The sequence below is a fragment of the Lytechinus variegatus genome, chromosome 16 (genome assembly GCF_018143015.1).
Source record: "Lytechinus variegatus isolate NC3 chromosome 16, Lvar_3.0, whole genome shotgun sequence".
Classification (NCBI taxonomy): domain Eukaryota; kingdom Metazoa; phylum Echinodermata; class Echinoidea; order Temnopleuroida; family Toxopneustidae; genus Lytechinus; species Lytechinus variegatus.
Window position 1 is genome coordinate 20482215 of NC_054755.1, and position 118160 is coordinate 20600374.

The 118160-nt window shown below is 36.3% G+C and overlaps 5 protein-coding genes across 8 annotated transcripts; 4 read left to right on the forward strand and 1 right to left on the reverse strand.

Moving 5' to 3' along the window:
* Window positions 1-1106: 1106 nt before the first annotated feature.
* Window positions 1107-10825, forward strand: LOC121430116 (WSC domain-containing protein 1-like). Its single transcript, XM_041627394.1, has 4 exons — window positions 1107-1494; window positions 5823-6002; window positions 7438-7629; window positions 9533-10825. Exons 1-4 carry the CDS (start codon window positions 1317-1319, stop codon window positions 9919-9921), a joined length of 939 nt encoding a protein of 312 aa, XP_041483328.1. The 5' UTR covers window positions 1107-1316; the 3' UTR covers window positions 9922-10825.
* A 17197-nt stretch (window positions 10826-28022) lies between these two features.
* LOC121429966 (band 7 protein AGAP004871-like) lies at window positions 28023-33009 on the reverse strand. The gene has a single exon (XM_041627236.1). It carries the CDS (start codon window positions 32471-32473, stop codon window positions 31580-31582), a length of 894 nt encoding a protein of 297 aa, XP_041483170.1. The 5' UTR covers window positions 32474-33009; the 3' UTR covers window positions 28023-31579.
* Window positions 33010-33267: 258 nt separating this feature from the next.
* On the forward strand, window positions 33268-57189 carry LOC121429562 (ankyrin repeat and MYND domain-containing protein 1-like). 4 transcript variants are annotated; one of them, XM_041626640.1, is made up of 18 exons: window positions 33268-33371; window positions 34090-34435; window positions 36051-36197; window positions 36554-37100; window positions 38776-38945; window positions 39373-39843; window positions 40156-40373; window positions 40942-41113; window positions 41469-41603; window positions 42302-42454; window positions 42930-43037; window positions 44717-44848; window positions 46216-46323; window positions 48348-48513; window positions 51309-51525; window positions 53191-53289; window positions 55660-55814; window positions 56279-57189. In XM_041626640.1, exons 2-18 carry the CDS (start codon window positions 34136-34138, stop codon window positions 56749-56751), a joined length of 3771 nt encoding a protein of 1256 aa, XP_041482574.1. In that variant the 5' UTR covers window positions 33268-33371; window positions 34090-34135; the 3' UTR covers window positions 56752-57189. The 4 variants fall into 4 exon arrangements, with proteins under 4 accessions (XP_041482574.1, XP_041482576.1, XP_041482577.1 ...); XM_041626642.1 differs by having other exon boundaries at window positions 40159-40373; XM_041626641.1 differs by having other exon boundaries at window positions 33315-33409.
* A 10299-nt stretch (window positions 57190-67488) lies between these two features.
* On the forward strand, window positions 67489-85426 carry LOC121430015 (protein jagged-1a-like). The gene is made up of 6 exons (XM_041627284.1): window positions 67489-67648; window positions 70608-70703; window positions 75604-75717; window positions 77980-78093; window positions 82256-82561; window positions 85069-85426. The coding sequence occupies exons 1-6, from the start codon at window positions 67501-67503 to the stop codon at window positions 85215-85217; spliced, it is 927 nt and encodes a 308-aa protein (XP_041483218.1). The 5' UTR covers window positions 67489-67500; the 3' UTR covers window positions 85218-85426.
* Window positions 85427-97972: 12546 nt separating this feature from the next.
* LOC121430275 (fibropellin-1-like) lies at window positions 97973-107204 on the forward strand. The gene is made up of 9 exons (XM_041627553.1): window positions 97973-97985; window positions 100215-100328; window positions 101278-101391; window positions 101872-101985; window positions 103278-103391; window positions 103820-103933; window positions 104621-104734; window positions 105250-105360; window positions 107146-107204. Exons 1-9 carry the CDS (start codon window positions 97973-97975, stop codon window positions 107202-107204), a joined length of 867 nt encoding a protein of 288 aa, XP_041483487.1.
* The last annotated feature ends 10956 nt before the right edge of the window (window positions 107205-118160 follow it).

A 118160-nucleotide genomic window follows, 5' to 3' on the forward strand; every position in this document is an offset into this window, starting at 1 on the left:
AATAATATTTTAAATACGTGTTATCATTAATCTATTATCTTTTCTCATGTTACCTTGACTGGACCTCTAGGAAGAACAGAGCCATTATATCAATGGCTCTGAATAGAGTGATCCATCCGTATATTCTTATGTGCATGTTTATATATTTATATTTAATATCATATCTTGTGCAATGTATTTTATTGTGATTTTTATACGGTAAATAAAACCAAACCAAACCAAACCAATTCAACGAATGGGTTTGATTTAATTACTCAACGAAATTATCTCGATACGGATGTCCATCATGTGAGTTTACAACAAGACCGGTCAGACCGGTTGAGTTGCAGCTTACAACACCAGTAAGACCATTTAAACCAATAATAACAACTGCAGTAATCAAGACCGGTTTTCAGTTACAGTTCAAGGCCAGTGTAATTTTGAACTAGAATAATTTCAATCCGACCAGTATGCCCAGTTAGACCACTAAACCGATGTTCCAATATCCAGAAATACCAGTTGAAATTCTACTCGGTCATCTTACTGGTCAGTTGAAGGGGTTCTTCATTCTCGGAATAGTTGTCCACCCCCTACCCCTTTTCAGACCGGATCATGCGTGAATCTGATATACTCTACCGAATAAGAATAAGATATTTATTATATCAAACTCTATTATAAAAATTATATTTGAGACCTTTATATACCTATATAGGTCAGTGACTCACTATCGAACAGATATAGCTATAATGATGCTTGTCATCTTATAATGCTGTGTACTCCTGCGTGCTTGAGGACGGTAAGTGCAGATGATCCGTACTTGCGACGCAATTTTTTAAAATTCACCTGCAAATCAAATGTACGTGAGTGCCTGCAGTGAAGGGTTGCGAACAAGCCAAGACGGATGCTGCTGAATCTATTCAAGCAATACTTTAGAAAATAGTGGGATGAAATGGGAATTAGACATTGTAAAACTGGACTGAATGAGGAACACATTGAACCTGAATCTCGTTCAAGATCGTGTTACTAATAAGAAACTATTACAGAGGCGTATAGGCCTTCGTGGTGAAAGTCGATCAATCGATCGATATAATCCCTGCAGACGGTCGTGTACTGTACTTTTCTTTGCAAGTATAAGAAACCCTTTCACTATTGGGTATAGCATTTCTTGCCTGGAATATCGATTGGTCAGCACTGCGTGTATTCTTCAAGTGTGTTTGAATATCATATGCCCATTTCTTCGATATATACATCGTCACGATGTTGGTTTATTAGCATCTGGTGACCATTCGATTGACTATATGAATTATCCTAGAAGTCTACACATGTAGAAAGTCATTATGGATTACATATGGAACAAGGAGAGGGCAATATTTTTCGTGTTATTTTGTGGACTAACCATCTTCACTTTCTTCATTATTGAGGATGATCTTCAAACCAACATCAAACGTTCGAGAGATAAAAAACCGCCAAGGATTGGAGACTTCCTACAGAATACAACAGGGTCTAAACAGGAAGGTAATGCGTTCACGTATGATCGAACAACTAATTCATCTTTTAGTAATATCATTTAAAGAACAAGTCCTCCCTAACAAAAAGCTGATTGAAAAGAAAGAGAACAAATCAAACAAGCATAACACTGAAAATTTCATCAAAATCGGATGTAAAATGAGAAAGTTATAACATTTTATAGTTTCGCTTCATATATCTCAAAACAGTTATATGCACATCCTGTTCGGTATGCAAAGGAGGGGACCGATGGCATCACCCGCTCACTATTTCTTTTGTATTTTATTATATAAAATATGAAATAATTTGATTTTCCCCGTCATTGTCATGTGAAACAAAGTTTCATTCCTCCCTGGACACATGGAATTTCATTATTTTAACATTTTGTGGTTCAAGCAAGGGGTCCTAATTGTCAAATTCGTAATAATTGAAATATTGTATAATTCAAACAATAAAAAACAAACGAAATAGTGAGTGGGTGAGTGACATCATCGACTCTCTCATTTGCATATTACTGAATTGAGCATAGAACTGTTTTGTGAAAAATAAGCGAAACTTTAAAATGTCATATAACTTTCGTATTTTACATCCGATTTTGATGAAGTTTTTAGCGTTATTCATGTTTGATTTTTCTCTATTTAAATCAACTTCTGGGGTGAACTTGACCTTTAATATTTTCTCAATCAAAAACTCATAGGCCTACCCTTAGATGAACGATAACGTCATAATAAACATTCGAAAAATGCGCAAGTTGTTCATAAATTGAAAAATGATTAAAGCTATTTATGTCAAAGTGTTGATTATCACGGGCGACTGAAGGTTGATTTTTACCTTATGGAGGTCGTCGTATACATGGGGGTGTAAGATAAGATAAGTTTGATTTTATTTCTACTCGTTTAAAAATCCCAAACAGTTCAACGAATGATTTCCATTGGGGCCTTTTGAAACATAACATACAATTGACACATTAAAAACCAGTGTTTAACGAACAATATAAAATAAAAAAAAATATTAACATGACCGGAAATATCAATAACATATCATAGAGGGATGAAATTAAGATGAAGAGAAGGGAAAGAGAGGAGAGGAGGAAGAAAGAAAAAGATGAAGAAAGAAAAAGAAGATGAAGAAGAAATGATATACCGTTCACAAAAACATCAATGATATAAAAAATTAAATGCGGTTGCGTATCTATCGAGTAATTCAAATAAAACTGTGCATATTAATACAATGTAATAGTGAATGTGAACAAACAATTAAAATGTCAAGGACTGTAAGTCAAGGTATATTATTGTTTGCGTAATAGACAATCGAGCATAAGAAAATGAATACATGATTTATCCATGCTAATAACCGTGAATATAAACACATAAAAATGATTTTAAAAAAATCATAACAACTAAACACTGATCATATTATGAAGAAAACGATAAAACTTGATTGCTACTGAAAACTTCAAAAGTGATTGCAAATTTATGAGTACTAAGGCTAAATAAGTTGGGTCTTGATTTGTTTGTAGGAATTCACGAAGACCATACGTATTTCACTAACCAAATGATGCGAGCGCGAAGCGCAAGCTAAAATTCTTTGATAATCTGACCAGAAAAAGGGGACATCTTAAAGACTGTGTTTAGGTATTCGCGAAGAGCATCTCACCAGTCCACTAATGCGAACGTAAACACGGACTGGAAATATTTTGTGGAATTCTTTCCAAGGGCATTTGTAGGTTTACAGGGTCTTAAAAGAGATTAATGGGGCCCCCTTGGAAAATGGCCACAAATTTACAGAATGTCCACGGTTTCTTTAGACTTTTGATTCTCGATGATACAAGTGTCGATCAATTCTACCTTTCATGAAGTCTATTATCATTTCAATGATAAGTATGTAATATATAGCAATAACAAACATTAACAAATAACCCTTTGATATGAAAGACACCAAATAATTTTATCAATGATTGGTCTTTTACATAATTATGTTTAGTTTAATCCCTAATCCTTATGGTTTCCAAATGGAGAAAGATTGGTTATAAGGTGGGTTTTCTAACATGCAACAAGTATTATTATGCCAATGATACAGAACATCGTTTAGACGTCGTTTTTGGAAATATAAACCATATCATAAGGTAGTTTAATTTGTGCAAGGTTTTACGGTTTTAATCATCTACTAGTCTTAGTACCTCTCAAACACTTTAAGTATCTTACCATACGGCTGCAGAAAACATGTTACTTAGCAACTGGTACTCATCATGGGCGGGTAAACATGGTATACAATGTTCCTGGGTTGTTGTGATTAATGCTTGAATAGAAAATATGTGGTGGCTCATATAATCCTAAACACACTCTATAAGAGGGGTTCTAAAACTACGGCCCGCGGAGCTTCTCAATCCGGCCCGCGAGACTCTGCTGGGTTTTTTTAATCACTTTTAAGCCACAATATGAAATAGCTCAATATGATTACACTGTATAGCTCAATATGATTACACGGTGAGTCTTTTCGGGATCTGTCTACTTTCTTATTAGATGACCAGCGCTGTTCTCACCATGTTTGGATCTACATAAGCAGGCGCCAAAGTGTATTTTCCATAATGAACATAATGAATTAACTCATGCCGAAGTACCTTGACAGGGGCCGTACTGGAACGGTTTTCAAAATGGGGGGGGGGGGACCAGCCGGGCAAAAAAATACAATCACATATGGTCATATTTACGTTTTTGTACATGGTTTTGGAAAAAAGTGGGGTTGAATTAGCCCCCCGGCCCCTTCCGCGGCCCCTATTGACCATTGAACATTTGCATCAGTGCCTTCGTCTGGCAAGTACACCTTTCGTGCCAAGGTTCAAGCAACTTGTTGCTGACAGACTGTCACTTTTCCCATAATGAAAGTGACTAGGAGACCGACATCCTTGTTAGAGTCTACAACAGACATGCTCTATTATTCATTCTACTTTGACTACAAAAATACGGATACTTCAAGACATTATCATCTCCCCAATACCAGGTCTGTATAGGTACAATCCAGATTCCTTTTAGCAAAGTACTTCAATTTTGTTATTAAAGGGGAATCCAACCCAAATAAAAACTTGCTTTTATAAGAAAAAGAAAAATCATACAAGTCGATAGGTGAAAGTTTGATCTATATTGGACAAACAACAAAAAAGTTATGAATTTTTAAATGTTGTAAATATTGGTAATCATTATACCCATGGAGACTTCAAATTGGCCGCATATGGGATGTCATAGTGATGTAAGGCAAGGACTACTCTTCCATGTACTCCAATACATATTATGGCTAAAATGTCATTTTTCCAAAAAGTTTTATTTTAAATTGTATTTTTCGTTCATGAGGACATAAAACAATATACTGCCTGGATTATAGTTAGATCACTACCCCAGGGGAATGAGTACTTGGGAGAAAACCACAAATCCCTGATAATAAAGTACATGGCCTATGGGAAAGTTGTCCTTGCCCCTTGTCATAATTTACTTACCCAGTTGCCAATTTGAAATCTACATTCTATTAGTGATCTCAATTTTAAAGCAGCTATAACTTTCTTATTGCTTGTCCAATTTCTTTCAAACTTTCGCCATTCTATTTAATTTATTTTTGCCTTCCCAACACAACATTTTATGGCCAAGGCTGGATTCCCCTTTAATATTGACTCTCGCTGTTTTTGAAATCTTTTCTAATTTTGCCTGCTTTCCATATGAAACTGTTATAAATTTGTTGGATTAAATGCTCCCAAAATAAGGGCCAGATTGCACAAGAGAGCATCTAGGACCCCTACCGCAAGGGTCATTGCGCTTCGCGCACATTTTTTTTCTAAGTATCCACTTCATCCTTGCCCTTTCAGGTTTACTTGGAGTCTCATCTGACCCTTCAAAGAAAAAGTTTGAGAACCCCTGCTCTATAAGTATTGGTTATTGAGGAAAATGTTTACTTGCAACCGTTGCTTTAATTAATTTCTGAACTATTCTGAGTAAATTATAATGATCTGAACTATGATAAACAATTGTTTATATCGAAAAAGGTCTCTTAGCAACCGTTGCTATGAATAAATGGATCAAAACTGTTGTGATACAAAGAAATATACTTTAGATTAAAATTCATGTGAAATTGTTCCCCAAGGCCAATAAAGCTCAGTTACTATAGTCAATAGGTTACCTATAACCGTTGCTATGTTTGGGAAACTTACGTTGGCATTCCCTTCTAAACATGTAATGTTTAGGAATTAGGATAACTTACTCTACCTTTGTGCCAATTTTCATGCTTGAACCATTTTCTGAACATTTTTTTCACCAATCACCTAGACTCTCTTGTTCTTATCCTATATACAGATGTACCTGCAACCAAAGAGGGGTGCGAGGATACGCGTCTTATGCCGAGCAAAACCTTCCCAACTATAGCTCTTACCAGCTTCCCAGGTTCGGGCAATACGTGGGTCAGGCACCTCATCGAGACATCGACCGGATATGCCACCGGGAGCGTCTACAATAGCAGGATTCTCGCAAGCCAAGGTACTGATCCATATGCCCCATATCCGAGGGGCACTTGGGCACTCTTAACCTATAGTCTCCTCTGTCTATTACATTGAGATTCACCTCGTTATCAAAGGACAAGTCCACACCAATGAAACTATGTTGATTTTGATTAAATAGAGAAAATCCAACAAGAATAAGACTGAAAAAATTTATCTCTATGTAGGCCTAGAATACTGGTCGGTATGCAAATGAGGGGACTGATGACGTTATCCACTCACTATTTCTTTCGTATTTGATTGTATGAAATATTTTGATTTTTTTTTCCACTATCCTGTGAAACAATGTTTAATTCCTCCCTGAACATGTTGAATTACCATTGTTTTATGATTTCATGGTTCTGTCAAGTTGTAGTCTGTGCTGTCAAATCTGTAAAAAAAAGAAGAAATATTGTATAATTCAAACAATAAAAAAACAAAAGAAAACGTGAGTGAGGGATATCATCGACTCTCTCATTTGCATATCATCGAGTTGTGCAGATACATGTAAACTGTTTTGTGAAAAATAAGCGAAACTTAATTGAAAATGTCATAACTTTATTATTCTACATCCGATTTTGATGGGATTTTTCAGCGGTTCAATTGCCTGGTTCTCTCTGATGATATCAGTCAACATTTTTCTGGGGTGGACTTGACCTTTAACGTGAAACTTTTATTTTTTTTGCTTGCGTCTCTGATTTTATAGAGCAAAACCTCCATTCATGACATAATTATGGATCCACCCTTCCCACCGGAGGGACTGGGGGCCGATGCCCTTAAAATAACTAGGGATATATGAGACAAACTTCTCCTTCTTGTATTTATCAAGCCTTCGATTCAATGGTAGATCTTCATCAGGAGTAGGACTATAGTCACCTTGTCTGGAGACATCTCCGCGGTAAATTGCCAATTCGTCCACTGCCAATAACACGTCAACTCACCACATGGTCTACCTTCATTTGGTCTAATGCCATTCCGTCCATCAACATTTCGTCTAACAACCATTTGGTCCAACAACCATTGGTCCAATCATCACTTTGTCTAATCCCCATTTCATCTGTTACAAATAACCAGTTGGTCTATACCCATTTTCTTTTCATTCATTTTGAACAATAAACACTTAAGTTTATTTAGTATAAGGACTAAATGGCTGTTGGACAAACTGGTTGTTATACGAAATGGCATTATTCATCATAGTTAGAAACATTTTGAACAAACATGTTTTAAAGATGTTGACGTTGCTGGCCGTCCATAGTTGCATGTGATTGATCGGATCAACCGCAACTCTTTGTAGGACGGGGCCTAGATGGGTTTTTTGAAATCTTATTATCATCATTATCATGTGGTCTATGCTGGGGTTTTTTAAAAAAATGTTACTTCTATTCCCAAAATTCATGCATAAAATCCTTTTTTTTCATGAATTCCATTCACGACAGGTTTTATTGGTGAAAAGGAAGATTTCCGAATAGGAACGACCCTCACAGTGAAGACACACTGGCGACTGAAGGGTACAATGGTCGGTGCCGTGTTACTCGTACGCAACCCATATCGAGCTTTGTTGTCGGAATATAACAGAAGAAAAGGCGGGAAGACGGGACACGCCACCTTGGACGATTTCCAAAGTGAAGGTAAATTGTTGATATATTTGCAATCTCTATCATAATTCTAGTTCGACACCCAAATCTATGGAAAGCCAAGCTTGTCAATAATCGTCTGGAAGCATAATTATAATATCAGAGAGTTTTCGTTCGTGTTCAAGAACGCAAATTAAAAAAAATAAATAAAGCTAAATTTCTTGCTCTTTATGTATACTCACTTTCAACACTCTACCTCATATCGGCATATTTAGTTCGCAATAACCACATGCAAATGTTGTTTTCAGGGTTGAAATGTTCTGATTTGTTTATTGCTACATACATACGGTATATTTCGTAAATATTTTAAGTAAAATAAAGGCGACCGCACACCTTAACACTGGTCTGCGACCCGATTTCAGAATAAAAATGTAGTAGAATTTGATGCTAATATTGAGACTTGGAATATCTTACTGTGTCATGTTCTAAATCATCGTACAAACCTATGATCAAATTTGTGACTATGATATCACTCTTAGAATAAAAGCGAATATAATGTCTAGTCGTAATGACGTCATATCAGTCATACGATTGGCTACGATTTGAAACTAATTTGGCCTTTACTCCAAAATAAGGGTTTGCAATCTTTCACAATGGTTATAATATTATATCAATTTTAACTTCAAATAGAATGATTGTTTCATTCACATCTTCAAAAAATGAGCAAAATGCGATTTGTTCCAAAATCGGATCACGAACAGTCGTGTGCGGTGGCCTTTATAAGTTTATCGATTCATTTAAATCCCTCCCTGTTTTCCATTTTCATTTTCTTCTCTACTATCCCTTTTTAATTTGAATTAATTTATCTCACTGTAAAATGTTGCCTTATACTAAGTTTCATTATTATCATTATTATGTGATATTTTACCACGTGAAAATACTTTTGTAATCCAAAGCACAATTTAGTTGTCAAACTACGACGCATGGAGATTATTATGTACACTTATCAGCTTATTGTTTATATGTTTTTTTATTCGAAAAATTGTCGAAAATTGGTGAACCGGTAGAACAGTTTTGTCCTAAGTTTCGGAGCTGACCAAATATTGCAAAGGTGCATAGTCGGAATGGGGCAAGTCCGCGTACACACATTGATACACGAGTGTTGATCATAGAGATATAAACCAGTAATATATCTCTTTGGTGCTTATAAAGTTGATGAAAAAGAAGATTTGTCCATTGGATATTTTCATGTGTATGACAACCATGTCGTGATTAAAGTGTCTCAGTTAGTAATGATTGTCATCTATGGGTTGCCAAACTGGGGTGGGTTTCCACACAGTAAAAACTGTGGTGTTAACCGGAGGACCACACCAGTTATTTTACACCGGTGCTAAATTGGTGGTGTTAGTTTTACACCTATAGGTGTTATTACAACACCTGTGGTTGTTACATTTACACTCTTTGGTGTTATGTGCAATCTCTAGGGTGTTATTTTAACACCTCAGGGCGTGGTCCTCTATTAACACCAATTGGTGTCAGTTTTAACACCACAGTTTTTACAGTGTAGAACCATGTAAAAAACACCTTAATTTAAAGATTAGTGATTGTGATTTTTATTTGCATGGTAGCCCCCTCCCCCCTTTCACAAAAGTTCCGCGATCCCTACTCCTCATGCTAACTGCCGGCTACGAGAGTAGAAGACAAGGGCGGATCCAGGATTTTTCGAAAGGGGGGGGGGCAAATTTTCCCGAGGAAAAGTTTGACTAAAAAAAGTATTCACTTTCGAAAAAAAAAACCGTTAAAAAATGTCATTGTGCCTCTCAAGGGGGGGGGGGGTACGGGCCGGCTATGCCCCCCTTGATCTGCCATTGGTAGAAGAAACATTAACCAGGTGTTGACGTTATTATGTTCAATGTATAATACCACTTTTCATTTACTTTTTTTTTCTCTTGTGTAGATTGGCATAGATTTGTACAGAACTCATGCCGGAAATGGTTCGGACTTTCTGAATATTTCATTACGAGATGCGGTACCAAGGACGATACTTGCAAGTCAATGACGGTCGTGTATTATGAGCAACTCAAACTTCACGTCGCGGACGAGATGCGACGAATCCTCGCCTATCTCGATGTGCCGGTCGACGAGGAGCGTCTTGCGTGTACAGTTGCCAATGCGGAGGGAAAGTTTCACAGACACAAATCAAATACAAGTCTAGACCCGTTCACACAAGAAGAAAGGACTAGGATTGATGGATTTATTAAAGGGTATCTCGATTTAACCGACAAGTGGGACCTACCGAAGCCGCCGCCATCAGTCACGTCATATCCCACTGATTTGCATTTATGACATTATTTAAAGATGAATATTGTTTTTTCATTCTTTGCTCTCGTCTGTTTATTACGAAACGTTTATGAAAAGATTACTACAACCCGGTAATGCCGCATGGATGCATAATGCAATACCAATAATGTCGCAGAGTGCGACATTAGGGAAAATTCGCTCCACGTATACGTAGAGAGAATGTATTTGCATTGAAAATGCCGTCAAATGACAAAGATTAGCTGGAGGTCTTTGTCGCAAATTGGGAATCGGAACCGCGGTTTTGTGCTACCGAGTTCCAGAGCTGACGCAAAATTGCAAATGGGCCCTATATGTAGTTTGTCTAGAATGAGGGACTAAAATGCGGTCCTGATACACGGCCCGATCTGTAACAAGAGTTTATCATTTCTGCGGATCCTTGAAATTAATTTGTCGAGATAACGAGACGCATTATCTCACCAAGTAGACTCATGAAAAGTTTTATATAAACATAGAGAGCACTGGCGGCTCCGGGGGGGGGGGGGCACACCCAAACCCGTGCCACCCCCTCCCCCGAGAGGCATTAAAATGTCGTTACAAGCGTGCCACTTTTTTCTGCTTGTCGAACCAAACCCATTGTCAAATTTTCCGTGGACGAAATGACCTGAAATTACGGTGAACATGGTGAAAACCTCCCTTTTTTGCTGGTCAATTTCTTCTCAGGACCCCCCCCCCTTTGGGAAATCCTGGATCCGCCACTAACAGCGAGATACGTTATCTTATCATGTTAATTATAAAAAGTAAACAGCGGGATTTATTTTCATATCCACAGCATGCGCTTACGAGTATGAGTTTGCGGTCCCAAAATCTGAAACCATACCCTTTAAAAACAAATCAGTAAAAAAATACTAGTTAATAGGGTCAGCTTGGTGCAACTGTTATTCTAGTCATATTTGACTATTTTCTAAACATATTTTACTAGAACAGAGTTATTTCTGACTAGAATATATGTCGGAAATGTGACAATCAGTGATTGCCATATTGCTCCCAGCTGACTACTGGTCTAGTCAATTTGAATTACCCTTGAGAACGCGGCCTGGAGTCGTTTCCAACTGGATATCGTGCCTGCACGCGGCTGTGGATAAATACATAAAATTAAATTTTGCTGTTTTACTTTTTATGTTTCAACATGGCCAGATCTCTCCACCGACGTTGACATACAACGTTTCCTAAGTCGACTCGTTCCTCGTCATGTTGACGTTAATTTTTTGTTTGTCGACTTGACGATTTATCCTATGTTTCAAACATGAATCCTTTCATTTTATTGTGATGAATATTCATAATTTGCAGTTCCCATACCTTTGTTTGTATATAATATTTATCGTTGCTTTTTACTCATTGATCTTGATGCTAATCATTGTATGTATAGAAATGAAATGATAAGAAATAAATATAAAGATCGTTTCTGTTTTATCTGATATCTGATAATTATTTTGGTTTCTCTTATTTCGTAGATATATATTTTTGGCATCCACGTCTAAAAACAAAATACTGTATTTAAAGAAAAAAAAACCAACAACTTCTATTCGAGCAGTATAATAAGTCTAGCTGTGACAGCAGCCTGTCAAAGGTCAAGTTCATCTCCAACAAAATGTTGATTTGAATAAATATTTTTTTTAAATCAGACAAGCATAATGCTGAAAATTTAATCAAAATCGTATGTAAAATAAGAAAGTTATGACATTTTAAAATTTCGTTTATTTTTCACAAAACAGTGATATGCATAACTCAGTGACATGCGTACAATGCTAATTCCACATGTTCAGGGAGGAGTTAATCGTTGTTTCACTTGACAATGTGGAGAAAATCTGAATATTTCATATAATAAAATACAAAAGAAATAGTGAGTGGATGACGTCATCAGTCTCCTCATTTGCATACTGTCCAGGATGAAATTATGCGAAACTTTAAAATGTCATAACTTTCTTATTTTAAATCCGATTTTGATGAAATTTTCAGTGTTATGGTTGTTGGATTTTTTTTTCTTTTTATTCATATGAACTATTTGTTGGGGTGGACTTGACCTTTAATAAGCGCAAATGAATATAGTGGGGAGTCGTAAAGCGAAGATCGCCCTCTATCGATTAATGTTGCACCTCAATGTGCGTGATGTTAATATACAGACCATGATGGGAAATGCGAGAGTTTCTGTATTTATAGGCCTATTGATAAATCAACAGTGTTGGCAATATCTTTTCATACGATTCATAAGGTTTAATCTAAAACAAAACAAAAAATTACATGTAATCAAACATGTCAAATATGAGGGGTCCACACTTGACAAGCTTTGCTTTTTAGTGGGCCAATGCCTTTTTCCAACATATCTTGCATATTGTTATTATCAAATTGGAAATATCATCTTCTGTATCAGGTGTATAATCTTTATATTTGGTTTATTTGAATATTTATGTCATTTATATTTTCTGATGTTATGTTTTATTTATTGTAATTATTGCATTATAAATTTTGTTGGAAAAATGAATAAATGAATGAATAAATGAAAATAATCTTCAAACTTCCATGGCAGACCATGTAGGACCTGATCATACAGCGCCCGATAGAGCGCCAACTATCTTAAAATGAAGTTATTTGTATTCATACACAGTGCTGAATACAGCTCACATATGTTATTATTTAAAGGGAAGTTCACCCTTACAAAAAGGTTTATCGTAAAAATAGCAAATAAAATAATATTGGTGGAGGTTTAAGGGAAATCGATCAAAGATCAGGAAAAGTAATTAGAATTTTGATTTTGTTCATTCATGAGCGAGCAGCTTCCCCATATATAAAAAAAAATCAAGGAAATGTCATTTTCTTTAATAAAAAAAAAAATAAGTAAAATGGTTCTATTGCACCTTTAGTATATCAACCGACAAATAATTTCACACCCTCTCTAGAAATAAAATGAAAATTTGTATTCATCATGAATCTTGAATAAAACGAAATTTGTGCATTTTTTAATTACATAACACATGGGGCAGCTGCGCGCATATGACGTCACAAAGCTTAAATTTCTGATAATTTTCTTAACTTTCCTCAAAAAAAGGAAAAAATTTGTAAGATCTCATACACCAAATGTCGATTTCTTTTTATTTTAGAAAATACATGTAAGATTACGCAGTGCAGTAAGGTTAAATGTGTTCTGAGACTCTGCCGTAGGAACCTTTTTTAGGAGAAATTTTCTGACAATATCCTTTTTTTCATCCTTTTCCCCTGTTCCTCGTTTCTCTCTTCACTATTTTCAAAATCATGTAGGGGGTGGACCCCTTGCCCCTATTTTCAATTGGTCTAATGCAAAGTCGTCCAATTACCAACTCGTCTACTATCATTTGGTCTACCCACTTCGTCCACTATTCACATTGGTCTAATTGCCATTTCAGTCACTCATCATTTAGTCTAATAACCAGTTGGTCAAATGGGCATTTAGTGCATACCACTTAGTCTAATCGGACTAAGTGTCTAATTGGCTAAATGAATGAAAACAAAATGGGTTTTAGACCAACCGGTTATGAGACGAAATTGTCATAGACGAACTGGTCCTTCGACGAAGAGATGATTGGACCAAATCCAAATGGTTGATTGATGAAATGTTGAAAGTAGATGAGTGGGCGAGTTGGCAATAGACGAACAAGCAATTTACCCCCCCCCCACACACACACACACACCCGCACTGGCAATTTGGCCGCCCCTTTCCCAGTCTCGTTTTATAGCGTAATTATTACTTACGTGATCCCAGCACAGACGATTACTCTTGAGATGGCATGTCATCAAAACCTACCGAGTAAAAATAATTTACGACTGGGAAGGGAAAAGCTTTGCACGAGTCTTTTTTATGTCCCCAAACACACTGGCGGATTCAGGGGGGAGGGGCACATCCGGCCCGTGCCCCCCCTTTTTTAGAGGCATAATACAAATTTGTAATGTAAATATGTCCACTAAATGCTTAGTATTGTTGTTGTTATTATTGTTAGTCTTCTCTCCAAGCTCCCCACGGTATCACTTTTTTCTTTAAATTTCATTTCATTTTTTTCATTTCATTTTTCATTTCATTTATTGGTATTTGTAACATTTTTCATAACAAAATTCTGGACAAGAAAATACATATCTGAAACTTGACATCAAGATAATGAATAATACTTTTGTATATAAATCCTCAAACATATCTTACATAAATGAAAATCATTAAGTGGTATTTTCTGTTACACAATAAATAGGATGGTTGCAAGGGTCGTCACAAAAGCAAAGCTTGAAAACGTAACAACCCTGTAATATCACGTTATGAAATTATACTACATCATTGCTGTTCCTTTTCATACATTTATCATCAAATTTTAGTTATTTTGAATTGTTATCAACCAGTACGCCATTTAATTCTGTTTATTTCAAAATCTTAAAATTGAAAAATATTTGTCCTTTATTTTATTTAGGGATGGAGTGGTGGTCCTGCACTGCAGGTTCTCACTCCACCCACCCGGCGATAATTATCATCCTTTTGGTAGTCTGGTTTATCTAATTATATTTAGTCTGATTTGGGCTTGGTATAATTTACAAATTAAAAAATCGTGCAAAAAAACTTTCAAAAGAAAAAAGATAAACATCTAATTTCACAAAGGCCAATTATTGATTTGAGTATGTATTGAACATGTTTTAGAGTTAAACATGGAAAATTGTTAACCATAATATCTTGTTTTAAATTTTTGTTAACTATATCTGTAAGGGCCTCTATATTACTATATATATATATATATTATATATATATATATATTTCAATGTAATTGCCCATAACAGTTTTTATTATAGTTTTTTTGTTATGTGTGGATTTTAATCAATAAATTTGGAAACTACAGTGTATGCTGTTTTAAGTCTGCCCCCCCCTTTGGAAGCGAGGACTTTTTTGCTCGTTAAATTTTCCGTGGACGAAATGACACTAAATTTTGGGTGAAAACTTGTTTTTTGCTTGTCAAATTTTTTCTCGGAAAATGTGCCCCCCCCCTCATTTGGAAAATCATGGATACGCCCCTGCCAAAACGAACACGAGTAATGTCCCGTGTATGGTCATAATTACCAAGGCGTGCTCGCTTTCTCTTTAATAAGCATGATCAATTCGGATAGAAGCATGGAGTAATTCAAAATAATGAAATACTTAATGGGGGGGGGGGGGTTGGACGGTCAACGTCATTTTTCATTGAAATTGATTTTGTTTAGCTGAAGGAAGGAGAGTATACGAACTGACATATTTCATACATGACTTGAAAACGAGACATTTCAATCACAATTATAGTTCCCATGAAGAGCATGGGCCTATGTATTTCATTTTGCTGGCTATGCGAGCCCGAAGTCCGAAAGATTTTTTTTTATTTGACGTAGTAAACTAGAAAAAGGTTTGTTATTTTGTCAATTTTCGCCTTCCTCTTATTCAAGTCATTATCTTTCTCATTTTTTTATCCGTTAATTTCTTATCTTTTTCATATCACTTTTCTCTCGTTTAATCTATTTTCTATTGATTTGCAACGCCAATAGTGACTGTAGCCTCGTGCCCACCCTCCCCCTCCCCCGGACCCGCCTATCTATGGCACTCCCTCCTCTATTTTCGTGAAGGAGGAAGAAAGGCTATTAGAACTCCAGATTCGCAAATTTCTCTTTTACACTCTCTCTTTCGGCCCATCTATTTTTTTTATTCCCCTTAGTGCTTTAGTTCTTTCTTTATTCTCTTTCCATTCTTTTCCCTTGTGTCTTCCTTTATTCCCCCCATCTCCCCATTCTCCATGTGATTCCCGTTATTAAATTTGACACTCATCCCTACTTTGACTGATCCCACAAAATTTTAAATCCATAAAATTGTCAGAGCGGCTTTTAATCTCTTAAAGCCCTTGGTCCAATTAAATTTAACTCAAGTAATCATTATCTTCCTATCAATACTCGTTTAGATTTTACAAGAAATTCAAGATACACAAACGGTAACTTTGGCTCTATATACACACTGTAAAAACTGTGGTGTTAAAACTGACACCAATTGGTGTTAATAGAGGACCACACGCTGAGGTGTTAAATAACACCCTAGAGATTGAACATAACACCAAAGAGTGTAAATGTAACAACCACAGGTTATGTAATAACACCTATTGGTTTAAAAATAATACCACCAATTTAACACCGGTGTAAAATAACTGGTGTGGTCCTCTATGTTCACCGGTTAACACCACAGTTTTTGCTGTGTAGTGTTTACACATCTAAAGTAGATACTGTATATGCCAACATATTAGTCTCCATTAATTTGACCTCATGAATACACTGATAATGACAACCAGTGCCAGTTTTCGTCCAACTATTCACTCCTTCATTAATGTAATCACCCCCCCCCCCCTCCTTTCGGTATTCTATTGTATTTCAAATGACTTTCTGATACGTTTCACGACAGACCCTCGTTCTTTGAATAAATCAACTCCATGCTCCGATACGCCCCTCTGCGACTTCCAACTGCGCCCCCTCCCAACTACATGGGCGGAAATCCTAGGGGGACAGGGGGACGCGTACCCCTACTCAAAATAGTAGCCGGGGCCACAATATTAAATGTCTCCCTGCTATTTTTGATATTTTATGATGGAAAGAAATACATCATTCAAAATCGAAATAAAACATGTATTTTGGATGAGATGACCTTACTTTTGGGGTGATAACCTTCTTTTTTCGCTTGTCAAATTTCCCAGCCTCTTGCCCCCTACATTTGGGGAGAGATTTCCGCCCTTGCCCAACTACCCCACCACCCCTCTCTTTTGATATTACCCCCATTACTCCTCCAAGCTATGGGTCTGAACTCTTCCTGCTCGTTTCATTAACTCGCTTCGTGTTGACAAATTTGCTTGCAGACTTATTCGAGTGTATCGAACTGTAAACGATACCTGGAGAGGCGTGTACCTTCTACTACACAGATCATCAACATCTTAGTCCATTGTATACGATCCCCGACTGATCTATCATGTCTGCCGACGCAGGACGGATTCAAGAACATTGTAAATATATCATAATCATAAATGGTTCAATAAATGCCGCAGAAATAAAATCGAAGATTTTAAAAGGAGCATAGCTCTATAAGAAATGAAAAGTAAAGTCATATATACACCCCTCAGAAAAAGTTTGGAAATCTGACTTTGATCGATAATCCCTCCTCGATTTTAGTAAGTATGAATGTGTGATTGATACAAATGAAAAGAGCATTTAATTCTCTTTAAAATGATACCCTACATGATTATGGTTCACATGGAGGTACAATGCCTTAAAATGTGGGTCAAGGTCAAAATTAAAAAGTAGCAAATTGACACAATATTGAAAGTCACTGTTATTTTTTTTCCCGTGGTGATGAGTGAGTTTAGCGATTTCTTTTGTTTTCATGCACCTTAACATCAACATTACATGGAGATATGTGACATGGTTTTGAGTCATGGTTTGAAATACCCATGCATGTTTGTTTGTTTTGTGTTTGCTTGTGCAGAGGACAGAGGTGTGCTGATTCCATGTTATTGTTGCTGTTAAGGTGCATGAAAACAAAAGAAACCGCTGAGAAGCTCAATCATCACCACGGAAAAAAAACGAACAGTGACTTTCAATATTGTGTCATTGCAACTTTTGAATTTTGACCTTACCCCCCACATTTCTAAGCATTGTATCTCAATGTGAACCATAATCATTTCATGAAGTGCATCATTTTAAAGAATATTAGATGATATTTTGAATGATATCAAAGATGCATTGTGCAAATATGGGAGTTATTAGAAATTAATGTTCAAACTCAGATTTCCAAACTTTTTTGAGGAGTTATAATATATTATATATATATAATGCCCGTCAAATGACAAAGTACATCTGGGAGGCCATTGTCGATAATTGGTGAACCAGAATAGCAGTGCCGTCGTATATAAGTTTCGGAGATGACGAAAATTGCAAAAATGTCGTTTGTCAAGAGTCTTGGGGACCGTTTCATGAAAGTTGTCAGCACTGTAAGATGTCTTTCTCCGACGGTTACTATAGTAACAGTCAGAGGCCAGAGTTTCTCAGCCAATCAAAAGCAAGGATTTCACTGAAATAGTCAGCAATGACAATGTAGTCAGTGCTGACAACGTTCATGAAACATCCCCCCCCGGACGAAATTGCTCTTTTTTCATCCAAAAATTTTTCGACAGGAACTCCTTGGTTTCTCTTTGTCATGAAGGGTAATCGACAATACATTTTCTGTGTTCTTAAATTCGTTTTGCTTCACGCTGCAAAACCTCTCTATTGTCAAGAATTTTGAAGTCTGTCGTCTTTTTCATTGGCACATGGAGAAAATATACACCATGTGAGTAACACAAAAATTGACACCTCACAAATCCCCAATTCAAGGGGGGAGGGAATATGTCATGAACACATACTCATTATATGGTCTGAAAGAGTAGGTTCTCCCAAATAATTTAATACCATATTTGTATGGTATCCTGGATGATCAGGACTCGGGAGGTATTCTTTGCAGTGATGTTAATTTTGATTTACGCCAGATTAAGGAAAGACTGCAATGAATGATCCCGATGCCAATGAATATGCATGAGATAGTAAACACATTTGCAAATCCGTTTTCAATGAAAACTTACTTGAGAATTGATACTAAAATGTGTTTATTATCCCCTATCATAACATAATTTGTTGAAAATATATTTTAATGTATTTTAATGCAACCTAGCTTGTAGGATTATGAAATCATTGACAACAGTCATGCCTTACTTTGGTGCAAATTAAAGATTACATCACTATAATTATAAAAGAATAACACCTGTTTATCCTAGCGTTATCACATATACCACACAAATATGGTATCAAACTATTTGGGAGTGTATACTCTTCCGAGTCATATATAATGATTATCCGTTCATGACATGTTTTTGTCTTAAATTTGGGATTTTTGGAATTTTGAGGTGTCAAGTTTTTGACACGGGTATAGTGTCATGAGTTTACTCATCATGTTTATGTATAACAGATGGGCTCTTCTATAGGCAGGGTCACGGCTACCAGCTGTATTACGTTTTTGTCATCATGATCGACATAATCAACATCATCATCGTCGTCATCATCATCATCTTCAACCTCATCATCTTCGTCATCGTCATCTTTATCATCATTATCATCATCGTCGTACTCGGTAGAAGCAGCAGCACAGTTGTTATTGTTAACATTATTCCTTTCCTATTACATGTATTATGTATGTAATTATTGATGAATATGAGTATTCCCTTTATTCAATTTGTCCATTCATTCTCTCGGTAATTTCATCCATCATTCATGGGTAATGTCAAACCCACTGGCGTACAGATGGGGGGAGGGTGTGGGTCCGCGCCCCCAAATGTTCCACGGCCGAGAAAAAGCAGCAGAAATGTATATAAGATGTTATTTCATCTTCTAAGAATTATATCAAAATCTATCACAAAATTAGGTTTTTGCTTGCTTGCTCGCTCGGGACTTTTAAGAATTCTGTCACACACAATCATTTATGTTTAGCGAGCACATTTTTATTCATTTATCATTAATATTATTATTAACATTATCATTTATTTTTTTTTGGGGGGGAGGGAGGGGGTGGCACATATTCAACGCTACTGTTCAAAGCTAACGTTCAATTTCAGTTAAGGTCAGTTAGTTGTAAAGAAAGTTCTCAAATCTGTTTTATATATGAACATAAAATAACAAACTTTCTAGACCAAAATCTAGACCAAAAGCTTCATTATCTTGTTGTACTATCGATTGTTCCGCTGAACTACGTTGGCTATAAACATACCTAGTAATAGCCAAATAGCAGAAATAGTGTAATAAAGAAAATCACGAGAAAGGACGGTTAAGGCCTTTCCCTGTCGAATTCAGACCAGTCCCACATATTTTTTTTTGTCATGAGGGTGTTCATGCACTAGCAGATCTAGGGAGGGGGGGGGGCACTGCCGGCCCGTGCCACCCCCCCTCCGTGAAATATGCCGTTCTAACACAAGTGTTTTTTTTTGCATGTGAGTGTGTGTGTGTGTGTCTAAGAGAGCGAGAGAGGGGGGGGGGAGGGGCGAGGCAACAAAGGGAAGAACATGAAGATAATTTATTCAAAGAAAGAGGCTCTATCGTGAGACGTATCAGAAAGCTAATCAAAAGGGAATTCGGAAAGGATCTAGTGGCGCATGACACGATAAGATAACTGAATCATTCAATAGTTGGACGAAAACGGGCACTAGTCTCTTACCAGCAGGAGCGGATCCAGGATTTTCCAAAGGGGGGGGGGCAAATTTCTCGGAGGATATTTCATGGGCGAAAAAAATTTGACAAGCAAAAAAAAAAGAGGTCTTCAACCATAGGAGCGCCTTGAGCACCTAACAAGGTGGATATGTGCGCAATATAAATACCCTATATTATTATTATTATTATTATTAACCACAAATAAGGTTATTTCGTACCGGAAAAAAAATCGACAAGCGAAAAAAAGGTCTTCAACCACAAATAAAGGATATTTCGTACCGGAAAAAAATTGACAAGCGAACCCCCCCCCCCCTCATGATTTTCAACCCCAAAATATAGAAATTATGGGGTTGTCGTATCAGAAAAACTTACAAACCAAATAAAAAAAATGGGTCTTCAAGATCAAAAGAGGGGGCCCACCTCTGTTTTCATGGCATTTTCACATTAAAAATTTTAATATGGCTTCTGAAGGGGGGGGGGGTGCCCCCCCCCTGGATCCGCGCCTGCTTATCATTATATTCATGAGGACAAATGGTAATTATACTGGTAACTTTTGCAGTGAGTTGTTGGATTCAGAGAAATGCGTTGAAGTACTTTTATATATATATATATATATATATATAGGCATAATTATATTCATCTACTTTAGATGTGCAAACACTATGGAGCAAAAAAAAATCTAGTTGCCGTTTGTTGATCATGAATTCGATTTGAATTGTAAATGAGCACTAATAAAAAGAACATTTTGAGTTTAGTTAACTTGCAAAATAATGTTTTATGAACGGACAAAGGGTTTCCAAAATAATGAGCCACTTTAGCAATGTTATGGATTGAATAATTGGGATATTAAAAGGAGGTATATTCAAATGAAATAAAAAGAATCACGATGGATAGAATCTAGAAAAAGAGTGGAAGGGGTGCTCTATACGTTATACACGTACCCATGGGTGCACAGCAAAAACTGTGGTGTTAACCGGTGTACATAGAGGACCACACCAGTTATTTTACACCGGTGTTAAATTGGTGGTGTTAGTTTTACACCTATATGTGTTATTACAACACCTTTGGTTGTTACATTTACACTCTTTGGTGTTATGTTCAATCTTTAGGGTGTAAGTTTAACACCTCAGGGTGTGGTCCTCTATTAACACCAATTGGTGTCAGTTTTAACACCACAGTTTTTACAGTGTGGCAATCTCGAGGGAGGGGGGGGGGGGGGGGGTCACTAAAAATTTCGAATTTGGAAAGCAGCATACATGGGCGAAAGTTGTCCCCCCGGAAAAATCTCACAAAATAACCCTTGTCATCATGTCTTGGTGTAAAATACAAGAACGACTAAAGGGACAATAATTCAATTGGAGCGGGTATGGTTTTCCGATGTGAAAACAGAAGGTATTTCGATCTCTACCTTTAAACCTTCTACGCTGTGTGTGTGTCGTAAGGACCACTTCTTGACTTCGATTGCTTAATCAGTGCATATCATCAAAGAGCGAGAGAGGGAGAGAGAGAGAGAGAGAGAGGGGGGGGGGAGGGGGTAGGTAGAAACGTTGGTTAAATGTTTTTCTCGTTAATTCTTTCACGTTTCACCCCCATTCTTGTTCTTCACCTCTCCCTTTATAACTCATCCTTTTTTTTCTAAATTAACCCTTTCCTTTCTCGCCTCACCTGGGATTCTTTTTATCCAGTTTGGCACTCTGAATACTCGAAAATTCCGCATACATTCGTAATTCCGAAGGTTCGTTAGTCCGAAAACGAAATGAGGTTCGTAATTCCGAAGGTTCGTTAGTCCGAAAACGAAGTGAGGTTCGTAATTCCGAAGGTTTGATAATCCGAAAAAAATGAGGTTCGTAATTCCGATGGTTCTATAGTCTGATAACTAAATGATTAACGAACCTTATTTCGTTTTCGGACTAATGAACCTTCGGAACAACGAACCTTATTTCGTTTTCGGATTAACGAACCTTCTGAACATCGAACCTTATTTCGTTTTCGGATTATCGAACCTTCGGAATAACGCCACAAATGTTCGGATTAACGAACCCTTTTACGTTTTCGGATTAACGAACATCGAGGTTTAGGCAATTTACGTGTTTCGGAATTACGAAATTTAGGAATAAAGAACCTTCGGAATTACGAACCTTCGTTATTACGAAGTGTAACCCTAAATTCATACCTACATAATCATCTCACTACTGTAAACCCATAACAAGATCAGCATTGTCAAAGTGACTTTTCAATCTTTAGAATTAAGCTTTTTAGCTTTATGTATTTATCCTAATCCTATCAAGCATTATGAATTGGTATATCTCATATGTATATGATGCATTTGTTAATATAAATTTGGCAAATAAAACAAATGAATAGACAAACAAACAAACAAATTTCTGAACAATTGGTCGGTTACTGAAACAGTAAGAATTAAACGCTACTCAAATAATCATTTTTATTTCTATCAATGCTCATTTACATTTCTAATCGAAATCAAGAAAAATAAACGCCAACTACAGAATTTGGGTCTAAAGTGTTTACATATCTAACGTAGATGCCTTGATATGCACAGTGCCTCAACGTATTCCTCTGAATTCAACAATTCACTACATTCTACCATTATAATTCATTATTTATAGGATTGCTTCCATTATTTTGACCTCATGAATATGCTGAAAAAGAAAGACTAGTGCCCGGTAAGTTGCCTGCGACTATTCAATCATTCATTAATCTAACCATGCCATAGGCCCCTCTACTTTCAGTATTCCCTTTCGAATGACTTTGTAATTATACGTCTCGGGATAGGGCTTCGTTCTTTGAACAAAACAACTCCATGTTCTCATACTTTCCTCTTGGCGCCCCCCCCCCATTCCTCCCCCTCCCCCTCTCTACTTCTCTTTAATTCATTCTCAACAGCTTGCTTCTGTTAATAGTGATAGTGGTGCACTGGCACTGCATGGGAAGAAGGGGGGGGGGAGGGTCCCTAAAATCTCCGGTCCATGAAAGGGAAAAAAATATAGTATTCCTTTCAAACCTTTTTCGTATAACTGTTTGATCTCTATCATAATTGGCCACTTATATAGCCACCCCTTTAACAAAGATCTTTGACCACTATACGCATCTGTTTAACCCATCTTTCACATCTCTTTTGTTCAAAGAACAAAGCCCTTATCATAGTGTTGAATTTATTATATGTTACAAGTAAGTCTGCAGAGTGTAATAGGGTGTGTGTGTATGTGTGGGTTTGGGTGCTTTTGTGTTTCTGATGAGGATTGGGACTTTTAAAGGTTTATTTCTTGTATATTTTGCATATTATGTATTTTATAATTTGTATGTATTTTGATCAACAGGGCCCATTTGCAAGCCAGCTTTTCATCTTTGTTAATGTTTTTTATCGTGTATAGCTGAATTGGTTACCCTGTATAAAGATGTGAAGTAAATAAATAAATAAATCTCTTTCTCTCTTAAACTTCGGGTACCCCCCCCCCCCTGTACATCTTTCTTGCTGCTTAACATCATTTAAAATATAAAAACAGACTTTTAACAATAATAATATTCTTGCTGAGTTTCATAATATTGCATAGAAGCACGGAAGGTCTGTACGAAGTCTATTTCAAATAGATAGGGGCCGTACTGAGATATAAAACCATCCAACTTTTAATTCGCATGAATAACCTTTGCGCACATTTTGACAGGATAATCGAATATTAAAGCATGATAAAAATATCAATGTATTTGAAATGTTGAATTTCATTTTAAAAAGGTGTTTTTTTTTTCATTAAATTATTTTCACACCAAGAAAGACGTCAGTTATACAGACCCCAACATGTTTTGTTATTCGTAATTATATTATTACATGTATGTCAGAGCTGTCCTAGATATGTCTTCGTGAAAAAAGTATGGCCATTTTCATCAGTTTTCTAGATAAATGCCCATGGGGCACATACATTGTCCCAGACTTTATACCCATGTTGCCCTTTCAATCATTTCCAGTACAACAGTTATAGTCTCCAATTCAGACTCCATCAATCAGCAGAAGCCTTCCCCGAATCTCACATCACGCCGAGACGTAAATACCTCACGCTTTCCATCACAACAGTGTCTCAATAAAACCCCAAAGCCAACGCGCGAGAGATGGGATAACACAATGGATTATGGGAAGGAAATACCAAAACACCCATGTTCCCGCCAGGCCGACCAAAATGGGTTTGTGATGACAGACTAGTTATTAGGAGCACGCGTGTGCTTGAGAGAATGGTCTGATTGAAAATTAGCCCTCGAAATGCATCTAATCAGCATGTGGGGGTATATACGTGGATGCAGGCAGGCATCCATTTATGCATGGCTGGATGACATCTTGACTTGGCTTCATCTCGGCATACAGCATCAACACAATATTTACATTTTATTTGGCGACGAAGGCTGGCGAATGCATCCACGCTATGTGGATTTATTTTCAATACTATACCTGCTTTATTTGTGCATATTATGCAGGTCAATCTGAGAATGAAAAAAATCCAGAACTGTAATTTATTTATGATCAGTTTTGATATATAAGCCTATACCAAGACACCCCCCGTCCTTAAAACCAGATAATCACTTTTCCATGAACTGCTTTAATATTATCCCAGGGAATGTGGCATATTGCTAAAAATATTTTCGTACGCTTGCCAATCGAAGAAAGTCCGACACCTTCACACCACAAAAAACACTAAAATACTCAACCACTACGTTTCCCATCATGTAAAACAGACGCATTTACTGATAAATTATTTGAGATCCAGTATAAACATGATAAACAATAATTCCTAAAATAAATTAGATATACAATACGTTACATTTAGCGTATGGCCTACAGGAAAAAAAATTAAGCACAGCATTGACACAATTATGATAGGCCCACAGATCAAAAGACAAAACATCGTCATTACATTAAGTATACTTAGAGAGTCAAAAGGGGCCTAAGCTTTCGATCCTAGCAGAATCTTCGTCGGAGGCAAAATGAGTATACTTAGATAAAATGACAATTTAGGTTGTTATGATATTTGGGTGCCATAACTTTGAAATTCTGAGCGTTATACTTGTTTTATTTTCCCAATGGTTGTTAAAATATATTTCTTTCTCGGGTGGACATGACCTTTAAAGGTTTGAGGCAAGCTCCCGTGCTAGCTTTTGGTTCCGTGGGTTCCAACTATATTTTTCAGAATGATTATGGTAAAGGAAATTCAAACACGAAATGCGCGTTTTGGTTTGTACGAGGCTTCTTAAAATAATCACAACAATAAAAAGTTTCCCATTTATCGTCCCTAATGACCCTCATAGTGTTGCTTCCATCGGGATGAAATTATGATATACGTCCTATATTATAACCTGTTATATACAGAGTCATATATGTATTCAGTACAAAAGTCGTGTTTTTTACTGCATGAACTACTCTTTTAGTAGAAGTGGAAACCCCCTAATTGATAAAAAAAAAGTCCTGACAATATTTTGTTTGTTTATAAATCAAAGAGGTTTATAGTATGAACTCTGAATTTCAATGATTTTTTTATACATTCTGATCGGATGTGAATAGTGCAGCCGAAAATTAGATTTAGATTAAATCCTTGAAGACTGTATTTAAAGCTAAAAGATTGCATTTAAAGTCTTTGAGATTTAGGAGTTCATCCATAGGATTTAAAATTAATCACATTTTCGACTGGCTTATAATTGATATTCACAGCCAATCTGGATTATTTTTCAAAACCTTGAAATTTAGGGTGTATATTGCCTTCGTTGTATAATAGACGATTGTTAATACTCAGAAATGCACGGTTTACTACTCCAGGATTTGCAATGGTCATTCGTATTATAACGGTTTTTCCTTCAACACACTCGGTATATACACCAGGATAAAGTCATTTTAGTCAGCTCAGCGCCTCAGCGGGAATAAAGCACACATCGCGAACAGTTGCCATTTGTGTGGAATGATAACTGAGTGTTGTGTGTTGTGCGACGCGAGGTACATTCTACACACATTCACCGATTTCATGTAAACAACCGTATCCATGTCATTTTATCCAGATGTTTTACAAGATCTGTATTCCAGCAAAGGCGCCATCGCCTAATGCAAAATGCATCAGAATTATCACGTACATATAGGCCCCCTATATCTGAATTATTGAAAGTGATATTTAGTTGCTGAATTATGACAATGCAAAACAAGGTTTGTATATAGGTGTTTTGCTTCATTTGTAGTAGGCCTAACACTATCAGAGCCCCGGGAAATATCATTTTAACGAACATAAGAACATAATATATTCAGTCTTCAAAATATCTTAAAGTCATCTAACGCACTAAATTTTCCCTGCCGGAAAGAACACATAGCGTGATCAGTGTGTTCACATATAGTGGACGTACTAGGGGACAATATTATTCACACTGTTAAAATATGCCCATATTTAACAGTGTGAAGATATTTCCACACTGTGGACACCTCGACACGTAACTGTTCACAACGTATTCACATGGTCGACAATGTGAACAATGTGGTTCACACTGTTAAAATATACTCATATTCAACAATGTGAAGATATTTTCACACTGTGGACACCTCGACATGTAATATTTCACAACGTGTTCACATGGTCGACTATGTGAATAATGTAGTTCACACTGTTAGAATATGCTCATATTCAACAATGTGAAGATATTTTCACACTGTGGACACATGTAATATTTCACAACGTGTTCACATGGTCGACTATGTGAATAATGTAGTTCACACTGTTGGAATATGCTCATATTCAACAGTGTGAAGATATTTTCACACTGTGGACACCTCGACATGTAATATTTCACAACGTGTTCACATGGTCGACTATGTGAATAATGTAGTTCACACTGTTAGAATATGCTCATATTCAACAATATGAAGATATTTTCACACTGTGGATTCATGTAATATTTCACAACGTGTTCACATGGTCGTCTATGTGAATAATGTAGTTCACACTGTTAAAATATGCTCATATTCAACAGTGAGAAGATATTTTCACACCGTGGACACCTTGAAAATGTTAACATAGTCGACTATGTGAATTTGTAATTCACACTGCTGAACAGTGTGAAGAGATTTTCGCACTGTGTTCCACACTGTGAGTACACTGTGGGACACTGTGTTCTTTCCAGAAGGAATTGGTTGAGTAAAAACGGATTATGTCGGCCTGATAAAGGTATTGTTGTCATAACGTTTGTTGAGTACCATCGTGCCATATTTGGTAAAACATGTGTTTTATTAACAGTTGAAAACACAATCATTTTACACATTGTGCATGTCTCATATTAATACTGTATTAATACTAATTGGTGTTGTATATAAACACCTATCTGGTGTATTAGACCAAATCGAAACTGGTTTTGTTTAATAAAAGATTCCAGGCGGGTTTTAATTAAATCAACACAAGAGTTTTTTCAGTGTATGAACCTTACAGTGCATGGTTAAGAATTCTAAGAACAATGCTTAATCTCTTAAGAATTGGACATAAAAACGTAAACTTTGTTGTTTAAGATTTTAAACACTTGTTTAAACTACTGCTGTAAGGTTCATATAGTTAATAGTATTGGATAAAAAAAAATAAAAACAGTGTTTTTACCGTGCATATTTTACTTGTGTATAATGCACGTCTGTTTAATGGGTCAACATCTACTTTAGATGTACACTGCAAAAACTCCGGTGTTGATTTAGCACCAGCCCGGAATCTATATCTGTCCACACCAGATAAGTATTGAAATAACACCAGTTTGGAATCAAACCGATGCTGTCTTAATACTAATTGGTGTTTTATAAACACATATCTGGTGTTAGACCAAACCAAACTGGTGTTGTTTAACACTTCTCTGGTGTGGACAGAGATTCCGGGCTGGTGTTAAATCAATACCGGAGTTTTTGCAGTGTAATGGTTTCTGATTCCTATTAATGGACATATTTAATCCAGAAAAGTTTAAGATACTTGAAACATGAAAATAATATCTCTAGGCCTTTACAGGCTTTATGTCTCAATATTGTATGCGCACAACCTCACTTGACTTCATTCCAAACTTGCCATTTTGACTGTATTTGAATGTTGAGATTTTTTTAGTTATTACGGACCATTGAAAAAAAAATTGAAATTCTGCATTTTATTATATAACATAACGGGCAGCTGCTCGTGTATGACGTCATAAATCAAAATCTTGAAATTCAAATAACTTTCTTAAAATTTAATGTATTTTTTGCTATAAACCTCACCAATATGTTTTTTCTGGTATTTTTACAATGTACTTTTCTTCAGGGTGACGTCCCCTTAAATATTAATAAATTGCAGGTTTCTGATTGACCTGCCATGCGTTCGGAATAGAACCACGGACCATGTATATTTGTCAACATGAGTTTTATCTTGAATATTAAAAAAAAATCATGATTACAATAATATAAAGTGTACAATAAACATTTTTACTTGTTATTTTCTTTGTTTTAAAAGATTGCATATTAATGATGTTTTGGCTATTAATATCTTCGTGACTTACTGTGTTTTCTTCTCTTCATTCTATTTTGCAATAATGAGGATAATGCTAGAATGTAGCATATTATTCTCATTATTGCAAATTTGTCAGTATTTTGTTTCCATCAACCAACCGTAGTATTTCAAATGAAATGTGCAGGGTCATAAAAAATATATTGACCTACAGTAGAGAAAACCTTGTCAAAAGAAAGCACAAAAGACAAATAAATTTGGTCTACCGATAATTTCCCCCTAAAGTTGGTCACGTCATCCTTTATAAATACAATATGTCGCAGAACCGGAAGGGGGTGGGGGACTTCAACCACCCCAAATCCCTTCCGCTCCGCTGCCTCTGATAGAATGCTTTCAAATCCAGCCCAATAAATATTAGGAAGAGATATGATCAATATTTTTGGAATATAATATATACAAGGTTTTAATTTAATTCATCGACCGTTAGTCACTTAGAATTATGCGCCCTTCAGGCCTACATGCAAACAAAATTAATACGAACATATCGAAACGTCCATTAAAATGTTTACACAACACCATACAGAAAAGTCCAAACCCAATTGAGTTCATGTTCGTGCCTCATCTAACCAATACGCCGGTGAATGAGTGTAGCCTAAATTAGTGGTCAAAGTAAATCGAAATTTTAGAATATTCTCACCAATAATTTGGTTTATTTTTACCATCTTTTGGTCGGGAACGTGATTCACCAACGCATTATAGTTCTTATAAGCAATTACTTTTACGAGTGTATATGACATAAATATAATCAAAATAGCAAATTTAACTTGGTAAACACTAAAAGTACAAGGTAACCAAAATATCACAAATTCAATAAACATTATAAATACGAAAATTGACACATGACATGACAAACAATATGGGTTTACGTATATACAAATTCTATCAAATCGGATAATCACGTACATTTTATATCTCCTCATAATTATGTTTTAATTCATTGGAATATACATCCAATGCTCTAAAAATAGTTGATTTATACAAATGTGAAATTTCATGGAAACTATTCAAACTTGGCAAGTAAAACAATCTCTATAAGTACATGTAGATAGGATGGGGGGTCCAATTGTCCGGACGCCGAAGCAGATTTAAAAAAAAAAAACATGCACCATCGATTCCTCAGGACTTTCTCAAAACCTATGCATTAAATAGCAAAAATAGTTGTGAATATTAATGTCCATTGTACTGTTGTCTGATATCATCATTTTCAATCAAATAATGAAATACTGACCTCACGTTCTCGAGATTACAGTCTTGTCAAGACAAAACAACCTGTCCAGATATATTTTTTGTTTACTATCAACGTATAAATCGTACTTTTTACTCATCTTTTATACATTCTGCAAGTATTAAACAATTTTGGTTCACTGTAACTACACTATGAAGTGTGTTTTTATGACCGGTGGTTCATAATGACACAAAGAATCGGTAACGGCCAAGTATCAACTTAAGCATGAATCCTTATATCTTGCGGGCGAGCCAGGCGAGTGACAAAAATGAAATGTCAAACTAGTAAGTCTAATTCTTTTCTTTTTTTTTGCATAGATTTAACATGTAAATCTAAATCGGCAAGAAGTTTAATGAAATAAATGAAAATATCATTGTTAAAGCATACAATACATTGAAGTAAAAGAGAACATAATTTTATATACATATACAGTATACCTAAAGCAGGCAGGGGATTAGCTTAAGCCCCTTCCCCGCCCGGGGTGGGGGCACTCATGTATAATGGCAGCAGTGGTATATGCGGCCCTTACCTTTCCAAATCCGATTGCCCCCCCCCCCCAGTAATTCCCCGTCCAAGGCGAGCTAGGGTGGGAAAAAAAGCTACCAACTCGTTCCAAAAACTTTGGCATAACAGAAAGGGCTGCTTCCCCTTTTGTAAAAGGATGATCACGAGAGCCTGCATGCGTGCAAAGTTATCATTTTCATTATTGTCTCACTCTGAATGGGAAATATATATATTTTTGAAAAATTGTACATATGAACATGCTAAATACTTAATTTTAATAATTTTTGTGCAAATGTTCATGTACAGTGAAGAGAATATATTACATACTTTTGAAATAAAGTTGAATAAATGAGCATTTCGTCACTGAGTTCACAATAATGAATTACATTCAGTATACACAGCAACATACCTTTTTTTAATGAAATGCATATACAGCGTAGAAAAGTTACATTCTTTCAATCCTTCCATTTTTGTATAAAAAATGTGCCCGGATAATGTGTGGATTATCGTTAATTAGATGACATCGTCTTCTTACAAAGAGTAAAGAATGAGAAGCGCTTTCATGAAGAGACAAATACACGTATGTGATTTCAAAATGTTCTTGGCTTATACACATGCAAAACGATTCATTAATTACACAGAAAATGAATGTATACGTCGTTAAGCGCATGACCAGTACAGATATAAAAATCATTTCTAGAGGTTGAAAATAACATAATCATATTTCTGTTTTAACAACGATATGTTATTGATAAACACCTAATGCACTATGCATGGCGTATACAAGCTTACACGAGAATGGATTTAGTTTAGGCAATTAGAAGGGAAAAGAGGGTTAAATGAACTATCAAATTTCAAGGCCGTCATGTAAAAAAAAACGGCAAAAGGAAAGACTTTTGAAATATTTCAAAGAAAATATATTATAAAGGAGAATTTATCAAAAACTATTAAGGTTGTAGTTAAAGATTGTATTGAAATAATTTACTTGTGGCTGCTCCTCCATTACTATCCTCATGTCATTTTTAAAAGGTTTTGAAAGAATCTTAAACGATTGGGTCTATTTACAAAAGTAAAGGTACCAGAAAATGATAGTCACAGATGCTCACAAGATTCCTGGATACTTATGAGGAATTCACGGCTATTTCACCCAGCTGTTGAGGAGATCAATTGGGAGAGGGAAGATGATAGTAGAGTTCTTCTCTGCAGAGATTGTGTTGAGGGTTTGAAGATATCTTAGCTGCAAAGCTGCAGGAGATTCAGCAAGGGTGTCAGCAGCTTCCTTAAGAGCCCTGGAAGCATTCTGCTCTCCCTCTGCAGCAATGACCTTTGCCCTAGCCTCCCTGGAGGCTTCGGCCTCCGCAGCCATGGCTCTCTGGAGCTGAACAGGCAGACGGACATCCTTGATCTCTACTCGTTCCACTTTAATTCCCCAAGGATCTGTGTCCTCATCGAGGTTGGACTGCATGTACTGGCTGATACCCTCCCGGTCGGACAGGATCTCTGCCAGGTTCTTGGTGCCCAGGACATTCCGGAGGGTCGTCTGAGCCAGAAGCCTGGTAGACTTGTTGGCATCTTCCACATTGGCAATGCTGATGGTTGCATTCTGGACACGGAAGAACACCACCGCATCCACAGAAATGGTCAACGAATCCTTGGTGAGGATCTCCTGAGGGGGGACATCAAAGGAGATGGTCCGGAGGTCGACTTTGGTGTAATCCTCGATGCAGGGCAGGATGAAGAATAGACCCGGGCCTTTGGCACCACCGGACAGGAGCCGCCCAAGCCTGAAAATTACAGCTCTCTCATACTCCTGGACCACTTTTATGCAGATGAAGAGCGAGAAAGGCAAGGTGCATATGACTATGAGCCAAGAGAGAATGGTAAGCAGAAATCCACAGCAGCCCATACCTTCTTCTGAAGTGTTGGCACCAATGACTTCCACCTGGCCGTCGTTATTGGCCCGATGGTTAGCATTCCCTGTATCCGCCATCAACCCAACTTCCAAGTCGTTCTTCTGACTATTGTTGCTCATTAATGAATGTGCAATAGTTCAACGGAACCAGTATAAGAGATGATGAAGAATCCTTAAAGAGCGTCTGATTAGCTCGACAGTCGACGCAAGCGGGTATGAATGATTGATTGCACGGATAACATCAATAACAACTCTCCTCCCGCGCTCAAATCCACCACACACAAGGGGCGTATAATGACGTAATGGATGCCACTCATATCAGTGCACAACGGATTGGGCCAACATTCATCCACATTTCCTTCTGAGATGGCGTCGATCGTCTTCAAATCTAATAATTCAGACTAGATCCAATTTTTCTAGATAATGTATATTTCCGAGACACAAACTGTGTGCATATTTATTACTTCAAACTGAGGCGATATGAGATGCTAAAATGGCTAAAATGACAAGTGGAGGTCCCTGATAGTTAAGGCCAGTCAGAGCTCTTCATTGAATGAGTATGGAATTTGTACGCCAGGCCAGCGAGATTGCTCTGATGAGCTTTCTGTCATTTTTTCCTCATCCGATCCGTTCGTCGATCGTGCATATAGCTAGCGCATAGCTTGACATCGACAGTACATACAGACGACAGACGACGGCGTTGTTCACTGAAAATGACCGTTCCATTATATTTGTAGGGGAAATTACGAAATGTGGTACTGATGGGATCGTTAATTTTGTCTATGTATGCACGTTTAACCATTATTATTGTTACACTAATATTAAAAGAATTACTGTAAAATTTCACCTTTTTACCATTTAATTGGAGGAAAATGGAGTTTTATATAACATAAATGTAAACAGATACCCTGCCGTCAGTTTTAGAATCGTTTCTAAATTATCAAGTCGTCGAAAGCCAGGAATTAGACTAGTCTTGTTGTTGGGGTCAGAAGATTAAAAAAACCCTGTAAATAAATGAGTAAGTGAATTTATTCAGACGATAATAAATTGTTGACGGTAAGCCTAGGATTCCCTCTTGCAATGATTATGTATAAATTGTATGTAAAATCGAGTGTAAGCTTTCATATGAATGGCTCGCGCAACCGTGACAGAGCTGTGTAGGTCTACGAACGTTTAGCGGTTGTTGGATATCAGCTAGTCCGGCATTGTCGGCGTGGATTGTGTTCACGCTCCGCTGTGTGCGTTGTCAGTTAGCAACGGGGTACGCCAGCCCAAGTTGACTCAAGCCAAGGCAGAGATGCCAAGTTCAAAGACCAGCTATGCGTGAGATTCTCTGTGAATCTAAGTGAGATCACAGACATTTTGTACAATGTAACGGTAACGGTATATACTCTTCACTAAAATACTGTACCAACCGCGAACTGGGATTTAAATGTGTAGTACCTCGTACATGCAGTTGCAATTGAAATTTAGCTGATAAGCGGGCCTTAAAATAAAGTTTTATTACCAGGTGCAGATTTTATCACAATGTCTCTTTTACAGAATGCGAAATGTTTTTACCAAATGCATTGCTCGAATGGGAATATTCGCCATTTATGTTGCACAATACATTGGAAGTTAACTAGGCTTTAGTATATATAAAACACAAAGGTCAAAGCCACTCCAAAACAACCAATTTTGTCCATTTTGCACAGCTTTGCTCACTGGAAAATTTATCAAACTCTTTTTCTTTACAGGATATAAATCATATAGTTCATGGATACAACTAACCCCTAAGCAAGAATGCCGTCCAAGTTGGAGTTCTATGCCTTCCCGCGGCTGAAATCAGCCAAGAAGGAAGTAGACAGCAATCACATGGACTACAAGAGCGGCGCCACGTTCTCCGGTCAGCTAGACGGGCGCAAACGCATGGGGTATGGTGTCTTTGTGTGGCCGAACGGAGACCGGTATAAAGGAGAGTACGTGGATAACGATAGGCATGGTAAAGGCGAGCAGGTTTGGTCCGACGGAGCAAAGTTCACTGGGGAATTTGTGAGGGACACAAGGCACGGAGAAGGAGAGCACATTTGGCAAGATGGAGAGGTATTAAAGCTGATTGTATTGTACGAATGAAGTTTTCAAATTTGTTTATTTTCATTGACAAGTTCACCTGCTTATGCCTATATCAAAACCAACTTTTCGCCCGTGAGAACTTCCCCTTTGATATTGATGATTAAAATTATGATTTGAGGCCTTCAAGCTCTCAGCTTAAGATGGAGGTCTCCCACATTCCAAAATGTATTATGTAAATATTTCTTTTTTCTGCTATTTGTTTTAATAAAAAAAAGAAATTTATCAGGTATAAATATATTTCAAGTAGATTGTTAGAATGTATGATGGGACCTAAAGCTACGCACTTTGTTTACAAGCGATGTAAAATATGCCAATTTTCATATTTGAACAAATCATCTTTTACTAATTTGTGACAAATATTCTAAAGATCCTTAACCAAAAAGAAAATATCACAAAACTCACTAATACGAAAATCCTGTCGTGTTTTCCGAACACCTCTTGAATTTGCCGCCTGATGTAGAAGGGGTCCTAAAGCTATATGCACTCGATTTATCATGCAAAAAAATAGTATTTCCTGTGCCTCAATTTTTAGAATTTGCTCAAATTATGATAGGATGATATGAAATTAAATCGAATGTAACTCCAAAATTCCAAAAAATTGTGGGTTTTCTCTGCATTTAGAGATTTACTGCAGCCCATGTAGAAAAAATTGAAAAGGAATCGTTCGTCACACTGCAGTCACAGTTCCACACACAGAGTGGGCATTTGCCATTAAAAACTGCATGTGGGATGAGTGGTGCGTAGCTTTAGGACCCCGACCATACATGTATGTTATTCATGATTTCATTTGCTTATTGTTATGCTGAGAAATAACAATGATTACACAGTTACACTTGTATATAAATTTGATATTGGAATGTGGAAATGATCAATGGCAGTATTATATGTGTATAACAACACATTACAATGCATTTTTTTTTGGAGGGGGGCAATTATTCAGTTATTCTCCATTTTTTTTCTTCCATATTTTATCAATATTGAGCCATTCTCTCAAAACATAAACAAAACTGATTTGTGTTACTTTTCTCACAGGTTGAGAACAATCTGTGACCAACTTTAAAATAAAAGAATTATGGGACAGTTGGATTGTTTCCATGTCATTTGCTTCAGCAACAATTGCTCCGATGGAAATTCTGCATGTTAAGCCAAACCTAAAACCTAACTAAATAAACCCTAATCCTTATCTTCACATTTTTCTGAACCAAAAATTCTTTATGACAATCCTAACTCTAACTCTATACCCTCTGAGATAGTGAGACTGGAGCAAATTTCGGAGGAGCACATAACGTGTCACTGTTGGAAAAGCCCTCTAAAACAGAAATAAGGAGGGAAAGCCTACATTAACATTCCAATCTGTCTCTACTTGTTTATCAGCACTACCATAATCATGGTCTGATAGCTAAATCAAGAAATTCCCTTCCCAACAAGCACCCCCTCCGAAAAAAAGCTACCGGTAAGTGTGGTGTACTGGATGTAGAGAACTAGATAACATTTAGAAGAAAATTTTGAAATGTTTCAGTAGGTTTGCATCTTTTTAAATTTGAAATATCTCACATCAAATCTTTCCATTCCTTTGCCTGTAAAGAGTTTCAAGGGATCGTACTTTAAAGACCATCGCCATGGACAGGGGACATACACATGGCCCGATAAGTCATGCTTTGTCGGTACTTTCTACAAGAACAAGAAGGAAGGCTATGGTATCTTCAAATTCAGCAATGGCAATGAATTTCAGGTAAGTGATATTGAGTAACTTCTACCATTTTCTCACAGGTAAAGTTTTCCTTGTTCTGCATGTAATGGACATAACAAATCTTTGTCGCTTTGCCAATGAGAGAATCTACATGCACTTATGTACGCAGTATATTAATCTCAATAATCAAGTGCTCATAATTGTCTCATTATTCATTCAGTCTTCCTCAAACTTTCATTGATCTGTTTCTTTGATTTTTCTCTGTTATATAAACTCAACTGTTTTTAAGGGTTTCATTCTCTTTTAGCCATTGTGCACTTTTCAAGCATAATTATGTAATGTAAATTGCTGATTCTTAATTTTCTTTGTTGATTTCTCATTTGTAACATTATTCCTAGGGTTTGTACATCAGTGACGAGAGGGAAGGGCCGGGCCTTTTTTCTTACCCCGATGGAACACATGACATTGGACTATGGCGAAAAGAACGACTCGTTAAACTCTGCAGCCCTATAGAGGGTGCCTTTACAATGGCCGAGCACACTGACTTTGAATATAACCCAGCAGAACACGTCTTGAACCTTAAGGTCACTGATCCCCGGAACCCAACTCTAAACAGCACTCTCAACGTCACTTCCAACGATTCAAATTCAAATGGACAAACGGAGGAGTCATTGCAAGCCATGATGGAGAAACTCTCGAGTGTTAATTTCCAGACGACCTTTGACATCTTTCAGTCGAGCACGGGAGAGAGTGTAGATTTGAAAACGCTTACGTATGACAGGGAAGAGTATGATGAGGCGTTCTTCGGTGACGATTGCAAGGAGTCAGAGAGTAACCTGACGGCTCTTAATAACACACCTTCCTTGATTGAGATGCAACTGCATGTGCTGAAGCATAGGAACAGAGAGAACATTGTCACGTTTCCAGTTGATGCTCTTATTCATGGTAAGTCAGTTTGTTCTTAAGTTTTGTTTATGCAATCTCATAGTGTAGAACAAGCATGCTAAAAGGGGAAGACTGGACCTTTTCGGGATTTTTTGAAACTCAATTGCCCTCATGGGGAAGGGCGTCCACCAGCGTTTGGCAAGTAAATCTTCGCACATTGGCACACGGCTGTATACAGTGCGTATCAAAAAAAAGTTTACACTTTGAAAAAGCCATGGGAATTAACAAATATACAACATGTGGGTATTTTTTTCACATATAATTATGGGTTTGGGTCTCATCTATCCAATGAAAATAAAAATTTTGACAGAATGTTACACTTGAGTGAGCACTGTCCATTTTTGTAGAGCTCGCAGGAATATGTTTGCGCAGAAATGCTTGTTTTCACGTTGTGTCAAGGGGAAAGGGCGAAATCAAACTTACCGTGCGAAGCATTTCTCATAAATTTCCCTAGCACTTTTAGCCAATTGACACAAAACGGATACATTCAAGCATTTTGTAACAATTTTGCAGCCCAAATTTGAAATTTCAACGCTTAGTAAGCACAACCTTTACCATTTTTGTGCCAGCTGGATCTGAGGACATAACTGAATCTGAACAAAAGTTTATATCAGACATCTCCAGCATTTTTCACTAAGTTTTTATCATTTAAAGTTGGTTTAAATTTCATTTTTCATTTTAATACTTGTTTCTCCACACTTTTCCCAAGCTTGGCAATGATTAACAAAATGAAAATCAAGCCTAAGCCATATCATGTAAATCACAGCTCAGTGTAAAGCAAATATCGTCATGATGGACTCGGTGTGTGGGGGAGTGGGGTGGGGCGCAATGCATTCTTTGAAGTGTTTGGGCAAGGAAACAAGTTTAAAAAGGTAAAATATATCTTCAAATCAATTTTACTAACTAATTTCCACGTGTTCTTCATGATTAGGGTCTACTTTTATTCGCATAACTATTTCAAAGTTCTGCGCAAATCGTTTTTCACCAACTTTTCAAAAGTAAGTGGTGCTCACTCAAGCGGAAATATTTTTCGACAGTTATATCGTCACTTGCTTAAATGGATCTGTACCAATGCTAAAATGTGGAAAAATCGTCAGGATAATACAAATATATAATTTTACAGGATTTTTTCTAAGTGTAAACTTTTTTTTGATACGCACCGTGTGTGAGGAAAATGACAAGGGGTTTGGGGGAAAGCAAAAGGGCGCTGCTTGGGGATAATCCCACCTCCCCTTTCTCAGAAATCTCTAAGACATATTCATCTCTGATTTTGATAGGTGTATTGCACCTGCAAACCTCAATAGTACTTACTATGATTCAGTACATACACCAGAAGGTTGTCCGGACTCCGAATTGAAGACGAATAAGAATGAATTGCTAGTCTTTCTCACAAAATCTCATTAGTGAATCCCTTATCTTGTTAGGTGACCGTGGTATCTTCACGAAGAAAAGTTGATGGGGATGATGGTGATGAAGATGATGATGATGATGGTGATGATGGTGATGATGATGATGATGATGATGATGATGAAGAAGATGATGATGATGATGATGATGATGATGATGATTATGATGATGATGATGATGAAGATGATGATGATGATGATGATGATGATGATGATGATGATGATGATGATGATTATAATGATGACAAGTGAATCCTTTACCTTGTTAGGTGACCGAGGTATCTTCACTAAGAAGGGTCCTATCGAAGAGATGTCCGAGGAACTTATTGAAGCGGCAGCTAAAGGAGACTATGATACTGTCCATTCTCTGCTATCTAAGGGCGCTGTCAATGTCAATGTGGCTGATAGGAATGGCCATGTCAGTCTCATTGGAGCTTCTGTAAGTTAACTTTATAAATTTCTTTACCATTAGTTAACTGGAGGGGGGTCAATTTGATCTACCCCCCCCCCCCCCCCCGGGAAATCACAGTTGAAACTGTGAAATGGAAATTAAATTTGAACAAATATTCATTTGTATAATTCATGAATATGATTTTTTTCATAACAAAAGCAGTATGATATTCTATATTTCATGTAAAGTTCATGTGTATACATGTGTACATGTACAAATGAAACATAATTCTAAATGGGATTCATGTATCCTTTAAGTGCTAATGATGCATAATGTATAACATATTTGTATAGTGCACATATCCCCATTGTTAGATGCTCGAGGCACTCCTATATTACCCTGGCCAAGCCAATCTACCGACTCCTGTGCTCACATCATTTTGAAGGAATACTTCTACGTGTATAATTACTTTCAGGTTCATATGCACAGAGATGTTATCAACTGTCTCCTTGACAACGGGGCCGATGTCAACAAACTGAACGATGAAGGCCTCTCCGCTCTAGCCGCTTGCCACGTCCTCTTCTACCCGATCTCCTCCTTCAAGTACAACATCGCGGAACGCTACCTTCCCGTCCCTCCAGGCGAGGAGCGCATCCAGGTGAAGATCCACATGGAAAGCCCTGATGAACCTGGTGTCCAGGACACTGCTCCGAAAGCCGGGCAGAAGCCTCAAGAAGCAAGATCAGAGTCGGGATCGGTGCATAACGGAGGCAAGGTAGATGGGAACAACGCTGATCAGGATTTCTTTGACATCGAGAGCCCCGAGAAAGAAGTCGGGGACGAACTGGAAGAGGGAGATGGATTCATTCCAGAGTGGGACCCTGACAAGGAGTCGGTGGAAGAGCGGCGCAGCCTCAAGAAAGCTGGCAGTCTTCTCAGTCAAAAGGTACATGTATGTGCTTGGAATAGTCCGTAAAGAGGTGTTTAGAGATGTTGTGGCTCGGTGGATAAGTCTCCAGAATCTCAGGGTCCTGGGTTCAAATCCCACCATGGCCTCTGTGTACTTGCCAATATCCACCTAGATGTATTAAAACTGTTTGAAAATCAAAAATTCATCACCAAAGACTGCTCTTTAAATTTGATTAAATAACATTGCAAGTACCGGTAGGTGTGTGATGCCATGCCTAAAATGTTGCATATTCTACTATTATCATTACCGGTTATTCAAATTCCAAACTTTGCTTCTTTTTTTTTATAGCAGCTTGGTTCCCTCCATGGATCATCATCAATCATCACCTCGATCAATGACTTTGAGACGGACCAAAGTCTGAAAGGTTTTGGTGTGAAGGTAACAGAGGACATGATCGAGAGGAGCGCTACCTCGATGAGCAAGAATCCTAGGATAGTCAGCCGAGGTATCTCGAGGGAGGAGGAGTATTTAGATGATGCAAGGAAGAGAGCTATTGATATAGCAGAGTGAGTAACTTCATACAGTCAAATCCAATCCTAAAGTGTACATCATAGGCCAGAATGTGTATATGCATTCTCATGAAATTTGGCTCACACAACGCAGTTCAATGAAAATAATTCAGGCTTGCTTGAAATTATATTTGTTTCATTACCCCATGCACTTCCTGGTGTAGCTAGCACCACAGGAAACAACATGTGGGACCACACAATCGATGGATGGGCATTTTTCAGTAATTTTTCTGATCTTCAGTTTCTCATTTCTCTGTAATTATACATTTTCCTGAAAAAATTTGTTTGGAATGGAACATATCATTTATTAATAAGTTTTATAATATTGTGCAAGTTTTGTTCATTCCTGTGAACATTTTATTTTCCATTGTTACCAGTACTAGGATTTATCTTTAAAAAGGCTAACATGTTTTTGTTTTGTTTTTGTCTCATCTGCATAGCAGAGTGAGACTATAGGCGCCGCTTTTCCCACGGCGGCGGCGTCAATACCAAATCTTAACTGAAGGTCAAGTTTTTGAAATGACAGCATAACTTAGAATTTTTTGCCCGCCCTTTTTTGTTCTAGACATTCCAAGATGGAGGCTACAATCCGGTTACTATTGAAGCGAGGTGCCGATCCCAATGCCTCATCGGTCCCTATGCCCGTTCTCTTCTTTGCCATCAAGGCGGCAGATGTCGATGCAGTCTCTATTCTACTGCAAAAGAAGGCATCTACAGAAGCCAGGCTTTCCCCTGAGGTATGTCTGTCTGTCCACATTTTTCAAAGACTGCTCCAGAAATAGTCTTGCGTAGCAGGTTAACTCTTGACGGACAAGGTTACTTGTCCCCATAATATCATTGGTATAGATCTGGATCATTTGCATAAACCTAACTGTGAAATCGTAAAATCTAAGCTGAAAACCTACCACCCTGAAAATTACTAACACAGATAAGTACATGTGGGACAGTGTATTTTTGTTTGTGTTTTCGTCCTTGCTTCACCATCATTATAATGATTGTCTAACCTTCTTCTCTCTTACAGAAAGAAGGACTTACATTTCTTCACATAACATTATAATGATTGCATAGCAATTTTGTTTTTCCTCTGAACAGAAGGAAGGCCTGACCCCTCTACACATAGCCAGTGCAATCCGAGGCATAGAAGGCGTTGAAATCACCAAGCTCCTACTCGGATCTGGAGCTAAACCCAACACAAGAGCTCTGGATAAAGATCTTCATGAATATCCTGTAAGTCAAACTCAAATTTTGAAAGAAAGATTGCAGTACAGCCTATGAAAAGTAATTAAGCTGGGGCAAGAAGACGTTGTATTTAAGACAAAGTTAGAATTTTGGAGATTGGCTTTAACACTTTATCCAATCAGATATTCCTCTCTATGACATGATATTGGGGCTTGATATGTATTATTACTCCACCCTCTTTAGGTGGTGCAGGAGGCATAATGTTTGTGGGTTGTCTATTCGTCAATCCCAAATTTGTTCTTGCGATATTTATCGTTTGACGGATGGATTTAATTCTTGGATCATGTATGCATATGGGAGTGTCAATGACCAATTGTAGTTTTGGGGGTTATCTTGGTCAAAGATTTTAATTCACAGAGGTCATTATACACCTTGATTCATTTTTATACCCAAGCCAAATGAAGTTTGATGGGGTATAAAGGAATCAGTGTACGGTCGGGTGGGTGGTCCGTTGGAAATCTTGCGGTTCGAACTACTTCCTCAGTTTTTGTCCAATTCTCATGAAATTTGGAAAACATAGGTCTTGGGTGAAGATGTAATAGACACATTTTTCCCATGTTTTGTTATGTTGCCGTGGTAACATAGTATTGCAAAAAAATGAGGTTTAAAATCTTGTGGCTCGAACTACTTCCTCAGTTTTTAACCTATTCTCATGAAATTTTGGTCACATGTTGGTCTTTTTTCAGGAGGATCTGAGCCCATTGGATCCAGGTGTAAAGTTAAAGCCTGGTCTTGATGATAGTGTCTTTGCCTATCTCCTAGAGCTTGAGGAAGCCGGTGATCACCAGGGTGGTCGTACTCCTCTTCATATTGCCTGCGATAGGGATGATGATTACGAGGTAAATGATATCAGAGGCCCCCAAGAAGAGACCAAATAAAAATATAAATAAGTTTGGAAAAGTATGTGAAGTAGATTGTGAGATATTTTTTCACTAAATTCTATTCTTCAGTTGTCTCACTCTATTCCTATTCATTTAATTGTACTATCAATTTATCAAGATTGAATTAAGTTAATTTATGGAGAAAACATTCAGAAATTTGTGAAAAGGAAGAAAGTAAATGTTTACATGAATGAATGGTGGAATGAAGAGAATGAATGAATGAGTGAGTGAGTGAATGAATGAAAGAACAAATGGAAGGATGGACGGATGGATGAATTAATTGATAAATAGTTAAATAAAGGAATCAAGTAATAAATAAAATAATTAATTGAATGATTGATAATAAATTCTTGTTCTTAGAATTACCTAGGTATAGATCTTGACTGTGTGCAGTTGAAAATCTATCTAGTCTATCTATTTTTCTCTCTCTCAGCTTGCTCGTCAAGTGGTTCATCTTCTTCTAGAGCATGGCGCCAACCCCAATGTGTTATGCAAAGGACAATCGCCTCTTTCATTGGCTATTGCTAGTGGCAATGATCTGGTAAGACTTTTTTTCACAATTCTCTTATTGGGTATAGGCCATGTCAATCTTTCACTTACGGGTGATTGCCTGTGAGCATGTTCAAAAAAATTTTGTGTGCAAATCAGGGCCCAGTCTTACAAATAGTTACGATTGCTCCGATCGATCGCAACTGTGGATAGCCAACAACGTCAAGGAAGTATAATGTATGTTTGTTCAAAATATTTTCTAGCTTTGATGTATATTCATGCATTAGTTGTTTTCTTAAAAATTCACTGTGCTTCTCTTTGGTTACAAAGGACATTGTGCAAATTTCCCTGGTGGATTTCCCTATAGAGTTATGATTGATTGGATCAATCGTAGCTCTTTGTTAGACGGGCCCCTGATTTGCATGCGCTTCTGCGGGCAACTGTGTGTGAGATACTGTCAATGCGGGTAGCAAGTATAGTTACCTGCGGGTCAAACGCAAGGCTTGCAAGGAATGATGTGAGAGGGACTTACATGTACATATCGCAGGGAACAAATTAGTGAGGAGCTGGAGGGCGATTTTGCCCTCGATATGCTCAACAGAGATTTTAAAGAAAACTGAATCCCCCATTCATTGCAATGTTAAAAACTTATCCAGTATTTAGGCAGTAAAAATTATAAAAAGTACCCCCTAAAAATAGAAAAAAAAATTGCCTCTCATACGGTAACCACACTGTATTACATCTGGAAAGATTTCGAGGGGGCTATATGTAAGTGCCCTGTCACATTTTTATGGTGCCTTGGTAGATGTATATTTGATCGCTGTGGAGCGTTGTGGCCCGGTGGATAAGTCTTCTGACTTTGAAACAGAGGGTCGTGGGTTCGAATTCCAGCCATGGCGTAATTTCCTTCAGCAAGAAATTTATCCACATTGTGATGCACTCAACCCAGGTGAGGTGAATGGGTACCCGGCAGGATTAATTCCTTGAATGCATGAGCGCTGAGAGGCAGCTCGAGCTAAAGCCGGGGTAATAATAATAATAACAACGCGCCTCGGAATAGAATATTTCTAGATAGATGGCGCTATACAAATGCCTATTATTATTATTATTATTACATGATTTTCTAAATATAATGTCAGAATTAAGCCCTCAATAAAAAAAAACAGCATACACATACAATATAGAAAAAAAGGAGTATTATCTACACTATGTAAGCCTTCCAGATTTCTCGAAGGTTTGGAAATATTTCAGGACTTTTTTATGTGACATGATTATTATGTATTGAGGACTTTCTATTAGAAAAAGAAATTGAAAATAGAAAATCAGCAAATTTGTTACAGTCTGATAAAATTGGGAGCGGTTTAATGACGAATGAGATGTTTATGAGAGAGTTCTAGACAAGGTTAATGTCAACTATCTAGAACCCTTTTCTATAGATATGCTGTAAAGCGCTATATAAAAACTAGCTATTATTAACATGTTCCTCATTTACCTCAACTGATTTTTTTTTGGACAAAAGCAAATATGCTGATTTTGCTGGGTTTTTTTTTGCTGGTTGCATTCTTTTAGAAAATATTGATGCACAGGTGCCCAAATGTTTTTTTTTTCCAAAACTCATTAATTAGATTTCAGAACAGTTTTGTAACTGAAGTGGCTACCCTAAGTAAAATATCACATTATTATTAGTATTGTTGTTATTAAAAAGGATTTATTGATTGTCTCTCTTTTTAGGCGATTGATGAGTTGCTAAGCTGTAAAGCCAATACCAGTCTACCACTGGGTCAGAGTATAGGAAGTGCTTTGTGTGTAGCTGCTAACACACAGTTTGAATATAGAAGAACCCCTCAGCAGAGAATAGCATTGGTATGTATGGAACACCCCTTTTTCGTAATGGACTATTCCATTAGGCAAGCCCGATGGCATGCCATTGGGTGATTACAAGTCCGGTGTTGGCGTTGGTGTTGAAATTTGGATTGCTTCCCCTAGCTCCAAAACTTATTTAGAGTTTGTAACACTGATCCAGATCACATTATTGACTCTCAACAACTAGTGAGTGACTTTTATTTCATTTTACATTTGGTGTTAAAATTGACCTAACACCAACACCAAAAAGTCAACACTGTACTTGAAATCACCCATTGACATTGGTTTTATAAAGATTATTTATTGGAATGATTCTACACACGTTTGTTTCATGATAAACAAAGGTAATTGGAATCATTTCATCTTTGTTTTCAGCATGCAAGGATTTCAAACATTATCGATGTGGGGCATCATAGATTAGTTGATCCACCATACAGTGAGAGTCAGAAAAAAAACTTTTCACTTCGAAGTTCATTGAAAAACAAAATGCATTGAATTTTACCATATTTACGGCAGCTCTTGTACCATTCTGACTTCACTGGCATCTGGGTCTCGTAACACAAAGGTTAGTGATTGATCGTGCACTTGATTTTCACGATTGATTGTACATTGGAGTCAATGGAATCAATAGTAAAAAAATGTTCTACGATCATTATTAAGTTTTGTGTTACAGTCCCCTGGATTCACTCATTAGGTTCGTGCCTTAGGTGGAAATCAAATTGTACATCACACCTAAAATATCTCCTTTTTTATTCATGGTTAAACTTATACCACGTAAAAGTGGTATCAAATCATTCTGGAGAAGTTACTGATGTGGGGGGGGGGGTGGGAGGTGTCAAAACTTGGTCTGAAAAAGCCAAGTTACTACAGTGTTACATACTTGCCAACCAGTACATTTTTGGCGTACTTGTTACATTTTGCAACCAAAGTACGGCAGTACGTTTTTTCTTTTAAAAGTACTTTTTGTACAAAATCGAAATTTATTAAGAAAAATCATCTCTATATGTCTCTATTTCATAAAATTTACTCAAATATGGTTATTGGATCAATGTAATTTCAGGTAACTTTTTTTATTTTCAATCATTTTGTTAAAACCAGAATGAGATATACACAAGTCATGTTAATTCAATTTTTTTTTCATCTGCAAGAGCAGCGCTCATTTTAGCTTGCATGCAGCTTGAGCGCCGCGATGAGCGAGTGCGCCACGCATTTTATTGTGAAATACACGGGGGGGAAATACAAATTGTTTTATCACAGAATACAATTTTTCATTCCCAGAAGATGGCAGGTCTGGGGGAGGTGTCAAAACTTGGTCTGAAAAAGCCAAGTTACTATAATGTTGTTTGTTTGTTTGTATTATTTTTCAGATTGACAAACTAGTCGGGGCTGGAGCAAATATCTTAGCCCCCATTGCTGTAGGACCTAAACGTCAGATGGGTACGGCTGTCGACTACGCATACTGGATGTTTAATCAGGTTAGTATAGGTGGTTTCAGACCGCCTCGAAGTTCGTCAGTTCCAGGTATTTTCTTATCGGGAAATTTACCCTGATCGGTAAAATACCAGGTAATATTGTCAATGTGAAAGCAAATTACGTGTAATATCCCTGATAGAAAATACCCATTAAATAGTAGGTACTTGTCAAAATTACGAGAACATTCGCAGGGATTTTTCCAAGGATGCAGATATTATGGCAGTGTGAAAGCAACTTACAGGAACTTTAAGTCCAGCGTGTAGTTGGGCGTTGGCGCCTTGGGTGGCTGCTGAGCTAGTGATTTTGAATCTCGTGCCTTGCCTGCTTATCAGACCATACTGCGCATGCTCGTAGCATCAGAAACTTATTCCGAGGGGTATGTTTCGGGGCGGTGTGAACGCAGGAGTAATTAATTGGTTTATTTTAGCCTAAAAAAGTTCTTGTAATTTAATGGGGATTCTTATGATCGAGGTGGTTTGAAACCACCTCAAGTAGTAGATTTAACACTTTGATTCTCTGAGATCTAGCACTTATATATATCTCAACAGGATTTAACACTTATCTCTATGGGATTTAGCACTTATCTCTGTAGGATTTAGCACTTATCTCTATAGGATTTAGCACTTATCTCTATAGGATTTAACACTTATCTCTTTAGGATTTAGCACTTATCTCTATAGGATTTAACACATTATCTCTATAGGATTTAGCACTTATCTCTTTTGGATGTAACACATATCTGTATAAGATTTATCACTTTTCTCCATGGAATTAGTCACTTATCTCTATACAAAAGTTTTGCTCGATTCTGTGAACATCGTAGTTTCTATTACCAGTCCCAGGGTTTATTTTTAAAATGGCTCTCCATACGCTCAACAACATACGCTGGAAAAAGCACACTGGTAGATGTTTCATAAAGCAGTTCATAAGTTATAAGCAACTTTACGAATGACTGGTGATCCTTTTCTGCAGTAAATGATACACACCTTATTATAATTGATATTCATTTAGCTGTTAAGAAAGGATCACCAGTCATTCTTAAAGTCACACATAACTTTAGAACAGTTTTATGAAACACCCACAAGGGGCCTGTTGCATAGCACTTTTGCTATTAGAAAAAAACTGTGGCAAATAAACAAAAGCTCTGGCATACCAAAATATGCCATTTACAATAACACATTGAAAAACTCTGGCAAAAAAGTTGCCAGAGGTTTTATTCTAAGCAACAGGCACAAGGTATGACATTTCCTTACCATAGACGGATTAACCCTGGGGGAGTGGGGCTGATTCAGCCCCCGAACATTTTTTGCGATAAATCCGCTGCGCAAATTTTTTTTGACCGCGTCGCTCGATGACTTTTTACTATCAAGTCTCGTGCAACTTATGAGACCAAAATTGCAACCCCCGGGTACGCAGATCCGAAATGACGCAACATTTTTTAAGTGCATGCAGACCCCAAATTGCTCAAAAACGTGAATTTGTGTACAAATCAAATGCAAATAGTCTCTTTAGCCAAAGTTTATAAATGTATCATTATTTTCTCCTTTTACTGATTAAAATCAATTAATTTCATCATGTTCGTGGTCAAAATAAGTACCCGACAATATCCATTTAAAAAACAATAAAAAACAAAGAAATACATTAGAAATTTAGAAAACAATTTAATACATAAGAAAATAAATGTGATGTTGAAATTTTGCTAAAGCACATTTGATAAGATTCCTATAAAGAGTCTTTTACCAAAATTTTGCATGTTAGGGACATTATTTAATTAGATCAATTTTTTTATTTTATGCATAAATTAGCATAATTTATTAGCATTGAGATCTTTCACAGAATTTGATCTTACGGGTTTGTAGATTATGCCATGGGTAACGCACATGCCAATTTTTGCCTCGATCGTGCGATCGATGGCCAACATCATATGGGGGTGCTGAATTGCCCCCCCCCCAGTCTTCTTAGGCATCAAAAAAGCCCAGTCTATTTAAGGTTAAGATGTTATGTCATTGCTCATTTGCCTTTTTAGGATCGACGGATTGCCCACATGCCCTACCACGCCTTGACCCATGCAGAGCGTGATACCTATAACGCTCGCAGGAAGCTGCTAAGTCACCTGGGTGAGATCCTACGAGAGGCCGCTGTGAAACGAGAGAGGGAACGCTTAGAACAGGAGGAATGCAATGGCATGAGAAGTGAGTTGAATTCTCTTTCAAGTTCAAGCTTTTATTTCTCATGTGTCAAAAAGAACAATTAAAACAAATTTCTTTTAATAATAGAAGAATAATGTACACAACGATTGAGGCAAATTGGTTTATGTAATAAATCTTAGATACGTTCTCAAAATCTATAGTTTGATTATACATGAAATGGAAAATCTTTAGAAATGAGGCATTAAAAAGTTTAGTACCCCTATCTAATTATATTTACAGTTGGCAATGGGGCTAGGCTTATCTCTGATATCTTGATAACGATAATGTTAATTATGAATCGCATGGAAGTTCTACTTGGCTTTGCATTTCAAAAATTTCAGGGCACTTTTCACTTTGCATTTTCTAAAATGCTTTTGATGCACAAAAACAACCTAGTAGCCTGATTGATAATACCAGGTAAAATAAGAAGTATTGAATATTTGGTCTAAGAAAAGTTCAGTTACAATAGGGTAAACCATGGTTTGAGGGTAATTTTACCAGGCAAAATATATACAGTTCAGGCCAAAACTTTACATACACTTTATATGGATTTCAGTGAAATTTGTTCGCTTGCCAAATATTGTAAAATTTACTATATCTTCAGAAATGCTACCACAACAAATTTGGTATCAAATGAAAGAGTGTATTAAGGTCTTTCATGATTGAAATGCCGTTAGGATCAAAGTATATTTCAGGTAGAATTTTCTTTGAAGGAACAAAAGTAATATTTGTGCCAAATCTTCAGAAATAAAGCTATTGTTAATTATATTTGCGAACATCATTTCATAGAAATATATAAATGTCAAATCTATGATTTATATTACATTTTCTATCATAAAATGTCACCACTGAAGAAAAAAGTGTCATCTGAAATGTTTGTGTTGAGAGGTAACTAGCAGAAATATAAAATGTTTTATCAAGTTTTTGTTTTTAAGTTGTCTAAAATATGAAGATTTGGGGGGAATACATGACACCTAAATAATTTTCAGCTCCTACTGACAAAGCAATGTGGTGTAATTGCATGGCATACTCATTAGATACAGTAGATTTTATTATGTTTGGCAAGTATCAGGTTTTCTTTGAATTTCCTGGGTGTATGTAAACTTCTGGCCTCAACTTAATATTTTTTTTATTTACGGGGGCTACTTTTCACAACCTTCAGTAGAGAAAGCTTAAAGGTCAAGTCCACCTCAGAAAAATGTTGATTTTAATCAATAGAGAAAAATCAGACAAGCACAATGCTGAAAATTTCATCAAAATCGGATGTAAAATAAGAAAGTTATGACATTTCAAAGTTTCGCTTATTTTCAACAAAATAGTTATATGAACGAGCCAGTTACATCCAAATGAGAGAGTCGATGATGTCACTCACTATTTCTTTCGTTTTTTATTGTTTGAATAATACAATATTTCAATTTTTACGAATTTGACAATTAGGACCTCCTTGCCTGAAGCACAAAATGTTAAAATAATGGAATTCCACGTGTTTAGAGAGGAATGAAACTTCATTTTACAAGACAATGACGAGAAAATCAAAATATTTCATATTTCATATAATAAAATACAAAAGAAATAGTGAGTGAGTGATGTCATCAACTCTCTCATTTGGATGTAACTGGCTCGTTCATATAACTATTTTGTTGAAAATAAGCGAAACTTTAAAATGCCATAACTTTCTTATTTTACATCCGATTTTGATGAAATTTTCAGTGTTATGCTTGTTGAATTTTTCTCTTTTTATTCAAATCAAGTTTTTGTTGGGGTGGACTTGTCCTTTCAACGTTGCAGTGAATGGGGCATTTTCAGGGCTCTTTTGAGGGTGAGATTACCCAGACCCCTACGCATGTTTCCCTGGTTATTATATTATGCCTTTGACAGAGCTGCCAAGTAGTACGATTTTTCCGTATTTCATACGGAAATCAATTTGAAATACGGCAGTACGCTTTTTCATGATAAAATACGGAAAAAACAAATTAGAGAAGCAAAGGTATTGTTCGCCCTACTATAGCATCTGGGAGCTTTCGGGCGGAGATGAAAAAATGGCAGCCGTGCGTTGCTGCCCTCTACGTTCAATGAGTTATGCTTTCATCAAGGCTTTCCGATTAGAATTTTCGATATCCTGGCGAATCAATGCGGGTGACAAGTTCCGAGCGCACGCACGTAGCTAGTTTACAAGCGCAAAGCAGCGGCTCAAATCGCGATATTTTGCGACTGGTAAATACGTCTGTAAGGATGATGACGTCATCCAAGATGGCAACCTACGTTGACCGACGGAAGGATCGAAGATGACAATGTTTCGATCATAATTTGAAACGAATTAGCAGTAACTGCGGTCTAAGGTACGATATTTCTGAATTTCATACATTTTTCCGTAAATATGGATGCAATTTCTTTTTCATAATGTGACATTTTATGATTTTATGTGCAAAAAAAGATCGGAAAAAAATCAGATTTCCGTCGAATGTTCGATCTAACGTTACTGCTAATACGTTGTCTGTACGTACGGGCCTCCAAATTCTTCAGTCTATGCATTGGTGAGTGAGCCAACGCAGTTCAGCGGAACAACCAAAATCTAGAGTGAAGCTTTCGGTCTCGTGTGCGACGGTGTGGGGCGCAAAATAATGTAAGAAGTGATCGAACTTTGCCATTATGCATGCATATTTATCTCATGGTAAAAATACGGATTTTTTTGTCAAAATACTGATTTTTGGGGATAAGAATACTGAAAATGCAAAATACAACTTGGCAGCTCTGCATTGATCCATTGAAGCTGTGATCCTCTTAATCTTATCCTATAGGTGTAAGCCCAAGTCACGGCTTCCTTTACACCGGTGCCGGAGCAATGGCTTCGGACGGCAGCGTGGGCAGGAGCAAGAGCCCCTCCAGGATCTCCTCCAAGGGCGGCGAGGGAGGGGGACCCGATGGCAACAAACAGGTGGCCTTTGAGGCGACCACCAAGGACAGCAGCGGTATGGTCCAGCCTCTCGTGGATCGAGACGAAGAGATGACAGTCAGGTACGAAGAGATTTTGTCGAGGAGGGTTCAGACTCCTCTGGGTCCTGTCTTACAAAAGGGGTGTTGCAAGAAAATATTTGCGATCAATTGCAAATATTCTGTTGCAAATTTACAACTGATTGATCAATAATAGCTGTAGCAAATCTGATTAAACTTCCTGTTTCAAGGTGCAGATTAGCAATCAATCACTAATTTGCAATTAGTTGCATGACATATGATTGATTTAGGGACCAAAAATTGACTTGCAATTGATTGCAAGTTTCTTGCAACACCCCAAAAGTTTTACATTTGATCCGATCAACCTCAACTATATGGAAGTCCCATCAATGACATGATTTTTTCTTCAGGAAATTTGCACAATGTCCTTTGTAAACAAAGAGAGGTACACTAAATTTACAATAAAAAAAGATGAATGTACGAATACACATCATATCTGGAAAATGTTTTGAACAAACATGAATTTTAGATGTTGACGTTGCTGGCTTCCATAGTTTTGGTTGATTGTATTTAATCGCAACTCTTTGCAAGGTGGGGCTCTTTCATTAAGCTATTCTTGAGTCATGTACAACTAGGGGAGCGTTTCATCAACATTTCTGTCCGACAATTTGTCAGATCTGACAACCTTCCTTGATTTTGATTGGCTAAGTATCTATCTTCCTATGGTACTTGGCAGATAAAACAGGACTTGCCGGATAAAAAAACGTCCGACAAGTCCTTTCATGAAACGTTCCCCTGGGGGTTTGACATTTCAGTGGCCTGTTTCATAAAACTTGTTACACTAACAAATTTGCAGTAACAGTTAAAATCTTATTGGTTGATAGTAAAATTGTTATTAGAAACTGTTCTTTCATTATTATAACAAGTCTATATGAAATGGGAAGCTGATTTCACTCATTTCTGTCTTTCATTTTCAGCTTTTTTTGTACTTTGGTGGCTGTAATTGATACTTTTTTATTTCATTGCCTATTCTTGTGTTAATTGTGGATCAAAATCTTAAAAAGCAATGCCTTGAACCTCAAGCAAGAATGCAATGTCTTATGTACATATTTGTTTGCCAAATTTCGATGCAAGATGAAGTCAAGTGCAGTGATTATGTTGTGATGTTCAAATTATTCTCTTGTTATCTATTTTCATTGCAATATTCTTAATGTTACTGGTATACATGCCTTTTGTCTTATGAGGGAAAAGGCATGTCATACTGACATTTGCAGTTTTTTTCTGAGGAAGTGTTGAATTGATTTGGTAATTGGAAATGCTTCAACATGATTCATTTATTTGTTTGTCTATTTACTTCGTAAATGTAATGCTTTAATTCTGTTTGGTGTTAAGATGTTACATATACTTGTATATATCCTACATCTATTGCATAAAAACAAGAAAAATGCTTAAAGCAATTATAAAGGAGCTTATTTATGTAAAAAACAGTAATTTTGTCAAAAAATTATATCTGTAAATTATCTGTCATGTACGACTGTATTCTCCTTTCTTAATTTTCTTTTCCTTTATTTTCCTTCTTAATACCCATTTAAAGAAGAGCCGTTGCAACTTAATAATTGTTGATAGTGCAGGAAACTTAACTTCTCTCTTTGTTTTTTCTGCATTTTATTTGACCTTTGACCCTTTTTGCATGCATTTACCCATAATCCTTTGGGTGTTGATGTATAGTGGTGGTGGGAAGGTATTAATGACGGTGGATTTGTCGCAAGGTGGAGACCAGCCCAGGACCCAGCGACTTGTCAAGCAGGCCACCAGATCTCACATCAGGTTGGCCCTGGAGATAATCTTAGTCTATACTATTAACTTTTGTAACATTCATTAGACCTGGTCCAGGAGATAATCTTAGTCTATACTACTAACTTTTGTGACATTCATTAGACCTGGTCCAGGAGATAATCTTAGTCTATACTACGAACACTTGTGATGTACATTAGACCTGGTCCAGGAGATAATCTTAGTCTTTATTACTAACAATTGTGACATACATTAGACCTGGTCCGGGACATAATCTTAGTCTATATTACTAACAATTGTGACATACATTGGACCTGGTCCAGGAGATAATCTTAGTCTATATTACTAACAATTGTGACATACATTGGACCTGAGCGGTGTTTCATAAAGCTGTTCGTAAGTTAAGAGCAACTTTAAGAACGTCTGGTGATCCTTTCTTGTGGTAAATGATATGTTCATTGGTGATTACTTAGCGCGTAAGAAAGGTTCACCAGTCGCTCATAACTTACAAACAGCTTTATGAAACAGTCCCCTTGTCCAGGAGATAATCTTAGTCTATATTACTAACACTTGTGACATACATACATTAGACCTCGCCCAGGAGACACATTTTTGTCCATTTGTAGGTATTGTCTCATGTAGTTCCAACTGTTTGTTAACCCACGTGTGTGCTTGAAATATTTATTGATGTATACGTGTATTGTATTTAACTATAGTTATGCTTTTGCAACTTACTCTCCCACAGAATTTTTTTATCACCTTTTCAACTGATATTATTAACGTACCCTCCATTGTCACGTTTGTCTCTACTTTTTTGTTTGTTTAATTTATTACTGCTTTGAAAATAATACCAATTATCAAATATGTGACCAGGCACTTCAAAACCAGCAATAGGTCACCAAAATTGAATTTTGAGATTTTCTTTGAGCTTTAAGATTATATAACTTGAAATATAAATGAAGTCAGTGAACGATTGTACATTTATACATTTTATTTCTGTGTTATGTACATAATGTTTAATTTCACATCAATTGATTAATTTGTGTTTGTACATTGTTCCTTGCACAAAGACTATTTTGTAAACAGATTTTGGCACAAATATTCACTGCTAAATGATGTGCGCCATATAGACTTAAACAACAACATATTTTGTGAATTAACTAACCTTTCATGAATTTGAATAATGAATTTAAAAAATCAATGTTTTTTATATAATCATGGTATTTTATCATCCGGTTGCTGTGTCATAAACTTAATGGCCCGTATTCTGATAGCAGGTTGAACTTAAACTCAGGTTTGAAGTTGGGGTTTCAGTATGGAAAGCCAAAAGTATCAAAATTTTATTAACTTGTATGTTTCTTATGTTTACTGTGCTCTTACCTGTTTCATCGATGGTGAAGACAATCATCTATTTATACTTCCTAGACAATAGTGAATAATTTGAGAGCCAAATGAGCTGAAGTTTGATATCTCTACTGTTAGTGATTTATGTAACAATTGGCTATCCATGCTTAAACCACAAGTTTAAACCTGGGTTTAAGTTAAACCTGCTATCAGAATACAGGCCAATGACTCTATGACTTGCTATTCTCTCCGTAACCAAACTTACTCAATATCAGTAGCTTATAACAGTGCAAAATTTATAACACGTTTGCTCCCAATAACATTTCATTTTTTCATGGGTTCATTATATCAATCTTACTCCAATACCTGTCATAACATGTGCAGTGTGATTTTACCCTGTTTCACAAAACCTGTTATGCCGTAGAGTAACTCATTCTTTCTTCTTAAGGATAGAATGAATCTGCTAATCTCTCCTCAAATTGTCGATATTTATGTAGAATCTACATCTATCCTATTTCATTGTTTTAAAGAAAAATTCAAATAATGATATCACACAAGTAACCATGACTAAAATTTGCCAAATTCAATAGGGGTTTAATTAATTTGTTTTCAGATTAGGGAGTGAAAGTTGAGCTTCACTTTCAATGTTTTTCAGGAACAACACAATGAACTGCACTGAGAATTTTGTCTTTCTTATCACATCCCACATACATATACGATTGCTTGCAATCAGGATAAATTCAAGAACACTGATCTATGACATGTATATAATATATGCGAAAGGGCGGGGTTGGAGAATGGTTTGAAAGTATGGTGTTGTGCTGAAAGTATGGGGGCAGGGGAGCTGGCCATGCAAGCAATCACAAAAAGATGGTCGATTTTACATTCCAGTACATGCTTATTGAAAAAGTGCCCTACCCCTCCCTTCCACCCACTACGTTCCGTGGCCCCTGAACAAAAATTTGACATATTCATAGAAATTGAGTTAACCTGCAGTGATAATACTGTTCATGCTATTGTATTGAATATTCATGTATTGGTATGACCATTGCTTAACAGGAAACCACTGTTCCGTTACTGCTACGAATGTGGACGGTCGATAGGCGTACGTCTGTCTGCGTGTACACGATGCAAGGAGGTCTACTACTGTAGCAAGGCGTGTAAGATCAAAGCGTGGAATGCAAGACACAAAGAAGAATGCCTGAGAATAGGAGGTAAGAGTTCAAACTCACCCTGGTAGGTAGTTTTAATGAAACTGGAAAAATAATAAACGTTTTGGTGAAAAACTCGTTTAAATCCATCAAAATATTAATAGAATTTGTGTATTTTTTCAAAATTTTGGTTTTGTGACATCACATGTCAGCAGCTTATTAATTGGATGTATGATTATAAATTGTATTCATGATGTATTTTTTCTTTGAGTTGAAATAAATGAAATGAAATGCAATTGTCTCAAAACTGTAACATCAAGAGTGAATTATTATCATTAGCAAAATGAATATATTAAAGGTGATATTGCTTTCATGTTCTTCAGAAATTTTTCCTTTGATGTGGAACTAAATTAAGAGAGTAATAGATTGACCTGTATAGGTAATACTTCTGAAAGCAATAGCTATTTCAAATGAATTGCTTTATTCCAGAGAGTTGTAGACAGTTTTGCTTGAATTTTTCTTTGCAGGTCGCAGTCGGAGTCCAAGTCCAACAACCCACACTGGTGTACCTGGCTTGCACAATTCCACCAATAATTCAAATCAGTCGCTCGCACAAGGCCAGGCACAATCTAATGCTAAAGGACTAGGGGGAGGTGGAGGATCCCTTGCAAAAGGTCAAATGAAAGGTCATGGGTCGAATGTGAAAGGTCAGACAGGGTCAAATACAAGGGGTCAGGAGGGGTCGAATGCCAGAGGTCCGCCGGGTAAGACTGGAGGTGTGGACACCAAAGGGAAGGTTGCGGGTAAGGGGCCCGCTGGGGTGGCTGGGACGAGAGGTCAAGTCGCTGATAAAGGGCCAAAGGGCAAAGGTCAAGTAGGGGGTGGAGATAATCGGATGGTGGGTCAGACCAGTGGTCAGTTTGGTGGAGGGAGTGTTGGAAGGGAAGCGGTCAGCCATGCCATGAAGTCGGAATGCACAGAGAACTATAGCTATAATTGAGTGCGCCATGTTGGTTTATGTGCCACGTCTCTGTAGCCATGGACCTACCTAGAAATGGACACTCCTCCCTTATTTGATGACTTCATTGAACAAGCGACTGTCATTGTCATCTGAACAACATTTTCTTCATGAATGTCTGCTCTGATTCTTAATTGGGCCATGGGTTGAAAGAATCGCTCCATGGTTAGACATTGATATTGCACAAAAGTGTATGCGCATCAGGTAATTATTCAGGAAAGTAAAAAAAAACACAGGTGCAATGTCACTGTGTCCAAGCCCCGTGGTGTAGCGGTTGTGACTCTTGTCTTGTAATCAGAGGGTCGTGTGTTTGGATCCACCGTGGCCTAGCGTCCTTTGGCAAGGTGTTATTGTGGTTTGTTTAGCAAGTGAGTGCCTAACAGGCTGTTTGAAATGCTATGAATCCAGTGACTGGGTAATTATAATTGTGAAGCGCTTTGAGCAGTCGTAGATTGATAAAACGCTATAAAAATGCCCATTCCAATGAGATCATCCCTTTGAATGGCTTAGTGGAGTTTGGAGATAGAGAGCTGCTGTTTTAACGGGACATCTAGAGATAGTTTAAAGAGAAATGCCAGTAGTTGCAGTAAACACTGATTTCATGATAAAAGTCTGTAAAACCAGGCTTAATTGTCAGTATATCATCGAGAATCTAGATCTGTTACACTTACTTAAAGTGAACTTTGTGAAATCTTGAAATCTACGCTGAAAAATGTTCACACTGAAGATCACCAACACAGATAATCGCACGTGGGACAGTGTATTATTATTATTGCTTTGAATGTTGGCCCGACGCTTGACCCGAATCCTGTGCTTATTTGCTGATTTCTCAGCAATTACACAATTTCTTCAAGAATCCTTTTGCACATATTTTTTAATTATACAAACAGACACTTTGGTGGTAATTTCATTGGATTCTGTACGAACTCATTTTGATATCGTTACCACAACTGGTACTTACTTTTAAAACAGTTATTTTTTAAGAAAATTTCAAAGATTTGTTTTCTTGACAATATGGTGTGTTTGCCTTTGTTTACAAAGGACATTTTGAAAATTTCATGTAGAAAAAATGTGACACTGATGGATTTCCATAGAGTAACGATTGATTGGATCAATCGTAACTCTTTGTGAGATGGGGCCCAGGACCGCAGCTGATGATACTCAATGCGGCTGGAGCGTGTCGCATTGTAAAGGTCTCTAGAATAGTGATGTGATATGATCAAGATGAGATTAGTGATATTAATTTAAAAAAAAAAATTGGTCTACAATCAAATGTAGGCATCGAATTCTATCAAAGGTAAATTAGCTTAGCTGGGGTAATATAGGAGCGTTTTGAGCACCTAACAAGACGGAAATGTGCGCTATATAAATCCTATATTATTATTAGATCCTTACGTTCCTCCCTTTCCAATTCTCTTGTTACCCCAAAGTTTCCAAAACTTGGGGTGAAAGATCATTTGTTTACTCATCCTCGAAACTATGGAACAGCCTCCCTCATAACATCAAACAGTGCTTGACTTCTGAAACTTTCAAAAATTACCTCAAACATTTCTGTTCAATTCTTCTTAATTTCTTTTATAATTTCCTAAAAAGCGCCTTGAACACTCTACAGAGTGGATTTGGCGCGATATAAGTCTTAATTATTAATATTATTATTATTATTACGATTATTTTTATTATTATCATTATTATTATTAAAGGCCTTTTTTATTGTCTGAGAGATTCCTAGAAAAAAAAATCAGTATGGTGGTGCTCTTCAAAATGACATTGGTTTATTGCCTGTAATGGGTTATAACACAATATTTAATCATGAATAATTATTTTTCAATAAAAATCATATTATAGTTATGATTTTCATTCCTATGCCAAATGATTTCAGTAATTTTTATTTATTTGTAACATTCCATCAATTGTATATCCTTTAGGGAATATTGTACATGTATATATTTACATATGTGTATTGAGTGATGTATTCATTACACTATTCTTAGTGTGTGTTTATATGTACATATTAGATACAAATTATTAAGAACTCCATGATTATCATCAATATTATTGATGAATGTCTTGGTCTAGTGGTTACGACTTTTGTATTTCAATCTGAGGGATGTAGGTTCGATCCCTAGCCATGGCGTGGTTTCCTTCAGCAAGAAATTGTCCCACTTTGTGCTGCACTCAACCCAGGTGAGGTGAATGGGTACCTAGAAGGAAGAAATTCCTTGAGTGCTTGAGCGCCTATGGGTAGCCAAGTTAAAGCTAGGGTAATAGCCATGCCCATTTGGAGATCAGTTTTCTGAACTGAAGTGGTTACCCTGGTTAGATATACCATTATTGAAAATATTATTATTTCAGGCATTTCGTGGTCTATTGGTTCTGACTCTCGCCTTTCAAACAGAGGGTCGTGGGTTCAAATCCTAGCCATGGCGTGTTTTCCTTCAGCAAGAAATTTATCCACACTGTGCTGCACTCGACCCAGGTGAGGTAAATGGGTACCGGCAGGAAGTAGTTCCTCAAAAAGCTGTGCGCACCAGAATTGGTAGACTAACTTAGCCGGGGTAATATAGGAGCGCCTTGAGCACCTGGCAAGGTGGATAAGTGTGCTATACAAATCCTATATTATTATTATTAATATTCAACTTGATTGACCATTTATGATGGGTGTACTGGTGAAGTGTCTTATTACGCAGTTGGACATGAATAGCTGATGGGGGGATCCAACCCAAATATTAAAAAAATATTTTATAGAGGAAAAAGAAAAATCAGACAAGTTGAAAGGTGAAAGTTTTAAAAATATCGGGCAAACAATAAGAAAGTTGTAAAAAAAAAAGGATAATCACTATACCTAGGGAGACTTGCAATTAATTGGTGGTGTCATTATAAGCTTAGAGTACTCTTTCATTAATTCCTATACATAAAATGGCTAAAATGTCATTTTTTTGTCCTGTACATAAAATGGCTAAAATTTAATTTGTTCTATAGTCCTATACATATAATGTCATGTTTTTTTTCATTAAGACATAAAACTATAATGTGTTATATTTTGATTACTGCCCAAGGGGAATGGGTATTTTGGAGAAAACTGCATTACCCACATGGTAATGAAGTACATGATCTACATTGTGGGAAAGATGTCCCTACCACTAGGAATAATTTACTTACGTGTATCCTGTTGCCAATTTACATATTCTAAGGTATCTCAATTCTGAAACAGCCATAACTTTCTTACTGTTTGCTTGATTTCTTTCAAAATTTCACCATTCTGTGTTTTTTTTTCTCCTCTCACACTGCAAAAACTCCGGTGTTGATTTAACACCAGCCCGGGATCTATATATGTCCACACCAGAGAAGTATTGAAATAACACCAGTTTAGAATCAAACCGATGCTGTTTTTAATACTAATTGGTGTTGTATAAACACCTATCTGGTGTTAGACCAAAACCAAACTGGTGTTGTTGAAAAATTCTCTGGTGTGGACATATATAGATTCCGGGCTGGTGTTAAATCAACACCAGTACTTTTGCAGTGGATATTTTCTCTATTTTGAATTGATGTCACCTCTGTATGTTATTTCATGACATTGTTTTGATTTATTTTTATTGATTGTGTATAGTGTATATATGTAAAACATTGGAAACGATATATGTATTTTAAGATTGTACACATACCTTTATCGTGATTCTGTATGGATCAGCTGCCTCATGAATATTCATCACCTTGATTCTAATCATATATTTCACCCGTCCAGATTATTTATTTTCAAAGCTGATGAGAAATGTTATATTTGAATAAAGCTGCAGTGAAAATAAACATACTTGGTTTTGTAGTTGTAATGGATGTTGGGGGACTTTTGTTTATTTTTCTAATATGGTTTAAAGGAAATGTCCACCCCCGAACAAAACGGTTAATTTGAATAAAAAGAGAAAAGTCCAATAGCATAACAATGAAAATTTCATCAAATCCGATGTTGAATAAGAAAGTTATGGCATTTTCAAATGTCACTTAAATTTACAAAATGGGTATATGCGAATCCTGGTTTATATGCAAATGAGCAGACTGGTGACGTCACGAACTCACTAGTTCTTTTGTATTTTATTATGTGAATTATTCTTATTTTCGTCTGTTGTCATGTGAAAAAAACTCCTCTCTGAATATGTGGAATTACAATGTGTTTTAACATTTTATGGATCAGTCAAGTTGGCCTTTATTGTCAAAAACACAAGAAATTGTGAGGGACATAGTGATAATGATAGACTCTCATTTTTTTATCATCACTGAGTTGTGCATATAACCATTTAGTGAAAAATTGGCGAAACTTTCAAATGTTACTTTCTTATTTTACATCCCATTTTGATGAAATTTTCAATGATATGCTTTAATTTTTCTCTATTGATTAATATCAACATATTTCTGGGGTGGAATTTACCATTAAGTACAATATAGATAAAATGCCTTGCCTCCGTATATTATTGTGTTCTATTCACAGTCCTCTCTAACTTCATATCGGTGATCATTTTAATCTCAATTACTATATTTATATGAACTTAATTCATAAGAACAGCTGGTATTACTGAAGCGTTTACGTGCCTCTTGCTGAACTTCGGATTGAAGTCGTAATTGATATTTCATCAAGTTTTTAAATTATGCATATTCTATTCTGATATTTAGTGTTCATGTGCTATTTAATTTTGATCCTCCAAAATGGACCTTGAAATAATGAAATGAAAATGAAAGCATGTGCATCATTGTGCAAGTTGACAGAGAAAAGCGGGGGGGGGGGGGGGGGTCAGAATAAGAGAGGAAGTTGGATAAGAGCGCGAAGTGGGAGCAGAGATTTCTCATACCGAAGAAATGTTTTTTTTTTCCTTACATCGAAAATGAACTTTGTTACGCAGGAAAATTATTGAGGAAATATCAATCGAAATGCAAAACTTCCATATTTGTTGGGGCATTGCCTGTCGTCCACCCTGAAAGGTTTGGAGGGGAAACTGCCCCCAGGGGGGGGGGGGGGTCAGTGACGCTTACGTACAATTTAAGATTTCAATCAAAATATAAAAGAATTGCTTATATTTTCGTACAATATAATACAATAAAATCTTCTTTTTTTTTCATTTTCAGATGCTTTTCTTTCTTTCCCCATTTTTTTTTTCTTTCTTTTTTTTGCTCTTGGTAGTAAAAATTTCGGGGCCTTCCACATTTGTACACCAGTACCATGAATGAAGTCCGGAGCGGAGCCCAGGCTGAACCTGTAGAGATTCAACACAATTTAAACCTTAAAGGGGAATGAAACCCTTGGGACAAGGGTCTTGTGTGGAAAGAGACAAAATCAAAGAATAAAACCAAGGAAATTTTGAGAAAATCAGACAATAATGAGAAAGTTATGAGCATTTGAATATTGCGATCACTAATGCTATGGAGATCCTCCCATTGGCAATGCGACAATGCGACAGATATGTGTGATGTCACATGTGAAAAACTTTCCCTTTGATGGACTATAAAATACCCCCAAAATGTTTCTTTTTGCTCTGTCTTATGATGATACAAACTCTTTATCCATAATATATTCTTTTAATTTCTGTATTACAAGCCCTCTTATAGAAAGAATTAATGAATTAATGATAGATGTGTTAAAAGGAGGCATTTTGGGTGAAATATATACAAAAGCAATGGGAAAGCTGTTTTTAACATATATCACACATCTTTGTCGCATTGCCAATGGGAGGATCTACACATTACAATGATGATCTAAACTTCAAATGCTCATAACTTTCTTATTATTCATTCAACTTTTCTCAAACTTTCGCTGATCTGTTTCTTTGATTTTATGTTTTCACACAAGCTATTTTGTTCGAAAGGTTTTATTTTCCTTTAAAAATGGCGCCGCTCATGAAATTAAAATTCTAAATATCAAAAACGCATATAGCCCTTGGCTAGGGCCATAGGCAATGTTTGTGCGGTATACATGGTATAGGCCTTCTTCCAGATTCTCTCGAGGTCCTTTTCCCCTGATTGCGACAGTTTATTGCGTGCAATTTAGCAAGCTATTACAGAGTTCATACACAAACGCCATTCCATTCTTACTTTATCTTCAATCCTCGGCAGCTGGGCCACGTTCCTAAATTCTTCTGGGCTTTTTTCCTTTTATTTTTCTTTATTTGCCAATGCAGCATTTTCCCTTGCATTTTAGCTTATTCATTTTTAATATGTTTTTTCTCCTTTTCCACTTTCCTTCCTTTACCTTTTACCTATATCTTCTCTTTATTTTCTTTCTTTCTTCTTTTTTTTCTTGAACAAAACAAATATCCGATATGGGCAAATAAAGACGAACTTTGTAAGATATAATTTTTTTGTGCCACAGTTGCAAAGTTTAAGGTATCGTAGGGCTGAGACGAGTTTACAAGTAAACGACTGCAGCCATACTGATATCATCATCATCATACGGGTGTCGATCCCGGGGGATTGGGGATATATCCCCCCCCCCAAAAAAAAAAAATCAGGTGGGGTGGTCTGTACAGTCATTCCCCCACCCCAATATTTGTTGAAATACTGTTTCAAGCCAACTCGCAACACTTTGGACACTGGTAATCTAAAAATGAGCCCATGGACCCCAAATTTTTAATATTTTAACGCCTTCAGAATATATTCCTTTACTAATCTGGAAAGTATGAAGTGACTTGGATTTTGAATTTTTTGGAGTAGAACTACGGAACCATTCGTATTTTAGACATTTTGGACGGTATTATCAGACTTTTGCACGTTTTCGGCGCATTTTGTGCTGTTTCAAGCCAACTCGCAGCATTTTAGACAGTGATAATTTAAAAATGAGCACATGGACCCCATATTTTTAAGATGAAAATGACATGGATGTTGAGTGTTTGGGAGTAGAACTATATGGAACCATTCGTATTTTAGACATTTTGGACGGTATTATCAGACTTTTGCACGTTTTCGGCGCATTTTGTGCTGGTTCAAGCCAACTCGCAGCATTTTAGACAGTGCATAATTTAAAAATGAGCACATGGACCCCATATTTTTAAGATGAAAATGACATGGATGTTGAGTGTTTGGGAGTAGAACTATATGGAACCATTCGCATTTTACACGGTATTATCACACTTTTGCATGTTTTCGGCGCGATTTTCAAGCTAATCAACTCACAACACTTCGGACATTGGTAGTTTAAAATCGAGCACAATCATGGACCCCACAGATTTTTCTAACTTCCCTACACCTTCGATATACATTCCTCTACAATTATGCCGAATTCGATGAAAATGACAGGGGATTTGGAATAAACTGCAGTTTAAACTTAAATAAAGGCCCGGCCGGGGAACGAAATGAAATAAGAGTGAATGAACAAACTTAATTGGACTATATGCACTTTATTCAACGCAATGAAACTTGGATTGAAAGGTTCTCTGCTGAGTGCTGAAAGAAGGCTCATATCCCTGTGTTCAAGGGGCTATCGCAAGAGATTTTAGCCAGTTGTATAAAATAAATGCTAGTTTACGATTATAAAATGATGTGTAATATGATTTAGTAATTTTTGTATAATACTCATTTCAAGTGCCATTGACATTTTTGTGAGACACACTATGCGGTGATGAAAAGAGTCATAGCCAAGCTAAGTGAACTCGAATACAGAATACACTACACACCTCCAAAGTTTCCTGTGTAATTAGAATGTACAACCTTCAGAATACGCGCGCTATATGTGTAAAGTTCATGGTACTTTCACATTTTACAGTGATCGTTGTCATGACTACCACCATCATTTATGGTCTATATAAAGGCTTGGAATGGCACACAGGAGTCTGAGCGACATTAATTGCATCGTCAGATCGTGGAATCTTCAATCATTCAGGGAGCTGAGAGGTGGCTCCTCAAGAGGTGAAGTTAGAAGAACCCCAAGATCTACACATTCTTACTGTCTGAGATTTTTTTCGTCAATACCCTGGGCTATCCATCTGTTTTCATATAAATAAACGATCATCCATAGCAAATGGTAGTGGCCGGAAAAGTAGGTTACAATGGACTGTAGCACAGTCCTAAGTATTCTGCTCTTCGTCTCCGTGTCATTTCTTTTCGAAGGTAAGTAATAATAACATCGGTATTACGGTCTGTAAACTAGGGTTTTTTCTTAACTGCTACGGGGACGGATTTAAGACCACAGCAAATGTATTGAAAATATCAGTCCAATGACAAAGAGCGGCTGGGAGGTCTTTGTAAAAAAAAATGGTCAAACGGAACAGCAGTTCCGTCCTAAGTTTCGGACAGGACAAAAAAAAAATGCATATGAATGTCGTTTGTCTACAGTACAGGACGAAACTGCCATTTTGACTTACCAATTTTCGACAAAGACTTCTGGGTTGTTTATTGTCATGAAGGGCATGTGACAATTCCGTCGTGATTTTATGGAAGCGAAAAAGATCTAAAAACATTAATTCCCAAATGTTTATTTCATATTCTTTTAGAATGTTACAGGGGGGGGGAATCTCTCCCAAAAGGTTGGGGGGACTGTTGCACCCACAAATGTAATAACGCCCACAAATGTAATAACACTTTACCCACAAATGTAATAACGCCCACAAATGTAATAACACTTTACCCACAAATGTAATAATTTTTGATCGCCCACAAATGTAATAATGACTTTACCCACAAATGTAATAAATTTGAAGGGATTTTTGGCGAATCCGTTCTGAACTAAAATCCTATAGTAATGCGTTCATATAGCACAAAAGTGCAAAGTCTTTTTTTCAGACCGGGTTAATAAAACATCAAAGTACAAGTCCAAAGTCTTTTTTCCAGACCCGGTTGTTTCAAAAATTATAATATAAATCCAAAGTCTTTTTTCCAGACCCGGTTGTTTAAAAAAATATAATAGACATTATGAATAACAGTTTAAAAAACAGTATAAAGACCCCATAATCTTATTAATGCTGGATATAGCGTAGTCTTTCAGCCCGACCATTTTTTCTTCAAAAAAAAAAAAACGCTAATAGTAAGAATTAAAAAAAATCAAAGTCTAAGACCAAACAAACCTTCAACCTAAGAACCTGTTTTAAAAGAGGTTTAGAGGGTTGTCTTTATTCCAGACCTAAAACAGTTACGAAAAAAAAATCTTCTAACATAAGACCTTATATTCTTATTCTCGTGGAATAACACGAGTTTTAAAACGTACTCTTTCCTCCAGACCCGGCTATTAAAAAAAGTAACTGAAAAACTTCAAATCTAAGACCAAATTTCCAAAGTTTCACCCAGTAAAAATATGTCTTTTATTGGATAATACTACTACCCCTACTAACGCGTGGGTAAAGCAGACATCCTTTCTCCAGACTTGGTTACTATTTGAAAAATAAAATAATTTTTACAAATATTCTAAAACGAATACCCAATAATATAATTACTGTGGAACAACATGAAGACCGATTGTCGAAGATCGACTTTCCTCCAGACACAATTATTTCAGGAATAAAAAATCAATAAAACTCAACCCCCAACAACGAATCTAAGAACCAACAATCCTCCAAATTAAGACCATGCATGTAGAAAAGCACATGTTTAGAGCGTATTCTTTATTCCAAACCTGGTGATTTAAAAATCATTTAAACAATCCTAAAAACAAAAGACTCATATTCTTATTCTTGTGGAATAACACGAGTATTATGCTTTGTCTTTCGTCTGGACCCGGTTATTTAAAAGATAAAGAAATATTGAAAAAAAATGACAGCTGAGACCAATCTTCAAAATTAAACCCACTTAAAATGCTTGGGCTTAGAGTGTTGTCTTTACCCCTCACCGACGTATATTATAACTTTTGAAACGACCGGGTCTGAAAAAAAGACTTTGGACTTGCATTATAATTTTTGAATTAACCGGGTCTGGAAAAAGACTTTGGACGTATATTATAATTTTGAAAAACCGGGTCTGGAAAAAGACTTGGACTTGTACTGTAATATTTTATTAACCGGGTCTGGAAAAAAGACTTTGAACTTTTGTGCTCTTTGAACGCATTACTATAGGATATTAGTTTAGAACGAATTCGCCAAAAATCACTTCAAATTTATTACATTTGTGGGTAAAGTGCATTATTACATTTGTGGGTAAAGTGTTATTACATTTGTGGGTAAAGTGTTATTACATTTGTGGGCGTTATTACATTTGTGGGTAAAGTCTTATTACATTTGTGGGCGATCAAAAATTATTACATTTGTGGGTAAAGTGTTATTACATTTGTGGGCGTTATTACATTTGTGGGTAAAGTGTTATTACATTTGTGGGCGTTATTACATTTGTGGGCGATTATTACATTTGTGGGTGTAACAGGGACAAGGGGCTGGAAAATTTGACAAGCAAAAAAAAAGGTCATCATCCAAAAAGTAAGGTCAGCTCGTCCTAAAATACATGGTTTATTTCGATTTTGAATGATGAATTTCTTTCCATCATAAAAGACCAGAAAAAGTAGGGGGAGTGGGGACATTTGATATTGTGTCCCCCCTACTATTTTGAGTGGGGGCACGCCCGCCCCCCCCCCCTGTCCCCTGGGATTTCCGCCCGTGGAATGTTAAAGTGAGTGTTTGTGACGGGTTTTGAGTATTAATATTAGCTGGTTGTTATTTCATTTCATTTTCTTATTTGTTTGTTTGGTTGTTGTTTTTTTCAGTACGGGCTAATTCTCTGAGCAAGCATTCGACTTGCAGAGACGACCTCGGGCTCAACTATACCCTGCCTATGTTTGAGGTCTGCCCTGAGCGCCCCGATGGCAATGGGAAGATGGTGGCTACAATCCCCAAGTTAATCCCAGTGGCGCATCCTCGTGGATCATGCCCAAACTCCAGGAGAGCGAGGATAACGGGACACCGCTTGTGCAGATTTCCGGGTAAGATATACATATAGGAGAGGGTGGGGCGGGATCGGGGGGGGGGGGGGGGGCATGGACCACACATCTCCAACCAAAGTCTCCAACTAAAAATAAATAAGGAAGTTAAATGGCAAGGAAATGAGAGGAAAGGGGTAAAATTAATCAGTTTTTATATGTAAAATAATATCACAAAATAAGATTTTTTTTAATAAGAAAAGGTCAACATTTTTTGCTCGTTCTCTCGCTCGCGGCTTTTTAAAAATTCAATTTGCCCCATATGCCTTTTCTGCTCCCCTTAATTTGTTTTGAGTTTATATCATGTAAGGTTTAAAATAGTTCGTAATTACGGGGGGGGGGGCATGCACTGAAATAAAAGCCTGTTTGGTGATTTTTTTGGGTCCTCACTATTCTTCATCTGCGTATCAGGACAGCTTCCCCGCTGAGGACAACTCCCCGGGGATTACTCCCAAATGGCAACTCCCCGGAGACGATTATGCAATTTACCTTTGGGACTCCAAACAACAGGAAACGGACAGGGGGCAACCGTTCTCACTACCTTCCTAACACAAAAAGACTGGAAACTAGTTTAACGTGCAATAAAAACGGTCGAAGCGGTCTTGGAAGTGATCTTCCAAACCGGTTCAGAAAACCACATCGCGATGTATAGGCCTACTGGTTTTAGCGGAAGTGAGAACACAACCCATGCACTCTTCAGAAGGCGATCTTTTCGCCATTGGCGGCGGAAGCCAGAAAATTTAGGGGGTGTCCAACTTAAATTTTTGGGATGGACACAGGTAAAAAATTTGACAAGCGCCCCCAAAAACCTAAATTTTATGAGTTGCTAACCCAAAATTTTTTAACAAGCAAAAAAAAAAAAAAAGTCATCAACGTAAATTTAAGGGGGGGACAACACACGTTTCAGGGGGGTACACGTGATTTTAGGGGGGGCGCAGGAAAAAAAGTTTACAAGCAAAAAAAAAAAAAAAAGTTATCAAAACTTAATTTAGGGGGGGCCGTCCCCCCCAACTAAAATTTAGGGGGGACACGTCCCCCCGTCCCCTCCGCTTCCGCCGCCTATGCTTTTCGCACACTTCGAGCGCGCTCCTCAACACACTGTATGTGGAATTGCCTACGCTCCCGTTTCAAATTTCTTGCGAAACATGTCACCCCACTGAGGGTGTTCCCATAGCAACAAGACCGCTTTTCGTGACGTGGTTTTGAAAACCACTCTCGGAAGATCAAAATGGATCGCAAGCAGAGCGATCTTCCAAAGTAGTTTCCTGAATCGGTTTCCAGTAAACCAGTTTTAGAAAGTACAAGGTGTTTGATTTTTTATTTGATTTATTTTATTTAAACACGGTAAAAAGCCCTCGATAATGCATTAATGTTTAACAAAAAGCCCAGGCAAAAAGCTTTTATGTTTGACGCATTATCACGTCTTTTTCAGGGATACGACACGCAGAATGAAGAAGACGTGGGGTTGCTTCGAAAATTCGGAATGCATTGGAAGCTTATTTGTATCTCGCAAAGATATACACAGTAAAATAGCCTACGTGATTTCCGAGGAATTTACTGAAAATGTTAGTACATAAGCACTATTTGGAGAAAAAAAAGAAACACCTGATTTTGCTTGTTTTGTAAACGTTAGACAAATACTATATGCAAATCGTTTCTGGTCGTTCTTAAAACCTACACCAACTTTATTGTTTTTACTGTTCTTGTTTTACATGCTCCTAATCAAACGGTTTTATGATTAAAGCAAGTGGGAAATAAAATTGGATGCAGATAACTATTAAAGGGGAAGTTCACCCTAAAGAAAACTTTGTCGTGAAAATAGCAGAAAAAATAGTAAAAAATATTGGTGAAGGTTTGAGGAAAATCCGTTAAAGAGTAAGAAAGTTATTAGAGTTCAAAATTGTGGATTTGTGACGTCACAAACGAGCAGCTGCCCCATGTGTTATGTAATATAAAATGTATGAATTTCAAATTTTGTATGGTTCCTGATGCCTTAATTTTTTTTTCTTTTCATGATCGGGTATGAAATGATTTGTCTATTGATATACAAAAGTTACAGTGAAAACCATTTTCAATTTTCTGAGAAAATGACATTTCATTGATTTTTTTACCATTCGCTATGTAGGAATGCTGCTCGCATATGACGTCACAAATCAAATAATTGAAATTCTAATAACTTTTTAATTATTGGATGAATTTTTCTCAAACCTTCGGCAATATTTTCTATTATTTTTTCTGCTATTTTTACAATAAACTTTTTGTCAGGGTGAACTTCCCCTTTAATCTGCAGGCACGTACAGACCCTTAGTTTTCGCAATGCAGTGCATAATGCAGGGTCTGACGTAATGAGACTACATTCACTATGTACTGTGGCTGGCTCTATCAGACCATAGAAATATACCGTTATGTATAAGCATGGACTGTATAAAGGCGACCGCACACCTTGCGATTGGTCTGCGACCCGATTTCAGAACAAAATGTAGTAGAAGTTGATGGTAATATTGAGACTTGGAATATCTAACTGTGTAATATTCTAAACAATCGTACGAATTCCTTTGTTCAAATCTGTGACTATATGCTCTCATCGATCCTTATTAGAATAAAAGCGAATCTAATATCTGGTCGTAATGACGTCATAGCAGTCGTACGATTGGCTACGATTTGAAACCAATTTGGCCTTTACTCCAAAATAAAGGCTGGCGATCTTTCAAAACGGTTACTTTTTCAATTAATCTTAACCTCAAATGAAATGACATGCTCCATTCACATTTTCAGAAAATGAGCAAAATGTGATTTGTTCCAAAATCGGATCACGAACAGTCGTAAGGTGTGCGGTGGCCTTAAGACATAAAGTTTGGCGTTTAGTCTTCACTCTCGACATAAATAGGTTCAGTGTCAAAAATGAATCTATGCTTGCAATTCCGCGAAAAAAAATCACGTTATCGCAATATTTCATGAATAGATTGCCTTGGTAACCCATGTAAAGACTGCTGGTGTGAGGAGACTCAGATAGGATTCAAATGCCTCTGCGCGGATGGCTACATCGGGAGGAAACCTGGTAGGTATTTTACCATTACTAAAATTGTAAAATCACACGGGGGGGGGCACACGGATTCAACAAGGGTAGTGGTGTGGGGATCCGAAATCTGAAACCATACCCTTAAAGGGGAAGTTCACCCTGACAAAAAGTTTATTGTAAAAATAGCAGAAAAAATAATAAAAAATATTGCCGAAGGTTTGAGAAAAATTCATCAAATAATTCAAAAGTTATTAGAATTTCAATTATTTGATTTGTGACGTCATATGCGAGCAGCATTTCTACATAGCGAATGGTAAAAAATCAATGAAATGTCATTTTCTCAGAAAATTGAAAATGGTTTTCACTGTAACTTTTGTATATCAATAGACAAATCATTTCACATCCAATCATGAAAAGAAAACAAAATTAAGTCATCAGGAACCATACAAAATTTGAAATTCATGCATTTTATATTACATAACACATGGGGCAGCTGCTCGTTTATGACGTCACAAATCCAAACTTTGAACTCTAATAACTTTCTTACTCTTTAACGGATTTTCCTCAAACCTTCACCAATATTTTTTACTATTTTTTCTGTTATTTTTACAACAACTTCAGGGTGAACTTCCCCTTTAAGGGTAAATTGCCAATTCGTCCGCTGCCAACTCGTCCACTCACCACATGGTCTACCTTCACTTAGTCTAATGAAAATTCCTTCCCCTAACAACCAAGTGGTCCAATAACCATTTGTCCCAACCAAATCAGCAGTTGGTCTATGACCATTTCGTCTCATAACCAGTTGGTCTTATATTCGTTTAATCCATTTTGCCCAATTAACACTTCGTCTAATTAGACCAGTTGGTATATGGACTAAAATGGCTATTGGACCAACTGGTAATTAGACGAAACGGAGAGTGGACCAAATGGCAATTAGACCATGTGGATATTGGACGAACTGATGGTAGACCAAATGATAGTAGACGAATTGGCAATTGGACGAATTGGCATTGGACTAAATGAAACAAACACCCGTAAGAATTGACCAACACTTTGACTGTGTGATATGAAAACTGTAGTCTTACCATAGCTAGACTATAACCACATAACACAGAGAATGAATTCGCTTGTAATTTTATTCATACACATAAACTGAAATGTTTTTGATAGAGGAAAGAATTTTGTTTTGCTACTTGGTAAAATAATTAGTGTGGTATGAATGAATTGAGTGACAGGGTATGTTATCATTCAAGTGGACCTATATTATAAGTCTACACAACTGAGAATGTTGCATTGTTTATGCTGGCCAGATGTGAGTAAGCTAAAGTCTTGAGATGGCGCTATTAAGGCTAATATGCATGGTTATAAATGTGGATTAAAAGGCTGCTGTATGGTGAGAAATATTTAGGTTGGAAAGTAATGTTTGACTACTTTTTAGATCATTGGGAGGCCGGAGTATATTTCTTTGTAATTATGATGCAAATAAAATGGACTTACAAGGTATACCAATATTTTATAAAGATATGTTGAAAGCATGGCAAGATTTGGATCAATGTATAAACTTTGAGGAAAACAAGATCAATCCTGTGATTTTTAATAACAAATTTATATGTCTTCATAATAAACCGTTTTTTTATGTTGAACTCTTTCAGAAAGGCATATTTCAAGCATCAGATATTATTGTAGGAGGTCAACTAAGACCAGTCTCATACTTCCATAACCGGGGTTACACTGCTGATAATCTGCTGATGATTCAAAAAATTTTTCTGTGATTAAAAAAGAATGGATACAAAGTGATTTTATAGTTATAGATAGTGAAAATTTTCAAATAGAACTGAAGATCTTTGGTTACCTATATAAATTTATGGATTTAAAAGCCAGATATGTATATAATTACCTTATCGAGCAATTGCAAAAAGAGTACATTTTAAAGGTTTATGATGGACATTGTGAATATGATCTTGGAATAGGGGAGTTGAAAGAAACCTTTACAAGATTGAAAAATGCTTTTATATGTAGTAAACAAAGGGAGTTTCAGTACAAACTATTACATGGGGCAGTGTATACAAAAGAGAAGCACTTCCAATTTGGTTTTGAGTCAGACAATTTTTGTGCTTTTTGTAAACAACAGGTAGAAACATACCAACATTTATTTTTTAGATTGTTTAAAGATTAAATAGTTATGGAAAGATCATCAAAAAGCTTCATTTAAAGGAAGTTAGGATTGATGATTGGAAAACAATTTTCATCGGTCTATCTGGTAAATGTGTGAGAATACATGCAATAAACTGTATAATCTTTCTGTTAAAACATATAATTTTTATTTCCAGAGAAAAGGGCGAGCCACCGTCCGTACAAAAAACAACAGATATGATTAAAGGTTACAGAAACAAAGAATATAATATAGCCAAGAAAACAGGGAATTTGCGAGTACACTTAAGAAAATAGGAACAAATTGGTGCATTTCTTTGACTTATCATTTATCGTATTTTATTTTATTGTTTTTTTTTCAATGATACAAAGTTACAGATCGACAGACCGGAACGGATGTGCTACCTGTTGTATGATGTGTGTGCGTGAGGTTTTTTTTTTGTGTGCGTGTGTGCGTGTGTTTTGGGGGGTGGTATGATTGTGTGGTAGGGAGTGTGGGGTGCGTGGGTGAGTAAAATATTATATATATGTACACTGTTAGAAAATTTATCCTTAAACTAAAAGAAGTTCCTGCAGCAGAGTCTCGAGAACACCTGTAATCTTACCAGATTGCGTAATCTTACAGGAAATTGGTATTTGGTGTGTGTAATCTTACAAATTTCCTTAAATAAAACACTCTTTTCCCCTTTTTCTAACAGACCTGTTCTGTTAAATTGCAGAAAAATTCCTGTTTCATGAATTTAAAGAATGATTCTGGTATTGCTTTCTGCAAAATCTTCTTTTATTTTTCTGTAAAATCAGGGTTTTTTAACAGTGTAATCTTCCTCTTAAATAAGGCTTGTATATAGTTTCATGAAAAAAAGTTTATATGATTTGACATAATTTTGATATTAACATTTAATAGATATTGAGGTAATTTTTTCACAAAAAAATGTTTCAGATTGTTGAAAAAGAGAAATTTGGCAGTTTGATTTCATTTGTAATCATTTCTAAAATATTTGTAATCTCATTGATATTGATATATTTATTTGTTTGATTGTTTATTGATTGTATACATGCAAAGAATCTTTATTTATATGAATTGTGATTGTAAACTTATTGATTTGAAAGAGGAAGAAAATAAAATATTATTCAAAACAAAAAAATGATTATGCATGAAATGAGGGATTCGGAAACTGATGGCCCTTTGCAGATTGGGGCCGTTTGGAACGGTAATTCAACTTGAAATTAACGTTAAAGTACGTCCTGGTGGGTGTTTCATAAAGCTGTTCGTAAGTTAAGAGCGACTTTGAGAACGACTGGTGATCCTTTTGTAGTACATGGTAATACTTCATTGGCGATGGTTTAGCGCGTAAGAAAGGATCACCAGTCGTTCTTAAAGTCGCTCTTAACTTACGAACAGCTTTATGAAACGGCCCCCTGGTGAACTGACTGGTGAAATGAGGAGCTTAAAAACGGGAGAGAACTGGTTGGTCAATTTAAAGGGGTGAAAATTATATGCTTGGGAACTGCTTGACAAGGCGTGATGCTGCCATTTAGTGAGAGCCCACCCCCCGACTCCCGATGACATGGTAATGTCTCTATTATCATGGTATGAAGTTTGTCACGCAAGGATCATGTCAGCCATATCAACTATGGCAATGGCACGGGGCTGCGTCACTCGATTTTGTTTCAAAAGACGCCCTTGACGATTGACTGAAATGTCATTTAAATCATTATTTCTGAATTCAAGCTTCGACAATGTCTAAACTATCATTTTCGAGAGACTAATTAGCACGGAAAAATAACCATCTTGCATGCATGTCTCTCGATCATCGTAGAGAGCAATGAATATTCATGGAAATATTTGTAAAATCATAGTGCACAAGCGCAAGGAACATGCTGGCGTGAGTAGGAAATACTGGTGGCAAATGGCGGTAAATACCGCCTCGATATTTTTTCTGGAGGAAAATGGGAAATAGTTGGAAATGCAGGGAAATAATAGGAAAATACTTCTTGAATATTTTCAGGTATTGCCCAGATGTTTCTCAAGCGTATTCATTCCATCATTTCCATTTAAGCCCCACCCCCTTTACATCTTAAAGTACTTTCCCATCATTTTCATTGCAAGTTCCAGTACTTCCCACCTGGATGGGGAAATACCTAAATTTCCCAGGAATATTGCAACGTACTCAGTGGAGGTTCACGGTCGTATAATTTGCTGCTGGGCTGGTGAAACTATATAGCTCGTAATTTAAAATTTAAATATTTTGATGACAGTTCAGAATAAGCTACAGATTTTAGGGTCAAAACATGGGAAGCAACCTTCTTTTGCCTCGAAAGAGTTCTTCACGTGTATCAGAAGACTGTTTTTAGGCAAAGTGAGACTGCCACCATTGTTATATTTTTTATATGCAGCCCTTTCTAAACTGCCCTCTAATTTTTTTAATTTTGAGATACTATACTTTATGAAGTAAATTTAGTTTTAAAGCAAATGAGGACTTTTTGTTTGTTTACATACACTGTAAAAACTCCGGTGTTGATTTAGCCCGGAATCTATATGTCCACACCAGAGAAGTGTTAAACAACACCAGTTTCGTTTTGGTCTAACACCAGAAATGTGTTTATACAACACCAATTAGTATTAAAACAGCATCGGTCTGATTCAAAACTGGTGTTGTTTCAATACTTCTCTGGTGTGGACATATGAAGATTCCGTGCTGGTTTACATCAACACCGGAAGTTTTGCAGTGTATTATCAGATCACACACTGACTCTGATTTACATTTGCATCTTTTCTGTATCTTAGATATCCATGATTGCAGCAGTAACCCGTGTGGTGATCATGGTGCTTGTCATGATGAAATAAATAGTTACACATGTGAATGTAATGATGGGTGGACTGGAACACACTGCGAAACGGGTTAGTATTCCCTTCTCATTTCCCCTTCCATCTGCATGATCTGCTTTGAAATTAGTAATTTTCATCGTTTATATAACTAGAAATCCGGCTTTTCGAACACTAGACCTATGTCTGCGTATCAAACCGTGTCCCGCGGAACCGTTGGACCCCCTTGCAAAATTACTGGGTGGTGTTTCATAAAAATCTGTTCGTAAAGTTACGCACAACTTTACGGACGACTAGAACCTGTTCTTTGGTGCTGAATCAGTTACATAGAGATATCATTTAGCGTAAGAAAGGGTCACCAGTCGTGCGTAAAGTCATTCGTAACTTACGAACAGCTTTATGAAACGGGCCCCTGTTCTGAAAACTTCTAAGCATGTATGTACTCTTCTGAAAAACCTTTCCACAATATTTACAAGCTAAAGTGTCTAGTTTTGTTAGGACGTGGGTCCCTATGGTTGGAGTAACATTCTATGTCAATTCCATCTCCTTCTGTTAAGTCATTAAAACCCGTAAAAATAAGTTATTTAATTCATATGTAAGGACAGACCAGATAAAATCAGTAGGAAACTGAAATAAAGATATTTAATTTTGGTTAATATATCATAAATCATTCGGAGAATGAATTTAGGTAAATGTGATGACGTCTTACATTTAATGAAGTTAATTTAAACAAACCATTCGGTATAGAATTTGGAGATGAATATTTCTTATCAGTATCTAGTGAAGTTTTTTATTTATTTTTAGAAAGATGTATTTTATGTTTCTGTTGATATAAGCGGAAAGAAATAGTTGGCTTACTTTTCCTTAGTGGAAAAAATAGCAATATTCAAATTTGAAAAAAATGTCTGTATTTTCAGTCTTGGTATGAAAAGTGCATTGTATGACTTGATTGGTGATAGGGGGCATTTACTCACTCATGATGAATATGAATGAAAGTTTTGTTTCAAAGTGAATTATTTGTCGTATTTTTCTTTATGTCAAACAATTAAAGTGTCGATTTCGAGTGAATATTGAAAATTCAGAAAAATCCCTTGAAACCTTCACATATGAAAATATTAGTTAGTGACCGAACGGGATGTTACTATATCTTTGAAACTTTGCTTGGAAAATGAATTCTTTTCAACAGTAAACTTTCAGCTGTCTTCAGAGTCGTGTATATACGGGAATCGTGCTGGAAATGTTGCTAGTGTTTTTTTTTCTTCCAGAGACAGCATATTTCACTGGTCTTGAAGACTGCTGAGAGACCTTGCCAATGTAGGGTCGTGTGGTCCAGTGGTTAGAGCATTAGACTCATAATCGCAAGGTTGTGAGTTCGAATTCCCACTCTGCCATTGTCTCCACTTTGATAAAAAGGCCCGAGAGTGATATCTGTCGTCTACAACGTCAGCCACTATGACTGATTAACCTATAGACGTAAAACGTTTCATAGGTAATTGATTATATACCAGCTTGGCGTTTACCAGCAAAATGCTGTCCTGCCGAGTTCCTATGGGAGTTACCACAAACAGAAACAGAAATTGTCGGTCTTTCAGTGGTCTCTCAAGGGTCTCTGTTCTGTGGAATGGGCGCCTTCCATCATTAATATCCGGCTTTCCGAACACAAGGTCTGCATGTCAAAGCGAACCGTATACCGCTGACTGAACCAGCGGAATGAGGATCGAGACATCAGCCCACTGCCCACCCCCTTCGGTTTCCCACTGAAGATGTAAAAATACGTCAAAATTAGAAATTTTGTGATTTTTGCCTGTCCGCCCCCTTCCCCATGTTCGCCTCAATTCCCCTCCCCTATTAAAAAAAGAACAAAAAAAACTTGGGATATCATAATCCCTCAAAGTGTCATTTCTGGGACATTTACTTTATTAAACATGATTTTTGTTCTTCATCCTGCCCCATCTTTTCGTATTCTCTTTACTGTGTCTTTCTGTTTACGCTTACCTATAGAGGTAAATGCCATATACCCAACCCAGTGGCGTACATAGGATTTTCCTAAGAGGGAGGCAAATTCGTCCGCCAAAAAATTTGACAAGCAAAAAAAAAGGTCTTCAACCACAAATAAAGGATCTCGTACCAAAAAAATTTGACAAGCAAAAAAGGTCTTAAAGTTAAAAGGAGCCATTTGTTGCTCCTCAGGGATCAGTTGTATTATAACTCGTCAGGGGGGGGGCAGTCCGCCCCCTCTGCCCCCCCCCCCGTAGATACGCTAATGCATATACCAAGGAAATTCCCTGCAAGATCACACACTGTTATGTCTGTTGTCTTCTTTTCTGTGTCTTTTAGATATCAATGAATGCAGCAGTAATCCGTGTGGGGATCATGGTGTTTGTCATGATCAAATAAATGGTTACACATGTAAATGTAATGATGGGTGGACTGGAACACACTGTGAAACGGGTGAGTTATTTTCCACTAATTTTTTTCCTCCATCTGCTTTTAAATCAGGACTTCGTTTACGTTTTAAGTGCTGTTTCCAAGGCGCTTATACGTATGTTTTGCGAATGATTTGCAAAGACGCGAATATAACAAGGTAAAAGCGATATCGTGTCTCGCCTACTTATGAAAATAACCAGAAATATCGTGATTTGCGAGGGCACGCAACAGAATTGTATCGAAACTTTATTGTGAAATGATTGGGATGGAATAACACTTGTCATAGGAGCCTTGTACGGAAACTTCAATGTTGACCTGGAAACGACCTTTGACCTTACCATGTGACCTCCCACTGCAGCAAAACATGCAGGCCGCCTAAGTACATCTACCATCCAAGTTTGGTTGAAAAGCGACTTCCGGTTGTGGAGTTATGTGTCATTAGATTTGTGACGGACGGACGACATTTGGATCCCTAAGTCTCGCCTTCACCTCTGGTGGGCGAGACAAAAATGAAAAAGTCCATCATTTGTATTTTAACTGACATTGTGCACAAATTCTTACCAGAATATCAAATAAAATAAAATCAAGTACCCAGAATGCACATTCACCGATAAAATTCAAGGTCAAAGCCTTTCAAAGGTCAATGACCCTTTTTACATTATATACCATATTGCATAATGGTATCTCTGAGATGATAAGGTACAGGCTGGCGATCATGGTGTCAAAATGTACAGATTCTCACAAGAAGATAAAATAGAATGAATTCAAGTACTTAGAATTGACATTCACCAATGAAATTTAAGGTCAAAGGTTTTAAAAGGTCAATGACCTTTTTACATTATATATATATATACCATACTGTATAATGGTATCTCTGGGATGAAAAGGCACAGGTTGGTGATCATGGTGTCAAAATGCAGATTCTGACCAGAAGACCAAATGAAATAAAATTAAGTACCTAGAATACACATTCACCCTTAAAATTTAAGCCAAAGGTCAATGACCTTTTATAAATTATAAACCATATTATATAATGGTATCTCTAAGATGAAACGGCGAAGGTTGGTGTTCTTGGTGTCAAAATACACAGATTCTTACAGGAAGATTAAATAAAATAAAATTAAGCATCAAGAACTTACATTCAGCTTTAAAATTCAAGGACAAAGGTCAATGTCCCTTTTAACATAAGATAATGATAATGGTATCTCTGAGATAAAACATCACAGGTTCGTAATCTTGGTGCCAAAAGGCAAAGATTTGTGCCAGTAGATTAAACAACAACAAAATCAGTATACAGAATATTGTTTCACCCTTGAATTCCAAGTTCAGATGAAATAATATAAACATATATATACATATATAATATATATATATATATATATAATATATATATACATACATACATATATATGTGTGTGTGTGTGTATAATCTGTATGAAATAAAAAATAACAAAACATTTATCCTATGTGTTCATATTTGTGATAATGTAAATAAAGATGGCTAATTTGTAATGAAAACAAGGAGGTTTCATAGTTTGTCTGAAGTAAGGTCATGGAGAATGTATTCAGGGCTCAGAGGTCAATAACTCTTTCCAAAATATCAGTGGAAATTGTTTAAAAAAGGTGATAACCAAATACCGCTTCTTCATATACTGCGATGCATTTCCAAAAGCAATGAAAAAAAATGAAATGGATTATACAATTTGAAATTTGATGCATCATAATATCTAAATCAAGGTTCTCGTGTCTTTCTCTCCAGCGATAGTCCATTCATCTCATTAGCTTAATCTTCTGAAAATGGATAGGATAGGTCTAAATCTCATGTCACAGCTTGCATCATCTTAGAGCATTTCCAAACAGCAGAGGGATGACGATTAAGATGAAATGAAGGCCATCATTAAAGCTGCAGCTTTTGTCATAGTAAATGGCATGTATCTCAACTTAAAAAAAGATGAATCCCTGTATTGTTATTAATTACCTCTCATTGCGAGCTGCCAGAATCTCTTGAGATGCTAATGCTGCATGACAAAACTTCATATCTGCTCTCTAGCTGCCGTAGGTCACCCATGATGCTATTTCTACTGGGTATCAGTTTGTACAAGGATCATGTTTGGTCCCGAACAACTGATTGTTATCATGCATAGTAATGAAATTCAAAAGGAGATAATAGCTTACAAGTACACATCCATTGACCTAACAACACTCCTACAAGCACCACTTCCAGTTCTTGAGGATCAAGCTGTGCAACATAATATAGATCCTGGTATGTTATCCCTTGACAGAACATAAGGCTTTCATTGAATGGGCCAGATCAAAGTCCTGAAGATGTCAGAAGGTTTCCAAGAGTTTGATTACTCTTTGCTGAAGTTGAGACACAACTTCATTTACTATGACCATAGAGCTATAATTGTAATAGCTCCATGCTATGACAAAACCTGCCGCTCTAATGATTGCCTTATTTCAATTCTTCATCATTGTCCCTGGCTATATGAAAATGTTCTTGGATGATGCCTATCTTTTCCATTTACAGATTAAGTTATAGTATATAATATTGATTGTAGCATTTGAGGTTAGTGAATATTGCTACAGAGAAATTAGTACCATGATTTATATTTATAAAATGTATATCTAAATGCTGCTACTTTAGACAACTTCACCATTATTTCATACATGATTTTTTTTACACTTTTGGCAATGCATTACTACAGTATATATTAAAGAGTGCTATTTGATTTCAATTCCACCTCGAACTTGTATTTTGACATCATCATTGGTCCAGGAATCAACTATTAAATTTCTGTTCATTTTCCACGCAGGTGAGTCTTTTTCCCATCAGAATCACTATATACCTACATGGTTCATTGACCTCTAACCCCTAAATATATTTTTCATGGCCATTATTTATCCTTATTTCAAAGTGAAATTATTAAACATCCAAGTTTTCATTACAAATAGCCATCTTTCTTTCTATTATTCACAAAAAATGTGAATATAATGGATTAATTTCTTTTGGGGGGAATAATAAATGGATATATCAATATTTATTAACTTTTGACCTTTGACATTGGATATCAAAGGTGAAGGATAATTTTTTAATATTATTTTGTGCCTTTTTATCTTCTTGCAAAAATTGCTTTTTGACACCAAAATCACCAACATACAGCGTTTTATCTCAGAGATACCATTATACGATATATAACCTATGTAAAAAGGTCATTGACCTTTGACCTTGAATTTCATTGGTGAATGAGCATTGTATGTACTTGATTTTATTTTATTTGATCTTCTTGTAAGAATCCGTGCATTTTGACACCAAGATCATCAACCTGCGCCTTTTCATCTCAGAGATACCATTATATTGTATATGGTATATAATGTAAAAAAAAGGTCAATGACCTTTGAAAGGCTTTGACCTTGAAAATTTTCGTTTAATGTGCATTCTGGGTACCTAATTTCATTTCATTTGATATTGTGGTAAGAATTTGTGCATTTTGACACCATTATCACCAACCTGCGCCTTTCCATCTCAGAGATACCATTATACAGTATAAGGTCATTGACCTTTGACCTTGAAAAAATGCACTTTCCCCAACCCGTATTCCTCCTAACTTTTTTTTGGTAAATGTTGACACCCATACCTACTCAAATCAGTCAAAAAACCATTTCCAATAATTTTATTCCAGATGGTTACTAATTACGGGATACTAAACGCGCTGTAACGCGTTTTGAGCCATTCTGGAAAAAGCGCTTTATAAAAATTGGCTATTATTATTATTATTAATCCTGATTACAGGGCTGCGTGTGAATATGTGGATGAAAGTCCGGCCATGTTATTTAATTAACAAAATATTTTCATGATTGTTAAATATCATTATAGTTGGCATCATCCGCACGATTTAATTACAAGGGGGGCGGGTTGGGGAACTATACCCTCTTTTATAAGCTGCTATATACAGAATTTGACATTCGAGAGAGGCGGGGTGGCACGTCTCCCGCCCAGTACGGCCACCACTCGAGTACATTAAACATAAATATATGTCTATAATTCTAAACAGGTCTTTTTCTGTTGAACCTCTTTAGAAATTGGGGATGGCAGAATTTAATGTCTGTCTTTTGAATAACATATATTTTTTATATAATTATTTTTTATTCATTTTACCTGTTATTGTTTTTAAACTTGCTTTAGCAATCTGTCCCAGTGGTTGGTTCTACCACGCCCAAAAGTGCTATTTTCGAGAGTCAGAAAGGATGCCATGGACTGCTGCAAAGGAATATTGTGGTAAGAAACGCGTCACATTGTCAGGCGGGATCGGGATGAGACAGGCGTCGCTGCTATTGGTTGAAAATCGAGAGGAAACTGACGTCATTGCCAATGAGTTTCTGCCTAAAAATGAGTCCAAACCTCGAGTCTGGATAAACTGCAACGACGAGCTCGAAGAGGGTAGATGGGTCTGCAAAAGCGATGCCTCGGGAACAGTTTTGCCTTACAGGAGTAAGAAAAACACACATTCGCATTTTTATCATTAACTTTGGGATCTTTCATTGAAATTTGTTGGTTTTTGAAGAGTGCCGTGGGTTCCACGTACGGTACACCATGCTTTCGTGGGCGTTATGTTGGTCATGAACAGGACGACCCAAACTCGACATTTCGACATGTGTGTTCTTGTCGTCTTCAGGAGATGCCCACGAAAGAATACATGGCACGTGAAACCCACTACACTATTCATCTTCTTCTTCGCCATGAAAACCATCAGACGTTATCTTGCTGGTTGTTTGTTTTCACGGTAATCAATTCCTCTTTGATCTTATATTCTCCCTATTCATTCAAATAAGTTTCAGCTCAGTCCTATTTCAAGTGAACGGAGGTCCATCGAGAAAAAACATTTGTTTTCATTAAAGACATTCCCAGGATTCAGGAAGTGGCTGTTGGAGGTTACACAGGCCTATATAATTACAACTGGCAGACAAAAGCTATTCATTCGAGCCAACCCATTCTCAGTGAAATGTGATTTTGATGATTGACAAAAAAGAATGAATATGACTGACAATCTAACATTGATTTTAGGGAGGGTACCTACTGAACTTCTTTTTTCCAAACTTGCAAAATATATCGCCTTTTGGAACTACTTTTTTACTGGCGGAAGAATTATAGTGCCATTTTACTGTCTCAAGTGATGAATTTTATCCTGTCAGGTATGGTCTTCATAAATGCCCATTTATTTTTAAAATGATAAGGTCGAAGTACCCTTTTCTGGTCAGATATGGAAATGTAAGACATATGTAACATATCGCAGACACAGGTGACAAGTGTGACCTTCTAGCTCAGATTTTTTAAAAGTCAAACCAATGTTAACCAATCACTTTAATTGTCTGTAATCATAGTCAGTGGCGTAACTACGGGGGGGCATGGGGGGCACGTGCCCCCCCCCCCCCCCAATCGGCTGGCCAAAAAAAAAAAACGGGGAAAAGGAGAAAAAGAGGGAAAAAGGAAGAGAAACGTAGTGGGGGAAAGAAGAAATTGTTGTTTATCATAGTGTTATGTTATATAACATAAGAAGCATTTTTCACAACTTTATGAAACATTATTTGCTTGTGTCTTCATTGTTCCTGGTGCTCGCATAGACTTTTTAACGAGACATATAAAACTGCTGTACTAAAGCCTCCCGTTTTCAAATCAATATACAACAAAATGATATATTTCCTCGCAATTAGAGTTATTATTGTTTTAAGTAGTGATATATTCTTCTTTTTCATGACTACTGAAGGTTATTGCCCTATTTTAAGGTCTTAATATAAAACATTTTCTGTCCGTGCTAACGTTCGCATTAGTGGATTGGTGAGATCTCTGCTCTTCATGAACTCCTAAATTCAGTCCTTAAAATGTCAATTTTTCTGATCTGAATATCAAAAATTTTAGCTCGCGCTTCGCGCTCGCATCATTTGGTTAGTCAAATACGTGGGGTCTTAGTGAATTCCTACAAACAAGCCTTGAAATGCCCCTCTTCATGTCTGAATTTCCTAGATTTTCAGCTCGCACTTCGCGCTCGCAGTATTTCATTAGTGAGATGCGTATGATAATCATGATTACAATGACTTCAAAAAGTGCTCCATGTGTTTAGATGTAATTCTAACCAAATCAGCAAGCGCTTGGCACTCGCATTAGATGACTATGGTGAGATATGTATACTCTGACTTAATGGATTCGTAACTATAGTCCTTAAGTTATCCATGTTTCGTGGTCAATATTTACAAAAATTTCAGCTTGCGCTCCACGCTCGCATCATTTGGTTAGTCAAATACGAAGGGTCTTAGAGAATTCCTACAAACAGCCTTAGAATGCCCCTCTTCAGGTCTTTCATTTCCTAAATGTTCAGCTTTCCTAAATATTCAGCTTCAACATTTCCTAAATGTTCAGCTCGCGCTTTTGCGCTTGCAGTATTTGATTAGTAAGATACGTATGATAATCATGATTACATGACTACAAAATGTGCTTCATGACTGTGTTTAGATGTAATTCTAACAAAATCAGCAAAGGATGGCACTAGCATTAGATGACTATGGTGAGATATTTATACTCTTAATGGATTCTAAAATATAATCCTTAAAATTTCCATGTTTAGGGTCAGTATATACAAGAATGTTAGCTCGCGCTTCGCGTTCGCATTGTTTGTTTAACGAGACAGTTAAGTATCATGATTACAAAACAATTTGCTTATAATGTAAACTTTTAGCCCTCAATATCAAAAATTTTCAGCTCGCGCTTCGCGCTCGCATTATTTAATCAGTGAGATACATATTCGTTTGATGGCACTGCACGTCTTTAAAATATCTCTATTAGGTCAGTACACCTGACAACTGAGCGCGCTTCGCGCGCTCCCTAAGTGACCCGAATTTTTTGCTTGTGCCCCCCCCCCCAATGCCGTGACCCACGGTACGCCACTGATCATAGTGTTTCCTTTTAATTAGTATAATGATGACGATTCAATTAATTTGTTACAGATTGGTTCCCTGGCCAGCCCGCTGGAACTGGGGATTATGCAGTCATGAGAAATAACAAAGACGGTGAGATCAACGGTGCTAGATGGTACGATTGTTATAAACGATATTGTGAGACGCCTGCTCTGGTTGTGTGCCAAGTACGCCTATAAGTTAATGTGTCACGCGCGTAAAACATTCCCCATAGAGTTGTGTGTTAAAATGGTACTTTTGAAAAATTCCCCAAAAAAGATAAACGTGAAAATTTATCAACTGAAACAGTAAAATAGCCTTATTCTACCGCCAGTCAAAAAATAGTTCCAAAGTCATTGATATATCTTCCCAATTTGGGCAAAGGAAGTTCAGTAGTTAACCATTTGTAGAATCAGTGTTAGATTTTCAATTATATTCATACACTTTTGTCAATGAGCAATATCATGTTATTCACTATATGGATGTACACAATATCCTACCTACATAGCCCAACAGTGAATGCAATAATATAGGGCCCTATTTTCCTTCTAAGGTGTAGTTATGTAAATTTTGTGTAAATATCAGGATATCAGAACTGCCCTAAACATCAAGAGAATTAAATTGATTTATTGTAAAGTAATTCGAACTTGGATAATTATTGTCGTTATTTTTATTTAAATCTGCAGCTAAATTCATCTCCTTTGATACGAGATTTCCAAAAAGAAGAATTGTAGTTACTATTTTGGGTTTCCTTTTTCGGCCTAAACAAATTGTAAAACTCATCATCATTCAACACTGAAAAGGGGTAATTTTCAATTACTGGGAATTAAAAGAGAAAAACACTAAATGCAAAAAAATCCATTGGCGGCGGAAGCACAAAAATTTAGGGAGGGTTCACCTGAAATTTTGGGATGGACACAGGTACAAAATTTGACAAGCGCAAAAAAAAAAGATTATCAACCTAAATTTTAGGAAGGGATCACCTAAATTTTTGGACAAGCAAAAAAAAAGGTCATCAACCTAAATTTTAGGGGGGGACCACAAACCTTTCAGGGGGGTCTACGTGGATTTAGGGGGGACGCAGGAAACAAAATTGACAAGCAAAAAACAAAAAAAGGTTATCTACTAACATTTTAGGGGGGGACCGCCCCCACCTCAAATTTAGGGGGGACAGGTCCCTCCCCCCGCTTCCGCCGCCTATGAAAAATCGCTTCCTGTAGATGCCGATGAGACTGCGTGCTCGTGTGTACTCAGCGAGGCAAGGACCTGGAGAGAAGAATATTTGGATAAAAAAGTGGTTATACACATTCCTATATATAAAAGGCATATACAAAGGTAAAAGATACGCATATTCTTTATGAGTTAATTTCAAGCTTTACTATGATTGTTTATTTAGAAAGATTATGTTTTAGACAAATCAAAAAGAAAATTTCGAAATTGGAAAAAATGTGATACCCAATAATAATTTCATTATTAAATTGAATTTCAATTCTTTATTTTTTTATATGTATATGTTATTGTGAATAAATACTTCGATTTGAGGATAAAAGAAAAAATAGCATTGAAAATATCGCTGTAATTGTTTAGGGTTCAATTCAGGGAATACTTGTCAAATGTACCGTTTTGTTTCCAATACTTGTAAAGGGTATGGATTCACACGCCAATAATTGTTAAGGGTTGCATTTTCAGAATATGGAAAATACTTGTTTTGGGTGCTTTTCGAAACCCCTTGGTCGCGCCTGGTATCCACTAGTCAATGGAAGGCTCGAACATTTGTATGGTGTAAAATTTTTTATTGGTTGTTTTTATTCTCAAAATAATAACGTGTCGTTTTGAATTTACTCAGATAGGGAATCTACCGTACAGCTTAGTTTAAGTGAGAATGGGGATTCTGCCCTTATCTTGCTGTGTTAGTACACTTGTGTTTTTTGTGAATATGGAATATGATTAAATCAAATCAAGGAGAAATTCACCCTGTTTTTGTCACTGTTTGAAGTTTAAAAAAATCGCGTCCGGTTTAGTGTTGGTGACTAAGTTCAAAGTTTGTGTACATGAGACCGCAAGCACATGGCCCACTTTTAACGATTAATTAGTGTATGTGGGGGGGACACTAGCGTAGTACTGGTGGATGTAAAAGGGGCTGGTGCCCCCTCTATTTAGTGCATAGTCATTTGTCTATAGCTCAATAGCAATTTGTTTGGAAAGCTTACAGGATATGCCCTTAGTGTCATGAGATATCATTTTCTGAGAAATTTTATAGATTTTTTTTCTATACTTTATCAGGCGCGCTATTTTCAACAAGTAATATGACATGTATGATGAGAATATAATTTCCAATCGTTTTGAGAATATAAGAGGAAATATATGGCAAATATTAGGCCTACTATGGAACTGCTGAAAATATGCAGCGTTGTGGCCCAGTGGTTAAGTCTCCGGACTTTGAAACAGAGGGTCGTGGGTTCGAATCCCAGCCATGGCGTAATTTCCTTCAGCAAGAAACTGATCCACAATGCGCTGCACTCAACCCAGGTGAGGAAAATGGGTACCGGTAGGAAGTAATTCCTTAAGAAGCTGTGTGCGCTCTGAACGCCTAGCTTAGCCGGGTAATATAGGAGCGTCTTGAGCACCTAACAAGGTGGATATGTGCGCAATATAAATACCCTATATTATTATTATTATTATTAAAATGATAATAAAATGTATTTACTATTGTTATCACATAACCCTATTCAGTTGGCTGCTATTCACTCAATCAGCAATTTGCAAATTATGATAACTGGCCGGCGGGGCATGATCTACGACTTGCCATATATAAAATGTCCTTGTGATATAGGCCTACTGCACAGTTAATTTTGAAAAAAAAATGAAAATAATTCTCAACTAAAATTATAATAATAGGAACCTCATCTCATGTCCTATATCTTCTGTATTAAAAAAAATCAATTGTCTCGTTTCATTGGTTTTGAATTCACAGTCTATTATGTTAAAAGTGGTGCTTTTTAGCCCATTCTAAATTGTGCATGTAGGCATCACTGCGTGTGTTCTGCACTGCCTGGCATTATCACCCCCCCCCCCTTGATCATTTAGAATCTGGGGTCCGTTTCATAAAGAGTTACATCTATTGTAACTTTGCAATTGTGGCAGCTACCATGGTAACCTTGATTTTGTTTGGCTGCTGAGCCGTGTTTCCACGGTTCAGCGTGTTTCCGCGATCGTTTCATTTTTATAAATAAAACAGTGAGAACAATATAATCATTTTCCGAAAACCTAAAAAGACATCTAAAAATTTTCTGCTAAATGACTATTTAATGTTGCTCTTTCTTTGATTCAACAAAAGAATAAAATAGTTAGCACACCCTTATCCGAAAAAAAATCAAACTCAAATAGATATGACAGTTATTTAAAAAAAAAACAAACATTTTCTTGCTCTAACATGTCTAATGAATATTCATGCATTATTTAAATAAGGCGTTAATTGAAAAACATAAGTACATTCAACAAGAATTTATAAGTAATAATCATCTTTGCCAAATTGAGTTAGATTTACTCAATCAAAGCAAGCCAGCAATATGTGAATTTTCTTAAATGTATATTGAACCCAAATAAATCAAGTAAATTAAAAGACAAGTTAAAACTACTTAAAAAAATGAAAAAATTATTACAAATTATAAATTTTACTTATATTCATTAAACCTTAACTACTAAGTCATATTTTTTTTTACAGTGTAGTGGCAAAGTTACAAGAGTTGTAAGTCCTGCCCCTGATCAGGGAATTCCCTGAGCTCGGCCCATGATTTGACCAGACTCATCAAATCACAACTTCAAGAAATAAAACAAAAATTATAGAAAATGAACATGAGGAGAAAAAACTAGCAGAAGAGAGGGACACTTTAGTGCACCACCTCAGAAAATGGGAAATTTTCACCAATAGAGGTGACGAGGCAGGCACGGATATCATGGATTGATGATAGTACAGGGGGCTGTGTACGTACCACCGAGTGTGTGTGTGGGGGGGGGCGGGGCTCTGCGGGTGTTAGGGTGTGGTGTGTGTGGATTAGGGTGAGGGTATTTGTGTGTATTTGTGGGGGAGGAGTGGTGTTTCAACCATTTTTTATAACTGATTTCATTGTTTCTCCTTTAAGTTATATATGATTTATGCTTGTATTAAGTTAGTGAAAAAAGTCAAATATGAAATGTAAAATATTATTTCATGTGTTTTGAAATGTTAAATTGAAATGTTATATTTTTGTTCATGGAATCAGAATAAAACAGTATGAATAAAAAAATAAAAGTGTCCGATTGTGTTTTGTTTGTGCTGGTGCTTTAGATGACGGGGGGGGGGGGGGGGGAGGGTTGTTTGAAGACAGATTGAACTTCCCTCAGACCTTCAATTAAATTATGTTGCATGTTCATTATGTTTAAACAATTATCAATGATGTATTTCTTTTTATATGAAAAATAGAAATGTTTGGTTGATTATACTACTATAATATATATGTTTTTTTTAGAGAAATAAAACATTTCTTTAAAAAAATGTTGTAAAGGGCAACAGCAGATAATAGTACTCGACAATTAATTCAAGTTAGATAATGGGAGATGCACAATGATAGAGACAACAGGTCATGTCTGTCTGCCGTGCCCAATTTCAACAATGTTGCATTCTTGATTTCATTCCCTTTTTATTGAGTTAATGAGCTCAAGTCAATTCACTGTACATTTTAAATGAAAAAGAAATCATTTTCCACAAGTAATGTTCGCTTTCGCAAAGTGTGATACACATGTGGTTTACCCTTCATTGTTCAGCTTATTGTACTTATCCATTATTATTTTCTTTTAAGTTGATGCACTGATCCCCTGTCAATCATGAAAACTTTCTTTTTGATAATAATAATAATAACAATAACAATAATAATAATATTAATAATAATAACGTTTTATTTACCCAGGGTAGCCACTTCAATCATAATACTGCTCTTCCGGCGGGCCCTGCATGACATTATTTGTTATTATTACCCTTCTCCAATCTACATGTAAATGCTGAGCGCAAAGCAAGAAGGCAGAAGGTCCCATTTTTCAAAGTCGTTGGTATATAATGACTCGGAAACGAACCCACGACCTCCCGTTCATGAGGTGGACGCTCTACCACTGAGCCACCATTTTCTGATGGTTATCACTCTTCTGCACATGCTCAAGTTTATTTTGATGAGCCTGGATAATCGGGGAAATATCTCTGCTCAGATCCAGGATGGTAAAAATGGGGGTCACAATTATGCAGAAATACAGCAAACTTGGAATGGCCTGAAATATACCACACTTACGTAACAGGGTGTGTATTCAAATCCGCTGAAGCGAGACCGATGAAATTTTCATAGAAGTTAGATTATTAAATAAACTTTCTAATCCTGTACATTTGATTCAGAATACTATCACATTTTTGGAATTAATTCAGCGGACCCCCCTTTTTTTTTGGGGGGGGGCGCTGTTAACAAAAATAAATGACAAAACATTGGGTAAAAGTACTGCATGGGGGTAATTATATGTCCAACCAACATTGGGGCATTTCGTTTGGACATTTGTATTTATCCAGTGTGATGATAATTTTGCCCATTCTAAAGTAATTGTTGTTTATTTTTTAACCTTACTGGACAATATGCTTCCTGCATGGGGTAAAATACTGTCACAGATTAGCTGGACACATTATTGCCCTCATGGTGGTTAAAATTTTACCCAATGTTTTTTTACAGTGTATACGCATAACACAATTCATGATATGACATAATTATTTTAATAAAAAGTGAATTTTAGTGACTTAATCTTGTTAATGGTAAATGATTCGAGATGTTTTCATGAGGCACATTTTATTAATATATCAAGAATATAATGCAGATATGGCCTCATTTGAATGATGGCGAAAGAACAATTAAATTTACCGCAACCAACGATTCGTGATAATGGTGCCATAATAATGAGGGTAGATATTTAATGATTTATTGCCATATATAATTGACCGTTTATCGATGCATGCATTGTGTATTTTTATTTGCGTTGGAAAATGAACCCTTGTACAACGCATGTCATGTGAATGATGTGAATTAAACGGACGCCATAGACTTACAAATTGCTCCTACAACCATTTTGTTTTTGTTTATATTCCTTGCACTGAAATTATGGAAGTCTAGATCCTTGCGCATACACATTTATCCCCCCCCCCTTCCCTCTCTCAATTTCTTTCGATTCTTTGTTTAATTTCCATTCAAACATATTAAAAAGTAATATAAATAAGATTCAAATTAACTCATTGGCATTTTAAAGAAAAGCAATTTAATATAGAGCATATGGAAACCCCTCTCTCTCTTCCCTCTACGCCCATCTCTCTCCTCTGTCTATTCCCCCCCTCCCCTTGCGTCAGTCATAATTGTGTCACTCAAGGTCAAGTCTAACTTGTCTTTGATGTTTCATGACAGTACAATGAGAAGGCCATTTAACAAAGCTATCACTCAACCAAACATAATCAAGGACGTATCCTCCAGAAAATAAATACTAAGCAAGCGGTGGTGTATCAATTTTCAATTCAATTTTATTTATTTCACTTCCATCAAACAAAAACAAATTGTATACCATATAAAAATAAGTATTTGTATCCATTGCAAAGAAACAAAAATAATAATACATATGTTGTGAAAAAAAAAACTTACACGATTTGGGCAACACAGTTTTAAATGAGTATACTATTTTTCAATAGAAATTAAATTAAGAAGGAAATGGAGGGACCCACTAAAAAGCAATGCTTGTACAATGTGGGCCCCTCAAAAATAGATAACAAAACCATTAACAGAGTACAAATGCAGACATATGTAATCAAATGAGAAAAAAAATAAATGAGAGAGAAATAATACTCAAAATCTATAATACGAAGATATCAAAAAATATAGTTTGTATAGGACAAAACAAACCGTCCTAAAATATATCCAAAAATATATCCACCCTTCCCACCCCCCCCCAAAAAAAGAAAAAAAAAGAAAAGAGAAAGGGGAGAATGCCCTGAGAAGATGGATGGGTGCTGCTAAACGTAGGTAGAACACATGCCATCGTGGACTCAAGCAAACTGGATTCAATGTGTATAAAAGGAGAAAAAAATATATAAAATGACCTGGAAAGAATAAAATGCGCGAAAAATGTGATTGATGCCGTAAATAAATAAGCGGTAGGAAGGCGGATAAGCGGACAGGAAAGAGAAAAAAGATGAGAGGATAGACACAAATAATATATGAGGTTAAAAACCGAGCACAATTGGGAAGGACTTGTGTCAGATTTTTTTTTCAATTAAAAAAAAAAGGGATGATTTATGTTATAATTATAGTCTTTATAGTAAAAATGATGACTAACCTCTTGACAGAGGTGATGAATAAGATTTATGGATGGGGGGCCTTGAGGGCACCCCCCCCCGAAAAAATCATGACTAAGAAAGAAAACGAAAAAGTGAAAGAAAATTGAAGAGAGAGGGGGGGGGGAATATAATAATAATATTTAGAATATCACGTCAAAATTACAAGATTGGATTTTTGTAATAAGAAATGTCGAAATATTTGTTCGCTGGCTTCGCTCACTCGCAACTTTGTAGAAATTTTGCCTAATACGCCATACCATGCATCATCACCCCCTTCTTCTCTATTTTTTTCTTGTTCATCATCATCACTGTCATCGCCACCACCACCACCACCTCTTTATCTCCACCATCAATGTTGGAAGGATGTCACGAAAACCACTTCTAAAGGCATGGTCACACCGCCCGAGCGTTGTTGGAGCGGTCGTGGAGCGGAGAGAAAAAAAGTCATCACCGCTCGCTCCCGTTCACCATTTTCGATTTCGATTGTTTTTATTTTGTTTTTGATTTTTTCCCCAATTTTGTGAGCGAAATTCGACCCCCTCTCCCTACCGCTCCATGACCGCTCCAACAACGCTCGGGCGGTGTGACCAAGCCTTTAGGATCATTAGCAGGATTAAGGTAAATTGTGAGTGAATTGAGATACCTATTGTTGCCGTTTGTAATACTCAAGGCGCCTACGGCACTCTGGTCTAATTAATCAATACGAATAATTATTCTACATTAATTGCCTCACTCGGGGGTAATCAACCAGTAATTACTTATCAACCGAATTCTATAGGATTTATCAATTAATGTAATTGAAGTGAAACTTTGTGAAAGGACAAGGTTGATTAAAAAACAGATGATGACCTATGCTCAGTAGATCGAATCGATCTCCAACGTGACGAAACAACCGATCCGTAACACAATATTTAAAGAGAGCCAGATCAGAGAGCGATAGCAGCATTACTTCTGAAGGAATTGCTATATCTGTAAATTATATCGGTTGACTTGAAGTTTCCATACAAATTTATGTGTCTGTTATCTATTCCCGCCTTGAAATTTTATTGTGCCAATAATTCATGATACCTGCGAGGTTATTTCAGATATAGTTCTTTTGTCTAATACGCCATTGCATTAATTTTAGATCTTTAAAGAATCGAATGATTTCTAAAGCGTAAATCGACTATATAATCAAGCATTCTGAAATGAGTGTATTCAACATGTGAGTGGATTGGCCGGAAATTAAAAAAAAGAAAGCATATAAAACCATAGATTTGACTGGATGAACATACATAGTAATGACTCCTTTGAAAAAAAGATGGAAACTTCTTCTGACCAGAATGTTTTTGGTCTTCATGCAGTTTCTTACGGGAGGTAAGTACGCATTGAAATTTAGTTTAACTGTCTTTGAAGTAGATTTCACTTTTATTTTTTTTCTTATCAACGGAAGTTCACCCTGACAACGAGTTCATTTCAATATTGGTTTTAAAAAAATTGAGTAAATATTGTTAAGGTTAATGAAAATCTGTCATAAACAACGGAGTTATGAAATTTTTAGATTTTTATTTTGTGACGTCACAGGAGGAGCAACTCCTCCACAATGGTAGTTTTTCTAATATATTTTGGGGGTGAATGTATCTTCAGACGCATCATTTCATGTCATTTTCATTATGAAAATTATTTCTATATTTTCCATTAAGAAATTAAAATGTATGGAATTCATTTTAGGGGCCTACATTATATAACTAAGGAGTTGCTTGCATATGACGTCACAAATGAAAAGACTGAAAAATTCATAACTCGATCCCTCGTTCTTTGATGGATTTTCATCAAACTTTCCAATTTTTTTTCTTCTAATTTTCCACTTCTATTAAAAGTAACTTATTGTCCGGTGTCAAACAAATCAGGGCACTGGAAACGAGTTTTTGATAAGGGGTGCTGATGTAAATTTGACAAGCCCAAAAAGAGGGTTTTTATTACAAGACGAATGTCATTTTGGTCCTGAGAAATTTGACAAGCACAAAACAGGGGGTTCACTACACAATGTAAGTCATATTGGTTACATTTTGTTACTACCTGAATTCCAGGGGTGCTGCCTATGGAGAATAATACAAGCGCTGCACCCCATGGAAAATATTGGGGGGGGGGGGTTAGCACCCCCGCTTCCCAGGGCAATGGAGTTAATTTCCTTTAGCCCACTTGTTTTAAATAGATCTAATACGCTTAAATGTAAGGAAATTTCACTATCTTTAAAGTGAGAGAGGGAGGGACGCTGGGGGTGGAAAAGAAAGAAGTAGAGAGAGAGACAGCGAAAGAGAGAGAAGGAGAGAGCAGCTTCACTGCGCAATTCATGAATGCTTAATTTACCTTTTAATGATATGACAGTAGACAAATGTTAATTTTATTTTGGCAGTGCACTCCGATCTTGGCGGTTTAAACGAGCATTCGACTTGCAGTGACGGTCTTGGGCTTAACTATACCCTACCTATGTTTGAGGTCTGCCGTGAGCGCCCCGATGGTAACGGGGAGATGGTGGCTACAATCCCCAAGCTAATAACTCCGCTTGATCATGAGCATGATGGTGATGAAGGATCATGCCCTAACTCTGAGGGAGCGGGGATGGCAGGTCTCCGGCGGTGCAGATTTCCAGGTATTTCTTTTTTATAAAAAAAAATCGTGACATTTCTAACTCATAATCCAGGCTGAAAAAGGATATGATTTGAAAAGATATGATATACACTTAGATTGACAAAACAATGAAAAGTTCATTAAAATCGTGAAAGAAATGACCTTTAATTTTTGTTGAAAACCCTTTTTTGACAAATATTTCCTCGGGGAAAATGTGCCCCCTTTTGGAAAATCCTGGATCCGCCCCTCATTCACCGTACGTCGTATCAAAATACCCGATGCATATATTCAGACAATTTTCAATTAGGGGGGAGGTCATGAATGAGATGAGATCTGTGACTCATGGTGAAACGTCAGGCAGGACCCGCCGAGTGAAGATCGTTCAAACAGACTTTCAAACAGAGAGTTCGAATCCCAGTCATGGTGAGTTTTAATTACTTCATTGAGAAATATAACCACACTGTGCTTCACTCGACCTAGGTGGGGAGAATAGGTACCTGGCAGGATTAATTCATTGAATGCGTTGATTATACCGTTGGAAACGTGATAGATCAAGCTAATTATTAAGCCGGGATAATAATAGTTTCGCTTTGTGTCCCCAGTCACAAAGCACTATAACATAGCTATTAAAACGTCTTTCCATGCTTCTGTGTGATTAGATTGCCTTAGTAACCCGTGTCAAAACGGCTGGTGTGAGGAGACTATGATAGGATTCAAGTGCCACTGCTCGGAAGGGTACACCGGGATAAGTTGTGGTAAGTACCAATGAAAACAGAATGAGGCCTATCAACTAAAAATTTAGGGGGGGGGGTCGTCCCCCACCTCAATTTTTTTCGGGGGGACCTGTCCCCGTCCCCCCTCCCCGCTTCCGCCGCCTATGTTACCATTAACATTATCATCACTATCACCTTTCATCATCCAAACACTCCAGATTACTGTTGTCAGGACAAAACAAACTGTGTGTTTACAATTTTAATATCCCTAACGGAGGTCATAAATCTCAAAAAAAATATCATAGAATAAACAAATGAACATTTTGAAGAAAAAATATGCGTTTTAACTGTTAAAAGAACGAGACTTTTACTTTTTATTCGAAAATTATCTGTTTTTTTTGCTTCTTTCACTTTATTCTAGAAAATAGACTCCCAACGCAGAAATCTACAACTGAAAAAGGTATTTAAACTTATTCTCTTTCCTTTATTCTGTCAATGTCCCAGACCTAGATCTACGACGGAATGGTGACGTTCTGATGAAATCAAATCAAGACAAAGCATTGATTTTGCCTTTGTAACCATTCTAATGTAATTTGTTCAAAATAGAATCGTGGATATTTCATATTACTCTGGATGATCGTGTTAACGTCTTTAAAACAAAATTGATTGGTTTTTGTGGTACAAATAATAATGCGCTTATTAATTGCATCCTGATCATAGCAAGAAAAGAGATATGTTCAGCTAAATTGAGAAATTGGTTACCTTCATGTAACAAAATTATGTCAGAATTGAAACGACACTATGAAATGGAAAAAAAATATTTATACACAACAAATCTCAGAGAAAATAATCTTTTAAAAAATGGTTTATATTCAGAAAGTTTTTCGAGCAAATTGACAATAGGCTCCTTTAACAAACATGATCATCGTTTTCTTTGTGGATTCTTCTATATTTTCTTTTTTTTCTTGCCAAATTGATTTGGCCGTGACAGTTATATGTTGTATATTGTATAGTCAGTTCGACTATTTATATGCGAGTACATGTTAAAAATTTTGTGTACATATTTAACTGCCTTGTTCGAAATATTTTGTATAAGTACATGTACATGTATGTTATGAAGGAGATTTTTGTCTCACTTGAATATCAGAGTGAGACTATAGGCGCCGCTTTTCCGACGGCGGCGGCGTCAACAGCAAATCTTAACCGAAGGTTAAGTTTTGGAAATGACAGCATAACTTAGAAAGTGTATGGACCTAGTTCATGAAACCTGGCCTTAAGGTTAATCAAGTACTACTAAACATCCTGCCTGAGTTTCATGTCACATGACTAAGGTCAAAGGTCATTTAGGGTCAATGAACGTAGACCATGTTGGGTGAATCAACATCAAAATCTTAAACTAAGGTTAAATTTTTGAAATGTCATCATAACTTAGAAAATATATGGACCTAGTTCATGAAACTTGGCCTTAAGATTAATCAAGTACTACTGAACATCCTGCCTGAGTTTCACGTCACATGACTAAGGTCAAATGTCATTTAGGGTCAATGAACTTTGGCCAAATTGGGGTATTTGTTGAATTACCATCATAACTTTAAAACTTTATGGATCTAATTCATGTAACTTGGACATAAGAGTAATCAAGTACCACTACACATCCTGTGCGAATTTCAGGTCACATGATTAAGGTCAAAGGTCATTTAAGGTCAATGAACTCTGGCAAAATTGGGGGTATTTGATGAATTACCATCATAACTTTTAAAGTTTATTGTTCTAGTTCATAAAAATGAGTTTCACGTCACATGACTAAGGTCAAATGTCATTTAGGGTCACTGAACTTTGGCCAAATTGGGGGTATTTGTTGAATTACCATCATAACTTTGAAAGTTTGTGAATCTGACTCATGAAACTTGGAGATAAAAGTAATCAGGTATCACTGAACATCCTGTGCGAGTTTCAGGTCACATGATCAAGGTCAAAGGTCATGTATGGTCAATGAACTTTTTCCATGTTGGGGGTATTTGTTTAATCACCATCATACATCTATCTCTGTAAGTGTATTGGTCTAGTTCATCAAACGTGGACATAAGAGTAACCAAGTATCACTGAATATCTTGTGCGAGTTATAGTAGTTGTCAGAGTCAGCACTGCTGCTATATTGAATCGCGTGATGCAGGTGAGACAACCAGAGGTGCTCCACTTGTTGAACATAAAGAACCATGTGGAAGGGCCCCCAAAACGGGAAAAAATGCTGACGGGGAGTAAATTATTTTATTTTTTTATTCCTGTACTTCATAGATTCATCTAATTTATCTTTTTTGTCGTTTTTCTACCCATGTGTATTTTCTTGAATTGAAAGTTTATTATGATTTTATCTTTTTTCATTCTTAAGATAAAGACATGCCAAATATTTAAAGATTTTTTTTCATATATGTATTTATATATATATATATATATGAATAAATTAATATATATATATATATATATATATGAATATGAATAAATAAATAAAAAATGATTATATGTATATATATATAATCATTTTTTATTTATTTATTCATATTCATATATATATATATATATTCATATATATATATATATATATATTGGGGTAAAATCGCGAACAATGTTGTTTTTTGCGTTATTTTTTCCTTTCTACAGTGCGTATAAAAAAAAGTTTACACTTTGAACAAGCCCTGGGAATTAAAAAATATACATGTGGGTAATTTTTTCACATATAATCTTAGGTTTTGGGAAACAGGGTATCAGCCATCAATAATCAGGACCGGGAAACTGTTCCGTCTTTGAGTGATCAGATACCCTTGGTAGTCATGGTAATTGCTATTGTTACAACACCTGTGTATGTTCTCATCAACAAACGCATAACCAGGTGACGGTGACTATCATTGGATCAAAGAAATACCCGCGTTAACCGTCCATCTTTTCATAGGTCCATGGTTGCAGTGACCTCTAGTTTGAATAAACTGTAGAGCAGTTTGAAAAATTTCACATAGATACAAAGCATTCGGGGCGATTTCGGTGTTTAAAAAGCTTATTTCCTACAAAACAGTACTGTTATTTTAAAAACAAGTACAAGAACCACTTTTTTATGTTTACACCTCTTAAGTATACATTCCTCTACGCTCTACGTGAAAATGACATGGGTTTAAAAAAGTGAAACATTTATTGTACTTCGAAAATTTGTTACAGAAATTTTTTAATTTTTGAGATAGGCTTTTGTGATCTTTTCGCACCATTTTAAAGGATTGAGGGTGCTGGTAGTCTTAAAGGGACAATTGAATAGCGATATGAATGAATTATCCATTAAGTATTATTTATGCAGTTTTATGTTGAACTATGACATTTGATGAAAGTTACATGGATTTTGACTGAGTAATAGACGTTTAAACTCACTGTAGTAAGCCCATGATTTTTGGATATTTGAAATACTTATGTGCTGAAGTGCCTCTGTGCAAAATTTGGTGAAAATGACATGGATTTCATTTTAACCGTGGAACGTCCTTATGCCGCGCCCCCATTTCCTCTGCCCCTCGGAATAGTTCTCTTAAAAGATGCCGCATGATTATATTATTAAACGACGATGAAAAGGGAAGAGAAGGAGCAAAATAAATGAGAAAGCAAGAACAAATAAACAACGAAGAGGTTCATTCATTAAACAAATTGATTGTCTCAAAAAGGAAGACCTGGACAGTTTTTTTAAATTGCTAAGCTTTTATTTTTGAATTTATTTCTTATTTTTTCAATTTTTTATTTTTATTTTATTGTATCTTATCTTATTTTTATTTGTTATCTATTCATTTTTGTTTTTTTATTTGTATTTATTTATGTAAGTATTTATTTATTATTATTGTTATCATTATTTTTTATATATTTTTGGGCGGGGGGGGGGCTTTTTGCTTGTCAGGTTTCTAGTAGCCGAACGTCTCCACGGGGCAAAGTGAATAGTTGAGGTTGATCGGATAAATTACCAACACACTCGTAAAACAAATGGGAGAATGCCATCCGTTATGCAACATCAGTCTTTAAAAAAAAAAAAATTATTAACGTGATTGGCTAACGTTGATTTGACTTTCTACAAATCTGACCTAAAAGGTCACACGTGTCAGTTCGTGTCACCTGTGTGTTACAAAAATGCAGCCCAGAAAAAAATCGCGTCCGGAAATCATTATTTAGTGCTTCAAAAAGTGAAATATAAAGTGACCGGAAACACCATCTTAATTTCCTGTCATACACTTATGTGTTCTATTTAAGCGTCTTTAAGACACCTAATTACAAAATTTGGGTTTGCCTTGCATTTTTAGCTTTTCATTCTCAATAATGGTTGTTTTCAGGGTTTTTTTTAGTTCTAATACATGTACTTGTACACATGCATGTTTCAACTTGGTTTGAGAATATTTTTAAATCGGCTGCTCAGATAGTTAAATAATACCTTTAACTGTTTCAACAAGTTGATAAATCCTTTTTTTCAGATTTGGATGAATGCACAAGTCAACCATGTAAACACGACGGGGTATGTGTGGACGGTGTAAACACATTTACTTGTTTGTGTGAAGTTGGATGGACTGGAAGGAGATGTGGACAGAGTAAGTATTTTTTTTTTGCAATATAAGTTGGTTAACTTTTAAGTAAATTGATTTCATTTCCATCACAAATATACATAAAATACAAATACAAGTCAAATGGTATTAGAAATCAAGTGGGTCAGTTTATAAGAATTATTTAAGAGTATAATGTAAAGATAACAAAAGTCTGTACCAAATAATGTCAAATGAGTATGGAAATGAGGGGTACCACGAAGAAGCGCTGCCTGTAGAGTGTGAATCCCCTCGCATATTAAAGAATGATTATGTAAGAAATATGAGGATTCATACACGGATATACGACATAATAAGAAAGGGAAAATGCAATATGATGAAATGAAATTAGGGGAACGTGGAAATTGATGGACTAACGCTTCATTCCTCTATGATTATACTACATAACGCCAACATAGAATTTAATCTTAGAAGTTAGAATATCATAAAGGCTAGCACGAGTTCTTATATTCGATGTCTCAAGTCATGTCGTTTGAACTCAATGTATGAACCAGCTTTTTTGTGTGTGACGTCATCACTTCGCTACTCTGTACACACACATCTATAAAAAGGGGTTCAAGAGTATAATTATTCTTATTTTTGCACCTTTAAAGATGTAGTTGGCGACAATAATCACCTAAATAGCACGAACAGGGTACAGAGATGAACCATGTACAGTAATATAGGTGCAAATCTTAACCTTTCTTAACTACAGTATCACGCACCTTAATTGTTGAAAAGTTGCATCTTTTAGGATACAAACAAGCATCTCTTGGTGTACATAATCATAAATGAAGAATTTATACACCCTTTCCACATTATGGTGCAAGATTACTTCCCCAAAATGTACTACCAGTAGTTCATTTAGGTTGCAAACTTCTTAGTGTGTGTGGTAGAAGCGTGCTTTGCTGTAGTACATTGATAGAAGGTGACACTCGTGTACTCGATTTTATTTTAGATATTGATGAGTGTTTGGACGAACCGTGTTTAAATGGAGGTCATTGCCAGGATGGTATCAACAGCTATACGTGTATATGCACTGAGGGATGGGAAGGATTAGACTGCGATGTCAGTAAGTAATCATTAATTGTATGGACATTCATGAGGCTTCTAAATCGAAATCCTGTTTATGAATTCCTACAAACAGTCCTTAAAATGTCTGTTTTCAGGATGAGGTAAATTAAGATTTTTGGTTCGCGCTTCGCGCTCACATTCACTCATAAGTGAGATACGCATCCTGTTACTCATTATAAAGAGTACTTACAGTGTCCCATTTTGAAGGTCTGGGGCCCGTTGCAGAAAGATTTGCGTTTAAACGCAAGTCAAAAAATCAATCGCAAGTCAAAAATGCGCGCTGTTGATTGGTTGAAAATCAAGTTGCGCATGATTTTTAGAGTTGCGTTTGATTGCTACTCTTTCTGCAACGGGCCCCTGAACATCAAACATTTGCAGCTCCACGCTTCGTGCTCGCGCAAAGTATCGTGTAATAGTAGGGAAAAGATAAATGAAATGAAATTAATGATATTCATGAATCTTTGAATCCATGTTACAGATACTGATGATTGTGCCAAAGATCCGTGTCAAAATGGCGCCGAATGCCATGATGGTTTAAACAGTTATACGTGTGAATGTACTTATGGATGGGAAGGACTAAATTGCGATATCAGTAAGTAATTCTAAAATCTAGCACTTTTCAGGAATATAATTTCATCAGGTAAATCAAGATTTTTGGCTCATGCTTTGCGCTCACATTCATTCTTGAGTCAGATACGCATCCTGTTATTGATTATAAAAGTACTTACAATGTCCAGTTTCCCAGGTCTAAACATAAAAATTTACAGCTCTACGCTTCATGCTCGCTGATGGGCCCTCCAAATTAGACAATGTATTTTGTAATAGTTGAACAAATAATAAATGATAAATGAAATGAACATAATTATCTTTATGTTTATGGATCTTTGAATCTTTGTCACAGATATTAATGACTGTGCGGAAGAACCGTGTCAAAATGGTGCCGAATGCCATGATGGTTTAAACAGTTATACGTGTGAATGTACTGAGGGATGGGAAGGATTAAACTGCGATGTCAGTAAGTAAGTAATTCTGAAATCAGTTATTGTTTCGTTCTTGTATTGACATTCTTGAGACTGTTCAATCAGCTAAAATAAAACCCATAGGAATCGGAGAGAAAATTGGAAATAGCATGAAATTGGAGATTTTTTTTTTCATAAACCGTTTCAATATGGCGTCAATTGCAATGATGGCTAAAACAGTTATACGCAAACAGATGGACGGGAGGGATTTAACAGCGATGTCGATATGTAATGTAAAAGTGTTTCACTATACAGTGCGTATTCAAAAGTTTTCACTTTGAAATATTATGCCTGTAAAAATGATATATTTGTATTGTCCTAAAACTTTTTTTCGATATTGTTGTTAAAGGTTTTTTTAAGCGAATGGCCAAATGATAATCGGCATTTTTTTTTCGCTTGAGGGAGCAACACTTACGTTAAGAAATTTCATGTAAAATGACTTGCGCAAGACTTGATACATGAATGTACGAGATGAGTTAGTCATGAAGAGCTGCGCTAATCGGTTCTGATCTCACTCTGTAAGATTCTCTCAAAAATAAAAATTTCATCTGATAAATGAAACAAAAGCCTTAATGTGTGCGACAAAATTATCCCAGTATATATTGTATATTTTTTTCAATGTGGGGGACTTTTCAAAGTGTAAACTTTTTATCGATACGCACTGTAAATTGAATGGTTATTTAACGATTTCAAACATCAAAGATCATTGTAACATATACCGTATATAGTGGTTAGGTCGTCCCATCAACATTGATGTACACCATAATTTAGTTATACCTGCTTGTTTTTAGCATATATTCATTGCAAAACTAAAGCTGATAAGAACAGTTCACAATAAAAGGTAAGTTTCGTTCCATCTTTGCAGACATAGACGATTGTGAAAGCGACCCCTGTCAACACGACGGTGTGTGTTTGGATGGCTTGAATAGATACACCTGTCAGTGCATAGGAGGATGGCAAGGAAACAACTGTGAAAACGGTATAGAGCCTTAGTTTAGTTTAAACACAAGAAAAATGAGACAATCAAGCATTGAAAAAATCCGGAAATGTACTAAGCAATATCTCAATTATATACCTATTGTATATTTTTGTGGAGCGTTGTGGCCCAGTGGATTAGTCTTCGGACTCTGAAACAGAGGGTCGTGGGTTCGAATCCCAGCCATGGCATAATTTCCTTCGGCAAGAAATTTACTCACATTGTGCTGCACTCGACCCAGGTGAGGTAAATGGGTACCTGGCAGGAATTTATTCCTTGAAATGCCACCGCGCTGGAAAAGGCTGCGGGGCTAAAGCCAGGGTAATAATATCCAATTAAGCGCATAGGGACGCATTTGGCAGTGATACATGTATGAGCTTTATAAGCGTGTTGGTATTGTTATTATTATTTTGTATAATTTATATTCATAGATATTGATGAATGTAGCAGCAATCCGTGCAGTAATCAGGGTGTCTGCATCAACAATATTAACCATTACACTTGCCAGTGTACCGATGGATGGACTGGTTCAAACTGTGAAACAGGTATTTACCATTACAGGTGGGTGTTTCATAAAACTTTTCGTAAGTAACGAGCAAAGATGCAAACGACTGGTGATCCTTTTTCAGGAACTAGATCAGCATGAAAATCTGATGTAAACCATTAACAACAAAGAAGGGTTACCAGTCGCTCGTAACTTTCAAACAGGTTTATGAAACGCCCACCAGAACTGGGGGCCATGAAGCCCCCTTCGTTTTTTCACTCTATATTCCCGAAGCGCACAAAGATAATATGCTGCAAAGTTTAATCAATTTTTTAAACCTCGTCCACTTTTTGTGACCAAAGTCACGACATATTACGACACAGCCTGACTTTTAACGAGACTATATCATAAGAAAAATGACTGATTCTCTGCCTTTGCGTACAAAATCAATGAAAGAAAAAAAATCATAAATCGGTGACATTCTTAGTCTTAATTGGTCTGCTTTATTAGATAGGGAGCAATTCTATTTTTTTTTAATTATATATATAATGATTCACATAGAAAATAAACAATAGGGGGTAGAAAACATAGACAGACATAAGTAATTCTAACAACAAATAAGTTTTAAAACAAAGATTTCGAAATTTTCCTGGTGAGAACCTATAAAAAGGATCATAACACAATTGAAACCTTTTTTGAGAATACGGGTCAATGTATTCGATCAACCTTTATTCATTTTATTTCAAAGACATCGACGAATGTTCTAGTCATCCATGTAACAATGATGGGGAATGCCGTAATGAACTGAACGGGTACAGCTGCGAATGTACAGAGGGGTGGTCTGGTACCCATTGCGAAATAAGTAAGTATTAGTAATAGTAGTAGTATAGTAGTAGAAGAAGAAGCAGGAGTAGAAATAGTAGTAGTATTAACAGTAATACTAGCAGTAGAAGGAGTAGAATTAGTAGTAGTAGTTGTTGTAGTAGTAGTAGTAGAAGTAGTATATAGTAGTTATAGTAGAAGAAGTAGCAACAGAAGTAGTAGTAGTAGTATTAGTAGTAGCAGCAGCAGCAGCAGTATCAAGAGTAGGAGGCAAAAAGCATTTCTTTCCGGTATTATTTTTTTTTTTTGGACAGGGCGGTGGCCGCTGAACGGTTTTTTAAGGTGCGTGCAAAAAAATTAACAATCCGATTGTGATTTTGACGTTTCTGTACACGGTTTTGGAAAAAGTGGGGCTGCAGCCAGCCCCCGGTTCCACTGCCCCTGCAGGGAAATGACCGTCAAGCTTCCCCCCCCCCCACCTTCCCCGATTCCAGTCCCGCTTCCATTGAAATAATATACTCATACCTATTATGAACGCGTCTCTGTTTCTTTCAGGGAGTGCGTGTGCGCTTGAACCGTGCAGTAATGGAGGCTCCTGTGTGGAAGAAGCAAGCGGTTACACGTGCTCATGCGGTACAGACTTCACGGGGACCAACTGTGAAGCAGGTAGATTGACATCCCGACTATGACAATGATTATAATAATAATAGTGATGTCTTATTAAGCACACACACCGTCCAGAGACGCTCATGGCGCTAGCGCAGTTCCTTTGGATATACATAAGTACATATAACAACTACAAATATGAATTCAAACAAGAAAATCAAATCTTAAGTTACTAAAGTACAGTTTTGCACCACCCACTGGAATTCCTAGTTACATGGTGGGGCCTGGTGCCTTTTTGCTTGCTGCTCCGTTCACCGACAATTTAAGATACCAATACTAATTATGATTACAATAATACTCATGATGATGATTCAAACTATAATCGTAATAATGATAAAATGATAATACTAACATCATACAACCAATATTGAAAGATTGCCACAGTAAATATAGTTATGAAAATAATTTTAGCAATGATATTGATTAAAGATGATTTAGTAGAAATCTATTTATTTTTAGATAGAAAGAGAGGAAACTCGACCTTTCCCTTAATCAATTTTCTACAGCATTTTCAGACCTATGTCCGTCGGAGTGGTTCTACTATGGACAAAAGTGTTATTCCCGGGAAGGAAGCTCTTCTTATGGCACGAATCACGATACTGCAAAAAGTACTTGTAGTAGCATACGTGTCAATCTGCAAGGCGATGCCGGAGAGAGACAGGCATCGTTGCTATTGGTTGAAAGTCAAGAAGAAACTGACGCCATTTCCAACAGGTTCCTGGGTGGATACTTTAGACGACTATGGCTAAATTGCAGTAACAGGTCCGGAACCTGGGTCTGTGAAAAGGATGCTTCGGGGACCAGTTTCTCTTACACGAGTAAGTTGAAGAGGGTTGTGTAACTACAGTGCGAGTCAGAAAAAATGTTACATTTTTTAATAAAGTTGGGATTCAAAGAGAATTTCTAGCATGTGAGGATAGAGAAAATATTCCTTTATCATCTGGTAAAATTCGTTTCAGTGTTGTTGTAATGGTTGAGCGCACAACAGCCATCGTTTGAAAAAGTGTCAAAACCCAGGTGATTACCTGCTGAAACAGAGACAAAAGCATTCACACAAACCATGAGCGTAAATCCATGCGTATGTTTATCAATCAAGAAAAATAAACAAGAGAACCAGTAAATCAATGAATTGTCTTCACTGTAACGTTCCTTTTCATTGTCATTTTGGCCACAACTTTGACAAAGCTTCCCGCCTTCAATCTTCCACATGTTGTCCATTTCTCTCAATGCACTTCTTAGCTCGATGGAACATTGCTGCTATGCCCCTGCGAAGCAAGCACTAGCAGATCCGGGGGGGGGCACAGCCGGCCCGTGTCCCCCCATGAGAATTGCAATGTAAAAATGCTGTTAAAACATAAGTGTGTCCCTTTTTTTTAAGTGAAGACCATGGTATGGTATTAAGGGCATATTATGTTATCACCATTGTTTTTCATTTGTTTTCTAGATTGGTATCCAGACCAACCTGACGAGAATGTGGGCTATGCTCTTATTAGAAACATATCAATTGATGATTCGACTTATCAATTCAAATGGTTTGACAGGGTAGATTGCTACTTTTTCTGCTACTATGGTCCGCTGACAGTGTGTCAAATACATTTGTGAATAATTATATCAAATACATTTGTGAATAATTAATTAAAATACATTTGTGAATAATTGATTAAAATCCATTTGTGAATAATTAATCAAAATACATTTGTGAATAATTGTATCAAATACACTTGTGAATAATTACATGTATATCAAATACATTTGTGAATGATTGTATCAAAATTACACTTCCAGTGTACTGCGCTCTTCCAGGAATGGCCCAAAGCGCTTACATCAAGAAGGAGAATAGTTAAAGCATAACAAGCATTTGAAGATAAAAATATCTCAAGTCCCTTTTTAAATTCATAGACAGATGGTGATTTCCTTAGTCTCGGAATTAACCGTGGAGGAGCCGTGGTGTAGTGGTTCTGACTCTCGCCTTGTAAACAGTGGGTCGTGTGTTCGAATCAAACCGCGATCTGGCGTCCTTTGGCAAGGCGTTAATCCACACTTTGCCACTCTGGTGCTAAATGGGTACCCGGTAGGATGTGAAAGTCATTGTAGCTTGTCCAGTACTATGTGCGCCTCACCGGTGACTGATTGGATTACTCCCCAGGGAGTGGAGGATGTGCACACATTGTGTGCGGGACTGATTGAATCCGATGACTAGGGTAATAATATAATTATGTGAAGCGCTTAGACACGTCGTTCCGATGTATTAAGCGTTATATAAAAGCAGATTATCAATATTATCAACCTATTCCAATATTCAAATAAGCAGTTACAGTGAAAGTCCTGTCCCCAGCCAGTTTCCGTGTAATTTGGTAAGGGAGAGGAAGTGGGTCACTTGTGGCTCGTACATTCCTGCAAGGGTTGTACAAGGGTCAATCAATCATTTTGATATTGAGGTCCCTTTTTTAACAGATTTGAAAACTTTAAAAAGTAATTGGACAATTCGCGTGAAAACAAATATAACACGTCGTTTATAGGAAAAAGGGGGCTACATACTGTCTTTCTGATCTCGGTCCCGTAACACAAAGGTTAGCAATTAATTCTACACTTGATTTTTACACTTGATTGTGTATTGTAGTTAATGCAATGTAGTCAATGCAATCAATCACGATGAATGCTACATAGTAAAAGAAAATTAGCACGTTGTTTAAGCGTGTCACTTTAACAACATTTTTTTGTAATTGTTTAATCCTTTTAAACAACTTGTTTAAAAAGTTTAAGCAGCTGTTCAATAAGTTTAAACAGCTGTTTAAAAATCTAAACAGCTGTTTAAAAAGTTTAAACAGTAGTTGTTAGAGTGACAGGCTTAAACAACGTGCTAAACATTTCAAACAGCGTTTTTACAGTGTAAGCTTTGTGGTTCGAGATGCTGCTGTTGTATTAATGTAAGCTTCCTAACGATGTGTTATACTCTAAAAAGAAATGTCCAATTACAAGAAATCCAAAATTTCAAAACGAATCGAAAAAATATATGTATAAAACATCTTGCTCTTTTTTTTCATTTCATCGTAATTAAGATAACTAGTTAATCAAGTTAATTGTGGTTATTCTTCATAATTATGTTTGGATGGCAATCTTGTACATCACATTTAGAACGCAAAGAAATCGTATCGTTGGAGAAGGGAGACAATTTCATCAGCATAACACACGTACTGAAAGATATTTTGACAGACTCGGCAAACATTATCTTGTCCTTTTTCCAATCATTTCAGATTGTCAAAAGTGATAAAAGACAACATTACGGTATTGATTCGAGTAGTATTGTTCAAAATTCAAAAAGTTTATTCATAAATAATACAACCAAATCGAAATACACTGCAGTGCATAATCCATTAAACAAGACACTATATGTATAGTATATTATACAAAATTATTCAGAAAACCTTGTTCCCACATGGAAAAGGGGCCCATTGAAAAACAATGCAAAAACGGCAAACTACAGGATAGTCATATTAAGACACTTTCCCTTTCCTTTCTTTATGATAATTCTTTATATAAAATTTGCATAATTATTGTAATAACACATTTGTTGTGAAGCTCTAAATCACAAATAGTGATTTTGCAGAAAGCAATAAGAGAATCATTCTGTAAATTCATAAAACATGAATTTTTTAAGGCAATTTAACAGAACGGGACTATTTAAAAAGGGGAAAATTGTGTTTTATTTAAGGAAATTTGTAAGGTTCCGTACACCAAATACCAATTTCCTGTAATTTTACATGATATAATCTTACAGTAAGATTACGCAATCTGGTAAGATTACTGGTGTTCTCGAGACTCTGCTACAGAAACTTATTTTATTTTAAGGATAAATTTTCTAACAGTGTATAAAAGTTTTGTTTGTCAAATATATATTATAATCAAATCTTCTGCAAAATGGATCATATGACAAAATCCTAAAATCATGGAATATCCATTCTTGTTTTCATTGGAATTAAAACAAAGGACTTATTATTGTTGTTGTATTTGTCTTAATACAAATTTTAAGAGATGAACAATTTTGAACCAACCTGAATATTCAATTAAAACATCACCTATTTTATTAGGCTCACTCTTAAATCTATGTTATCGGCAGATGAAGTGTAAATTGCTGGTGGTGAATATATGCATATCAAATTTTTAAAAGAAATTACTACATACCTCATTTTTTAGACACGGTTTACATCAATGTTAGAATTTTCAGATGTTTTGTCAGCAATCAAAGTGTAGTGAATTGATGTAAATATGTATATAGAAATTGTTGATATCCTGTGTAGTCTGGTAGGGATTTATTTTTTTCTTTCAAATTAACTTTATATAATTCACTGTTGTTCCATCTTCTACATTAAGGCCTGTATTCTGAAGTCGGGTTTAAATTAAACCCTGGTTTAAAATTGTGGTTTAACTATGGAGAGCCTATCGGAGTACAAAACCCTAACAGTACACATTCAATTTATTAACTCAAATGATTCCCAAATCGTTCATAATTGTCTAGGAATTATATACTTGAGGTGTTTTTCTTCATTATGAAAGCATAAGGAAACAATATAGCAAACATAGAAATATACAATTTAAACATAATTTTTTAACTTTTGGATCCCAATAATTTTAGCACAGAGTTAGACCATGAGCTAACCTAAACCTGACTACAGAATACGGGCCAAAAGTTTAAAATTATATAGGTTTGATTCAAATTGTCAAAAAAGATCATCATATGAATATATTTTGTTTATGTACCTATGTGTGATTGTATACATTGTTTATTACTCCATTATATGTTGTTCATTATTACTGATGTTTACTGTGCCTTTGTGTGTTAACAGAAAAACGTGGTTCACTAATATGGTCATGTGCCACCTGGTGGGTGTTTCATAAAGCTTTTCGTAAGTAAAGAGTGACTTTAAAAGCGACTGGTGATCCTATCTCGTGGTAGATGGTATATGTCCTACACTGTTAGAAAATTTATCCTTAAACTAAAAGAAGTTCCTGCAGCAGAGTCTCGAGAACACCTGTAATCTTACCAGATTGCGTAATCTTACAGGAAATTGGTATTTGGTGTGTGTAATCTTACAAATTTCCTTAAATAAAACACTCTTTTCCCCTTTTTCTAACAGACCTGTTCTGTTAAATTGCAGAAAAATTCCTGTTTCATGAATTTAAAGAATGATTCTGGTATTGCTTTCTGCAAAATCTTCTTTTATTTTTCTGTAAAATCAGGGTTTTTTAACAGTGTATATTCATTGGCGATGGTTTAGAGTGTAAGAGATGGTCACCAGTCGTTCTTAAAGTCGTTCTTATTTTACGAAAAGCTTTATGAAACGGCCCCTGATATAATAATAAACACAATGATTAAAAATTTTGACTCGTTAAATAACTGACTGACTGGTTGGTTGATTTGTGTATATTAGTCAATTAATGCATCGACTGTTGGTTGATTCATTGATAATCTGATTGTTCAATTGTTAATTTGCTCATCAGTGATAGGTGGGTCGCTTATTAAAGATAGATAAAAGTAGTTGCAGTAAACATCTATTTCATGAAAAGGTTGTAAAGCCAATGTCAGTTGCCACTATATTATCGTTTACCAAGATCTACGCTTGTAGATCTTTATCACCACACCTCACTTTCTTTAAAGAAAAAAAATACACGTATATAATACTTCTTAAAATACAAAGTGACAGGGTGCACTACCTGTACACTTAAAACACGTCAAATATTTTAACCTATAATTTTTGAATAAGTTATTTGTGAGCAGATAAAGAGTTAAGATCTCATGCTCGATCTCTAATGAAAATCATAAGACAGAAAAAAATTGGAACCAGCGGGATTCGAACCTGTCATCTACTGCTTGCCGGGCAGCGACTCAACCACCAGGCTATTCTGGTTCACGGCTAAGTGAATACAAAACTGAACTCGAACTATGATTGCTATACACATGCGTGACCAAAAAACGCATTTAAAGGGGTGTTTTTCAGTTTTGGACAGAGGGTGGAAACTCCGCTTCTGCATCCGGTCAGAATTGAAGGAAATTTTGGAGGGTCAAAAGTGCACACTGCTGCCATTTTACATGTTAAAATGAGTACCCGAATAATGCCAATGTTTATAGTGTATATTTTTATATATAAGTTGCTTTGTTATATTTTGTTTTGATTTTGTTGTTTGACAAAAAATACTATTTTGTCTTTGTTTATCTGTTTATGTATATATTTTCTTGTTTTGAACAAAATGTTGGCAATTGCCGGTGACGTTCTGTAATAAATTCAATTCAATTCAATTCAATTCATTCATGTACAAGCCTATGGACACCGCAACTGTTAAGGTACTCCAGCGAAATTGAGGCGTGGTCATGGAACATCCTTCGCGCATAGCGTAAAAATATGTAAATTAGCATTTGGTCACTAATTAGCATAATGCGCGACCTGATATAATAATTATCGTTGGTTTTTTTTCTGTGATTATAATACATCATGCCACTCATTCATTCTTACGTTCGGTAATCTTATTTTTATTGATCTATTTGTTCTTGCCTGTCACGATTATTACTGCAACTTTGATTTATTTTAGCTGCAAGTTGTCAGGATCTTTGCTCAGGCAATAACTGGAAACTTTATGGGAGGGAATTTAATTGAGCTTGATTTGCCCTCTTCATATAATTTCCATTCTACTAATTACATTCACGATTTATATTACAGAAGAGGTTCCAAAAAAATTTTTTGCCATAATAATTTTGTCCCTTAAATCGTCTAAGTGTTCCTCTGTTGACAATAATGGTTGAATGTAATTACGATGGCATCTTTTTACGTTTCTGAAGCCCTTATTTGAAGAGCTCACTTGCAAAAGGGGTTAGGTCAATTTTTCATCAAATTTGATTTTTTTTTGTCTCAATGTACAGATTTTTAGTAGCTCTATAAGATGATACCAAAGAAAGTTGAAATTCCCATTAAAAAGTGATCTAAAATGGCCAAGAAATTTTTTTTCTCCAAAAAGGGTTAGGTCCATTTCAGTTTTGTTGCAAAAGGGTTATAGGGTCCACACAAATTTTTTGGGGAAATGAATATTTTACAAAATATGAAGACAGGTAGATTTCTTTCATAGCCAATTTTATGTTCTCATGGTAGGGTAGCGCATAAGAATATTGCAATATAGTTTCGTATAAGAATATCGCAATATGGTAGAGTGGACCTAACCCCTTTTGCAAACAAACTATTCTGAAGAGCTCATTTGTCAAAAGGGGTCAGGTTCATTGTTCATAAATTTCTATTGTTTTCTTCTCAAAACCTCTATATTTTTAGTCGTTCTAATGAAAACAACGAAAATTTGAAAAGCACATGAAAACGTGAATAAAAGTGGCAAAGAAAAATCACCTTTTTAATCAATATTGATTGGATTCATTTCAGTTTAGTTGCAAAAGGGGTTAGGTCCACAATGTAATTTTTTAAAGAGTATATAGAAAAAAAATGAAGACAGGTAGATTTCTTTTATACCCAATTTTATGTTCACAATAGGGTAGTACATCATGACAACTTAGTTTCTCATAAGAGTAATGCAGTAAGTGAAAATAAAAAACATAGATTTTCTCGGAATGGTAAAAAGTGGACCTAACCACTTTTACAACTAAACTCTTCATTTATATTTTTGTCTTTTCTTTTTATTTTTAATCGCAGAAAACAAAATGAACCTTTATTTCATAATTTGAACAAAAATAAGAACAAATCAAATTATTTTACATAATTATCGTACAGTCTCCAATATAGGTCCTATTATGAATAACGGTCGGGAGCACTTAATTTTAGATGGCGACTTCTATGTCATTATCATATATCAATAACCATGACCTAGGTACAATATTTCAGGGGATTCTCAAAATTATCTAGGCCAGAGAGCAAACCTATTCGTAGGCTATAGGATATTTATTTTTTATTTCAACTGGAAATGAATCTGGTATGATTTTTATATGGAAAGAAAAATACATTATGTATACAGGTTCCAAATTTTGTAGAAATAATTCTCCTCCCCTGTATACCCATCATGAACAGTAAGGTCTTATGATTGCTTCTTCCAAAACAAGCAAATTCCTCTAACTGCCCCCCATCTCCTGTCCCTTCTCTCTCTCTCAGAAACTGACACACACAAATATATGCATAAAGGCAAACAATTCTGTCATTTTACTTACTTTCCCACTCTAATCCTTATTTCTCTTGAAGAATATTTTGATTAACTGCTGTTTGCTCTCATGATGTCACAGTAGTATCATCACATTTGAGTACAGAGTGCAAATTCTTGTGCCATTTGTGCATATAAATCTTTGGTAGCAATATATCATCACGAATTGGTGATTTAAAATGAAAATGACCAAGATCAGATAATTTAATTCAAAATTAACATGTTTATTGAGAAAAACATTGAAAATAACATAACAATAGTAATTAGAGTCTACAAGCATTAAATTAGATTTAAAAAATAAATAAAGGATTGAGTACATTTTTCTACACTTAAGTCCAAATATACAACGTTTATTAAAATTTCATTCAAAAGATGTCGATGAACCTAACAGTTAATATGAGGGCTCCATACTATTACCCCGGCTCTATAGTGACATGTGCTCGTATAAAGCCATTGCAGTTTGAAATCCCATCGTGGCAACAAGTTTCCCTCCCCTCCCACCCTATGTACTTTTTTTAAAATAATATCGGGTTTTTATTTTATAGTATTGAGAGGGGAGGACCAAACGTCAGTACAGAATTTAGACACACAAGGTAAAGGACAGGGGCTGCACGATTGTGAGGCATTGCAGTTTAACAATAAACGATTGTTGTGTGTTACCATACCGACTGACTTTATACGTAGAGCTGAGTTACCTTTGATAATAACTATATCTAGGAATTTCGTGTATCACAATTTATTATATTCCTGTGAGACATTACATTATGGTTGAGAGGCTAGAAAAAATTACGACAGTAGGCCAGCATGGTTGGGAGGTTGGGAGAGACATTGACTTTTGATTCTTCTTTATGGAATGAGGAGCATGGAAAATCTTTTGGAAATTTTGTGTATCACGATTTATGATATTCATGTGAGACATTACATTATGGTTGGGAGGCTGGGCAGAATTACGACAGTGGATTAGCATGGTTGGGAGCGACATTGAGTTTTGAGTCTTTTTGATGGAATTACGAGCATGGAAAATAATTAGGAAAGTTTGTGTTTCACGATTTATGATATTCTTGTGAGATTTTACATTATGGTTGGGAGGTTAGGCAGAATTATGTCAGCATGGTTGGGAGGTTGGGAGGAACATTGATTCCTTGAGCTCTATGAAGCAAATTCGGAGCAAGGAAAATGTTTAGGAAATTGTGTGTATCAGGATTTATGATGTTCCTGTAAGACATTACACCATGGTTGGGAGGCTGGGCAGAATTATGTCAGCATGGTTGTGAGGTTTGGAGAGATATTGAGCCCTTGAGCTCTAGGATGCAATTACATGTAGGAGCATGAAAAATGTTCAGGAAATTTTGTGTATCACGGTTTATGATGCACTTGTGAGACATTACATTATGGTTGGGAGGTTGAGAAGAATTATGGCAGCATGGTTGTGAGGTTGGGAGAAACATTGAGTCCTTGAGCTCTATGATGCAAATTAAGTGCATGGTAAATGTTTAGGAAATTTTGTGTATCACGATTTATGATACTCCTGTGAGACAGGACATTATGGTTGGGAAGTTGGGAAGAATTATGTCAGCATTTATTGGTTGGGAGGATGGGAGAGCTATTGATTTCATGTTCAAAATTAGGAGCACATGAAATCTGAAGGTAACTCTTTGGTCTGCATAAGGTTGGAAGGTTGGGCGGGCAATTACAGCGTTTATCAAGAAAGCATGCACAGATACAACGTGGTTGCTGACACAACCATAGTATTGATGTATGCATATACATGTCATATGTACTATGCTTAAGGAAGCATAGTACATAATGTGGCTAATCTTGGTTGTTACACGTCAATGGTAAGGAGGATCATGAAAGGATATAGCCTTATACAATATGTAGACGGTTTGAAACCTGACATATCACCAATATTAATATAAAAGTATATGCTCCAAAGATGTTGATTACCAAGATTTAGGGGAAAACTACTATCCTGCGGGTGGGTCACGTGATCAACAGCCCCAGGGAGAATTTACTACCCTCCTGGTGTTTACGTGACCATATCTTTCAGTATGCCACAGTTCTAATGCATATGTAGTCTTTTGTTATGTCTCACGACATTATTCAGATTGTGTTGATGTTCATTACATTTTATGTTATTTAGGCATAATGCCTATGTGTTTTGATGCCTCGTATGGAATTAAATGGCGAGCAATGGCAAATTATTTGTACACTTGTTTTCTTCTCAAAATGAATTGTACGCGTAATGTTTTCCTCTTTGTCTTACGCATCCAATCTCTTTGTTCATTCTTTGCGTTTGTATGAAAAAAGAATGTGCTACAGTGGAAATCGGAATGAGATGTATACACCTAATAGCCACTGTCACGTTTCACTACTGAAACCGTAGTCTTAGTCGTGGAATGATCGTAGTGATCGTATCACATCGTACCAGATAGATCGTATAAGAACAGTCGTGGCAATCGTGATAATCGTTAAAAAAAATCAAACACCTAATTCCCACTGTAATGATTCGTATCACGATTGAAACCGTGATCTTAATCATGGAACAATCGTATAAGATCGTACAAAACAGTCGTGAAAATCGTATTGATCGTAGAAAATTTTGAAAGGTTCATTATTTTGCGAGTAGCTATGGAAAGCCAATAGTGGGGGGTTAAGGATTTCATGGCAGTGGGAACGAGGTCTTATAGCTTGTTCCCACTGCCACGATTGAAAGCACGGTCTAAATCAGATCTTGACAGATCTTGAGGTCAGTCGTGGCAATCGTTGTAAATTGTAAAACGAAAATTCGATAACCCAAAAACTTTTACGATCATCTACGAAAGGACAATCGTATCGGATCTCACGACAGTGGGAACGAGCTCTTAATTCGAACGTTTCAGAATTCTTATAAAAAGTCATTGGGTCGTTTGCAGATGAGATTCAAATTCAGATTCATATTTATTTCCAACCGAAATGACATAAATATTGATAAAAATCATTATAATCATATTCAACAACATCTATAGTAATAAACATATAATGAAAAATACAAAATGATATCAGAGAGTCAATGATGACTCGTCACAGCGATATTGTTATACATGAATATATTATTTCCTGTATACTTAATTTCATCACTATGTTGCAACACCATCGGTTACTAAAATGATGAATTTAGGTTACATTTTCCAATATCAATTCTTGGTTTTATTTCGGGAGTGAAAATTTGAGAAAAATTAGAATAAGAAAAACTCCATACAAATTGTCTTGCGAAACAATTCAATATGACATTTCTCTAATCCTCTCTGCCGTTGTTTTTCTTTGCACATGATGACTTTCTACATCCGCTACAGTTTATTTTCATTTCTTTTATATTTCTACAATTTCTTTATCGCTTATACTGTGATTTAAATTCTTTTACTCATTTGTTGTTGTATACTTGTACATATGTTTGTGTTTAAAGGATGTCAAATAAGTGAATTGAATAAAAAAAAATATTGAAAGATAGATAGATAGATAGATAGAAGAACGAGAGAGGGGCGGATGTGGTGACAACAGAGCCAAAGGAGATAATAAACGATAACGAGAAATAGAAAGTCAGATTGACGGAACACAAAAGAGTGTGGTCTGAGTTTCCGAAGACAAATCCAATTAGTAAATCATCTCCATTTTTTATGACGATATTGGAATTGATAGCTTTAGTTTACTGATTGGTCGTACCATGGACCTATTGTAATAGGTCCATGGTCGTACGCAGGGGTGGGTGGATCCAGGATTTTCCAAAGGGGGGGGGCACATTTTCCCGACAAAAAATAGTCTTCACTTTTAAAGGGGCACACTTGAGTAAAAACGGTATATTTATGTTACCAATTTTGATTATGGATCTCAAAATTGGTAGAGAACCACTGTTTAGGATCGTGGTAGATAGATCGTGATCTTTCTATCTATCTATTTTTTTTCATAAGATCACGGGCCGGCTGTGCCCCCTCCCCTGGATTCGCCACTGGTCGTGCGTACAATGTATTTCTGACAATGGAACTTGATTCAAAACAATATGTTAATGCGTCACGCTTTCATGAACGCATTATCCTTAAGTAAAACGTAATCATCATTTTCTCTTGTCATTTTTCCCTTCTCTCTATATCTGTTGTTCGTAGACCTTGTCTTTTCAGAATGATATAATGAATATAGTGAAATTAGTTGCATTTTCTTCACCGTTATGCATATTTTAACAGCGGTCTGTGGGACGGTAAATGCTTTGTATACGAAGAGAAATCATTGTCCTTGAATAATTAGCCTTTCATTTTAATGAGCAATATTCATCATCTTACCAAGGATAATCAAGGCAATGACGACTTTGCAGCTTTCCATCTTTTCAATATTCGCAAGAGTGTGAGAAAGGGGGCTTAATTAGTGAAAGTTGTTGTGGATGTATCTGGCCCGTTGGTGACCGTGTCTTCTTGGCAGAAGACATTGCACATTTTCTAGTTGTTCTCAGAAAATTGTCCGATAAACGATACATGCAGAGGAATCATCATTCTGTCCCGCAAACCAGTCGAGTACAAAGTCGTAACATTTTGTTAAACCGATCAAATAATTTCATTTAACCATGAAGAATACTATTTCATTGGCAA

Bases quoted from the DNA above. Each gene is read 5' to 3' on its own strand.
- LOC121430015 (XM_041627284.1), top strand. From the start codon at position 67,501: ATGTTTGAGGTCTGCCCTGAGCGCCCCGATGGCAATGGGAAGATGGTG. The intron at 75,718-77,979 runs GTTAGTATTCCC...TGTGTCTTTTAG, and splicing joins TGGAACACACTGCGAAACGG to ATATCAATGAATGCAGCAGT. The intron at 82,562-85,068 runs GTAAGAAAAACA...AATTTGTTACAG, and splicing joins AACAGTTTTGCCTTACAGGA to ATTGGTTCCCTGGCCAGCCC.
- LOC121430116 (XM_041627394.1), top strand. From the start codon at position 1,317: ATGGATTACATATGGAACAAGGAGAGGGCAATATTTTTCGTGTTATTT. The intron at 6,003-7,437 runs GTACTGATCCAT...CATTCACGACAG, and splicing joins CAGGATTCTCGCAAGCCAAG to GTTTTATTGGTGAAAAGGAA. The intron at 7,630-9,532 runs GTAAATTGTTGA...TCTCTTGTGTAG, and splicing joins GGACGATTTCCAAAGTGAAG to ATTGGCATAGATTTGTACAG.
- LOC121430275 (XM_041627553.1), top strand. The intron at 101,986-103,277 runs GTAAGTAATTCT...CCATCTTTGCAG, and splicing joins AGGACTAAATTGCGATATCA to ACATAGACGATTGTGAAAGC. The intron at 105,361-107,145 runs GTAGATTGACAT...TTACACTTCCAG, and splicing joins GGGGACCAACTGTGAAGCAG to TGTACTGCGCTCTTCCAGGA.
- LOC121429966 (XM_041627236.1), bottom strand. From the start codon at position 32,473: ATGAGCAACAATAGTCAGAAGAACGACTTGGAAGTTGGGTTGATGGCG.
- LOC121429562 (XM_041626640.1), top strand. From the start codon at position 34,136: ATGCCGTCCAAGTTGGAGTTCTATGCCTTCCCGCGGCTGAAATCAGCC. The intron at 41,604-42,301 runs GTAAGTCAAACT...GTCTTTTTTCAG, and splicing joins AAGATCTTCATGAATATCCT to GAGGATCTGAGCCCATTGGA. The intron at 46,324-48,347 runs GTTAGTATAGGT...TTGCCTTTTTAG, and splicing joins CATACTGGATGTTTAATCAG to GATCGACGGATTGCCCACAT.